General features: G+C 41.8%; 1 protein-coding gene across 5 annotated transcripts; it reads left to right on the forward strand.

Moving 5' to 3' along the window:
- Positions 1–34,234: 34,234 nt before the first annotated feature.
- Positions 34,235–113,680, forward strand: plppr2a (phospholipid phosphatase related 2a). Of its 5 annotated transcripts, none has more exons than XM_086185166.1 (8): positions 34,235–34,624; positions 47,995–48,113; positions 83,176–83,364; positions 106,381–106,501; positions 107,018–107,268; positions 108,601–108,777; positions 109,383–109,526; positions 110,520–113,680. In XM_086185166.1, the coding sequence occupies exons 2-8, from the start codon at positions 48,045–48,047 to the stop codon at positions 110,574–110,576; spliced, it is 1,008 nt and encodes a 335-aa protein (XP_086041292.1). In that variant the 5' UTR covers positions 34,235–34,624; positions 47,995–48,044; the 3' UTR covers positions 110,577–113,680. The 5 variants fall into 5 exon arrangements, with proteins under 5 accessions (XP_086041292.1, XP_086041295.1, XP_086041293.1 ...); XM_086185169.1 differs by having other exon boundaries at positions 110,812–113,680; XM_086185167.1 differs by having other exon boundaries at positions 109,383–109,510.
- The last annotated feature ends 2,809 nt before the right edge of the window (positions 113,681–116,489 follow it).

Raw genomic sequence — 116,489 nt, forward strand, 5'->3', positions numbered from 1 at the left:
GACAAATATGGAGCAGGAAGATTCTTTTTGACATGAGGTGAAAGTTGGAATTGGTTTAGGGCACTCTGAGTGGAATGTAAGAGTACTAAAATAAGGAAAGACAAAAGGACATTCTCACTGCTATGGCTTGTAGCCACTGTTGATACTTCTTTGCTTCGCCTGTGCTTCACTGCATTAAGTGATTACATAAGTATGTAATCCATTATTCTGTTTAAAAAAAAATTTGAGAAAATATAGGGAAACTATACAAAAGCACACAACAAAACCAATGAAATGAGGACCCTATCTTATTTCACATTCTTTCCTGCTGACACCTGCCATTTTGACTGCATATGTCCACTTACACTGACAATAATGTCAACATGAAGTCACTATGAACACCCAGATGGTGTACTCATCAGGGTCAAAAAGTTAAGTGTGAAACACCTGATACTTGTCACTCAGCTACATAGTGGAAGAGGGGCCACTATTCTATTTTTGCTATGTTGTACACTGGAAACTGTCCTTGCAATGGTTGTTACAGTGAATGCCACATATTGAATGGTATGCACGTCTAGTTTTGGACCTAAATAAAGAGTTTATTTTTCTCTAAGGAGCGTCAATAGTGAGTTAGTCTGCAGTGATGTGGAAGCATGAATGATAACCTGCATGCTTAATCAGGCATTTGTGTATTAGCAATCTAACATCCCAAACTAATTTGGTTATCATGGTAAACACTACATGTTTCTGTGAGCATGTAAGTATGTTGACATTGATGTTTGGCTAATAGCACCACTTCACCTCAGTGTAGGGCCAGCTACATGGACTAAGCAAAAATGCATGAAAACAACACTGACCAACTCACCTCTCACAAGCAGAGAGGAAAAAGCAGTTACTATTTCAATGCCAACATGTCAAAAAGACATGACAGATAAATTTGCTGTTTTTTTTTCATAATGAAGGAAGAGTTGCATGACACGAGTCAGAAAAGCCTCCACAAGAGGCGACGAGGGCAGCTGCAGCAGTCATGTTGACAATTAAACTCGGCTGCAGCAGGAGGCTTGCGCGCTACAGCAAGCCAGGTTCACCTACAGCTAGCAGAGCCGGGGCAGGAGGCTGGCACCGTGGCAGCAGCTGGCCAGGTTCACCTACGTGACTCCATCTGCAGGGGGAGATCACGGGACAGAAGCCAGACCTTCTGTCCAATCTGGTGTTCAGGCGCTGGGGAGCAGTGCATGTCAGCCAACCACTTAGCTTCTGCAGAGCGGGTGAAGGCTGCCTTGACTGCCAGTACTCCACTGCAGGAACTGCTACCTCCACCTCCTGATCAGGGAACAAGGGGGGCTGAAAGCCATCACACACCATGAAGGGGGACATACCTGTGGTTGAACAGGTGAGGACATTATGAGTGTACTCCACCCAGGGAAGGAATGAGCTCCAGGAGACACAATGGTGATCAGCAACACAGCATAGGGCAGCCTCCAGATCCTGATTGGCCTGCTCTGTCTGGCCATTGGTCTGGGGATGATAGCCTGAGAACAGACTGACTGCTGTGCCCACGCCTTGCAGAATTCCTTCTACACTTGAGACAAGAACTGAGGACCATGATCTGACACAATGTCTACAGAGATTTCATGAAGCTTAAACACACAATTAGTGAGGAGGTTGACAGTTTCAAGGGCAGACCATAAACTAGAGAGAGGTACATAGTGAACTGACTTGGAGAAATGGTCAATGACGGTAAGAATAACAGTGTTACCTACAGAGGGGGCTAAACCAGTGATGAAATCTGAAATCTGAAGCAATGCAAGACCAGGGACAGATGGGAATGGGAAGGGGGCACAGCAGACCAGCAGGGGGCTGATGGGAGGCCTTTCCTCAGGCAGAGAGAACAGGGCGCTGTGAACTCCCTGGTATCCTTGGAGATGCTTGGCCGCTAGAAATGCTGTTGGAGGAAATGGTGGGTTCTGTGGACTCTGGGGTGGCATGTGGGCTTGGATGATTGTCCCCAATGGAAGACTTGAGAACGGGCAGCGGGGGACACAGACAGCCGGTAAAGACCATTGCCCAGATCCGGAACATCTTTCTGTGCCTCTCTAACAACAGACGAAATTTCCCAAGTGGCAGCACTCACCACACAGGCAGGGAGAAGAATGGGCTCTGGGTCCTCCTGACTCGAAGGGGAAGAGTGGATTCTGGAGAGGGAGTCGGGCTTGATGTTCCGGGTCCCAGGGTGATATGACAGGGAGAAGTTGAATTGACTGAGGAATAATGACCAGTAGGCTTGGCATGGGTTGAGGCGGTGAGCGGATTGAAGATAGGTGAGGTTCTTATGATCAGTCCAGATGAGAAAGGGTAACTTGGAACCCTCCAGCCAGTGCCTCCACTCCCAAAGTGCCAGTACGACTGCCAGCAGCTTGCAATTTCTGACATTGTATTTCTTCTCTGCAGGGCTGAGTTGACGGGAGAAGAAAGTACAGGGATGTAATTTTTGGGTATCAAGGTGCATACCATCTCCTTGCTGAACACTCTGGAGAGGTCATGATATTTAGAGGGTGCTCGGGAGGAGTGGGTGGTGAAGTAGGGCGGGAAGCTTCAGGGGTGGCAGACTGAAGACAAAGGGTGTGGCAAGAGGCACTCGAACTGGAAATGGAGATAGTCTTCCAATCCAACTGAGGATTATGGAGCTTTGACCAGGGGATACCCACGGCAACCGGAGATAAGGGAGAAGGGATGAAAAACAGTTGTATCCGTTCATGAAGGTTACCGAATATGGTAAGGGAGAGGGGAGAGGGGAGAGGTGCTGGATATTAATATATAATATATATTAATATATATATATATATATATATATAATATTAATAATATTAATCTGCCATCTATGGCGTTAACTGTCTTGGGGACCTCTAGTGACTCGAGGGGAATATTGGCTTGAGTAGCAAATTCTTGGTCTATGATTGGCATCAGCTCCTGAGTCAAAAAGAACTTATAGGGGCAGCATCAGGGCATTACAGGAAATACTGGCAAGAAGGGAGAAGCGAGAGGGAAAGCGAGAGGAAAAGCGAGGGGAAAACAGGGTTTGTATCACCAGGATACTCTCCGTTACCAGTGATTCCAGTCTTTTTGTTTGCGCTGGACAGGTGGCAGTGAAATGGTCAGCTTGACAGCACTACAGACATAGCTTGAATTCCATCCATCTCTGGCATTCACTGGTGGTGGTGGTGGGGGGGGCACTCTCGGGGAGGAGTCTCTCTCTCTCTCTCTCTCTCTCTCTCTCTCCCTCTCAGGTGGTTATCTATTATCCAGATATCCAGAGAGGGGGACTCATGGCTTGCCAACTCGTCTTTTACTTCTTCCGACAGGTTACGCAAAAATAAGGCTATAAAAGCTGGCTCCTCCCACACACATTCCGCTGCCAAAATCCTAAACGCAATAGAAAAGTTTGCCACAGACAGACAACCCTGCTTTAAAGGTGATTTAACACTTCCTGTCCCCTAACAGGATGATTACAAACTTTGCGGAGCCCACTGACCTGCTTTACTCCATAACAAATTATACAGAAAGCAATCTTGGCTCTGTCAGAGGGATAACTAATGGGTTGGAGATCAAAAACTAAATCACAGATTAGTAAAAAAAGGTTACAAGACCTAGCTCCCCAGCATACAGCTCAGGAGTGGGAACAAAAGGTTCCTGAAAACCTGGAGAATGAGCAGGGGAAACGGGGTTTACTCACGGTGGTAACTGTGCCAGTTCTGGGGGGTCTAGTTGAGAGAACTGGGAGTTTATGCTTTGCGAGAGTGTCGGTGGGGAGTCCATAATGCCGTGTAGAAGCTAGTCATGTTTCCTGATCATGATCCCTTGAGTGCTGAAGGGTTCCTCGAGGGTGTTGGGGGTTACTTGGTCCATGATAGCTACTGTAGATGATTTTGTGATGGCTTGAGTCAAATCTAGGGATGGACCCAAAAGGGATGAGGGGGCAAGAAGACAATGTACAAAAGGGAAATATTTTTTTGGGGGTGCGTGTGTGTGTGTGTGTGTGTGTGTGGGGGGGGGGGGGGGTGGTAACGGACACCAGGAAAGCAGGTGATAGTTTGTGGTTGGGGTCCCATGAGGCAGCAGGTGAGAGGCAGGCACTGGGAAGGAGAGACAAGGAGACCAGGTTAGTCGCGGGTAACAGTCCGTCTCTCAATAACCTGGCCTGGTGTAAGGCCCTAAACATCCACAGACAACACAAAATATCTATATTTTAAAATAAATGTCTCGTTGTCATTCATGTCCCTCAATCTGAATTAAATCAGAACAGAATGGTTGACTATGAGGGTTGTGAACAACAAACAAGTGTCACTGTCATCATGACAGCTGTAAACAGAGAGAGGGCAACCTGTGATCAGTGGGCTTAATCATTTACTTGGGGCAACATTTATTTTGATCAGTATCTGAAAACATCATACCACCACTTCATGACTGAATACTTTTTTTGGGATGTTTTCAATTACTTTGTGTATATAGGCAAGGTTTTTATTTCCTTTGCATTTTTATAATCAATTATATTCAGACTACTAGCCTCTATAATCTCACTTTGTTACTCACTGTTGCAAAGAGATCTAGAGAGTGATCTCTGGTTATGTTGTGTAACTCCAGGTATTATGGGTATGAGCATTTATGAGAGTGCAGACCTCTGGAACACCCATGACTCCCTCATCCTACTTTGAGTCTAAGTATGATGCTGTGTTGATCTCTGTTTAGTGAGCCAGTTTGTTAGAAGAGCTGGCTCATAGCAACCAACACGTCACTATTAGCCACATTATCTCATCCTAGTATGCAAGTAATAGAGCTGAACAGCCCCTAATATGAAGGAGGCAAACTGATGGAAGACTCAGTCACTGAAGCGGAGAAGGAGAGGTGACAGAACCTCTCCTGTACTACATAGATATTGATCAGCTCACATTCTGACTCACTGATCAAATACTGGCACCCTCGCAAGGCCAAGCTTGCACTGTCTCAGGCAGAGTGCGAGGGAGCGTGAAGCTGTAGAAATTCACAGACCACATTCCCTCCTCGCACATATAACTTGCACTCTGAACCTTTGTCATGCAGTCTAGGCAGTAAAATGTACGAGCTTCACCTGTTGGAACCATTCTCATATTTGTGGCCATTCAAAAGAAGTGCAAAGTCAAACTAATGCACAGTGTTCACTGTCTGCAAAAAAGTTTTGAGGTCAATTACAGTGTGACCATATATTTCATTGTATTTCGCTTGATTAACTACTTCAGTAAAAAATTCTCAAATGAGTTTATCTGTGATGAGACTTACATGTAGTTTTGCTGCTTAATCTTTACAAATGAACGCCACTTCAACTATTTTTGAAGTGTAAACACAACCCTTGAAGTAAAAAGTTTCAAAATTCTCAATGCCACTGCAGCTGAATGAATCAGTGGATTCACGAGTACTACTGTAGCACTTACTCAACCTTTCATCGTAACAATGACGGGTTTGTCACTTCATTAGCAGCCTTTTCAACATACTCAATAGGGTTTGTGCACTTCATAGTAAATGTCCTTAGTGTAAGAAAATCCATGTCAGTGTTCTTTCACCATGTTGTCAAGCACAAATGGTGTTCAAGTTAATGTGGTCAAACAACAGCATAACGCTACCACTGGACATGCACTGTGTCACAACAGTGACACACCGTTCAAAGCAAAAGGGTTGACTTTGTTGACTTGAAGAATTTTCCCTCAATTTTTTTTCCCTAGCCACACCTCTGCAACATACTTTTGGATCCCAAGAGTTGAGAACCACTTCATTAGACCATGCGCTTAAGATCACTTTAATAGGCAAAGGCCTCAAAACAGGAGTCAACTACCCACTCGGTGACATCACACTGGCTGTCTAGTTCTTTTACTTGTGTCTCATGTACATCCAGACTGTAGGGCATAAAAGAAAATGAAATTCACAGGAGCGATGAAAAAAGCATAGTAAAAGACATTTTCGCTTTGTAAGTCAGAGGGATGAGAGCTTTCAAGCATAGAGTTGATGGTCAAATTAAATGCTGATTATACTGTGAAGCAGAACAAACAAATGATTTAACAATGATGTAATCTAATCAATTTGAATTTCCACACAAAAATTAGGATTAGCTTCATATAAAGTAACACTCCTCGGTTTATAATCCTGTGACAGACTTCCCTGAGCACACTTTACATCAAAGCCTCTCACTGCAAAGGACCATCTCTTTGATGTCAGCAGGCTTAAAAATCCTTTGAGACGTTGAATCATTTGTTTGTTAGTTCAGCAGAGATAAGGGAATATCTGCTGTGGGCCCCCGAGTGCTGCCTGATGAGTGAATCAGCCACCCGTTTTAGAAAGCATTAACTCACATCTCCATTTCGTATCTGATCGTTTGGCGATGAATATAGTTGTGGGGGGGGGGGGCAGGATCAGGCAGGGTGCTTGAGGATTTGATGACATTTGCATGTTTAAACTCCCTGCATGCTCTTTCATTTCTACAAAATAATTTCAGGCATGAGGGAGGATTATGTGGATTAGATGTTGCAGCAGTACACATTATCAATGTTTAGAAGTACAGTAACACAAATGCTTCTTGACTGTTGAAATCTCTGTTGCAAAGACAAACGTACACCCAAAGTTTCTCTTTTTTGAAGGCATGTTTATAATATGTCTTTATCACTACCACACATGTGAAGCAAAGATGTGAAATGGTCTGTTTGCCGTATCCAGCCACCAGAGGAAATATTGACCACAAAGATCTTCAACTGGAAAGGATCACACAATTTTCCTTCATCAAGAGTATTGTCTCATGATATAGATATAAAAACTAGCAAAGATCTCCAAGGAGTAATAGAAGGAGAAATTTTAGAAGAAGCCAAAATTTGGAAACAATGTTAAATTTAAAGCAGAATACATCAAAAAAACTGTAACACTTAATAAAAAAGAGGGCAGAGGTCTTTGTGTCATTTGAGATCTGGTGTCCACGGCACTACTGAAGAACTCTGTCTTTTATGCAATCTTGGTGTTGCTGAAGATGAATTTCATTTTGTGTTGTGTATTACAAATAGTAGATCGAAGCGAAGTAAAATCTGGTCAACTGGACGTAAGTTTATCTTGAAGACGTTTCACCTCTCATCCGAGAGGCTTCTTCAGTTCTAGTGAAGAGTGTGGAAACTCCAGCTTATAAACCTATGTGGGAGTGGTCAGTGCTATTGTGGTGGAAACGACCCTCCCGAGACTCACCTGGCCTCTCCAAACGACAGTCGTTGTGCGGTGTCAGGGAGTTTCAGGGGTGGTCGTTAGGGAGTTTCACCGACCACTCAGATGCTAATGTGCTGTGCTGGCATCAGCCGTTCCACATGGGTCTTTCAGCTGAACTCTTTGGGGAAGCTTTGAAAGGACTTGGTTGTAAATAGGTGAAAGGAAATGTCGCAGTCCACCTCCTCTGTTCAAAGATGGTTTCTCTATCCTGACGTGGATGGCTTCTTTAACTCCTCTTTCAAACCATCTGTCCTCTCTGTCGAGAATTTGGACATGGTCGTCCTGGAAGGAGTGGCTTTCCTCCTTGAGGTGGAGGAAAACCGCTGAGTCCTGTCCTCCAGAGTGTGCAGTGAGGCCTGCACGGATCTCTACATAGGGGAAACTAAACAGCCCCTCAACAAGCGCATGGCCCAACATAGAAGAGCCAACTCTGGAGGACAGGACTCAGCGGTTTTCCTCCACCTCAAGGAGGAAAGCCACTCCTTCCAGGATGACCATGTCCAAATTCTCGACAGAGAGGACAGAGGAAAGAGGAGTTAAAGAAGCCATCCACGTCAGGATAGAGAAACCATCTTTGAACAGAGGAGGTGGACTGCGACATTTCCTTTCACCTATTTACAACCAAGTCCTTTCAAAGCTTCCCCAAAGAGTTCAGCTGAAAGACCCATGTGGAACTGCTGATGCCAGCACAGCCCATTAGCATCTGAGTGGTCGGTGAAACCCCCTAACGACCACCCCTGAAACTCCCTGACACCGCACAACGACTGTCGTTTGGAGAGGCCAGGTGAGTCTCGGGAGGGTCGTTTCCACCACAATAGCACTGACCACTCCCACATAGGTTTATAAGCTGGAGTTTCCACACTCTTCACTAGAACTGAAGAAGCCTCTCGGATGAGAGGTGAAACGTCTTCAAGATAAACTTACGTCCAGTTGACCAGATTTTACTTCGCTTCGATCTACGATGACCTGGATGAATGAGAACCTACACAGACATTACAAATAGTACTTTGAGGAATCATGGATATAAGAAAATGCAGTGTAAGAATCCTGATCTTATATTTTCCTTCTGTCCCAAAAGCCAGATTTTGCTCATGAATTTGTAGAAGTGTATATTGTGTTTAGTTAGCCGGTCATCCAAGCAAGGTATTATTATTTTCAAGTGTCTTTTTAATTCCTATAAAAGAATTCTGCATTAATATAGAATCTGTAGGCAAGGGAGAAAACGTCAAGACAGGGAAGCGTCTGGTTTATATTATACTTTTGAGCAGCTTTGACTTGTGTCCATGCAAACAGTCCATGTGGAGTCCAAAAGAGAGGTAATGTACAGGCTGCAAGAAAAGAAAAATCTGAAAAATGGCTGTGGTCTGATGATTTAACTTTTTACTAGCTTTTTAAAAATGTATCTGCATACAAAACTGAGTAAACTGTCCACTTTACAAACAATCCACTCTTACCTGTCAGTTTTCACCTCCATGCCAATGTCTTCAGTTTCTATATGGACTGTAAACAGTGAGTGGCAAACGGAAGAAGGAAGTATCTGCTGGCGAGGATGCGCCTCCAAAATTATTATGTGCCACAGGAACACAGGAGGAAAACATTCTATTCAATTGTTATCAGAATGTTGAAAAAAAATACTTCAACAGACAAAAACGTAATAGAAAGTTTAGTAACACAACTCCATCTTGGGGTTACTTACATCTCAGCAGATATGGCAGTGCGAAGTGAGGAGTAAAGAATTAGCTCTAAATTTGTTTTTTGACATTTGTGTGTCTGTATGCATGCAATCAGCCATCTCCAAACCACAAGACTTGATAAATCAGTTTACTTCTGGAATGTGTAACTGAGTAGATAGAGTGGGATGCTGTTTGGCCAGAGGTTGGAAATGCCAACTTGTGACGATTAAATTCAGTCTGGCAATGGAATTCAGCATTAGTATACAACAGGGTAGGATCCTCAAAAAAGGGCAGACTGAAAGCAACAACTCATAGGGTTAAACGCATATGGTTAATCAAGCAGCGGCATGGTGGTGCAGTGGTTAGCACTGTGTTCTCACAGCAAGAAGGTTCCAGGTTTGAGTCCCTGTGTGGAGTGTGCTTGCTCTCCCTGTGCCTGTGTGGTTTGGATGGATGGTTGGATGTTGAACTTGCTTCATAGTACACCCAGGGAACCAGGAGAGACACCGGGCATGGCAAACATACCAACTCCAAACAAAACATAAAAAAAACACCAAAATTTTGAATACAAAAATGAAAATCAACAGAAAAAGATTCTTAACATTTGCTCAACAGTACATTACAGGAAGAAACAGTAACTTCCTAATCACATCTAAAATCACACGGACGAAGAGGTATTCAAAACCAGTATGAAAATGTGTGAATGTGATAAACTTAGTACTAAAAGGTTGAAAAAAAAACTCCATCAAAATTTTTGGTGTCTATTTTTCTGTCAATTCAGTCAATTTTTTTTTTTCCAGACTTGGCCTGGGTAACAGCCTTACACTTGCCCTGAAGAAATGGAGGAATAGCTTTGTTTTCTGTGAAAGATGCCCCAAGGGCTTTGAAATACTGTGTCATCACTCACCTTTTCTTTTAACATAAAAATTATATACTTCACCTTTGCCATTACAAGAGCATGCAGATAATTAATGATGGCCATTATTTATTTTTGTTTTTCCTTTTTGGTTTTTATTCATCAGAAAAAGGATGTTTCATGATAAGAAATTACAAAAGGTGTGCAACTTCCCAGTTAATCTGTTTCTGGTTAAGATGTCCACAGTATCATCCCCTAGTAAAGGTTTGTTGGTCTGGAAGTTGGTAGTGGATATTTTGGAGTTGAAGTGTCCAGTCTGACTTCTCTGTAGTTGGGTATAAGAGGCTTTTTCTGGAAAAGCCTGCTCAAGCTCTTGTAGGAGGGACAACTCTTATCTTCTTCTGCCTTATCTTCTCCTAAGGGGTTAAGAATGGCCTTTCCCTGCTGTCACTTACTTTAACACGCAGCACACTGTTCAGGTCTTGCAAGAAGTGACAGGGTGATAATGCAACTGCTGATAGGGAGGGGGTGAGAACAGTTTGAGCATCAGTGTTAAACCAGAAATGAGGCTTCTGGTTGAAAAGAATGGTTAAAACTGAATGGAACCAAATGATGCAGCAGTTATGTTCATAAAAGTCTTGGTTAATCTTGAATCCTCTTATAAGAATGTTTACAATTACAGCTGGATGGTACAGCAACGAAGAACCAAAGGCAGGTTTGAGGTGGGCCACAGATGTGGTTCTTTTTTCATCCATCTTGGCAACAGCATAGGGTCATTAGAACATCAACACACAGGTTGTTATCCATCCATCCACCCATTGTCTTCCGCTTATTCCTACATTAAGGGTCACGGGGGGCTGGAGCCTATCCCAGCGTCAATGGGCGAGAGGCAGGGTTCACCCTGGGTTGCCAGTCCATTGCAGGGCCAACATACAGAGACAAACAACCATTCACACTCACATTCAAACCTACGGTCAATTTAGAGTATCTATCAGCCTCATCCCCAAATGCATGTCTTTGGATGGTGGGAAGAAGCCGGAGTACCAGACAGAACCCACGCAGGCACGGGGAGAACATGGAGACTCCACACAGAAAGATCCCGTGCCCGAGCCAGGACACGAACCCAGAACCTTCTTGCTGTGAGGTGACAGTGCTAACCACTGCACCACTGTGCAGCCCAGGTTGTTATAATGGCACCTATTTATAAAGTGACCCGGCTAATGACCCTGGGAGATTCCACCCACCGGGATCCAGCATTTATTTCCATATCTAGACAAACATGATCAGTATCCTTTATACACACCCATTTACCTCATCCATCAATAAAATAAACACACCTAAATCATCTTACGTTTACTATGGTACACTACCCACATGCCTATCACCCCACACCAATTTCGACTTGGTTGCCCCAGGAACTATAAAATCAGTGTCCGTTTCATGGGGAAACCTTTTGCCTGCATACCTTAAGAACACAGACTGGTGAATACACAATCCACTTCTTTACCTACCCCATGCACTCTTCTTGAGCAATGAAAAACACAAAATACCAACACCATGATTGTCTTAGTTTTGCTCATTGTTCAATCAATTAACACATTAAATTTGCACACATACACACACACAAATATATACACACACACACACAGTCCACCTTTTCCCCTGTCTTCCCTTCAGCAATCTTTAAATTAATGGTGGCTGTGGCTCTGTGGTCTGATTGCAGGCTCAATCCATCCATCCATTTTTTTACCGCTTATCCTGTAAGTGGTAGCAGGGGGGCTGGAGCCTATCCCAGCAGCCTGTCTTTGGGCTGTGGGAGGAAGCCAGAGTACCCAGAGAGAACCCACGCAGGCACAGGGAGAACATGCAAACTCCACACAGAAGGTTCCCGTGCCCAAGCCGGGGCTCCAACCTGGAACCTTCTTGCTGTGAGGCGACAGTGCTGACCACTGCACCACCGTGCAGCCTGTGATTGCAGGCTCCTCCAGAGAAGTCCTGAAATGTCCTTGAGCTAGACACTAAACCCCTAGATGCTCGTGGTGTCTTGCTGTTTGTGTAAGCAAGCTGGCACCTTGCAGCAGCCTCTGCTGGCAGTGTGTGAATATGTTGTAAAGCACTCAGTGATCCCTGGACAGCAGAAGTACAATATGAGCTGTATTCATAACACACATCTGGCACATTAGTGAAAAATAATAATTGCTTTGCAGACTTAAATCCATCCGTTCATTTTCTACCACTTATCTTGTTAAGGGTAGCGGGGGGGAGGGGGGGGGGGGCTGGAGCCTATCGCAGCAGCCTTAAGGCGAGAGGCAGGGTTCACACTAGATGGGTAACCAGTCCATCGCAGGGTCAACACATAGAGACAGACAACCATTCACACTCACATTCACACCTACAGACAATTTAGAGTATCAATCAGCCTCGTCCCCTCTTGATGTCTTTGGACTGTGGAGGAAGCCGGAGTACCAGAGAGAACCCACAGGGAGAACATGGAGACTCCACACAGAAAGATCCCGTACCTGAGCCAGGGCTCGACCTCGGAACATTCTTGCTGTGAGGCAACAGTGCTAACCACTGCACCACTGTGCCGCCCGTCAGACTTAAATCCACTTCATCCAATTTATTGTAAGCGTGCTTCCCATGTTCAACCATCAACTGTTACATCAACAAATAACATCAAACATCAGCTTTTGGTGTCTTTAAATTGATGATTGGGTACAGACACATCACAAAGAAAAAGACAAAGCAGATGCTGTACTACATCAGCTCTAAACATTTGAAAGATTAACTCAGATTTGGAGAGATTTGAAGGCAGTTGGGGCCTAAAGCTTAGAGTTGTGAGCTTGTGACCCGAGCATCACAAATTCAATCTCACGGGCACCGGGATAAATCTGGGTGAGGAAAGTAGAAAACATAGTGCATGCCCTTCCCTCATTACCATTACAAGTGCAAGGCACTAAACACCAACTGAACCAGCAGATCAGATTGTAGCTGGTCTGAGCTGCTCCTGAAAAGAGAATCACCCAAATAAATAGTCTACATAATTACTCTGCCACTCAGCTATAAACTTGTTACTCCAAAAAGAACCAGAATATGACTGAACATACTGTAACAAATGAATATGTGGATGCAGTAATGCATCAGGCAGATGACACTGAGGTTGCAAAGTTCTGAGAATATCTGTAAGACACAATTTCAAAATGACTTCTCTGAACTCATCTACTTGTGAGTAGAACGTTAAGGGATTCTTTCAGTGCATGAGGAGGGCATGGACATGAAATCCTTGCAATAGCATGCAAGAGGTGAATACATTTCTGCATATGATGGAGGAATGTACAGTGCATGGTTACACAGAGTTAGTTTAAATGAATCCAAAATATCCAGTTGGTTCCTGTTAATTCCCATCATTCATTTTCAAGGGAATTTTCCAAGCCTTGCAAAAATAACTCAGTCTTGGATAATGGATAATTTCCAAAAGATATCCATAAACTTATGGAAACTTTTCACCATAGTTGACAGTCCAATGCAACCCACCACATACACTTTCATTCATTCTTTAGGCCTAACTGCATTGTAGTAAGTACTTAAGGGCCCATTTTCTCTCCTACTCATCCTGGGGGTTTCATAAGTACTTCTCTACATGTGTTACATCCTGCACCTCCCCCGAGGCTATGTATGTATGTGTGTGTGTGTGTGTGTGTGTGTGTGTGTGTGTGTGTGTGTGTGTGTGTGTGTGTGTCCCCTTTCTCATTGCAGGTTGGCGTTCAGGTGCGCTGTGGGCCAGGCTGTCTCCAGTTACCTAATCATCTCTCTGCCATATCTTCCAGTCTTACCATCAATCTGCTGCCACTTTGTAATCTCTACACCATGAGCACAGACTAGCCTTTTTCCTCCCATCTGTTCTCACAAGGGAATTTTTGCCAATCTGCTATTTTGTGACTTTTGTTCTTACCTTGGTACCCTGCTGTTTGTGGTTTCTGTGTTCAGTTCTGCCTGACCCCAGCCTGTCCCTGGACCCCAACCTCAGCCCGTACCTCAGCCTCAGCCTGTACCTGCCCTGCTCCCTCTGGACCCAGTCCGTTCTGCTTGGCCTCGCCACCCTGTCCTCATGCCCGCTACTTCCACTGGATCTAATCTCTCCTTACAATAAACACACCCAACATTGGGTTTTTTCCTTCACCTTGCCTTCATCCGCTTCTGCATCTGAGTCTATAGTCTGCCGAACCACAACATGTGCAGATGTGTTTGCATTCATATTCTTCTACAGTCAGATGGGTTCTTTTCTGTGGCTCTTGGTGCACAAATTGTGATCTGTTGTTTGTCTGCCCCCTTTAAAAGCCTGTGTGCGTGCAGGCTTGTGTCAGTGTAACTTGCTTCGTCATTGACTCAAATCAGCATCAAAGCCCCAACAGACAAGGCTGCTGCAGATGTCTGTTGTGTGCTCCGCTGCCTTGTTAGTCTGTGCATCTCTGTCAAACACTTGTTAATTAGAAGTTATGCTGTGCTTCCCAGCAGGGTGAATGCTGCCTGCAGCTTACAGTATTTAACCCCTCCCATCTCCTCAAATAACAGATCAGTGAAACATGATGTTGTTCACACTTTGTGGTGAGTGCATTTCTCACAGTTCTGTTGCTTCCATGTGCACCTGCAAACCATCTCAAAGCATTCCTTAGTCAAATGCTCAGACGCTTTTTTGAGACAGAAAAATGATGTACTATCTCAGATGCATAGGGTTCAGTTCATCTTAAAAGCATTGAAAGGATTTTATGGAAAGAAAAACACAATCAGCCTCCATTTCCTATCCGTGGTCACAAATGCCTGTTACATGATCCTCAAATGAAAATTAAGAATTATCAATGAGTTTACACTCAATGTGAACACGTGCATGGATATTTTAATGTTGGTATTTTTTTTCTCCTTTGCATTCATTCAACTGTCATAGTTCATGACAAGCACTAAGCGTGTTACATTTGTGTGTCAAGAGTTCTGAGTTTCATTTCCCATCTGCAGTATCAGACAGATCCACAAATACATGGACAACTGGGACACCTGAACTTTCCATGAATTCTTTTGTGATTTCAGTGTGGAAAGGCCTAAAGAATTCCTGGTGAGTAGGAGAACTAACACACCAATAACAGACCATGTATATCTAATTACTTTACAATTAAGTCTCTGTTATTGTCATTGTTTTCATTCTGTTCAAAGCTGCCAATGGAGTGCCGCCGGGATGATGTCCTTTTTAGGCCAACCTCGAAGTTACAATCTATATAAAGAATAAAGTTAGCTTTAAAATGGATCCCCTTTGCCAAGAGCCTATGAATTTTTACCTTGTGTTTGAAAGTTTTGTGATACCAGAGCTCTGTAGCAAACCCAAGTGTTTGGGTTCGTGAGACTTGTTGAGAAGTTTTTTTTGTTCGATAGTCACAAATGAACACCATTTTTATCATTTTTAGAAGTACAAAGTTATCATTATGATATGAACAAACTACACCACAGACCCACGACTTCATGTCACAGCTGCCTTCATGCTTCTTCTGTTGTCTGTGTGATGAAGGTTAGTGACTGCAGCAGCCTCTTCAGTCTCATTTGGCACGAAAAGCTTCAAAATTCAGGTATGCTGTATTTACTTTTATGGAGTAGAACAAAAATATTTAGCTGTTAACCACATGCTTTACCGCAGGAATGTAATCAAAACCTATTCAAAATCCTGTTGATTTAGAGATGAAGGAATTGGATGCCATGCTGAATTATTTTCCGATTTAGGAATTATTCCTACACGTCTAATTTTGGTGATTCATCTTGAACTTGAAAATGAAAATGTATATAGTCCATCCATCCATCCATCCATTGTCGTCTTCCTCTTATTCCTTACTAGTAAGGGTCGCGGGGGGGGGGGGGGGGGCTGGAGCCTATCCCAGCATCTACAGGCGAGAGGCGGGGTTCACCCTGAACAGGTCGCCAGTCCATCGCAGGGCCAACATACAGAGACGAACAACCATTCACACTCACATTCACACCTACAGTCAATTTAGAGTATCAATCAGCCTCGTCCCCTCTTGATGTCTTTGGACTGTGGAGGAAGCTGGAGTACCAGAGAGAACCCAGCAGGAACAGGGAGAACATGGAGACTCACACAGAAAGATCCCGCACCCAAGGAGGGACTCGAACCCGGAACCTTCTTGGTGTGAGGCAACAGTGCTGACCACTGCACCACCATGCAGTTTGTCTCATCCCACTAATCTTAAATTAGAGCCCAACAGCAATGTTTTTAACAAAGGTCTGAAACAATGGCTAAAATCAAAACAGCAGTGCTCACAAGAATAGCTTTTTACTGGTTGACTGCTTGATCATGTTGCCTTTGTAGCTTGTGTGTGTATGTAATATGGATTGCATTCTGTTGGTTTTTCCTTTCTCTTTCTCAGTATTTTAACTGTTCCATATTTTCAAAAGCATCTGTGAACAAGTGTTGCGAATTAGCACTTGTCCTAACACACTCAAAAAATGCATCTGGTTTGTCAAATGTAATTGCTATGTCCAGAACAAATAAACATGAAATAAAAATAAAAATAATCCAACAACAGCGTTGAGGGAGGTTTGTATGGAGGCCAACAGTCCTTCACAGCTCTGTAATACACTGCCCTGTTGGTGTACATTTACAGTAAGGCACTACATGTGTAGCTGCCTAAAATCAGGATTACACAAGAAACTTGTCTTACTTAAACGCTGATGTCAGAGCACAATTTAAGAATATGCTTGTTCCATGTCTGTGTATTACCTGTATGTGTTCCTCTATGATCAATTTTTTTTTTCCGCAAACAAACATTAATAGATGCTTTACAACAGATTTGTTAGTGTGATTCATCTTGAACTCTTGATGTGTTATGGCAGCGTGTTAAAGCAGAGTCATAAGTGACACTGGAATCTTCGAGTTCACACTCTCACCCTCCATCACCTCAGGCCAGCCATATTTACATATTGCCAGAGATGCTTGTCAAGCCAGTGTTTGTAGTGTCCTCCTCAGCGAGGAGACGCCGACCTGACGACATTCTGTGGACCTTGGTCCAATAAAGGAAGTAATATGAAAACTAGAAAACACTAAGAGAGCGCATATCTCGAATTAAGTGAACTTCTGACCTCTGGCTCTTTGGTGCTCTGTCCCTGATTTAAGATGTACACATGATAAGTGGGGCCCTCATTGTAATGTATTGCAGTGCTGTTAAGAAGCGTGCAAGGGTGGTGAAACCTGATATTTATTTTGCACAAAGCAGCAGATGCTGCATGATGGTGCAAATATAACTCCAGATGTCCATGAGGTGGCATGAGAGAACACATAATTGCTATTTATGGCCATGGTAACACGGTGGTGGAGTGGTTAGCATTGTCTCCTCACAGCAAGAAGGTTCCGGGTTTGAGTCCCAGCTGGAGCATGGGGTCTTTCTGTATGTGCCTCCATGTTCTCCCTGTGCCTGTGTGGGTTCTCTCTGGTACTCCAGCTTCCTCCCACAGTCCAAAGACATCAAGAGGGGACGAGGCTGATTGATACTCTAAATTGTCTGTAGGTGTGGCTGGAAGTGTGAATGGTTGTCTGTCTCTATGTGTTGGCCCTGAGATCAACTGGTGACCCATCCAGGGTGAACCCTGCCTCTCGCCAGAATGCTGCTGGATGGATGGATGGATGGATGGCCATGGTAACAAAATGTGAAAAATACTCACAGTATTCACAGTAACCCATCGCTCGGTTCTCTGTGTTTTGGACAAAAGGAGGAGAATATCAAAGTGTAAACAAAGCAAATGTAATTTCCTGTTGCCACTGGGTGGCAGGATGACTGCTTGGCACCAAAGTGTAAGAGGCTCTTCCGTGGTTCATACCGCACCAAGTGTGGTGAAAATAGGAATAATAGTTCCTGCATAGTCTTGCTGAAAAACACACCATTTAAAACATAACGTCCGCGGCAGAGATTATAAAACCACATTGCCCTCCAATCAAGGTAGGATTATAAACCCAATCAATCACTTCTTTGACCAGTTTAGAGTAATCTCCATATGGTTGAAAACTTCAAAACTAGTCGTTCATTGCATAAGGAACATTTGTTTACCAGCACATTAAAAGGCCAGCATGTTTTGCCTGACTGTGTGTCAACTCACTTTTCTAGAACATCGTTGACCTTCCAGCCTCTCGCTTCAGGCCAGTCAAGTTAAAGGTTGCAAGCAAAGCTGATTGTTTGAGACACACTACGACATTAAAAGCTATTTTTGAATAATAATAATGGAATCTGACATTTGCCTCCTTGAGCTCACATTTGTCTTAATATTCACTGAACACCTGCATCTGACATACCGAACTATGACCTCTTTCTTTTAGAAATGTTGTATGTTAAGACACATAGAACACATTCAGGTTGTTTTTGTACAGTCCACAGCTTTATAGCATATGTCAATGTCTTTCCTTGCACAGTGTTCAAAGTCATTGCTGCTTAAGTGTAATCCATCTTGCACTGGCTTGCTATAGAACTAAGCTTATCTTGGTATTAAGAGGCTATAAGACTATGTCTCTGTGGGACATCTCCCTTATGTAGAGGAAAATCAAAGAGGCTCTTCAACCTACACATCATTGTCACACTTGGTGTCACACACATCCTCTGAAGGAAATATATTTTTTTGCCAAATGCACACACATGCATACTCAGATTGATCCTCCCACAGTGTAGCCAGAAGGACATGGAATGCTTAACCAGCTTAGAGCAAAACATACCGCATGCACTGAAGTTGACAGATGTGACACATGAGAAACCTTTATGCTGCATCGTCTTTCCATCCTCCCACTCTGAACTGCAGCGTTGTGTGGTGCCACTGTGCTGTGCTGCAGGGAACCTGTGTGGTAAACCCACATATGGCAGTGCTGCCCCAGGTGGAGAGAAAAAATCCTGGTCCCTGGTCATCAGTGTAGGTCCCTGACTCTACAGCGCTCCCTGCTTTCATTTAGTAGAAGCACGTATTCAAGGCTGACCTTCTTCACACCCTCTGCCCTTCACACAGTATCTTGCTTCTCCCTTGTGAATTCAAAGAGGAATGAATGACGCTCAGAGAGTCAGATATAATGCCTTCACTTTGCTTGATAAAGGTTTGCCATTTACTGAAGGTCAATACATGGTGCTAATTGAAGTTTAAGAGTCGAATTACCATACACATAAAACATGTATGCGTTAACACATCTGATCTGCTCAGTGTGAGTCTCGAGCAGATCAGAGACTCAAATGTAAAAGTCCAAAAAGCAAAGCATTTTCCAGTAAGCCAGGCAGTCACATTTTGTTTAAGTGCATTGTGTCAGAAACAAGAAAATATGCATTGGGTGTGATTCCATCAACTGTTTCAGAGCAAGCATAATATAGGCTTCTTATGATGTGTGATGGTATTCGCCATTGATGCTCAAACTTTTGACCAAGTACCACCTCAGAAAAAATGTCGCACTCCAGGTACCCCCATAATGAGAAAAGTTTAAAATACAGTAGGATACTGTTTTTATTCTGGTACAGCAGGGGTGAACATTTTTTCTCAGACAACACATGAAAAACACCTGCAAAAGTATGTCAGTGATTTTGAACTTTTCAACTGTGTGTGTCAATATGGTGAATTCTGAGGCTACAATGAAAAGATCCACTTTTCTGTCCGTTGCTGATATATTTAGCCATGCCCTGATCACTGATGAAACACCCTGAGTTATGATACAAACATATGAAAATGAGTAATTTGGAGAGGTCTTTGATATCAATGAATGAAATCAGTGGCCCAGCAGAAAGCTGAAACCACTGTTGGGATAAAATTTAATAGAATTACAGACTCAAAACACACCCCAAACAGGTTCCTACTCAAGATGCAGTGAGCTGCACTTGCCCCGGGTCGGGCTCTGGATGGATTGAGCTACTGGTGTAGCACATTTGAATCACTGGCCTTACAATTTATAGGCAAAGTTAAAGTAGAAGAACAGGGGCCCTCTATGAGCAAAGTCACATGAGTTTAAGGTCTAATACATCAGAGCATATTCGAAAAGGGGGTTCAATTTCCTGTTTTACTCTTACGGAAAAGGCAAAAACCACCTCAAGCAAGCTTAAAAATGTTTGCAAAACACAGGCTTTTTTTTTTTTTTTTTAAATGTCACCCTTATTTTCAATACTTCAAAATGTGTATCAGAACACATTGATGGAATCCTGAAAGCTCAAAGTTAATCAGTCCAATGAAGAAAACTAATCCAGGCAGGGAGTAAATGAAAATCCCCATATTGGAAAACCAAGAAAAGTCAAGGATCTTAGGAACTAACTGGATGACAAAATCCTTGAAAGCCATGAAATAAAATACAGACAGAAAGCAGAACAGCTGGGACACATTTTCTCAAATAGAAAACTACATTTGTCTTGATTTTCCTGCAGTGAGGCTTTCACATGCCCAACTGGACTGGAATCTAACTGATCTCCTGTTTGATACTTTAGACTTGAAATCCTGTTGTGTAAAATGTAACAGAGATGCCATATTGAGCAGGAATCTGCAATAACAAATGAGATCAAGGGAAAAAGAAAGTCTCTCCAACTGGATTTCATGCTCGCTCCAGTAGTAGCAAGCAATAACCCCATTTGAGAAGAAAAATAAAACTTTATTCCATCTCATCTCAAGCTCATGTTGCAAAGTATACAAGTATACAAGGAATGTCCATCCATCCATCCATCCATTTCCTATCCCATTTATCCATGAAGGGTCACAGGTAGGGATGCAAATTATCGAGTAATTCATTAATCGATAGTTGTTCAATTTTATAGATCGCTGATCGATTAATTGATAAGCGGCAATTTTTCTAAAAGCTTAATTTCCCCCTGAATCAATAGGTTCTATCTACTGTATACGTAACATAAAATGCTATCTTCCTTATGATATACAGAAAAAATGCAAATCACATTCCTTATTGAAAGATTTATTCAGGGCAGGGAACAACACATTCATTCACCAATAGAAGAATGTAATTATACATAGACTTTGACATGAAAATAAATTAGTGCACTGTCACTTGGCAGCAACACACAATTCTTAAGTAGTACATTCACGAATACAGGATATATATATTTTTTTTCTTTTTTGGTGTTAAAAGTGAGGAGCGGATTTTAGCCTTTCAACTGTGATACATGGAGAAACACTGTGATATATAGCATGCCTGTAGTAACTGGGTAATACCCTCTGCTTTCATGGAGTCACACACCCTTCTGCCAACGCTGTGGTGATAGTAGGCTTAGATCGGTGACCGTAACTGTTTGCATCCCTAGTCACAGGTATACAAATATAAGTCCACAAGCCAAGTCTTCTCAACCAGGGCTTTATCCATATTATTTTTTGCTTTAATATGCAAAATCAAAGCACAACCAGTTTACAATGACTGTTAACCTTCATGTTTGCTTTGTTCTGAAATAACACCAGCGTCTGTGAGATTCCCTGGATATATAATCTTTATATGAGAATTTCATTGCAGAGGCCTAAATCTTGTTGTACATGGACAGATCATCTCAGTAAATGTCGTCAGTTTATTCGATATCCAGTATCAAAGTCAGTTCCTCATCAAGTTGTACTGCAGTGGGGATTTCTTATCACTCTGTTAGGCACTCAGTTGCATCATATTCTTTCTTTCATCTGATATTGTTCCATATCTCTCGTGTTTGAATCTAACATTTAGCAGCCTGCCTTAGGAAAGCATGTATGGAGCAAATTCATGGGATGTTGCTGAAGTGAGCTCAGAATTACAGGAGTTGTGACACAATTCAATTCTGAATTACTAAAATAATTTCACATTGCGCTGATTTATTAAATAATGTATGATTTGTAACTGTCAAAAGGGAAAAAAAAATCTACAGCTTTAGAGACCATGCAAATGCTTATGTGGCAAAACAAGCAATTTAAGACCTTTAACATAAAATCTCAAATACATGATTTCAGTGCAGCACGGTGGTGCAGTGGTCAGCACTGTGGCCGCACCGCAAGAAGGTTCTGGTTTCGAGTCCTGCTTTGGGCACAGGATCTTTCTGTGTGGAGTCTCCATGTTCTCCCTGTGCCTGTGTGGGTTCTCTCTGGTACTCTGGCTTCTTCCCATCGTCCAAAGACATGCAACTGGGGACTAGGCTGACTGAATACTTTCCTCTGGCGACCTGTCCAGGGTGAACCGTAGCCGCTGGGATAGGCTCCAGCCACCCCGCCACTCTTAATACGAATAAGTGGAAGACAATGGATGGATGATTTCAGTGCCCTCACTGACACAATTTAAATCTTACTGTGAGCAGTTTGCTGTTCCTACAATGCTACCATCCATTTTCTACCATTTATCCAGACTCCACACAGACAGACCCTGTGCTCTAGGCAGGGCTCGAACCCAGAACCTTCTTGATGTGAGGTGACAGTGCTGACCACTGCACCACTGTGCCGCCCCCATAATGCTGACCTTGTAACCCAATTCACCATACCATAAAAATATGATCATCTTCGTCTCTGTGTAATTTCCTTCATCCCTTTCATTGTTAGAAATACTGACCCTTCATCTTTGTTACACAGCTGGCAAGAAAAGTTTGGAAACTGGTAGATAGAGAAAACTATTTTAGACCAAAGCAAAGATATTTCTGGCCCCTGCTAATGGGCTTTCTTTAAATAGCCGTCTGTGTCTCTCTTCCTTGCATACATTTTAGCACACCTACTTCATTTCTTCACTTCTTCATTTGTATTTCCACTGCCACTGCCTCAGCCTCATTACTGTTTTAGCCCATCAAGGAGCAGGAAGCACAGTCAAAACCTTCCTTCATGATGAATGATATTATATCCTGGACTGGGTTACACTATTCTTGTATACATAACCTCTTGGAACCCCCCCCCCCCCCCCCCATCAAACCTGGGTTTGAAAAAATGCAAAATGCCCAATCTTTTATGGCGACACTGCTTTGAGAGGGTTACTTTTTCCTGTGTGAAGGTTTTTTGGGGTGCATATCCATAAGGTTTATATTTGGGTGTATGAATGGGTGTGATATGTACAAATTTTGGTCCTCTCTTCAGGATTTTGGCAGCACACTTTTGAATGTCCTGCAGTTTCTGGAGGTTCTTTCTTGGGATCCCAAAGAGAAGTGTCTTGCAGTAGTCCTGCTCTGAGGAGACCTAGGAGTGGACAGTTTCAGCGTCTGATACAGAGAGTGTGGGACAGAGGTCTCGCACAGAAGGGCCTAAAATGACAAGTGAGGATCAATTTTTACATCTAAGTCCGTGATGATGAGAGGGGGATTTCCTAACTAGATAGCGTGACATTCGTTATGGTGCATTATTTGACCTGGTGTTGAGTGCCTACTAACAGAGCTTCAGCTCTGGAGTTGTTCAGTTGCAGGAAATTATTTATCCTCCAGGCAAGTGGTTTGTAATTATGAAGTTGAGGATGATGAATGGTTATGATGATGATGATGATGATGATGATGATGGTAGTGGAGTTTCTGCAGAAAGGATTATATCCATTTTTAGAGAAAGTTGTGCGTCATTGTAACAGTGGAATTATAATCTGGTTGACATAACTATGAAAATCTAAAAACTATTTAAAATCCTCAGAGTTTAAATACTGATAATGACATTCTGGCTATGTCCAAATATTGAGACTCCAAAAAGTATCAAGTACGGTAGTCCATTATTTATTCAAAAGGCTATCAGAATTAAATCAAAATTATATTCAATTCCTTACACTTAATTTGTGGTTTGAAAGCATAGCTTTTTTTCTTTTTATAATTTAAGATCAAACTGTGAATGTCAAGATTCAAATTTAATTTCTTTGCTTGTTTTTTCTTCTTTTTTCATTATGATCAAACATTTTGACTTCAATCAAAGAAGCTCTTCATTTCCTTTATTTTCAAATCTCACATTTTATTTGATTTGGTTTGCACTTTAAAAAAAATGTTCCTCTATTTTTGTTTTCCATGAACATGGAGGCATGGAGGAGGCTGCCACCAGGGGGCTTTGTTTCACTCTTGTGGAGCTTTCATGCCCTCCATTGCTATAAACATCCCATCATAACACACGCTCCTCCCGTCCTACGAATTAGGATGTCCTGTGATTTTTAGGAGCTTGTCTTTCGTTCCCAGAACCATGTCACTATTAAATTCATCTTATTTGATCTTCTCAGTAAAATAATGTCTTAAATATTTGCTTGGGCGTAAACAACCAAGGTAACATTTCATGTCACACTCTTGCGTTACATTCTGTTTTTAATATCTATGATATCTCATAATAACACAATAACATGGCAATACTCCAACTACTAGAACATCTTCATCACTGAATGAGAATGCAAATTCATCGTTGAAACTGAGTTGACAATTCCTCTATGAGTGTTGATTCAAGCCCCTCACTGACCTGATCTGCAGTGCTGGCTTCCCCCTCATTACCAGGTCACCTGATGAGAATAGTGGGTCAGTGGGTCAGAGAGCTTTATAAATTATGCAGAGAAAGAGATAGGAGAGAGACAAAGAAAGAGGTGGTTGGGAGGGAGGGAGAAAGGTCTTCATTGGTCTGTTATGACTCTAACAGGAATGGCTTTGTTAACTGCAAATAAACCAAACAGAATCAGGGCAGAGGCTCTCAGTTGTGCCTATCAATCATGTTGCAAAGTTGATTCATGACAGCTCAGTGTTTGCTGTAGGCCCCTGTAATGATGTTTGAATTTGCCAGTCTGCCTCTCCAGGAACCGCTTTAAGCTGTACAGAGGACTTTAACAGCTTGGGAGTTATTGCTGGGATGGAAGGTTCGTGCTCAATGTAAAACGGAAAGATCTCTCAGTGAGAATGTGGGAGAAACCATTACTCTTCCTCTCACCAGAACACAAGAAGAGAAACCATACCTCAGAGTTCAAACCAAATTCAACCTGAAAACTGGTTTCTGAAATGCATGTAAAAACATTAGTCTGGGTGAAATCTCTTTGGCATAGTGGCAAGTTGGCATAACACACCAAGATATTGGAGTTGGGAATCAAATTACTCTAAAAAGTCAAAAAACAAGTAATTCCTGGACAAAGGGACAAATTTTGTTCTGTCTTGGATTAAAAAGTGATCCATTTTTCCTCTGTGGGCTTTGACTTTAATGGTGCTGGCTAACTTGGGGTGGTATGTGATGAACTGTCTGACTACTGTTACATACCAGTCTGGATCCATACTCATGATTCAGAGAATGATTTGATTGTTTCTCGTTCTATGATAACGACAGTACTCCAATTGCACGGTACAAAGAAGCTACAACAGGAGCTTGACTGCTTTTATGAATGTAAAGCCACTTATTTGGAATTCACACATTTGAATCTCTGATGACCTGAACTATAACCTATACAGAAAACATTTCCTTAATGTATTAAACTCTATTTAGTGTTACATCTACATCAAATGTAACATCAGCAATATCCCATAACACAGTAAAAGAGAATCTGAGCACTCGAATAGCTTTCAAATCAGCCTTACAGCTGATCAGACATTACATATCAATAGCATATTCAAAACATTCGTCTATGGACAATAAAAATGACTAAGCTAGTGACTTTTGCAGCAATACGGGGACACCAAAGGCAAAAAGCAGGAAATAAATGAATAATGGAGGGGGATGCCATTCTTAATATCAGCTCTTTGATTAAAATTGTCAATATTTGGCACCAGGGTATATTGATACTGTACTGCAAGACAAGGTATCATGATATATTACAGAATTGAAATTTTGTTCCATTCTAAACCTATATTTTAGTAGGAGAGTGGGTTTGTTTTTTTGTTTTTTGTTTTTTGGACATCTACAATTCAAACCCAAATGTTCAAACAATTATTCTTAAAAACTGGACCAAAATCTGTCCATAAAATTAAAAGTCAAATCATGGATTTGGGCAACTATTACATCCTGACTACAAGCCCGCCAAAAGAGCCTCCTCACTGGGGTGTTAGTAGGTATTCTGTACTTTGGTGTTTGGCCAGCAATAACCGGTGGTCATCACACAGCAAATATCTGAGGACAGTTCAGGTCAGATTGTTCAGATCCTGATTATGTTCTGTAAGATAGCAGTTCAGAGGATTTCATGGTGACCTACAAACATCGACCCCTTCTCCATGTCACCAGCTCTTTTGACTGACGATGTCAAGTCTTGATATATCACAAGAGTGTGTTTTTTTTAAAGACTGTCCAGATGGAGCCTGAAGAATGATTCCCTTCATCTCCCTCTTCTTCCTCCTTCTCCCCCAACGCTGCACATCCTACCTAATGAGGCACTCCAATTCAGCATGTGGGTTACTTATCGTGAGTCTCAGAGGCCTTGGGCACTGAACTGGATGTGTGTAACACTGTCAGAGCTTCAGTGTGCTGCAGATTTAGCTCTGAGATGATTTTGTACAGCGCTAACATCCAGGAACATGCAAACACACATCAAATGCATCAACGATCAAACTTAGCCGATAGCTGTTCTAGATAAGACATTTTTGAATTAACCTTCGCATCACATTGGAGCACAGTCAATTACCCTTTATTTTTGATTAGTTTTGAGCCAGGACTAATTCAGTTCCTCTCTATGACAAAGGGACAATTTACTTGAAGACAAAAAGAAGGCAGCCAGATGATACAACTCAGAATTCTACCAAATATAAGCGTAAAAACAACAGCTTAATAGCTGAGCTTGCTGTAATCAATCAGAGGGAAACTAATAGCTTAGTTCTAATGGTGGGATGTAACTAGTTCATTTAATCAAGCTCTACACTGAAGTATAGCTCTTGCCCTTACTTCTACTTCACGATAGCCAAGTTCCAGTCTCAGCTGACTTTTCAAATCTTTAAAAAGCACAAAATGAGCAGAAAAAGCAGAAAACTTAACTAAATGTTACGGTAACAGGTCATTGCTATAGTAGCATTTGGGGCTGCAGTTTGCATGTTACTCAAATAAAAATGCTGTGGATTATATAGCTAGCATATAGCTAGATAAAGAAGATGAAGATTATATTAAATTATGCACCTGACAGTTTGAAAACAGACATTATTGACAGTTTTGCTGTTGATTTGTTGCTGTTGCAGTTGTTAGCCTCCAGTCAGAAAAAGATAGGAAGGAGAGGAGGCACTAAATGTTTTTGTGACACCAACTTCTGAGTACTTGAGATGTAGAAAAAATATTTTTGGGGAAGAATTGCTTTAACTCTCATAATCCATTTTCTAAAATGTTAAAGAACTCCAATAAAACTCAGATCATCTCTTAAACAGTTAGAGCTCTTTCTGCATATGATTGTCCTAAATTCCTACAGGCCTTGGTCCTGGAGGATATGAAAATGGTTTCATACCAAATGATGATACAATACTTGTAACTGGATATAAAAAGTCATGTATATACATAGAAGATGCAAACTAGAACAATTCATGTCATAAGCACAAATCTCTTTTCCTATCTTTGACGCAGGACCTGCCCAGGATAAATACAATCGGATGGTTTACTGCCAGAGATAATATGTGACAACAGCAGCGGGATTATCTGGAGACAGTCAGGCCCAAATTGGTGGGCAGTGATGCAGACGATGACAGGGATTCTGTGGTGGTGGTGGTGTGTTTGGCTGAAGCCACCATGTTTAATAAAAGCAACCAGAATAAATTGGCTTCTTGTGCCTCAGGTGATAGACAGTGAGTGTCCCACAGCAATCTGTTTGGTCATATTGACATTGTCTTCTGCCATTGGCTGGGCTCTTTGTCTGTCTGGTGTCCACTGGTGGGGATGCATTATTTAGTCACCCGTGAATGACTCATTGTTTACTGTGTGACCTGAATGACACAATTGGCTGCAACTATAACATTTCTATATGAATAGCACATTCAGTACTTTTCATGCTCCTTTAACTTTGAAATTATTGCTTCTTTCTCTTTAATTCGTATTTGAATACTCATCTATTTAAAACAGAAAAAAAATAATGTGTGGGTGAATGAAACAACTGACCCAGGTGATAGTATGTAGGTTCCCTTGCACATACAGAGAGTAACTTGATCCGTTGTTAATACAGAAATATTGATCATGTGAAGTTTTATTGTGGGTTGTAGTTTTAGAATAGTGCCAGCTGTCCACAGACTTCTTTGACTAATAGGAATTAGTTTCGTGCAGGTTTTCTACCTGTCACTTACATGACTTTACACTGACATTAAGTGAAATGTGCCTCCCTGTCACCATCCCACGCCTGGAGTTGCTGCTATTTACATCTCATTATGGAGAGGCTGCTGCTCTTGCTCCATGTTCTCTGCTTCAGGACCCCATCTGGTGTGTTCACAATGACATGCATCATTTGTCTCTGTGCCTGAGGGGTTTATAGCAGGCCCACATGAACAAGGGACCACTTCACTGCATCCTGAGTAAATGGGAGTGAGCGATATTGGCCAACTGCAGCTCAGGAAATCAAATCACATGAGATGGAATTTATTTTCCAATCACCAAGAAAGAAGGGAACACCTGCCATAGCCCCCCCCCCCCCCCGTGACATTTGCAGAACCTTGTCTATGGTTATGTGCTTGATCTGTAGTGGCATTTTTCAAGAAAGGAAGTATCTTCACACAGCGTACATATTTAAGATATTACGATACAATATTTATGAGTAGTGTGACATGGGCCTTCTTCATGATAAAGTCAGGAGACTGGATGATGAAATGAATCCCCAAATAGTTTGAAAGCAGACAAGATATTTTATATGTTGGGTCTAGAACTCCTGGAAATCCAATATCTTGTGCAAGAACAAAGTCCTGTACCCACCGTGCAGAGACATTTTTATTGCACCATAGAGAGGAAAAAAAAACAAGACCTGTCCAGGGTGAACCCCGCCTCTCGCCCGAAGGCTGATGGGATAGGCTCCGCCCCCCTGCGCCCCTTAACAGGATAAGTGGTAAAAAAAAAGAGCTTCATGTTGTCTGATTATTTCAATGTGTTCCTACAAAAAAAACCCAACCTTTGAGCTGCTTTTTCAATACATACCCAGCTTTTAGGGCTGCATCATTGATTAATCTGCCAGATTTTTTCAATTTAAATCGATTCACCAATTATGCACTTAAAAAAAAATCATCATGATAATTTCCCAGAGCCCAAAATAACAAAGGGCCTCTTTTGTCAATCCAACTGTCAAAAACCCAAAGGCAAATCTTTTTCTGTAATAATGACCAGCTAAAAACTGATTGTTTAAAATACCTATTAATACAAATACACATGTAATAGGGGTGATCTGGTGTGATAATAAGCAAAGACAGAGGAGCTTTATTCTGTGTTCTACAGCTCAGGATCAAGTGGGAGGAGCAGACACGAGGTTAGTGCAGGAATGTCGTTCTTTTTTGCGGAGCTTTTTAATGAATTGCCCCACAACTGGAGCCCTTGGCATAATGGTAATGGAACACTGTGTGTGTGTGTGTGTGTGTGTGTGTGTGTGTGTGTGTGTGTGTGTGTGTGTGTGTGTGTGTGTGTGTGCTGGGGGGTTGTGTATGAAGAATTGCACAGGAATAATGCATGTTTGTAGTCGGTACTATGTGCCTGTGAAGTGTGTTTAAATAATGGGATTGAAATTGCATATTGAGGGTGTATGTAAGGTTGCCTCCTGCAGAATTAAATGTTGCCACATGCAGAACGGTGTAGATTTCTAAAAAAAACCAAAACAAAACACTTTCAAGTAGAATTTTAGATCGGACCGTCGATACCAAAATTTCCAGCAACTAATATTTCCTAAAATGCTAAATGTCCCTTTAAAACATTTCATTCAGAGTAAATGTGTGTCTCAGCTGCTGTTTCAATTGCAAACTCATCACATCAACCAATCATCTTGCATGAATGCTCATCTGATTTTGACTGACATTGAATTGATCATCTGAATAATTTATATGTTGCATATAGAGTGCCGGCATGCAGTAAATGTAAATGCAGCCATCCATCTGTACATCCCAAGGTCTCTGTTGATGCTTGGATTCATGAATGTCTAGTACATACAGCATACAGTTACTGGACTTGTGGTTATTCACTGTGCATGAATGAGTAAGTGTGTTAATGCATACATTTAACTTTAACATCCCATTGACTTCATGTATTTTTTCTGTGCATGCTTCCATGTCCTATGACATTTCTGAAGTAACAACAACACAGCGAGCATGAATCTCTGTCAGATCTAAACCACCCTTCTTTTGCTTTCATATCTCTATCATCCTCCATCCTGTTATATCCATATATTGCTCATACTGCATCAGTCACGGATGGAGTTTGGGGGTTTCTATTGTAGGCTTCAAGATACTGCAAGGATCCAGTGAGGGGGATGGACAGCCTGGCCTAGAGGAGAGTAGACCCATGGGACCAGCATCCAATGTGCTGTAAACCATAACAGCCCCATAACTGGCAGATTTTTCATTTCCATGACGCTGGGGCCATACCTCATCGACCACCATGACAGTCCCACTGAGACCCATATGAGCCAGGCCAGCACCACCAACACTGCACACTCAGCATTGGAGGAGGGGATGTGGAGCCTTGTGGGATGGTGATTTGAATGGAATGACAGATAAGGGCAATAAATTCAATTGACAGATCATTTAGGACGTGTGCAAGAAGCGTGCTCTGAGATCTGATAAATTCCTATGAAGGTGGTCATGTTATTATTTTTTTTACATTCAACTCAATTTATTGCTAGAATTATTATAATCAACAATTCAATGATATGAAAAAGAGCTAGGAGTAGCCATGCATACTTGTTTGCATGGAGGCTGATCATAGATGAACCACATATCTTTACAATATTCTGACTTGATTAAAAGCTGGCTTAATCAAAAATGAGTTTAGCTTGTTCAGGAGCTTGTGCTAGCTAGTGAGAACACCATCTGGATTTGTTGTTGCTTTATCTCAATGCGTTACATTCACAAATGTAGGTGGAATGGTACCGCTGGCTATCACTCAATTCATCCATCCATCCATCTGATCCATCCATCTTCCTCCACTTATCCGTGGTTGGGTCATGGGGGCAGCAGCCTTAGCAGAGACACCCAGACTTCTATTTCCTTTGCTACTTTGTCCAGATCTTCATGGGGGATCCTGAGGCATTCTCAGTCCAGCTGAGAGACATAGTCTCTCCAACATGTCCTGGGTCTTCCCCGAGGCCTCCTACTGTTTTATCGTGCCCAGAACACCTCCCCGGGGAGGCGTATGGGAGGCATCCTGACCAGGTGCCTGAGCCACCTCACCTAACTCCTCTTGATGTGGAGGAGCAGTGGCTCTCCTCTGAGCTCCTCCCCGCCGCTATCACACACACACCACCCCCCCCCCCCCCCCCCCCCGTAATTTGAAGTGGCTTTCCTTTGTTCCAGGTATTGCAAGGCCAGCCAAATCCCTGCACATGTCCAGGTAAATGAAAATCATGACAGTTTTATATTGAATTTGTGAACAGCAAAGGTTTTTGGAATGGTGTGTATTTTACAATAAAACATCGCTTGAGTGACTCTATGACTTCATATTCCCTGATATCAGCGCTGATGATAAAGGCAGAATAAAAAATTCGGTTGGCAGATTGTGTAATTTCATAATCTAGAAGAAAGCACCTCAGCCGAATACCTGTTTGGAATTCTTCAATTATCTGAGCTCCTTCTGACTTCACGGTGCTTTTGCTTGGGTGATCATTTTACATGGGAATGCAGCCAAAAACACAGCACAGCCCTGTGTCTGGTGATTTTGTAAGGTGCCTTTGTGGAGATTAAATCAAGAGTTTCAGCAGCACAGAGTTGTGGCATAAACTAATGAATGCAAATTAACATGTAACGTCAGTGAATAGCTGAGGTGTATTCAGTCCTTATTTCATAACATGGCTCACTCCAATGTCTTACAGCACACATTGAAGTTCATTTACCTCAGAAAAACTTTATTCTGAATTTGGGTCAACACAGACAAAAAAGCATTACTTTGTTATTTTTTTTCTCCAGATTCCTAGATGAAATATGTCTTGTGTTATCTTGTTTTTTTTTTCTAGTAAACAAACATCATGGCTGGGCACAGCCAGCCCCTCCCTCTCTGGAAAACTCTAGTTTTCCTCAAGACAAGATACAAATTATTATCCATCCATTTTCTTCTGCTTATCCTGTTAAGGGTCGTGGGGGGGGGGGGGGGGGGGGGGGCTGGAGCCTATCCCAGCAGCGTTTGGGAGTGAGGCGGGGTTCACCCTGGACAGGTCACCAGTCCATCACAGGGCCAACACATAGAGACAAACAACCATTCACACTCACAGTCACACCTACGGTCAATTTAGAGTCTGGATTAACCTGGTCCCTCTTGATGTCTTTGGACTGTGGGAGGAAGCCGGAGTACCAGAGAGAACCCAGCAGGAACAGGGAGAACATGGAGACTCCCGTGCCCGAGCTGGGACTAGAACCCAGAACCTTCTTGTTGTGAGGCAACAGTGCTGACCACTGCACCACCGTGCCGCCTACAATTATCATAATTCTTAAATGTTCTAATATGATTCTAATATCAGTATCTAAAAATTATGACCTATTCCTGTAACTTCATCAATAACTATGATTCTGTACTTGCTGTGTTTGTTATAGATCATTCCACAAACATTCATTTTGGCTTGTGCCCTGATGTGGAACCAAATTAAACATGAATGGTCTCATTTTTTAACAAACACAGTACAGTTGATGTTTGATTTCTTCTATTGCTTTCTTAAACTTTCAAGCAACAAAAGTTACGCATGATAAAGATTAAAAAAAAAGTCAGGAAGATGTAGTCAGACGAGTGTCTGGGTGTGCTTCTACAGCCAGCAACTGGTTGGATTAGCTCAGCACAAAGACTGAAACTTTGCTCTGTCAAACGGCAAAAATTTATATCTGCACCTCTAAAACATACAAATGAACACATTTTAAGTGAAAAATGTATGTTGCATACTTTAACAATCCCTTTGAATACTAGTGAATAAAAACATTTACCAAAATGTAATATTGTTATTGTGTTTAAAGAGTTAGTCTTCATTTTTGCCATAGAAGGCAGGATTTAGGCAGAGCATCCATGAGACTGGGAGTCTGGGGAGTCATATCTATGAACCAGAATCTTTCTGTTCCACAGAACACTGGAGTTACGTTTCTACGTGAATTCACAGAGAGAGGAATTTATCTTCTTGTCTGGCTCCAGGGAGGACTTCAAATGAGTGTATTTCTAAAAGAAGTTGGCTCGTCCCTTTAAGGTCTGATTACTGTAGGTTACAAAACTTGGCCAAGGTTTGAAAACATTGTCAGCTAGCTAAAGGTTTTGAACAGCAACAGAATTCAAGCACCATTCTACCCCTTTTCTTGTGTTGTAATAACAATTACCACAGCCCACTGTATGATGTTGTTTAACCAGAGAATTGGAGAGTCCACAATGAAAGGATCCCAGTTTATATGCATTGGCATGCAATGCTGCCACAGTTTAAACACTTAACACTTAAACTGCCACCATCCCACGATGTGTTCAGAGGTCATGGTCACTTCAAGTATGTCCCATATTATTCTGGAAATTACAGTGGGGGCTGATTGTAATTAGCTGAATTTTGCCATCAGGGAACCATAAATGTCCATATAAAATATATAAGCTAGCGTTTTAGACTTGTCAGTCTTAACCTGAGATGTTGTGCAAGTCCACAGCCAGAATGACCTTGCAATCCCAGACTCATGCTACTTTATTCATCTTTTGTCATTACTGCCGCAAGCAGATTATCCTCTGCAAGTGGACCCTCGACTGAGAAATAATGTGTCTAAAATGGCTTTGATTTTACTGTATAGCAGGGTGTGTCCTCAACTGCCTATTCTGTCTTTTCTACACATCATCATAGCCAGCAGTGATTTTGCAGACTATCACCTCGTTGCTCCAATTCTTGTCTGTCTTTGCTCCTCCAAACTTTCATTCACCTTTCTCTCTCTCTCTCTCTCACACACACACACACACACACACACACATGTGCACACATTGCTACTACCCAGTCTTTCCTCAGCTGTGACCTGTGATGGTACGTGTACTTCAGGACAGCTAGATCAATAGCCATGTATGGTTAACCCACATCCAGAGCATGCAGAGCTGGAGGCAGCAGCCGAGCAGCCTTACTCACACACATCTCCTTAGTCTGCATCCCTCCTTTCCACTAAGCTTTGGGTCAGGTTCATGTCCTTTTTGTCTCTCACACCATTCACTAAGAGGCAAGAGAATGAAAAAGCGAATGGCTTGAAAGAGGAGGGAGGGAAGGATGCATGGATGGATGGATGGATGGATGGATGGATCGTGGGAGATAAGAGGAGAGATGGACAGTGAGAGAGAAGGGGAGGGATGAGGGAAAACAAGCTTTGAATACAAATGAGCTGACACACATAATGCATGCCCTCCCTTCCTCTCTCTCTCCCTCTCTCTCTCTCTCTCTTTCTCCTCTCTCGATCACTGTTCACACACACATGCGGATACCCTCTTATTCCCTTACACACATTTTTCTTGCAGCCATCTCTACATCCTCTGTAGCTGCATCAGACTGAATGCTGCACAGGAGGAAATTCAGCCACTTAATTTATTAGTCATAGTTGGAAACACCAAATGAAAAGGAAGGTGAGTGTGTAGTGTGGTCAGTCTGGAGATGGTGGTGGTGGTGGTGCTGCTGATATCTCTTCATCTGGCGGTCTGAGGAGCTGTGGACCAAGAGGGAGCAGAGTGTAGAGGAGGAAGCCTGGTGTCTGGGTTGAGGGAGATTTTTACACTACTTTGCCATCATCTGATCTGACATGGCCACCGCATAGGAATCTGGTACCACGGCAACCGTCAGCTCAGCGACGAGGTATCCAAGGTAAGTATTGAGAGAAGGAGGGGGATGATAAATGGATGGATGTGTGGCAGGTTTCCCCCTCTCCCCATGATTTTAACACCCTGAGGGACTTCAGCAGCACATGTGCTGTGGAAGTCACCATTAACATTTTCTGCACTCTTAATAGAAGACCTTTGAGTGTGCCTTTGGGTGTGTGTTTTGTGGTTGGCGGGGGGGGGGGGGGTGTTTTGTGGTGGTATTCCCCAAACAAAGGCTAACTAATTATCCAGCACTGCAAGCCCATTATAGCTCTACTCTCCATCTTCACTTTGTTCTATTAATAGTAGGAGGGGATTGCCGTATAATCAGAGGAGTGGGATGTTTACTGTGACTCAACTTAGGTGTATTGTTTCATGTTCATAACGTGTGAGTGTGTGATGGGGAGTGTGTTGACAGTATGATGATATGAGTGCAGGTAAAGAGGGGAAAGGGATCCTGAATAGGCATTTGATTTGAAAGAGATTTGGCGATAATGGCAGGGCACAAATGGACACAGTTTTAACACACACACACACACACTTGCACAAAAGACAACAACAAAATCCAAAAGAGACTCGGGATTGGATGTTTTGCTCGGTTGCTGTGGGTCTGCAGGTAAACGGTCAAGAAAGATGGTGGCTTCACTGCTCCATGCTGCTATGAAATTCCTGAATATTTAGGTTAGGGCAGAGTTTTCTCTCTCTATGAAGCACACTCACACAGATGAATGACTGAGTGACATTTGGCATTTCAATGATGCATTGCTGCACCCTCTCATATGTTCCTGCTGCACGACTGTGGATTTATGCACAAAAAAGAAGACATTTAATTTGTGTGGCAAGGCAGAAATAACTCTAAAATCAAGCATGGTCTGGATTGTTGAACCGAATTAGAGTATGTGTGAGTGTGTGCGTGTCTGTGTGCACGCTCCCATATACATGCGTATGTACTGTATGTCCTGGGGCAGGGTGATGGGCTGCAGAGCCAGAAGAGAGGACATATGGTTGTCCAGGTCTCTCCACTTTGACTGGAGTCATCAAAGCATCATGGGATTCAAAAGTCCTGCTCTCCACATTGTGTGTGTGTGTGTGTGTGTGTGTGTGTGTGTGTGTGTGTGTGTGTGTGTGTGTGTGTTTAAATCAACTTTACCCTGTATGGTTCACTTTGCTCCTCTAATTTCCCCCATTCTGATTTCAGTGCTTTCATGGTTTTATTCTGATTGAGCTGTTGTGTAATTGTGTTGCATTCTGTTATTCTTTCTGACCTCACACAACACACATGAACCATCTTTGGCTCTGTTGACAGGTTGATTTGATTTCCTCTGAGTGATAGTGCCTCTATCAGATTAAGGATTCCTTTTCACTTGTTCTGCTCCGATTAGATTAAAACCAGATGGACATTGTTTTCCTTCCACATAGTGACTCACACATGCACAGAAGACCAGCAGCCCATTTTAACTTGTCCCTTAAGTTAGAGTGTTAAATCCACACTTCATTGAAAGGAGTGTGTTTGATTCTAAATCTGTATCTATGTTGGTTTAAAACAGACAACTAACTACTCCAGTGTAAATTACCAAACTCACCAAATTATTATCACAAAAAAATGCCATTTTTAATTTAGGAAATTTATATGTAAACACAAACACAGGTGAGACAAAGATTCTTAACATTTTTTCAACAGTACATCACAGCGAGAAACAGTAACTTCCTAACGACAACTAAAATCATATATATATATATACACATATATATACATATATATACACATATATATACACATATATATACATATATATGTATATATATGTATATATTTACACACACACACACACACACACACATATATATATATATATATATATATATATATATATATATATATATGTGTGTGTGTGTGTGTGTGTGTGTGTGTGTGTGTGTGTGTGTGTGTGTGTGTGTGTGTGTGTGTGTGTGTGTGTGTGGACCACATTGACCTATTTCAGTCAGTGCACCCTTTAAAATATTATTACAGCATAACCTCAGTTCCAAAATGGAACTTCACATTCAAACTACATTCCACTTGACCATAGCTTGAGAAACTTTCTGTAGCACACTTTAAAGGAGCTATATACCAACTCATTTCCCCACTAGATGTTATAGCTGTGTACAACCATCCATTCATTTTCAACCGCTTATCCTACAAAGGGTCGCCGGGGGGCTGGAGCCTATCATAGCTGCCTTCGGGCAAGAGGCGGGGTTCACCCTGGACGGGGTGCCAGTCCAGCACAGGGCCAACACATCAGTGCTAACCACTGCACAACCGTGCTGCCCATTGTGTACAACATGCACACCAGAACAAACTGCCACATGAGCCACACCTTAGTTTTCACCCTACCCCTGCTCTCCACGTAACCATTCTCAGTTGCCCCTGGTGCAGGGAATTTGTCAACTTTCACACAGTAAATATGGATATAATCAGATGTTTTCTTCTGGACAATGTCATGTGCCAGAGTAAGTACACAATACTACAAACAAGAAAACTGCTCCCATTTGCCTCTCCTGGTGTTCATTTGTTGACACAGTGTTGTCACATGTCACGGATTTGTTATGTAGTGGTTGTAGTTAGTTTTCTACCAGCTTTCTTTTCAATGCTAGCTAACTGCTAGTAACGCTAAATTATCTTGGTGGAAATGTTAGTTGAAAACTACCTTGGATAATATTGGTGCTACATTTTGGATAAGCTGTAAATGGCAGTGGTATTTGTGTGTAAATAGAGTGAAAATGTGACCAGCCAGAGATTTAAATTTATATGATGGTAGCTAATGCTATTTGTTGTTACTAATAATTATCTATTGTAGAAAACACCTAGAACTGCTGCCGCTTGGATGAGGTAGATTTTGATTGTAAACCAACTTCTAAGGGGAGTGGCAGCAACTCATCTGCTGAGGATGGGTGCAGCAAGTGGCTGCTATTTTGGGAAAGAGGGAGAAGGGGAAGAAGTGGTTGTGGTTTACCTGCCAGGGGTCAAGGTGGACCCGCAGAGGTGCCAGGGACAGAAACGGGAAAGAATAGAGGCCCTGGGTAATGGTGGGAAAGGGCAATCATGTTTGTACCATCTGTACTTGTATTTATTGAAAATATTGAAGGAAATGTAAAAATAACAACCCCATGTGAAATGTTGATTTTGCCAGTGTGGTTAAATTTTGATTTACATTTTAGTGTGATTATTCATCTTTTACCCAGACTCCTTCAAAATTTGATTTTGGATAAGAAGAGCAAGCTTTTTGACTATCAGCCAAGGCTGTTTTTTGATGCATTGGGGCCATCAGTGTCCTCCGCCATCTGCAGTGGTTCAAGGACTGCCATGGTGTGTTAATAGGAACTGCAGGGAGATGCCCTCAGACATGGAGAGGAAGTGCTGTGGCCGATGAAATGAACATTTACAGGAACTACAGACAGTGAGCAACACTATGTTTAGCATAGCAAGGGAGCCTGGGAATGATATCCACGAATATAAATATTTTGCATATAAATCTTTTACCAACTGACAGCATGATGCAGTATGGCAGGGAAACCCGTTAGACTTTCCCTGCTGATGTGTGTAGCACATCAGGGTCAAGGGTCAAATTATTAACGTTCATAAGTTTTAATTTTTGATAAGTAAAATAGAAATAATATATTTCTTATAAAATTGATGTGTGGATCATTTTCATTCAGACACAATGTAATTGTGAAATACCATAACAGTCTACTGCTTGACTGTAGACAGTGTACCAACTCCAATTTCACTTGTGTATTGTCAGTGACTTACTGGCATAGACTATATGCCGTAGTACTAAACAAGTGCAGCCATAACTTATGCTTCATCTACAAGGATACAAAGCTTAATAATGCTAAAATGGATAAAGCATGAATATAAACCCAAGTCATTCAACTTTATTGCAAAGCACAAAGTTCATTTCAGGAACACAAGACATTCTAATCTGTCAAAGAGAAAACTTGCTGCTCTGGGCCACTTAAGTCTATGCATCGAGGCACACTTTGACCCAAGTATGCTGTGCATTATGATGTCTTTGCTTGCTTTTGGGAGCTGGAGTACTCATAGCCACAGAAGAGAGGTGATGACAACAGGAGGAAGGGTTGATATGTGGTAGTACTATGCACAAGCAAACCAAAGAGACTGTCATTGTAACTTATATGCCCTTTTACTCTATCAACAATATGTGGACATGCAACATCGTACCACGCAGTAACAGTCGAGAAATCCAATGAGCATTTCAGTTTGTTTGCTGCTATTTTACAATGCTAATTGCTAACATTTGCTATGTCAGCATGGCTTATTGAGGTGATGCTGCATTTGAGCATAATTATACCATAATCTTCAACTAACAATGGTTGGTAGGGTAAAATGGCATTCAAACACAATGTTAGACACACACTATGGCCATCACATACAGAACCAGACTAATGTGAACTCTGCCACTAATGTTAGAAATGCAACACCTCGAGCCCCAGTCATTAGCCAATGCTAGGATTGTAACATTAAATTAAACTGAATGCATGTAACATGTGCCAAACGTTACTCGGACACTTATTAAAACAGAAATGTGACATTATCTACATATCCTGTCCATGAGTAGAAGAGCTATTCTGTGTCAATTTGAAGTCTGCATGGTCATCTTCAACTGAACGTATTGGTCTGCTCTCTCCCACCTAGCTCTCAAATGACCCACCAGTGCTACTCACTTTCAGGAGCTTTTCATAGAGGAGGAGGGGCCAACTAATTTGACTGTGCGCCATCTCAGCATAAAAACAATGGTTGGAGAGCAACAGACAGAGAGGGCATGTGACTATATGCTCTACCCCACACATCCTTATGCCACTTGTTCTTTATGTAAGGCTGAATTGTGTATTTAGCTCCTTTAAAGGGACACTTAGTGAGTGACCCTTTAAGACGGAGGCAGAAGCAGCAAGTGCCCAGGTATCAAAATAGTACAGTACCAAACTTCTGCAATTTTCCTGATCCACCTATTCCAACCCAACCCATTTCATTGTCTCAGAGCCGCAGAAAGTAAATTGTTTTCACAGTCTAAAGTTCAACATTGGGTTAGGGTTCTGGAAATGAAAACCTCATTCACATTCTCTACAGAGGAAATGATAATCAGCCATAATACCATAAGCATCCGAGGTTGTGAAATGATGGTATCTGACCCAAAAGAAAGCCTTGAGTTTGTATCATATCAACCTTGCCTTATTAGTGATCCCATGGAGAATCTCTTCACGTCCTATAAAATTAAAGCTTGCTCTTACCAATTCTATAGAAATGTTTACTGAACAGGTTACTGTCAGCCATTTTGAATTTCACAAGAATCTGCAATCGTTTCAGAGGAACATGGTTATAGAAATATGATTTCTCTGACAGGAAAAGTGAAATATTTTGAAATTATTAGTGACAGTTAAGCTAGCAACAACAAAAACTTTTACCTTGTCATGAAATGCTGGGCTGGAAACATAAATTGCAATGCCTTATGGGCTGAGTAGTTTTCACTTGTAGCTGTTGCGATAATAATAGACACAGAATTGTGTCTTTGCCATTTTCTTCATTCTCCTGTTACCTTTTTTTGGCAAAATAAATAATTCATGGTCATGATTCATCTGCTTACTGGCTGGCTTGGTTCCTGGAGTAAAACTCTTTCCGTAAGGATTAACTGAACTGGAGCTGTTTTAAACATGATGGCATAGCTGTTGAGCTAGTAATCTATCCATTTTTCACCACTGTTAAGTGTCACGGGGGGGGGGGGGGGGCTATCCCAGCTGCCTTCGTGCGAGAGGCGGGGTTCACCCTGGACAGGTCACCAGCCCATTGCATATAGACAGACAGTCGTTCACACTCACAGTCACACCTACGGTCAATTTAGAGTATCAATCAGCCTCGTCCCCTCTTGATGTCTTTGGACTGTGGGAGGAAGCTGGAGTACCAGAGAGAAACCATGCAGGAACAGGGAGAACATGGAGACTCACACAGAAAGACCCCGTGCTCAAGCCAGGGCTCGAACTAAGAACCCTCTTGCAGTGGGGTCCCATATTTAACATCATTGATGTCAAGGAGTTTTGCTCATTTTCGGACTCCTGTATCCTAAATAGTGGACAGATCTTCTCATATTAATTAAGCAGCAAAGATATTTCCCAATGCAATACTGAGAACATTTCTGACAAAATGCATTTTATCAGACGTGCGAGGGACAAAGTACACCAGCGGGGTACATAATAAGCCTTATTATTCCTATTCTCTTGGTTAAATTATCCCTCTCGTGGTGTCCTACTTATCAGTTATAAATGATCAAAAGCCACTCTGCCTCATCTCTGACCACCTGAGAGGATTCTCCCAACTCACAGTTTCTGTTCAGGAGATCTGCCACCCCCAACTCACAAATCATGAGTCTCCCTTCTCAGCCATTGGGCCAAACTGTAGGAGGAATATTCTATGTGCTGCCTCCCACAGAGGAAGGGAGGCGGAAGAAACCCTCCAGCACATAACACAGAACTCACTGGAATGGAGGTCAACCTGACAAATTTTGGAAAAGAAATCCCCTCCTTTCCTCTACCCTCCTCCCCTGAGTGATAGTAACTTCCTATCCGCCTCTAGTGGACATGTAACAGAGTCAATTCCTCCATCTGTGTCTGTTGCTCATTCTCTCACTGTTTCCTTGACCTGCAGCTTCTTCTTCTCTGCATATCAGGCATGTGTGCAATCCTTTCTAAAAGCAGTTGTGGTTGGTTGGCACATTGCATTGTTCTGAGGACTGCGATGAGCTTGGCTTCATGCCTTATTCATCCCTCAGGCCGATTCTTTCCACCAGCATTGGGATTAGGAGGAGGAACGTGCTCCAGAGCACATCACACCACACACCAGCACAATGGAGGTCTGCCTGACAAAAAAACATCCTCCTGTCCTCTCTCAGGTTTAGGTTGAACTGTATGACAAGTGATTCAAAATCATGTCAGGATGAAGCACTCAAACTCTCAATTAGAAATGGGCAAGAGTAATGTTGTCCCCCTTGACTAACCACAGAAATAAGGGGCGGGGGGGATTCCTCAGAGTGAAATCTATTCTTAGAACTTTTAAAGCACATGGCAGCCACCAAAAGCAATATAACAAAAGCAGAGTGTCCAAGCAATCAAAGGTACCTTTTTATTTGAGGAATTTATGGAACTAAAAACGCATAATGAAAAAATGATATAAAGAAAGCCTATACATCATCAGCTGTTGAAAGTAGCAAGGTTATAATCCCCTCTTCAACCTTTGATGGAATGATACATTTACAGACGGGCCAGTCATTTTAAGAAAGAAGCCTGTATGTGTTATAGTTTTTCCCAATTTGCTAAAATACAATTCTTGAAATCTCCACCATTTTCTCAAAACCTTAATCACAAATCCAAAAATGCAAACTACATTCACAAAACCTCAGACTTTTCTATCAAATTCATACAGTTACCTCAAAACCAGTTATGCTGTGATCAAAACCAACCAATGTATTCAGTTCCTACACATAGCAATTATATATATATATATATATATATATATATATATATATATATATATATATATATATATATATATACACTGCTCAAAAAAATAAAAGGAACACTTAAACAGCACATTGTAACTCACTCACACTTCTGTGAAATCAAACTGTCCACTTAGGAAGCAACACTGATTGACAATCAATTTCACATGCTGTTGTGCAAATGGAGTAGACAACAGGTGGAAATTCTAGGCAATTAGCAAGACACCCCCAATAAAGGAATGGTTCTGCAAGTGGTGACCACAGACCACTTTTCAGTCCCTATGCTTTCTGGCTGATGTTTTGGTAACTTTTGAATGCAGGTGGTGCCACACAAGTGGCTCGGGTAGTGCAGCTCATCCAAGATGGCACATCAATGCGAGCTGTGGCAAGAAGGTTTGCTGTGTCTTTCAGCATAGTGTCCAGAGCATGGAGGCACTACCAGGAGACAGGCAAGAACATCAGGAGATGTGGAGGGAGCCCGTAGGAGGGCAAAAACCCAGGAGCAGGACCGCTATTTACGCCTTTGTGCAAGGAGCAACAGGAGGAGCACTGCCAGAGCCCTGCAAAATGACCTCCAGCAGGCCACAAATGTGCATGTGTCTGCTCAGACAGTGAGAAACAGACTCCATGAGGGTGGTATGAGGGCCCGACGTCCACAGGTGGGGGTTGTGCTTACAGCCCAACACCATGCAAGACGTTTGGCATTTGCCAGAGAACACCAAGATTGGCAAATTCGCCTGGCACCCTGTGCTCTTCACAGATGAAAGCAGGTTCACACTGAGCCCGTGATAGACATGACAGAGTCTGGAGACACCATAGAGAATGTTCTGCTGCCTGCAACATCCTCAAGCATGACCAGTTTGGCAGTGGGTCAGTAATGGTGTGGAGTGGCATTTCTTCGGGGGGCTGCACAGCCATCCATGTACTCGCCAGAGGTAGCCTGACTGCCATTAAGTACCGAGATGAGATCCTCAGACCCATTGAGACCATATGCTGGTGCGGTTGGCCCTGGGTTCCTCCTGATGCAAGACAATGCTAGACCTCATGTGGCTGGAGTGTGTCAGCAGTTCCTGCAAGACGAAGGCATTGATGCTATGGACTGGCCCGCCAGCTCCCCAGACCTGAATCCAATTGAGCACATCTGGGACATCATGTCTCGCTCCATCCACCAACGCCATGTTGCACCACAGACTGTCCAGGAATTGGCGGATGCTTTACTTCAGGTCTGGGAGGAGATCCCTCAGGAGACCATCCGCCACCTCATCAGGAGCACGCCCAGGTGTTGTAGGGAGGTCATACAGGCACGTGGAGGCCACACACACTACTGAGTCTCATTTTGACTTGTTTTGAGGACATTACATCAAAGCTGGATCAGCCTATAGTGTGTTTTTCCACTTTAATTTTGAGTGTGACTCCAAATCCAGACCTCCATGGGTTAATAAATTTGATTTCCATTGATATTTTGTCAGCACATTCAACTATGTAAAGAACAAAGTACTTAATATGAATATTTCATTCAGATCTAGTCTAGTGTTCACTTTTTTTTTTTGAGCAGTGTGTGTGTGTGTGTGAGTGTATATATATACACATCATACAGACACCACAGAGCAATCGTTACACACTCCATGGAATAATTTAGGCCACAGCATCATGTAGTTAACACAAAATGTTAATTCATTTACAAAAAGTTATGTGTAAAGTGATCTGTCTTAACAAACTAAATGAAAAACATTACTGCACAATCAAAGTCACTGAGATTCATTCTCCAACATGTCTTTGTGGAGGGTCTGGCCAGAGGACCTCATCCATGTCACAGGCAATAATTTCCCTTGCTAGGCAACAAAGAAAGACCCCTGGTGTGCCAAACCCAGCCTTTACAAGACTCCAGTTATATCATCACAGGCCTGTTATACTGCCTCCAATGAAGTTTCCCCTCTTCTGTTGGATTCAGGAAGGGGCTATAAGGTGGAAGGAAAACCTTTATGAAGCACTGGTTGTTGGTGACTCTCATGTATCAGGACAGCATGGTGAAAATTCACATTGTCCCAAACTATGCCTCCTTACCGCCAGATTAAACCTTGCTTCATCCATGGAAATGTATTCATGGGGCCTTTCCATGAAATAAAGTTCAAACACTCTATAAGAGTAGATGAAAGTAATTTACAACAGTAAGTGATACAGACTTCTTCAGAGTATTTTTCAGCAAACACACTCCAGATTGATGTACATTACAAAATAGTTTACAGTACTATAAACGCAGGAACCACAATCACTAACCTTAGTTTGTCACAACAAGCTAGCAATTGCTAATTTTGAAAAAAAAAAATCAGATCAGTGAATAGCATTGCTGCTTTTATTTAAACAGAAGAATCCCTAAACTGAAAGGGATTTTTCAAGGTAACTGATTCAGTAGCATACCTGATAATCCCTGAAAGACCGAGTGCCTGTGGGAGGTATTTGTCATGATGGAACTGATAGACCACACTAGTTTGGGAGGGAATTTGCTGTATTGGACCAAATTCAGCTGGAAATGTGTCTGTGTGTTACAATGGCGAATAGGGATATTCTTTCCACATTATTTGATTTTCCTGCATTTGAGCATCCTTCCAGCACACTAAACTTTTGATATTTGGCAACATCTGTGTAATTGGACTATCACTAAATCTAATTAAATCATTGATTTGATCATCTCAACTGTATTGCTTTTCAGGTTGAAAATAAATGAAATGTTAGTTTCATCTGCTCCAGGATACACTTTCTGGGATTGCTCAGATCTTCCATTATGTACCAGGGAGTGCATCTTGTGTTCAATCATGCAGGAGACACATCTATGAATGATGTACAGATGTGTACGAAAAGCCATGAAATTAAAAAGATCCTTTCAACATCCTGCTTCTCTGTACTGTATGTGCTATTGTTCCGATGGAGACTGGCAACATGGGTAAATAGGCCTATGCAGTACTTGCTATGTTTTTTTTCTGTAGAAAAAGAATATTTCCCACTGCGACAATAATGTCTCCCCAATCTTATTACAAGACCTTCTAGCTAAATCTTGCCAGTCAGTGGCCACTTTGGCAGCACTTCAAAGCAGTTATTTCAAGCTAACAAGACTGGTTTATGAACTCAACATCAAGGAAATCAAGGATTGTCAACCAATTTTATCCCAGAGGCCACCATTCTGACAACAGGCATTCAGTCAGACCAAGGTTTATGACTTAGTTACGGTCTATGCATATAAAATTAGTTTTGGTTTCAATTTAAGATTTTGTAAGCATTGAACAAAATCTTATGAACATTATCTACGAGTAGTTAGTGGAAGGATGCACCTCTAACGCCAGGACGTGGTCAACTTGGTGGATCCTTTGTATTTGAATGAACAAGGAACAAACAGTTTTTTCAGCTAAAAAAAAAAAAAGGCTTTGTTGATCTACCCTGTCTAACTTCTCCACGTCACAGACAGTTTTGCCCTGTTTGTCTACATGAGTGACATGTAGTAAACATGTAATTTAGTAGCACAGTTTGCAATGTGATTTGTTGGTACTGGACAAAAAACTAATTTAAATTTTAGTTCTAAAGATTAAAAAATGAGTCACAAAAAACCATCAGGCTTTGGTTCCTGTTTTGGAAAGACTAAATTGAGGGCTAAAGTTCTCCTATAGTCTTCATGGGATATTGTACAAAAAGGGACAAATGTTATATTTAAGCAAATAAATTGTGCTGCATTTTGTTTCCAGATGTGTGATTCATGTGTTGTGGGCCTGGATTTGGAGCATATTTAACTTAATGTTTGTACGTGTTTCATTCTGCAGAAATTGATTGAATCTGTGAATTTAGGATGCATATTTTCCACGTCATAATAGGTTATGATCAAATGACTGAACTTGCTACATTTCATTCCATTAGCTCACACAGTTATCATGCCATTATCTTGTGTTTTGTTTTAATGTATTTTTTGTGAAATTCTGCTGGAAGTGACTTGACTAAAAATTGCCTGGTTTTCAGTAGATAAATGCTTCCTTTCCACCTCGCTCTGTGTTCTACAGCAGCTTACTTTGACTTCTCTTCAGGTTGATTTTCTTGTATTGTTTAATGGGTGACTATAGCCTCCTTCAAGTTCCACACCTCACTTAAAGATTACTCACACTGCAAAATAACTGCACAGAAATTCAGTTTTGATCCTTTGATTGAAGTCTGAAGTCACATTAAATATTTGTCTCTATGTTTTGGACCAAACAGAAGAATCTGAAAGTTTAGGATCAAAAAAAGTAGGTGGAAAACACCTGAGGACCATACTGATTTCACCATAGGCAGACACGGAGTACCAAAGATGGACCATAAGGCCCCACTCTCATCTGTCCCTGACTCTCAGGGTTATAGCTCTTGAATACCATATTTTCAGGTATATGATTACCGGTAATCACAAGCAGCCACTAAAATAGAAATCTGAAACTAGACTAATAGGGATCCCCCACATATAAACGACATTGTTGAAAATCCGTGGGTAAATTGCTGCAGTTTAAACGGAGATTTGACCCTCTGGCTGTGATCGCTTTCACCAGGTTTCATCCTCATGCAGGATTCATGACACCAGATTCTTTTAAGGCTCAGTCCATCTGGTGTCACATGATCCACAAATCTCACCAGTAGTGGTTCAGCTGTTGATAGCTACTGCTAGCTGTCACAGATTGTAAGAGGCTGAAAGCAGGACGCAAATGCAGACTGTGTGGTGTTCAACTAAAAGGTATTTAATAATCAAAAGACAAAGTAACAACACAGGAACCGTAAAGTACCAACAGAAGGGAAAAACCAAAGTAGCAAATCAAGGGGGTCAACGGGCCTATGTCCTGGACAGGTAAAAAGTACAAACAAAACCAAGATCATGTCAGACTAAATTAAAAACTTACATGGGAACATGGAGGAGCTGGGAACACAAGGGAGGAACCATGGAGCATGAAGCAAAGACATCAACAGACACTAACAATAATCCAACAAGAGACAAAGGGAAACACAGAGGTTAAATATGCTGGGGGAAACGGGACACGGGTGGTGCAATGAATACAGGTGAGACACATGAGGTAATCGCGTAGGGAGCACAGGAAGACAGGACAGTAACTACAAAATAAAACAGGAACAAGAGACATGGATCATGACACTAGCATGTGTTGTGTAATCTTCATTCACCTAACATATCAGCTGCTAGCTTTGCTATGTTACCTTTGTTGGCTTGACAATTAGCTTTGCAAATTGTCTTCCTGGGTTTCCCAAATAACATGTTTTGTGAGAAACGATGAAAGCTATGCTTTAAGGTATAATAATGCACCATTTATTCATGTAAAAGCTGAACTATAATATGACTGACTCACACCAAATTACACAATGCTTCAGTATGTGCTTTTATTTTGTCTTTGTTGTCGGAAAAGCAAATTGAAACCTTACTATATTTAGCTTGTAAATATAATACTGAGTGGTGGGTTTATATGCAGTACTTTGTAGAATGAATGTAATTGTTTTTGTCAACTCTTGGTGACACCTTAGGCATCAAAATCCAAAAAAGACAAAGCTATTTCATTGACTGCAAAGTGTGGAATGCACATAGCCTGCAGCACAAAGTAATGAGTTCATTTTTAGAAGTCAAATGAAATATGAATGTAGCATATAAATAAACAATAAAAGCTATCACAGAAACAATGTGCTGCGTAAAATAGAACAGCGGTGTGATCATGCAGAAAGAAAGAAAGAAAAGTCTAACAAAGCTCATTTTTAATCCAATTCTCTGGACTTGACCTCAGTAGAGCTAGTGGACTAACCCTGATGCTCTTTTCTTCAGGATCAGGAGGCTGAGAGCTGGACAAAGGGACGGCCAGAACAGAGAGGAGGATGGCAGTGGAGGAGAAGCCAGGTGTGAAGAGCAGCAGCTCCATTGTCCCTTGCTTCCTGTTTGTGGAGGTAAGACTCTGAGCTAAGCCAATGCAATAACACCTGACCAGGTAAAATAAGACCTGTAGAACAATAGTGAATTGAAATTAATCACATCTGACCACGGCCATTTTTCAGACCTTGCATTTTGCCCAATGCATTCCATCTCTTTTGCACTCCACACAGACTTTTTACCTGGTTGCATCCAAGGCTTGCTCAAATTTGATTGGTTAAATTTACTCTCAGGGAAACCAGAAACTGCCATGCTCAGACATTGTCTCCCTTGCCTACAGATTCTGTATTGTATTTATTATGCAGAATCGTTATGAAGAGATTCGCAGTTCCCTGTCCTGTCAGTGGTTGGAAACCATTCTAGGTCCCAGATTTTCCTCCATCCAGCCACCAAACTTTCCCCTACGTTCTTTACAATCTCAGCTTCTGTAATAAATGTTTCAGGCTGAGCTGGGACAGCACACATGCTCTCTGCCTCTGACATTCCCACTCGGTGTCACACATGCTGCCTTGTTCTCGCACCAGTACCAGCTGAGACGTTGTAAAGTGGCTACAGTGTTTTCAGTGTATTTGTGAACTGCATGATTCATGGAGGTGGTTGTGGATGTCACAGCGCAGACGGAGTGGATTTTAAGTAGCTGCACTGTTGGGCTTTGGACTTGCATTGTACAAATCATGCCAAAGGTCACATTTTGGGGCAGACATACACATGCAGCTTCATCCCTTGTGTAAAATGTTCTCTAACAGATGACTCAGACTAGGCAACGTTAGTCCTGCTGCCTTCACCAAATTGCAACTGAGGTGGAGAAATGCATGTGCTGGTGAGGCAACTGGAGTGTCTGTTATCCTGTTAGACAAATCAAGGAGTTCTGAAGCTCAGTGGCTATGAAGAGACCACCCATCAACAATTGGCTGGAATATATAGAGAGAAGCAGCCAAATAACTGTTGCATCATTGTTTTGCACTGTAGATGCATCTGGTCAAAGCTCACTGCATTTTTCACTTTAATAATTACAATCACTTGCGGTAATTCAGGATTGTAGTATGAATTTTCACGTTATTGCCAAACCAGAAAGGTCAGGTTTTTTGGTGGTGTTTGTGTGTCAGTGGGATTAGGATAAACTATGGGGCCAATTTTCAACCAAGCACAGTCGAGGGGTGCTTTATGGGCCAAGGAAGCCATTACATTTTTAAATAAATAAGAAATGTAAATGAATAAATAAATGTAAGTAAATGAATCATAGCACCACATAGAGGCAACAGGAAGTGATATGTGGGGGTTTTTTTGTTTTGTTTTTTTACATTATGATCTCCGTCTTCTTGTGGGTTGATTAGATCCATCTCAAATTTGGTCAGACACATCTTATAAACTTGGTAATGGACTGTGCTGATGTCTGAGGTTTCCTTTAAAAAAACAACACAAATAAAAAAAAAACAGAAAGAGGATAGGAGAAAGGAGACTGGACTCCACAAGGTCAGATCTTTTCCAAACTTCACATTTTTGATGAGAGTCCCAGCCTGAAGACATCTGCAAGCTGAAGTTAAGTCAAAGCACCATCTAGTGGTTAGAAGAACTAACCCTGATGCAATGAACATCATGTGATTTCACCTACATCAAACTTACACTTTGTTCTTTTTTACGTTATGTACAGCAACATCACAGAAAGAGTGTGTTTTATTGCTCCAACTCTGCAGGAAGGGATATTATAGACATGAAAAATCCAAAATATCAGGATTAACACTATCTCGCTGTATGGAACACTCACTCTGCGGCAACGCAGGGGTGTGAAGCCTCAGCCTGCACAAACATTTTATGGCTGTGGCCATAAAATGCATTATGACCATTGTGGGTGGTTAAAGCTGCTCTTTAGTCTTTACTGTTCACCTCCTATACTGTATCTGTGTGTCCACTCAGCCCCAACGGAGGGACCAGCATACAATAGCTTCAGTGATCTGCCCCACCCATGAGAAGCTGTGTGGTAAACACTGGTCCCCTTGGTTATAATACACTGTGAAAGCTCTCCATTAGGCCTCTCTGCCATATGCCTCCCACACATCAGCTCTCAGCCCTCAGGTCTTAGTCAATTCCCTCTCTAACTCTACATGGGATTGTGTGTGTGTGTGTGTGTGTGTGTGTGTGTGTGTGTGTGTGTGTGTGTGTGTGTGTGTGTGTGTGTGTGTGTGTGTGTGTGGCTGAGAGAGAGAGAGCATTAGGGAGTATTTCTGTCTATTTGTACTTGGATGGAGAAGTCTTGCAAGAAATCAGGATAGAGAAAAGAGGCCAGCAGCTGTTACCTGTGATGGAGGGCAGGGAACAGGGTTTTCTTCTGCCTGTGCAAGGATGTTATGTAGATACAGCTGTAGAAAAAGAAAGTTCAGGTTAATTTCGTCAATGCAATTGTTTTACCAATCTTTCAATCTATTGATAGTCTTGTGAGGCTTTCTTTTATCTATGGTTTCAAAGCCTTAAAGTAAGAGCCAGTCAGAAGCCTGAACAGTATTGATTACCAGACATCTCAGATTACCAAATTGGAAGTGACCTGAACTATTTTTGTAACCGACAAATTCTGCAGAAAGCTTGTATTTTTGCCTGTAACAGTCAGGTTCTTGCTGGTGTTCTTGTTGTCATCAGAACTGGTAATCCTTTAAGATGGGCATGCATTGTGCATTTGGAGGAAAGTTTTTACTTAATTACTCGTCATATTATTAATGTAGTTTGCAATGTAATACTTAAGCTCACAATTTGTCCCCTTGGACCCGGTACATTGCACAGCAAGTGGTGACCAGTGACGTCCAAATTTGGTCTGACTTCATGTCAGAAACAGGAGCAATATTATGTGAAATCAGTGCAATATTATAATATATTGTGAATTTTTCCACCTGCCATCGAAATGCAATGCAATATGATTTGACCTGATTACAGACACAGAAGAGACAGGTACCCTTTGTGTCCATGTCAATATTTGAGATGTCATGGTTAAACTTTGGTTTTGAAGTTGTAAAGTTCTGTGAGCAGTCATCATACAAGGAACTACCTGGTGTTACTGTACTCATGGTCCCAAGTTGTCCACACTAACATAGTCTTGGTCATGGAACCTGGGCTCCCTATTTGAAGGTGAGGTGAATGGTGCAGTGTAAAGCAATTTGCTGGCAGTGTAATCAAATTTGCTATAAACAGATGAGGTGCAGTTTGATGTGACTCCTGAGACCTTGTTCTTTACTTAGATATAACTAGACTCCTGCTGGAAATCAGAGCACTGAGTCACCGAATAAACATGGCTCTGATCTCATTACTGATGATGCAGCAGACAGCAGCATCAGATTTTTCCCTCTCCAATGTTGTTTTGTAAGAGTCTAATTACCGTTCAGGCATCCAAAGATTTTTTTCCGCAACAATTGTTTTCCAGTGATTTTGTATAATATGATATTAGTCAGATGCCTTCATGTTACTTTTCTAGTTCACGGTTCCAGTTCCAGTTCCAGTAATTGTAATCCTGCACGTCGAGACCTGAACTTTCTTTTGCTCATTCAAGCTGAACTTATGAGATGGAATCATGTAGTCCTTCAGAGAATCACTGGATAAGTTAAGATAAGGTAATCCTTTATTAGGCCCATAATGAGGCGATGCCTAGTGTTACAGCAGCAAAGGGACCGCTTAAAAGAAATATTAGAACAAAGATAATATATAAAAAAGCATGGAATATAAAGGTAATGAAATGTCCAAAAAGTGGGTACAATTTTGTCGTGAGGAAATATGAAAATTGAAACAGTATAGACACAAGCAATAAGAATAATAAAATAGTAAACTGCTTTCAATCAAAATTTGTAATGTTTCACAATGCAAAAAGCAACTCAGCAACTGAGTCCATCTTTTTACTCGTTGTAAGAGCACAATTATGACATTGTGTTCATACTCAAGTTTCATGCACTGACTAACTTAGTTTTGGAAGAAACAAATTGCTCACTAAACCTGAGAAGTATAGTGAGGATTTGTTCATTCTAAACTGGTCTTATCTTATTATAGATGTTTAGTTAGAATGCACTCTGTTCCCCATTAGAACAACCCAGACAGGTCACTGTTATGACAGGTTCTACACACACAAACCCTGACTGGTGCATGTTTTTGAGCCAGTGCTGCAGAAAGATTTTCTGGACATTGGTTCTGTCTACCGGGCTGCACGGTGGTGCAGTGGTCAGCACTGTGGCCTCACAGCAAGAGTCCCGGCTCGGGCGCGGGAACAGGATCTTTCTGTGTGGAGTCTCTGTGTTCTCCCCATGCCTGTGTGGGTTCTCTCTGGTACTCCAGCTTCCTCCCACAGTCCAAAGACATGCATTTGGGGACGAGGCTGATTGATACCCTAAATTGACCGTAGGTGTGAATGTGAGAGCCAATGGTTCGTCTCTCTGTGTTGGCCCTGTGATGGACTGGTGACCTGTCCAGGGTGAACCCCGCCTCTCGCCCGTAGACGCTGGGATAGGCTCCAGCCCTACCGCGACCCTTAACAGGAATAAGCGGAAGACGACGATGGATGGATGGTTCTGTCTACCAAACTGACCCACTGAACCACTGCATCATCAATGGAAGGCATTGCACTCTATCCCTGCCTTCATCTTAATCAGGGTTGTGTGTGGCAATAAATAGTTGAATAAACAATATATATTAATCATGATAAACATAATATATGAGGTAGGATCAACTGAAACCCAATCAAAATCAAGGTTCATTCATCTATTTGGGTCACATGCCAGTGATGGAATAATAGTGGGCAGGTCTGGACTGATAGAGTCACGTGGTCACATGTGTTCCTTGCTCATGTGCATCACCATGCTGTAAGGTGGTGAGGAGGGAGAGAGGGGAGGCTGGGTGGGTGAGGTCTCATGATGATTGGCAAGGAAAAAGAACAACAAGTAATTTCAAACCTTATTTAGGGGTTGGAACAAATTAACTGTTAATGAGGAGAGGAGAGGATTCAGGTTTAATATCTTGGACTTTCTCCATATAAATAAACACGGATTCATAATTGAGTCAGCATTGAAACATCCACACCATAGTTTAGAGCAAACATCAAATCACCTTTATTCACAAGAAAACACACCCACACAACCACCCACCCACCCACCCACACACACACACAAACACACACACACACATACACACATTCACAGGCAGCAGAATTTATATTGATGGCAGGTTCTACGATAGTCGCCATAAACATCCAAAAATTTAAAAAAGTGTAACAGGACCCAAATTGTTATTAACTGTCATTTAAATGTTCCAGTTTGTTTTACCAAAATAGTCCGGGATTAGGAAAATGGAAGTGGATGACATCTCACATTTAATTCCAGGGTCCATGTGACCCATTGACTTTTATTTGAACCCAGTCTCTATGGCAACATCAACCCATTGTTATTCCAGTGTTGATATTGGCTGCACACAGTGTCTTCAATGTCTCTGTGACAATCCTCTTTACTTCTTAAGGGTTGTAGCAACATGGGCGATCCAGAGAATGTTAATTTATTGTTATGAGTTGGGTGTTTGTTAGCTATGCTTGTGTTTATGTGTCATGTTTTTTGTTGTTTTCCTCCTGTTTCCTCCTAGGTGTGGCCTAGCGGTGCAGCAGGCCCACTGCGCACCTGAGGCTCATCTCCCTCATTATTCTCCCTGCTCCTAAGCAGCGTGGCAGCGTTAGTTGTTTCCTTGTGTTTGTTTCATTGTATTTATCTAGTTTCTGAGTTTGTAGCGTTGTTTTGGTTCTTGCATCGTTCCCATAGTGGTTCGGTCTTTAGTTTTTCCATAGAGTTAGTGTGTTTTTCCTACCTGCTCGCCACGGCGTAGTTGATTGTTTAGTTTAGGGATGATTTTGTGTTTGTTTAGTACTAGGAATTGTTTGTTTATTATTGTAGTTTGTTTTTGGTTGTTTGTTGTTTGTCTTTTGTCTGTTCCCGGCTCCTTTTCTCTGTGCCTTGTGTTCACCTTATTGGGTCCAACTAAAACCCTCGGACTAGTTGTCCTGACATTTATGTTGCTGTCAACTTTACATTGGTACACCAATCTTCTTCTTTCTGCTAGCAACATCTCTCGTGTTTACGTGAGCGCCTTCCAGGTGTTTTCAGTTGACTTTCTTCAAGTTGCTTGTGCCATTTTTCTATATTCCCTTAGCTTCACACATAATTATACAGGACTATTTAGTTACTGTCCTTTTCTGTTTTGAACTGAAGGTCCAACTTTACTGTGGTGCTGCCATCAGTGCAGCAACAGCAAATACCCAGGATACTTTTCTCAGATGACAGAGAGGTTCATGTGACATGACGTAGTTTTGATTGGTAAATTACTAACTGACTGTACAATCCATCCATCCATCCATTTTCTACTGCTAATCCTGTTAAGGGTCGTGGGGGGACTGGATCCTAACCCAGCTGCCTTCAGGGAAGAAGCAGGGTACACCGTGGATGGGTTGCAAGTCCATGGCAGGGCCAACACATATAGACAGACAACCATTCACTCTTACAGTCACGCCTACGGTCAGTTTAGAGTCTGGATTAACCTCGTCCCCTCCTTTCATGTCTTTGGACTGTGGAGGAAGCTGGAGTACCAGAGAGAACCCTCTTAAGAATAGGGAGAACATGCAAACTTCACGCAGAAGGCCTCAAACCCAGAACCTTCTTGCTGTGAGGTGACAGTGGTATCCACTGCAGGACCGTGCAGCCCAACAGACTGTACAATGTTACTGAAATTCTTTGACTTATGTGTTTCATTACCACGTTAATGTAATACAGTGACGGCCAAATTTATAATGTGGTTCTCCCAACACTGAATACCACTTGTCCAGTGTAGTCTTGTAATTTACACCTCAGTTACACCTGAATCTGATTGTGAAAACCTATCTAAGGATATAACTATTGTTCTGTTATTCTGTAGGAAACATGGACATTTATGACATTTATTAGAGTTTTTCTGGAGTAAAAACACACATACACAGAGGATATATTCAGATAAATGAGATAAACTGATTTACATTCAGACTGCAATGAAAAAAAGGTATGGTAGTGCATAGGGCATGTCTGTGTGTGTGTGTGTGTGTGTGTGTGTGTGTGTGTGTGTGCACGCGCATGAGTAAAGAGTCATGACAGCGATCTATACCAAACCAGAGACCTGCTCTTTTATGTAGCCCCACACCTCATCAGTAGTTACCATGGAAACCAATCAGCCAGACTCATTCTCCATCGCTGCTCTCTTTCTTCTGACTCGTTTCATCCTCTCTGCCCTAATCACAAGTCACAACCTTTTCTATCAGCGCTACCCACTCAGCCATCTTGTTCTGCTTGTCTCCTCCATTTTACTTTTGTCATTTTCCATTCTAACCCCGCCAATGCTCATCTTTCATTGGATCCTTGAAGATTTGGGTTGAATAGGAAGATCTCTCAGCTGCAAAAATATCCACATTGCCTTTACTTAATTCTGAGTAATGATTTTTTCCTGTCTGCAGATCTTTGTCATCATCTCCCCTTCTAATCTAATCCAGTTCTGTGAATGTTGTTTATTGAACCAGTTCACTGGAAACAAATATGCATGAGTAAGATTTGCTCGACCCCACTCTGTATGTAGACTTAGGATTTTTTTTCTTTCTTTACCCACCATCTGAGTAGGTGCAGGACAATCCAGACTTACTAAAAAAAAGTAATTTCTATTTAAAGCTCCCCTGTGTGCTTTAGTAGAAAATGCAGCTTATAATTGTAAAAAGCCTGCAGTTAGGTTTCCATCCAAAAGTATCAGTTACACTGTTACACAAATATCATTGGGCACCTCACCCCTCCCTCTCTGCTCATGTAAAGCAGCAAATACACAGGACAGTTTTTCAGACAAGATTTTAAAGAGAATTTATTCACGTGAGTTTGTACCACTCTACATCGGCTTGGGCCAGTCAGTGGGTCAAGTTCAAAAATCCATCAGGAAGTGTATACTCATGACCGTATCAGCTGGGAATGCATACAATCAATCGCCATTGAAAACGATGGAGGTGTTTCTGGCTATCCAACCCTTCTCAAAAATACTTCTTCCATTCCTCCCTCTCCTCTGATTATTGAAACTGTAACATATATAGTTTCAACAGGATGATTTCACATCATGTTTTTGTCTTTTAAACTTATGTATTTTTATATATTATTAATCTTATATTGTTTATATCTTCTGATCCATTGTATTGAACTTTGATGAAATAGAAGTGACAAAAAAAAAGGAAGCAGAGGAAGATTATATGCCATTAGCCTGGGTTGTTATAATTATTACTGCCGTCTTGCACCGAGCATGACCCTACATACCTAGCCTTGGCTCTAGAATGTGACGTGACTACAAAACAATTGATCAAGACAGAGTCCATGGAATCCATTCACCCTTCATCTCTCCCTCCAATACTTTGCTCAATTGTTTTTTTTCTCTATTTCTTAATTTTTTATGTAGTTGGTGGAGCATATAAAAATAGCTGCTAGCTCTCTGGCCTCTGTGTTTGTTCACTCTGCAAACCTATATAATAATAAGTACATGATCTATGAAATAATCCAGAACACAGCTAGGAAATGTAACTAAGTAACCTGTCATTATCACCCAAGTATCAACACTTTTGCTAGCTGCTGTATGCAGCTAATTTTTGAACTGCGCTTGCCCTCAGCTGCATTTCTTGAACACATACTTGTTGTTTATCTAAACACACAGCTGACTACATCACTTCAACCTGCAGCTGATATCAAATACTGAAGTTAGCAAACAAATCACTAAAATTGGGATGGTCTGAATTAAAATTTTGGGTTAGTTTACCGTTTCCCAGCACTAACAGCACATTCTCTGTACCAAGCGGTTTATAGACATACCAGCAAGTGAGGTGTAGTGAAGCATTTAGCAGCTTAAGGCCAATATATGTCCCCCTGGAGATGGTAAGGACCAAAATAGAGCAAAAACAAAAAATGGAATATTGGACTTGTGTCCATCAAGCAAACAGAAACTCAAGTCAAAATGAATGCTAATAAATGCAAGTGTTTGCTGGCAGTGACTATGTTGACATACATGGCCCAATCAAGACAACTTTGCAGAAGACACTACCATGTGAACTGTATTATGAAATGAGCTTAACCTGAAAAAGGTCAAAAAGGGATTAAGCAATCAACAATTAAGATGTGGAGTTTTCAGATCTTAGTCATATTATTGAAGTGCATTGTGGATGTGTATGAACTGCAATATAACTAAGTCTTACTATATTTTTCACAAGGATTTGAGTCACATACACCAAATCTCTTCATGGCACCTACTCCAGCTTTCAGTACAACGTTTTGCAAAATGAGCAAGCAAACACTCCAAATAATCCACAGAAGAGACATGAAAGAAACATTTTCAGGTCACATTCCACAGGGAACCTCCAGGAGAGGATGCAGTATTGTCAAGAATAAGGTCAATACTTGGATAATTGCAGTTCTTTAAACATAGTCAATGATGTGTAAGGTTTGCTCCCACTTCCCCTACAAGATGAAAAGATGTGTAAATACAGTGATAAGTTCATTGCCTATATAACAGTCCTTGCTGATCCTTCAAAGTCTTCGAAGATTCACCCCACACATGCAATAAGGCATAAACAAATACAGTATGTCTAACATTGTTTTTCATTCCTTCATTCCAAATCCATCCATCTTTCCATTTACAAAAGGGGGGCTGGAGCCTATCCCAGCTGCCTTAAGGCGAGATGCGGGGTTCACAACACACTGAGAATGGACAAACATTGGCTCTCCCAGCCACGCCTAGAGTAAACTTAGAGTCTGGATTAACCTCGTCCCCTCTTGATGTCTTTGGACTGTGGGAGGAAGCCAGAGTACCCAGAGAGAACCTGTGCAGGCACAGGAAGAACGTGCAGGCTCCACACAGAAGGATCCTGTGCCCGAGCTGGGACAAATCGCCTTCATTACAAATGTACATTATTAATAAGTTGACTGGTTGGCAGAGGATGTTTCCTATTTCTCTATGAAGTTCATTCTCACTTTTTTATTGTACTTATTATCTTTGTTAATAGATTCTATGATTATTAGTCATATTTCTATTATTATAGCAGCAATTACTGTTATTGTTTGTTTTTAAGTTTATCCCAGTCTCTTTTGTCGTCTCTCTTTGTCTCTCTCTTTTTCTTTCTCACTTTCTTTCAACATGACAAGAGTCAACTGACTCAACTTGACTTGTTTGTGCACTGGAGGCTTGAAATGTCCACTCTGTGGACCTACAAGCATGAACTGTGATGTCACAAATAATGCTTGTATAAGCCCGCCTCTTTGCATATGTATCATTCCACACAGTGAATCCCAAATATTCAACAGAGAGAATAAAATAATTTAGGGATTTATTTGATTCTTGCAACCAAAGGGTCGCTGGTTCGATCCCTGACCCCAGTGACCATGTGGAAGTGTCCTTGAGCAAGATACTGGACCCATAATTGCTCCTGATGAGTAGGTTGGCGCCTTGCATGGCAGCCTTCACCATCAGTGTGTGAATGGGTGAATGAGATGACACTGTAAAGCACTTTGAGTACCGCTAAGGCAGAAAAGCGCTCTATAAAATTGAGTCCATTTACCAAGGAAAGTTGCCAACAAGAAAATTAGGGTTTGAAAAAAAAAGTAAATGAATGAAATCCATCACTCTCCTCCCCCAATAAATTAATTTCAATAAAAAAATATCTATCCGAATAGTATTCCAACAGTTTTATTTAAATTTCATTCAGCATTTCACCACAGTTTGTCATTGAGTTCTGCTGTCTCCCTTGTTAGTTACCATGTAAAGTGTGGGTGTGATCATTTCTGATTTGTTGATGTCTAAATTAAGTCCTATCTCAGAGATATCCTGATCATTTATCATATTCCCTGAGGTATTTATCTTTATATTGATACATTTATCTTTGTAAGTATTGTTTGTGACTTTTAGAGTCTTCATGGCAGCAGACTGTGGAAAAATAAAGGTCTGGAGTTGCTTTTGCGCCCTTGCTCCAGTTGAGCCTGGACTTACACAGGGTTAAGGCTCTGAGTACAATTTCCCCTGAGTGTTTTCAGCCATCAGACATTATTCAGGAGAGAACAGCCCTGACATGGGGAAACCACTAGAGGGCACTGCTGTCACATAACAGAGGGTCTTAAAAGATTCAATGTACAATAAGTTCTGTTTGGATCCTTTGAATGTTTCTGAACCGGATCTATAAAGAGGAGGTTTGATCATTACATTTGCTTATTTTTTTCCACTTCATTTAATTTGGCTCAAAAATCTCTCTCTCTTTCTCTCTCTCTCTCTCGCTCACAAACACGCGTACACACACACACACACACACACACACACACACACACACACACACAGACACACACACACACACACAGTGTCAGTCTCACTGGACTCATTAATACCTGAACAACATGCAGAGATAGACAGGGAACACATGCACATGTTTGTGACTGCCTTGTTCATCTCTATAAATAGGCCTCTGTGTGTAATGGTGGGTGGCGCTCTGGCAGCTTCACACCTGTCAAAGGAAATCTTCGAAATCAAGACAACAAAGACCCCTCCCCTTATATTCAAAAACTTACACAGGCCATTTCCACAACAAGAACATAAACAGATGGGATAGGGGCACACTAGTCACTGTGCTGCTGTGGAAAATAGTTCCATACAGGTGTTATGGTAAATGTCAGCTGACTGTTGAGAATTGCAGCACCTCAGGAATTGACAGCTTCGTTGTAGTGATTTGAAGGCAGCTAACAGCCAATACAATCTCCTTAGGTTCATCTGTGATTGCACAAGTGTCAGCCACTGCATGAAAAGTGGGCTTTTCGTGCCCATAAACACCTGTGGATCCCACAAATTTCCGGCAGTTTACAGCAATTTGCAGCCTGCAAATGTTGCGTTCAGCTGTGCCACAAATTGTCCGAAACTAACCACGGGGGGTTTGATTACCATATGAATAGTGCTGAAACTGTGGCTGGCCAAAGAATGACGTCAAGACTGGCTTGAAAATCCTCACTCACTATCGGATGAAACCATTCATTTTAAACAAGCACACTGATTGGTTGAGAGATCTGTCCCTATTGGCGAACCTGGGGTCATTACAAATGTAAACCCCTCCCTTGCAATAATAAAATACTAATAATATATTCATAATAATATATATGTATTCATTCATATTCTTGTGATTATGCTATTATGTTGTATGTGTATAGAATTGTTATCCTGAGGACTGCACTATTATTACTTCGAAGGAATTTATTGAGGAAAGGCACAATGAACAAGAACATGTTTATGCAAAGAAAGAGGTTTACTGGCACCAACACACACAACTATAGGTCAATAAACACACAACTATGTACAACTATTTACAAACACACAACTATGTACACAGAGAGACCCACACAACCTCCTGCATGAGAAGCCTACAATTCTACAGCACCGTAAATTGTTTGCTTGCAGCCTTGAATGTGTCCGCTGTGTCTGCATTCAGTCGTCTGCGGTGCGTTGCTTTGTATTTTGGGTTCGCTTCCAACCTGGATTTCAGTTTAGAACAGAGGTAGGATAGCTCCTTGCTCCGAGAGGATTGAGGTCACACAATCCATCCAGGCAAACCGCCAACAATGCCGTCTTCCTCATCCGACTTTAAGTCAACGGTCACGCACTTCCAAAGCTCCACCTCATCGTCTGCTAGCACACATCACTTCGTTTCCAGCAGCTGGAAAATAAATCAGTGAAGATAATCAGTATTTCACAATGCACTGCGTATAGACACAACACATATTAATGCATCTGAATGATAGTCACATTGACCAACAGCAAACCGAATCTAATAAGTCTTACCCTCTTTCTTCTCAAACAACTCTAAACTGAATTCCTCAAAGCTCCCACAGGTCAGTCTGTGAAAATAAAATGTGCAGTTAAGATTGGCATCTATTACCCTTTTCATTGCACAGCAGACTGAAGGCATAAATCTTACCCTCCAGTTCGTAGCACCTACAATTTGTCTCCGAGTTGTGTAGGAGGCATACTACTTCTTGTAAATTACAAGATCAAGAAAAAAAAAAAACAATTTAGTAAAGTACCTTACACTGGTTCTGCTCACTTTTTCTTTTAGAAGGCCACTAGGCTAACTTTAGCTTACTAAAAGTGTATGTGATGACTACTTCAGCTGAACTAGCCACTGAACATTTCTTAGTTTAGCTAGTCACCAAACGTATTCTTACCACAATTTTGGGATTGTGCACCCGTCTTCTCTTGGGAGAGAGAACTTCTCCAACACAGACTTTTGACTCCAAAGCAGCCAACGAATGCTCCATAGATTGTAACCTGGAGTTTAACACAGCGAGCTGGTCATTCACAGTGGTAACAAACAGAGTAAACTCTCTGATAAGCTGACAAGAAAGCTCACTGATAGCATACTGCAGTTTTGTTCCGTCAGCCTGTGGAGGTTGATGGCATCCATGCAGAGGCGCTGAACGTGAGTCGCCGTCCAGCCCTTGTGAAACATAAAACAAAGCAGCAAAACCACGAAAAAATGCAGAGATAAAAACACTTCTATGTGTTCATCTTTTGAGTACTTCTGTATGAGTTGCGCCAATGACCTCGCACGTGTTTGGATGAAGGCTAGGAGGCTCATTGGCCTCCTCCAATCATGAGCTTGTATAGCGAGATTAGCATTTTAATATATTTCTATATCAAAATGGTGTTTATTTCACCAGTTGAACAATAGACGTCACGAGACCAAAGAAAAGACTTCGGCGCTTCTGTGTCCATTAAGACAGTGAACAGAAAGCTTTATTTTACAAATGGCGTTTGGGAGAAAAAATAATTTGACTTACTTTCATTAAATACATCACTTCAAGCTAACATTTAAGACTCTATAATTGGACTATCCTGAGCCTGATTGATCTATACCAGAGATTACCTTTAAAAAAAAAAGTCACCTCTTTCAATTTGCTGTTGTTTCATTCACAAAGTCCTATAAAAAGTCCTGTCACTGACTGTAATGGTTTTCACACATCTAATTAGCTATTCCCTAAACAGAGGTGAGAATCCTCAGGACTCTGATGAATAGCATAATACCATACATGACTACTGTACTGTACTGTAAATAAGTGAGGTAGTGCAAGAAAGTCAGGAGACCAGCATTAAATAAGGACAATATAACATTCAAAAATATAACACATATATAACAAAAAAAAACATATATAACAAGAAGTATTAAAAAAAAAAAAGTCACCTCTGGTCAGTGGGGAGTAAAACTCCCCCTGCTACTCTGATTTGCATTTGTGTTGCTCACAGCATTTTCATTTCCATGCCTCCTCCAGAATTAGGGGTAGGGGAGTCATGGGCCATGCAAGGCCCACGTCAATTTCCGACAATTCCCGGCAGTCTTCTGTGTTACCCACAAATGGCAAAACCTGAACTTCCACCACAATTCACAGTGCCACATACTGACAAAAATCCCACTTTTCATGCAGAGTACTTAAAGAGTACTCTTTAAAGAATCAAAGAGTTTGGGACCAACAATGTAAATTTCACCTGTGTTTGTATGCTCAAGACACCAAATAGTGAGTTATTTAAAGGAAGAAATGCATATTTTTAATGAATCATTACTTTAAACACCCACCTGTTTGAAATGTTTGTGACAAGAAGTGGCGCAAAACAGAAAAGTTGGATCCATGACATCACCTTTGACTTTCTGAGGGCAGGTGTGTAATTATTAATGCTGCAAGCTTAGTTTTATTTTTATTCACTTCCATGAGTCCATATGAAAAAACAATAATGACAACATGTTTTCAATTATATTGTTAACAGAGAAACTGAAGCTTGTTTGGTTTTTTTTTTCTTACCCTGGATGGACATGCTGATGTTTAATTGAGAAGTACAGGAACTGCTGTAAGCTCGGCATGGACAGTGTATTTCTAGAAAGGAATTTGGAGGATTACTAAAAAGTCTTAGATAGAATGTCCTGTTATAACTTTGAGTAGGATTCTTATTTTCTATCTGTTAATAAGGTTTCCAGCTTTAACATGAGACAGGGCAGCACGGTGGTGCAGTGATTCGCACTGTCGCCTTACAGCAAGAAGGTTCTGGGTTTGAGCCCCAGCTTGATCATGGGGTCTTTTTGTGTGAGTCTCCATGTTCTCCCTGTTCCTGCTGGGTTCTCTCCAGCTACTTTGGCTTCCTCCCACAGTCCAAAGACATCAAGAGGGGACGAGGCTGATTGATACTCTAAATTGACCGTAGGTGTGGCTGTGAGAGCCAGTGGTCATCTGTCTATATGTGTTGGCCCTGCGATGGACCGACCATGCAGGATGAACCTCGCCTCTTGCCCAGAGGTAGCTGGGATAGGCTCCAGCCCCCCCACAACCCTCAACAGGATAAGTGGTACAAAATGGATGGATGGATTACAAGCTCAACAGCTATGCACCCATGTTTAAAACAGCTTCAGTTCAGTTAATCCATATCCAGGGTGCACCCACCCCCGTGTACCCTGCCTCTTGCCTGATGGTAGCTAGAATAGGCTCCAGCCACCCCCCCGCTCCCATAGAAAATGGATGGATAGATGGATGGAGAACATAAGACAGTATTTTACATGGAAAACATGTTAGCTTTGATGGTCAAATCTCGCCAGTTTTCTTGGTCTTAAGCTGTAATGCAGTTTAAGATGTCACATTATACCATCTAGATCAGAATGAAGTTGTCACTCCTATGGAAAGCATCTGCACTGAATATCAACGTTTTTTGGCCCATGGCGTTATCACTGTCTTGTGTCTTTTAATGAATCTTTGTCAGAGAGACGTTTTCATCTTTGTTTGTTCTTCATTATGTTCAATGGAAAATGAGAGACTGTGGAAGAATCTTCATACAGTGACTCTTACTGTGATCTCAGTGTGTCATCATATTTGTAGTCTGTCTGACATCATAAGTATATTTCAAGTATATCATCATGACTGCGATCGAACTGTCATGATGCCTAATCTCAGTAAGTAAAAATGATTGTTAACAAACTGTCTCTTGTCAAAAAGTCTCAGTATGACCATAATGACTTTAATACCAGTCTGTAATCATGACTGGCACAATGACATGCTGAGATTACATGGTGTTAATCACCATGACATACTGAAACTAAAGTTTGATTGATGTCATGATGACATACGAAGATTACAGTTAAACTACACCCAAAATAACATACTCAGATTATATTTTGATTGCGGTCGCAATGAAATACTCAGATTATAATTAGATTGTAGTTATGATGATGTATTGAATTTCAAATCATGATGACAGCTTTATTACAGTAATGTAGAAGGAATGAACAGGATACCTTAGAAGTGCTGTACTTGCTTTGTAGTACAGCCCCCTGGTGGACATTTTGGAACAAAAATGCAAAATTGTTTGTTTGAAAAGCCTAAAAACAACAGAGTTTATTCTGCATAGTGATCCTACAGGACACTTCACGTGTTACCATTGTTGACACAGAAAAAAAAAAGTTTAGATAATTTATTATAGATCAAACATGTAAAAGTACTGCCATTTTATGACCACACTGAAGGCAAGCAGACATCTAACCCTCCAGCTGATTTGTGCTTGTGTTATTGCACTGTACTATCTTTTAAGATACCTGACAGAATGAAAACAGAGCTGCATTAGGGGTGTAGAGTGGATTGGGGAATGCTTAAAGGGATGCTCCCTTCATCTTTTTTCCCATTGGACTCTCCCTCCCTTTTGGCCTTTTTCACATAAAAACAGAACAAAAGCTCCCACTCTGTTTCTCTGCTGCTCTCCACATGCCTTTGTTCTCCTTTACTCCTCATAAAAACACACTGCTGAAAAGATGCAGGTCAATACTCTCCAAGCAACCATTCTCCTTTCCTTTTTATTAACTTGCCCGATGTCACCATGTTGCTCCCACCCTCTCCCGCTCCCTGAAGACCTCCTCTTCCTTTACTCTGCTGCTGCGACTCCATCTGCTCCCTGAATGCATCACTGCTTCAACAGATTTCTTATTTCAACATCCATTCCTCCAAATATTTTACTCTTAAGTACCCCATCTAAACTTTTGGTCTCTAAAATGCTTCTTACAAACTCTCTTACTTTTTTAAACAGCAGACAAACTTTTATGAGTCTTTTTTTCCTTCTACTTTCCAAAAGCTATTGTTCATGCTCCCCACTGTCAGACTAGTATAGGTGGCCAAGTCAAAGCTCCAGTCTATGTCACTGTGTGCGTCATCATTTGAAATGTTGAGAGGGCACATGAGAGAAAAAAGATTAATGTTGGCAGAGTGTATTTTTCAGATCTTGTATCTGTTGTAGAGAACATAAGGTGTAAATGTAATTCAAGATCAGATTCATATTTCACTATACACTGAAAAAATATGTATAATCTGCTGAGATTTATAATTGAAAAAGTGTCTTATAATACACATTCAGTTTGTACTCTTTGTACGCATTGACTACTGCAACTCTCTTCTGGCAGGCCTCCCTGCAGGCTCATTCAAGCCTCTGCAGATGATCCAGAATGCAGCAGCACGTCTGGTCTTCAACCAGCCCAAAAGGGCACATGTCACCCCGCTGCTGGTTTCTCTTCACTGGCTTCCAGTGGCAGCCAGGATCAAATTCAAGGCACTTCTCTTGGCTTACAAAACAATCACAAGAACGGCTCCAGCCTACCTGGAATCCCTGATCCAGGTCTACTCTCCTTCTCGCCCACTATGCTCTGCATGCCAAAGACGCCTGGTGCTTCCAGCCCAGCGCTGCTCCAAATCTCTAGCCAGACTCTTCTCTTCTGTTGTTCCCAAATGGTGGAATGAACTACCGAACTCTGTGCATTCTGCTGAGTCCCTCTCTACTTTTAAGAGACGATTGAAGACTCAATTGTTCAGAGAGCACCTAGGCACTTAACCTGACTCTTCTCCTCTTTGGGGTAGAATAAGTCAGAGGGTCCAAGACCCAGCACTTAGTGATTATGTAGCACCAACTGTGTTGTGTGATGTTGTATGTCTGTCAAAAATTTAAAAAAAAAGGGAGGGGGGGGTGACACTTCTTCTGCCACTAGATGGCAGTACCTGTGACCAAATCACAACTGAAGCACTTTTGCACTTCCTATGGACTTTTCCTTAATTAGGTCTAAATTCTTGCTTGTGTTGTACGTCGCTTTGGACAAAAGCGTCTGCTAAATGAAATTGTAGAATTGTAGAATTGTAGTACTCTGTCATAACTAGAAATGCAACAATTGCATTTTTCTTGGCTGATTCTGATTTCCAATGTTTTTGATTGTGTAACATGCCAAAACTAATTCTTGCAGATTCAGATTTTCTGTCTAAGGAAATTTTCTTCAACGAAAACTGGGCATACTCAACAGGCTGATTGAGTTTGAGGTTTCTTGTTCATTGTGGTTCCCCGTGGTTCATTTAAGCCTGGCATGTTATAAAAATTACAAGCTTTATGTCCTCATCACTCCCAGTAAAGAACTTCCATGCTGATCAAGAATTTCCCTCTCATGGCCATACTGCATCCTGGGTGCAACACTGATCACATCGGTCCTCCACACAGCTGCACTTCTCGCTGCCTGCCGACTTTGGTAACTTGCTCACATTCTTTATGTGTTTGTATTGTGGCCTTTTCAGGTCTGTTTTTGCAATCAGGAGCCTGCACATGGTGTTTTATTTTGAAAATTGACTGAATATACTATTCTACATTTAAGTGGGGCATAACTGTTGTTGATGTAAGTCTGTGGATGTATTGGTTTGATAGCAGAAAAGTGTCAAGAGCCAGGAGTCTTTTATGTCTCCTAAAATATATAGAAAACTCAAATACAGAGTCTAAGAGGGCCAAGCAAGCCCTCTGTTTTGGTGCTTTAATCCACCCAAGCCCAAAGGTGGAGACAGGTGTGAAGCATAGTTGCAGGGCCTCCGAGCACGCCTCACCCCTCTACGAATCCCACCATGCCTCCCCTGTTGTGTGTTTCTCCCTGTCGTAGTCATGTGTTTCAATACCCCATGGAGCCCCTCTTGGAGGTTGCCACATTGCTCTCTCACCTGTGTTTTGCCAAGTGTCCTGTCGCCACTGTGCTCAGCTCTTTCAGTGCTCTCCTCAGTCCCCTCTCTACACACTGTCCCCTTTTGTATTCAGTTACCCCATAGACCCACTCTCATCTGCACACGTGTACATACACACAGTCAAACTTACTATATGACATTATGGAGGGCCTTGAAGGTGAGGTGCAGGAGCTTGAAATCACGCTATGGACATGGACTTACTATTGTGAGTAACACTATTGGTGTATTCCTCGAAAAATAATGTGCTATTCAGGAAGACACTCCGACTCTTAACTTGAGGTTAAGAAGAAGAAAATTTGCAGGCATCAATGGTCATAGAAAAACTTTCAGACTTGGAATCTACAAGACAGATAGTTTTATTGCTATAAAGTTGAAGAAAATTTTGCGCAAAAAGGTTTAAACTTGGCAGTCAGGCAGATGAGTGGAAGTAGGTTTATTAGAAATATAGAGCTGGGTGTTATCAGCATACGAGCAGTGAAAATCGATGCCAAAATATGAGACGGTCCAAAACCTAGCTCTGGGGAACACTGTTGGAGAATTGGACAGACTGAGTGCAGAGACATCTGATCTAAACCCTGTCAGAGAGGTGCCAGTGATCACAATGGTCTGTAAAGCACTATATAACATGAGATTTTGTCAAAGGCCAAATCAGATCAAGAAGAACAAGTATGTTTAGAAGCCTAGAGTCAGCTAAATTGTTTTTTGCCAATTCAACAATGAGGAAGAATAGAACATTTTTACCCTTTCCTTTTTCACAATAAAACAACAATCTTTTAAAAAATGGCAAAAATAACCCATTGGCTGGAACCCAGACAAGCACTTGGGCAGCATTATAAACATTTTGATGTAAAACAAGGGTAATTCTTGCAGACAAAGACTGTAACTGGTATATCTACTTCAAGAATTGGGCTTTGTGAATGCTTTTTGTCCGCATTCCTAGTTTGCTTAGTCCCAGTGTCAGCAGGGAGCCACTCTTCCATTTAAAATGACAGATTAGAGATCAGTGCAGGCCTCCCAGCTATTCCAATTCCTGCTGGGAAGCTGTAATTAGCACTGACCGCCTGTCAGTTTCTAGTTCACACAAAACAACCTACATTAAGGCGATAGAAATCTTACTAAGGCTTTCCCTCCAGTCTAAATTCTTGCTTGTGTTATACATTGCTTTAGACAAAAGTTTCTGCTAAATAAAACTGTAGAATTGTTGAATCTTCCTGTTTGAAGAAATGTGTTATGGCATATCTTTTTTCAATGAAAGGTAAGAAGTGTTCGGGAGCACAGAGGTAGTGATACGTTGTTTGGGAGGGGTTGGTGACAACCAACAAGGTTGGTTGGTGGGAGGTTTCTGGGTTAGTGAAAGCAAAATATACCAATTTGAGGTTGCAGTCTTCAAAGATCACCCTTGTTTCTGGAATATATAACAGCGAAAAGCAGAGACAGCATGCCAACACTGTTTGCAGTTGTTCAATAATGTATCATGTTTTTGTGCTCTGCACTTTGTCCTGGCATGTTGTGTCTCTCAGCATTAACACCAAGGAACTGCATTGTTGATCTTCATTGTACTATTGTTGGGTTTAGTCATGGTCACTGCAGAGTAAAACAGAGCACAAGAGGAAGGGCAAGTGGATTTCCACAAATACATTTAGACCCTTGACGATCCTCGCCAAGAATACCGTTTCACTTTTGTCTGTTACCTTATTGGCAGGTCCATTTTTTCCACAGGATATGAAAATGGAACCACGCCAAATTTAACGAAACCTGGAGGAGGTATGGACCATGGAATAGTAAACCCATTAAAAAGCACCAGTGCCCACATCCCCATTGTAGCTGCAGTGTTGCCATTGTGTTTAACCTGGCAGGGGCAAATTTGCTGAAAATGCTCAGAAAATCATAAAAGAGGGAAACCATAAAGTTGTTCTTGTACCATTAGGAGAAAATGTAAAATTCTGGTCTTGCTGGAAACAACAGTTGGGATAAGTGTCAGTGCTTCTGGCATTGAGTGGTAGAGGTTGAAGGGTTTTTCTTTTCTTAGATGTGTCACATTTGACGTCACAAACACAGTCACTGCACTGAAAGATGTTAAAAAAAGAGCCGTAGTGTAATATCTTGGGGCTTGTGTACAATCTTAGGAAATAATAATAAAAATACCTTCTGGACACTTTACAGAGAACAGTAAAAATAGTAAACATGGTTGTAAAAGCAATAATATAATAGAATCATATATTAAAAACTGTTTTAAAGATGAGTTTTGATGAGGAATTTGAATATTATAAGATCTATTATAAGATCAGTACCATCTCTGATGTGTTGGGTGACAGAGTTTCAGAGGGAGGGGGCAGCTAAGGAGAAGGCTATGTCCCCTCAGCCCATTGCTTGGTCCTGTGTGGAAGTGAGAGGAGGTTTGCCTCAGATGTGCCAAGGTGACGGGAGGGCATGTGCTGGTGGAGAAGCCAGAGAGGTAGAAGGGAGCCTGGTTGTGGAAGGCTTTACAGGTGAGGTAAACATTGAACTGAACTGTTCTGGGACAGGGAACCCATGGAGGATCTGGAGGACACGGGTGATGTGGTCACATGAGCAGGCTGTGGGTGAGCAGATCGAAAGCAGAGTTCTGGATATACTGGAGTTTATTGAGGACTTTGGATTACGAGCCATGGAGGATGGTATTGCAGTAGTCACTTCTGGATGTGGGCAGCACGGTGGTGCAGTGGTTAGCACTGTCGCCTCACAGCAAGAAGGCTTGGCTCAAGCATGGGGTCTCTCTGTGTGGAGTTTGCACGTTCTCCCTGTGCCTGGGTGGGTTCTCTCCAGGTACTCCAGCTTCTTCCAACAGTCCGAAGAAATGCAAATGGAGACGAGGCTAATTGGATGCTCTAAATTGACCGAAGGTGTGGCTGTGAGTGTGAATGGTTGTCTGTCTCTATGTGTTGGTCCTGCGTTGGACTGGCGACCCGTCCAAGGTGCACCCCGCCTCTCGCCTGAAGGCTGCTGGGATAGGCTCCAACCCCCCCATGACCCTTAACAGGATAAGTGGTAGAAAATGGATGGATGGATGGATGGAATTCTGGATGTGATAAAGATGTGAATCATGGTTTCAGCAGCTGTGAAGAGGAGTGATGGCTGTTTGTGTACGTTATGCAATAACTACACAAAGAAGCCGGATGCTCAGTTTGTGAACTGTATTGAAGCTTCCAAACCCAGAACACACACCGCATGATGTCAGCATCTCTTAAAGCTATACAGTGCCCAATATCTCCCCTTTTGTAGATAAAAATGAACTTATAATTAAGTGTACCTAACAATGTCATTTTAAATTCCCATTTAGAACAATCATGTAAAAGGATAACCTAGGTGATTATTTCTTACTGAATTAACTCCCCTGAGTGCAACAGTGTAACAGTATTTAAGTGCAACAATGTGAAGCCACAACATAAAACAACAGTGTCTCACTGAATAGGGGAACAATGTAACAACATTACATAACACTGTCCCCATGCCACTGAACGTTAAGAAGCTCCTTGCGTATGGTATACTGCATTAATTAAGGCACTCACTTGCTGAACCTGACAGTAGTGGCCTCTGGTTGCCCCTCCTATCTCAAAGTCTGGTGTGTACCTCTCCCCCCTCACTACACACTCTGTTCTGAATATCCCTACAGAACACCCTGTCTCATCTGAGTACAGCACTAGCTTGGTTTGACTTGGCCGTAACTTCACTTCTGGCGCTAGCCTCCTCTTATCTTTTATGCTCATGACATTACAGGTAGTGTCTGAGTGTAGCTGACATCTCTGAGACCTACCATTCATGACTGGATTGGCAAACCATTTCTTTCCCTGCCCTTGAACTGCACCTATGCACTCATTTGGGTATAGGAATTCAAGAGTGTCCTTGTTTGTGTCCTCTTGGTTGATCACATCTGTTTCATTCAGCTGTCTGTGGCTTGGCTTCTCTTCATGCACATTTTTGCAAAATGATTTGCAGTCCCACAGTTACGACAGTTCTTTCCATATACTGGGCACAGGTCGCCCACACCTGTACATGTTGCCGCAGTATTTACATGTAGTATTGTCCCTTGCCTGAGTCTATGGCCTATCCTGGCACACCTGTCTACCTGGTGTAGCTCTCTGTCAATGTCCATCTGTTGCATTCACACTCTCACACACCACTAGCCTGTCTTGCTGTGTCATCGCTTTTAATCTGATGTCGGTCATCTCCACCGCCCGACACAGGTTTATGGCTGATGTCAGTGTGAGTGTCTTCTCTCGGAGCAAGCGGTGTTTCATGCTGTTGTCACAAACTCCAAGCACCAATCTGTCTCTTATTCGCTCTTCTTTGAGCCCTCCATACTCGCAGGACGCAGCCTTTTCCCTCAGCCTGGTTACAAATGAATCAGTGGGCTGACCCTAATCTTGCTTGCATTTACTGAACACATACTGCTAAAAGACAACGTTCTTTGTTGGCTTGAAATATTTCTCAAGTTTATCAGCAAGCTTGTGCTTCAGTTATGCCCAGGTTGTGCTTGTATATGTGCCGACACTCACTGCCCATCAAATTCCGTAAGGTCGCTGCTTGCCCTTCTTTTTCTTTCGTGCCCAGTCCTGATGCTAGTGAGTAGTCTTCATATTCCGCTCTTAAGTTCTCCCAGTTGAATGCGAGATCGCCTGTCATTATCATCTTTTTGGCAGTGTAATGTTGGATGCCATGGTGATTGCTGCGCTCACCATTAGCCTAGCTAGCTAGCTAACTGACTTATCTATCTTATTCACTATTCCAACACTCATTTTCGTATGTCTCGGTGGTATTTATACCTTCTATGCACTTTTGTTCGGGTTCTAGTACTTATGACACCATGTTTGTGTACGTTATGCAATAACTGCTCACAGAAGCCAGTTGGTATACTGTATTAAAGCTTCCGAACCCAGAACACAAACCGTATGGCGTCAGTGTCCCTTCCCTTAAAGCTATACAGTCCTCAACAATGGCTAGATTTTGGCAATAGTTTTTGAATTGATTGACATGATTTTCCAAGGTTCGGTGGCTGTCGAACATAGCACCAAGGTTGTGGACGTGTGAGAAGGGAGACAGAGTGGAGTTGTCATTTTCGGGTTGTGGTTGTGGATGGTTCGGTGCTGGATTTGGGACCGATGATGTTCATTTTGTCATACTCCAGATGGAGGTAGTTTGCTTGCATCCATTATTATATAACAGACAGCTGGTGAGAGTGGAGTGAGTTTCGGTTTTGATGGTTTCAGGTGAAATGTAAAGCTGGACGTAGTCAGTGTAACAGTGAAAGTGGCGGCTGTGGCAATACATGATGTTGCCAAGTGGGAGCATGTAGAGAATGAAGCAAAGGGGCCAAGCACCCATTGAGCAGTACCAGTAGTGTTGAGGAGGGATTCCAGGCAGAAGATGTGTGGCTGGTGGTATCAAAAGCTGCTGAGTTGTTAAAAAGAATCAGTATGCTGAGGTTGCCAGACTTTGAGGAGAGGAGGAAGATCATTCGTGACTTTGAGGAGGGCTGTTCAATGCTGTGTTTTGGGCTTAACAGGGATTGAAAATTTTCATACAGGTTATGAGAGGTGAGGTGGTTTATGAGTTAAGAGGTGATAACGTGCAGGTTCTTTTGACAGGATGCTAGTAGCTGTACTAAAAGCAGCATTTGAATGGTGTTTTTTTTGGGGGGGGGTCTTTTGCTTCAGGCTTTTTTTTCTGACTAAATATTATAAAAACTATGTTAGAGGGTGTCACTGCTGGAATGCAAATGGACAAATAGCGTGAATTGGTTTTGTTTTTGTGTTCCCATCAGTGCAGATTGCAGCAAGCTTCAGCAGTACCATTTGAGTTGTGAGTGAATGCCGATTAAAGCTGTTCCCTTGCAGAAAAACGAGCCAGGTGTTGTGGGTTTTCTGCCCAATGAAAAAGGAGCTAAAAGTTCAAGTGTCTACTACAAGCAAACATTTATCAAAGCAATGGCTCAATCTCTACTTTTTGGCATACCCTATATACCTCTACACAAGAGCTCAGACAACAGTCCTCACTGGAGGAAGCAGCCAGCTAGAGGAGTGTGGTGGCTGAATAAGGGAGAGAGAATTGAGATATATAGAGTGTTGGGAGCATTTTTTGAGTTTGCATCTGTTGTATCACAGTGCTGAATATGTTAATCATCCCTGCTGAGGTGAATGGCACTTTGTTTGGTCTAAGGTCATCGTTTGTGTTTTTGCAGGTTAGACTTTTGTGTTGAGTTTTTTTTTATTCCCAGTAGACTGGACATGAGAACATTAGTATTAGTATGCTTACATATGTAAGGTTTAAGGATGAAGACTTGGTTTGGAGTGGGGGTTCGAATTAGGTCCTGGTTCGTTTTAGGTTTTGGACGTAAGATATGATGGATAAGGCAAGGGGCTAGGGACAGATATATATGATATAACGGGCAAAATCAGAAATGTGGAGTCAAAATTGCGTCATTTTTTTTACTATTTCTACAAGGTACAGCGCTGTGTTTGTGTTGCTGACAACCCAGTGGAAGTAGAGCTATGTGAACCTCTGTGGAAGAAACAAGTCAAAACAAAAGGAGGAAGACATTTTGTTTTGTTTTGTTTTTTTGCCAGCCAGTCTTATCTTCACACCTGTTTCAGACATGTGTTCTCTCTTCCTTACTTCAATTCTTTCCCAATCCACTTCTGCCTCCTTCCTTCCTCTTAGCTTCTTTCTCCTTCAGGACTGCTGTCATGCTGACCGGGTGCAATGTAGCGTGTTGTCGACAGACCTCTTAATGGACGGTGTGTGTCTGACGGTGGACCCCTGTGCCTCATCGTCCTTCTGCTCGAAATCCTCTGTCCGTAAAACACAAAACAGCTCTTTCAGGCAACACAGCTTTAACAGTATCCAGGGAGATGACTGAACCTCCAGAGGAAGCGTTGGAGAAAGAAAACAAGACTGAGGGACACAGTAACCCTTGTTAGGGCTCTAAGGCTGCTAAAATATTCTGTGGAGGTCTAAGTTGCAATGGTGTGAACATAAGTATTTATATGATCACATCTACTGGAACTTCAGATAATTTTGATTGAAGGAGACTATTGTTGAGGAGGCTGGCAGCCACAGCATTGCATTTTGGGTCATTTGCTTAGACAATATGGTAAATCTGGTTGATTTTCTTCACTAAACAGGAAGAGGGCAGTGTACCTTCAGCAAACTAGTAGAGAACATGGTGAGAGTGGTAGTAGCTGCTGGGGGAAAAAAAACTCTCCCTCCACAATGTTTATCCTCTTCAGAAAAACTAACACACAGAATACTTTCTGCTTTGTGTCTTTCTAGGTAGTGAAGTCTTCACTTTTAAATATCACTGGTGTATGGAGCCCAGGAATGACATTCGAGAGGTTTTCTTTCTTCTCTATTTTTGTAGGCATAGAGAAAAAAATGAAAAATACCTTATTTAATAATGTACTGTTACTAAAAAATAAAAAAAAGACAAAAAAATCAAGTAATAAGTTATATCTCTTAAAAACTAAAAGTAATAGTATGAGATATGGAACCAAAGTGTCTGAAATGTGCTAGACATATTTTTCCAGAGTTGACCTGGATGAAAGGGGTTGGCGGATGTGTGTATTCATGAGTATCCTCATGTATGTTTGTAGCTCAGCACTTCTGTTTGGGGATCTCATAGCTCATATTGACAATGAAGGAGAAACCTGGAGGGCAGTGAAGGGAGGCTGGCCTCCTTGATCTGAACTTAAAGGTTGTTTAATTATGAGACTCCTTTTCTAAGCATGGATTGACCATAAGAAACACAATGTTGAAGCATGGCCACCTTTGGCCACAGATCAGAGATCGACTGCGTGGTGCTAGTATGTGCCTGCTGAGGCTGCAGTTTGAGAACCTGATGTCCACCAAAAGGTCAGATGGATGGATGGTCGATGCACAGCTCTATAAATCAGTATAAGGATTCTTAATAATAAAGTATTAATGGATTTCCATTAGGAATGGCTAGCCTTGTAAAGCTGTCTATCCTTGTTTGTCAAAAAAAAAAAAAGGTTAGAATCTGGACTTGTGCAAGCATGGCGTGTTTTTATCCAGGTTAAGAGAGGGAGGGAGAGTGATCGTATTTTAAGAGCTGCAGTGAACTCATTGCAGTAGGTCTTCCACATGCCATCGGCTATTGCTGTACCCTGGACTTGTTCCCATAGTGTACCCAAAATTCTCTGTCTTTTTTTTTTCAGTCATCTTGATGCCTCTGCTCTTTTAAACATCTTGGCATTATACACCATATGTGCTTAGTGACTGCACTATGACACCACAGAGGTGTGAATGCTAGAAAACACAGACAGGAGTAAATGAAGAGTTTAGGGATTTTTGAGAAATTCAGAAACACAACAGAGTCAAATGTAAGAACTGGATTAAATTGAGGGAAGCAGAAGAGGTTCGACCTTTGATCAGCATTTTAAAGTCAAAGGGGAGAATGGGTAACTTGAAAGAGAACCACAGCGACAGTTCTCATGTCATAAACTTAAATATCAGGTAAAACATAGGAGTCATCTGAGAAAGGGTACCCCCCCATCCTCAATAGTGCCTTTGGGAATGTGTCACTCTGCCCTTTCAGTGACAGCTACTACGCAACTTGAGATAAAGGATGCTGACTTTGTCTGTTGTGAGGTCTGCTGTATACCATGGATCATGCTTTGGCTTCCTCCCATGTATTCCATGTATTCATTCGATAATTCCATCGTCATCTTCCGCTTATTCCTTACTAGTAAGGGTCGCGGGGGGGGGGCTGGAGCCTATCCCAGTATCCCAGCATCTACGGGCGAGAGGCGGGGTTCACCCTGGACAGGTCACCAGTCCATCACAGGGCCAACATACACAGACGAACAACCATTCACACTCACATTCACACCTACAGTCAATTTAGAGTATTCAATCAGCCTCGTCCCCAGTTGACGGAAAGATCCCGCGCCCGAGCCGGGACTCGAACCCGGAACCTTCCTGCTGTGAGGCCACAGTGCTGACCACTGCACCACTGTGCAGCCCCATTCAAGAATTCATCCAGTTAATTTCAATATTTGAAAACACGTATCCTTTATTTCTAGCAGTGTGCAATAAAATCAATACACCAATAAATCATGATACTTTTTCACACCACAGTATGATGTTCCAGTTTTGTTATGTTATGTTGTTTTGTTATGGCAGCTATAATTTCGATCGTGTCTGGTCAGTGAGTGGCATTTCACTTTTTATTATGTTATAGGAGCTACATTTAGTGGAGTGGAGTGTAGAGTTATCCTGTAGTGTACAGTTTTAGAACTTTACAAATGTCATTCTTACAAATTGGAAAGGAAATTTTGAATTTAATTGTTTTGTCTCACTTTGTCCATTGTAAGGTGATGTATTTATTGGACTACCCAGATGGTAACTAGGTTGTCATTTCAGCTGTATTTTGAAATTTTCAGTAATTTATTACCTCCTGCATTTATTACCTGTCCTGCAATGCCACTCATTTCAAATAGAGATCGTAAACAGAACATGAAGCCATTGTTACAGGAACAAGATTTATTTCTAAGACTGTAGAACACCTTCTGCGTGCTGTGTATATCCACAGAACCACAGTACTTCATATTGATTTTGACACACGATTTTGGATTTTGACACACATGTCTACACATGTCGTGTTTTGAATAATGCACTGAGCCATGTTGTGAATCTGATGAAGCCAGTTGTTACCATTTTGACTGAAATTCAGTCTTAGATGGTTAGAAAACTCCAACCTTGTCTGTTAGTCTGTAGAAACTTACTTCCATTGATTTTCTTCTTGCAAGCACCTTCAGACAAAACACATCAATAAAAGTAAGGACAATTTAAACTATATATGAACAAAACATGTGAAAACAATACTACGCATTCATCACCCTAACCCTTTGTGCTGAGTACATCTGAGTTCACTTACCAGATAATACAGCCAAATTAGATACAAACACAGGTTTATGTACAGGTATGACAGTTCCTCACACAGTCTGTGCATCAAAGAAATATTCACTTGACTGTGTTCTTGGCTGGTTTTACATTTGGCCTTATGTTTTGGGTCATTTTCCAGAGGTCCCAGCAGAAACAGCTCAATTCCTCCACCGATACCATAAGAAGATAACCAGTTCGATATCATGGCTCCTTTACCTCCTAACTTAGCATATTCATATGCATAACCATTTCTCCTCTGAAAATAATGTGTATTATTGTTGAAGTTTCATTTTTGTCACTCATACCAACATCTGTCTCCAGGTAATCTACAGGCTTCTTAATCCTATTTTCCAAACATGTGACCCTGCAGAAGTTTATGAGATAAACAGAACTGTAGCCATCTCATCTTCAAATAAAAAAGTAAAGTGTTGAATACTGAAGTGCTCCTCTGATTCAAAATGTAAGCACTTAATGACTGTCCTTGTCTTTTCATTCATCTGATCTGTTGTGATGACCCAATAAGCCCTCTTCTCATCAGCAGGAGCACTTTTCATACCCCCTCACAGAAATGAATGAAAACCTAATTTGTTTCTTATCAACACCCTGCCGATGGAATTGAACACATCAGAAATATGAGTTTACATCGGCAAATATCTTAGAGTGGCGCTGACTCGGAAATCTGACACTAGTCTTTTTACAGGTAAAGTATATTTCATTTAATTTCATTCCATTTTCTTATTGTGAACTGGATGGGGGGGTCTGCTGGTTGATGCACATGAGTCTCATGAAATCAGAATTTTCTTGTATCGAATTAGTCATTCATTCAATAAATTATGTTGTCACTTCTATAAGATATTTCATATATTTTAAAACAACAACAACAAACTGATTGGGGGGCCCCCTGGTGGTTATGGGGCCCCAAGCAGCCACTTATTTCGCTTATGCCTCGGGCCGGCCCTGAATCCACTCCAATATTTACCCTCTTCTTGCTTCCTTCTTGGCAGCAGACCTTCATTTCTTGAGGGAGTTTAGGGCCACTCTGAGGAAAAAAAAAAATTGTTTCTAGACTTCAAGGATAAAGTCCTAATTCTACACAAAAAATCCTAATACTATGAGAATACAAACATCATTTTGTTTAGAAACATCACAAGAAACAGGCTCAGTCTATTGTGATCTCTCTTCTCCTTTTAATCGCTAGCTGAAAAACCTAAGGCAAGTATCACCGGCTGAGCCGCTCATTTCTTAATTAATAGCTAATGTGTCTCGATGGTCAGCTGATATCTCTTTACCCCCCCCCCCCCCTTAAACATCCAAAACAAGAAATCATTGCTGTAGTATTAAAAACGTGAGTGACTGAGTGTATGTTTTATCGTCATGATTTACAGCAACAAATAAACATGTTTCATGTCTGTGTGCTAAGAGCAACATACTTCCCACTTGCAATAGCTATGAATTTCAGGTCGGTCGCGTAAATTTACTGATTAAAAAGTTGCAAACGGAAATACTGAATGTGTTTGCAGTGAGAGGTGAGATCTGATCACCAGAGACAAATGTGGAGATGCAGTTTAAAGCCAAGTGGGAACACACGAAGCAGAGCTGACCCCTTATGATTGGATCACATTAGAATAATTTCAGACTTCAGAATGAGAAAAGAATCAGCTACACAACAACAAAGCAACTGCAGCAAAACTGCCCAAAATTGTCAGTTTCCAAACTCTCAAGTGTATCGTCAGGTATCATCCATATCTTCATCCAACCGCGTGCTCAGCAGTCCACAAACACTTTGATTTGACCTAAAAACAAACAAACTAAAACACTTAGGGCGCAATGCTATCCAGCTTAAAGCTTAATATACCTACCTGACTCTTTAAATTCACAAAGAAGTAAAATCATATTCCGGGGCTTAAGGCACCGATATCTGAGAGGCAAAAAAAAACAACTTTCTGGGTGAAGAATTGCTTTAATGCTGCTGATTTTAAGAAGGTGTTGTGAATTAAGTGGCGCTCCTGCTATGAGTCACAGACAGCCACAATATGCTGTGTAAATGCAAGGGAGAGGCTCTACACTATGAAAGAGGAAAAGAAGGGAATGCTTCATGAGTCACTCATCTCAGACACCTCCCCTCCTCTTAAGAATTGCTATCAAGTGGGCATGCAGCCCCTGACCTACAATACCCAACAAACACAGTTATGGTAATAGCTAGCATGATACCTTTTTTAGCTTCTGTCAGAGCGCAATGTATTACCTGTTAGCATTCCAAAAGACTGATTTTTATATGGGGTGGAGGTGCTAAAAATACTGAAAACAAGAAACCTGATTCCTCAGCTATTTTTTTCACCATGACAACAGCAGCAGAGCAAAACGAGGTTCCTCAAGGGAGGAACAGAAATGAGTTGGTACAAATAAGGAAGCAGAGCAATGGATTAAATCCAGGCCTCCAACTATTAATCAGTGGTACGGGGAAATTTTTAAAGTTTTGCCTATAGAACGCTGAAGTTCCGTTTTGAAGGGGAATGAGGGGGCTTTTGACAAGATGTGGGCACCCTTTTTAGATTATTTACCTGGCTGCACAACGGACTTTGTACGTAGAGGGCGCTGCAGCATTGACTGGCGCCCCTCTGGCACCACTGTGAATACTAAAATGCCCTCCCCTGGGTACTGATTAATGCTGTTGAATTGTTTCCGCTATGTTTTCCCAGATCCAAGAGAAATAAGAAATGTCCATGTATGACCCCATACAGTAGCAATTTAATGTGTATGACTTATGTATGTATGCATGTATGTATATATTTGTACATGTATATGCGTGTATATTTGCTGTCATGTGTGTTTTATTTTTGGTTTGTCTTAAAAACTTAATAAAATACTGTTAAAAAAAGGAAGCAGAGCAAATAAAAACAAAATCAGTGTTTGTAAATATGATTTTTCATGTGTGTGAAAATGTTAAATGTGTTCCTTCCTGTATGTCTTTGTGCATCTTTGCTCATTCTTATATTTAGGTATGCATGCATGCCCAGTGTGAATGTTAATATAGATATGGGCGGAGCCATGTCTTGGATCAGAGGGATTTGAATTAGATCTAGATCCTAGAGGCCTTCAAACTGCTTTATGGAGTCTCTCCTCTATATCCTTACATTATTCTGTTTGATTTTGCGTGATTACAATTGTGCATTTGTCATCTCAGCATGGGTGATTAGAGGAGGAAATGATTACTGACTTCATCATTACAGCTCAAGTGTTCTTTTTTAATTTCAACAAATATACGCCATATGTAATGTGTAATATTTCGTTATACCATTGACTCTGAGCACAGACAAAGACAGATAATGGAGAAAGACATACAGAAGGAAAAAAATCTAACCCTATAGCAGCATATCTAAGGGCCAGCCTAGGCCAGCCTGAACTACTGTATAAGCTCTATCAACAAGGAAGGTCTGAAGTCTGCTCTTAAACTTAGAGAGAGTGTCTGCATCCCTGACTGAAATGAGACGGTTCCACAGGAGGGGAGCCTGATAGCTGAAGGCTCTGGCTCCCATTCTACTTTTAGAGACTCTAGGAACCACCAGTAACCCTGCATCTTGGGAAAAAAAGGGTTCCAGCTGGATAATAGGGGACTATGAGCTCTGTCAAATATGAAGGTCCCTGATTGTTTAGGGCTTTGTACATTCGCAATTTTTTAAAATTCTTTTCTGAATTTAACAGGGAGCCAATGCAGAGAAGCCAGTACAGGAGAGATATGGTCTCTTCTGCCTGTTCTTGTCAGTACACGGACAGCAGCGTTTTGGACCAGCTGGAAATTGAGTCTTTCAGGACCTACTGGTGCAGCCTGATGAGAGGGAATTGCAGTAATCCAGCCTGGAAGTGACAACAGCACAGACACGTTTTCCTGCATCTTTTTGAGACAGGATGTGTCTGATCTTAATAATGTTACATAGAAGAAAGAAATCAGTCCTGGAGATTTGTTTAATGTGGGAGTTAAAGGACAGATCCTGATCAAAGTTAACTCCTTTAGTTCCTTACGATGGTGCTGGGGGTCAGGTTGATGCCATCCAGGTTACCTTTCTCATTAAATAGGGTGTTTCTACGGTGTTTAGGGCCCAGCACAATAACTTCACTTTTGTCAGAGTTTACTAAAAGAAAATTGCAGGTCATCCATGTTTTTATTTTCTTCTGACAGCGCTCAAGCTTTGTCAGCTGATTTGTTTCATGTGGAAGTACAGCTGTGTGTCATCTGCATAACAATGAAAATTAATCAAGTGTTTCCTTATGTGACCTAGTGGAGGCAGATAGAGTATAAAGTAATATAGTAGTAGTATATAGAGTGAAGAGTAGTGGTCCAAGCATGGACTCTTGCGGAACACCATAGCTGATTGTAGTGTTCTACAAGGAATAATCATTAGTAAGTACAAACTGAGTTTGACTATTATATGACCTAAACCAGTTTAGTGCGGTTCTTTTCGTGCTAATGACATGTTCCATTCTCTGTAAAAGGATGTGATGGTTGATGGTCTGAAAACTGCCCTAAGATCTAACAAGACCAGCACAGAGACCAGTCCCTCATCTGATGCTAGTAGCAGGTCATTGGTAACGTTGACCAGTGCTGTCTCTGTGCTATGATGAACCCTGACACCTGACTGGAAATCCTCTAATAAGCTGTTGCTGAGAAGGAAGTCACAAAGCTGTTTAATAAGTGCTTTCTCCAGAATTTTGGAGAGAAAACAAAGATTTGATATTGGTCGGTTAACCATTTTCTATTCAGGAAATGCAAAATATTTATATTTTTTATATCTTTACAACTATTCACTGGAATAGCGCAACAGACCTGCCTTATTTCATGGCACTTGCCATTTTTGAATGTAGGCTGCTACCAGTTTGCTCACTGCTCTTATTTAATGTAGCAAAGGGAAACTGCAAAAAAACAGAACAGATAGAGAATAACATCTGAAGCCAAATATCAAGTCCATACCCACAATTTTCTTCCCCAACTCAGACTGTTCTGAGTCTCGTCATCAGTGCCCCTTCTGTCCCCCTTCAGTTGGATCCATACATGCAGTGGGTCAAGCCCAATATAATCAAATGAGGTGGAGACACAAAGAGTGGTGTTAAAATGCAAATTACTTGAGTAAAGGCCCATAGAAGAAAAAAGGTCAGGTAGAAAAGTAAAAATCAATGCTAATGCTGCAAAATATCTAAAAGGAAATTGTCAGGGATGTTTGTGGATCATCAGTTCTTATTTATGCTGTCAGGGGAAGTTAGGGAAAGGAATTTTGAAATGTAACTTCAGCAGAGAAGGTGTTAGGGACTGTGTCCGTCCATCCATCCATTTTCTATACCGCTTAACTGTTAAGGGTCATGGGGGGGCTGGAGCCTATCCCAGCTGACATTGGGCGAGGGGCAGGGTTCACCCTGACAGGTTGCCAGTCTGTTGCAGGGCCACCAGGAGCAATTAGGGTGCAGTATCTTGCTCAAGGATTCTTCAGCATGGTCACAGAGGAAGATGACGATTGAACCAGGGACTGGGGACCATGTGTTTACAAAAATACTCTTCACTCTGATGCACGTGCTCCTAACTCACACATTCATGCGTTTTACAGCCACACGCACACTGTATCCAAAAATACACCCACAACTCAACTGGAGTACCTTCATGAGTGCCAGCAGCATAAAGACTGCCCCCCCCCCCACCTCGTTCTATCTTGCACTCTTTTGCTCTCTCTCTTGCTCACTCCCTGTGCAATTCTTTGTTTTTGCTGCTTGTGGTGCTGTGGAAGCCTCCTCCACTCTGTGTTCCCATTTTCATTTTTTACCAAGAGAAACCTTTTCTCCTTCTCTACCTGTCTCTCTCTTTCTCTCTCTCACCCTCTATCTTAGATCCAAACCCTGAACCTCTCATTCTGCCTCTCCTGCTTTCCTATGCATCTCCCCGTGGCTGAGGGGAATGGGGACTTGACTCTTCCCATCCCTCTCATCCGCCCCCTCTTCCACCTCTGCCTCCCTCTCCTCTTCTTCACCTCTCGCCTTCTCTCCTCCTAACAGAGAGATAATGTTCTATTTCCAGTTGGTGATCATGGCTGGGACGGTTCTGCTGGCTTACTACTTCGAGTACACGGACACCTTCCCTGTGCACATCCAGGGCTTCTTCTGCTATGACAAGACCTTCTCTAAGCCGTACCCAGGTCCAGATGACGCCAGCAAGATCCCCCCTGTGCTCATCTACTCGCTTGTCACAGCCATTCCCACTATCACGGTAAGAGTCAGTTGTGTTTATGAGTGAGGAAGTGCAGTAAAGGTAGAGACATAGATGGAGGGATGTTTTGAGGTGCATGGGAACAGTGGGTGGGGATAAAACGGAGGATTTGGGAAAGAGAGAGCTCTGCAATAGAAAGTAAGAGATTGTCAAAGTGGCGAGTAGATTCTGAACAGATGTGTTTTAAATGTTCATTTATGCATAGTGGGAGTCATTCTGTTTTGATTTTTGAGGTTTTGTAAAATGAATCATCTCTGGTGCGTCCGCTGCACCACTTTAGTGAGCAGATTGTCAAGCTGCATGGAAGTAACCCCCTCGATCCCTGACAAGCAGGTGTGTGTATGGGTGCGTGTGTTTGTGTTTGTGCGTGTGTGTGTGCACGTTTGTGTGTGTGTGTGTGTGTGTGTATGAGAGAGAGAGAGAGAGAGAGAGAGAGAGAGAGAGAGAGAGAGAGAGAGCAGAATCAACTTGGACCAAAGAGAGATGTAATGTGAATGAGCATGGGGTCATTAGAGACAGCAAAAAGAGGACGAGTCATAGAGCAACAATGGAGAAGAAAACAGTACAAAAGTCACTGCATAATTATCATGACAGGCAGCAGATGCTGTCTGCTAGAAGAACTCCAGATGATAGGTGAGGAAAACAGAAAATAAGAACAAAGGAGTGCAATTTTTGGAAGGGAGGTTGTATGTGCCGTCTCCTTGTGTGCATGTATATGTGTGTGTGTGCGTGTGTGTGTGTGTTAGAGGGTAACTTTTGAGCCCCAGGAGAGACGGAAGGCACTGAGCCTGAAATGCGTTAACACCTGGCGCAGACTGAGCACAGGCACAAATCTGAACATCTTCCTGCTAAAGACAGAGCCAGACGAAATAGAAATACAAAGCAAATATATGGTCTGCACAGGTTACATCCACAATCCATGTTAGAGCACTATTATGTAATAGAGTTCACTATTTTTACACTCAAAAAAGGCCAGACCAATGTGAATTTTAACTACTTTGTAAAGCGTGTAAATGTGGCATTGGTTGGGATTTTTTGGATGCCACAGTGGTACTGACAGCTTTTATGTCCCATTTTCCATCTATGTATACACAGCCACAACACTAAAATTTAAGTGAATAAAATTGCTACAAGGCATCTGTTCATGGGGAGGGGGTGGGGGTTATAGGAGGCAGCAAGTGAACAAGAGGTTCTTGAAGTTGATGATTTGGAGAAATGAGCAAACCTCAGGTTGTTTGTTGGAGGGCTTGATAAGCGGTTCAGAGCCAAAACAACAAGTCTCGCGGTGTCTTCCTGGTGTGGAGTGGATAGCTTGTCTGTTCCAATCCCACAGAAGAGCTCCTTCCCCCAATTTCTGAAAAAAGTATCAAATGCAACCTTTAGAGGTCTTATGGAGTTCATGCACATTGTGTCGTGAGGGGGCCCTACATGATATTAGGCAGGTGGTTTTAAGATCTTGGCTGACAGGTGTTTGTGAAATCATAGCAATGTCTTGTGGGAACCTTTTCCAAATTTGTCACAAACACAGGAGTGGAAGTCATTTACTCTTGGACATCAAGCAGGCCATTGAAGCTGCCCTCACTGAGATAAGTAGAACTAGGTCAGAGAACATTACTTACACCCACTAATCTTTCCCAACTTTAAGCAACAGAGGGCTCGGTATTGTTACAAGCAGCAAGGTAAATCTCAGCAGTAAATATCTGTGATTGTTCCCCTTTGGTACAAATGCAATTTGGTGCTGATTCCAGAGCAGAAAATGAGTGCCTATAGTGTTTGATAATAAAATGTCTGCCCTCACTGCACAAAAGTCAAGAAACCTTTATCAGAAAATAAAATACCACTATCCATATTATTGATAGCTTACTGCCTTTGGCCACAGGTAACAATTTGATCTTGATTTGTGGCACTGACAATTGGTGAAATCTGCAAGGCTTAGTCATTGAAGGTTTTCAGCTACTAGTGCATTTGGGTTGCAGCCAATGTCCTCCAAGTCCAACAGAGGGCACTCCCAACAACTAATTAAAACCATCAATCACAGCAAAGAATCCACTGCTCGTATCTGCAACGGAAGAGACAGGGCTTATCATCTTCCCACCCTGGTCTCTTTGTCACATGCATGCATTCATTGAGGCTATTAAAGTCCACTGTGTTATTTTAGCAGAGATTAAATGTACTATGGGATTGATATGTAGGTTTTGATATTTTGATAGTCTAAAAAAAATTTGTGTTTTCATGTCAAGAAAAGAGACAATGGGCTTGCAGCTATAATTGGAAATATCAACTTTTTAGGAAGTACTCTTATAGTCCTTCCTCTTCAGACAAGATAGTTCTCTTTATCTCATCTGTGTGTGTTAGGGAGTCGAAACCCAAAGAGAGCTGCCACTAGTTAGCTTAGAACAATGACTGGCAGCAGATGGTAGCATACCTCTGTCTTACAAAGTCATTAACTATTAGCTGTGAGGGCTGACGTTGTGTCTGTAATACACACCCTCAGAGTTGTTTTTATTTCCATCCCACTCGGTAAAATATGTACTCATCATGATCTCCAGTATCTCAATGTAAGCATATGAGGGGGGGTGAAAAGGTTGGAGTCTAGACGTCCGCTCCAATGAACTCTGCTGCTGTGATACCTATTTTAAACATGAGTTACTGAAATGCCAGTAATGTTGGTCTGCCCCCAGAAGGGCACAAAAAGAAAACCAGATGATGCAGCAGATAGAACAATGTCACAAAAAGGCCTCAACATTAAATACAAACCCAGAAGCAGGAAGCCAACATTAGCGTCATTCCCATCAGTTAGAAGCCTATTGGGGTAGAAGCAGCTAAAATGCATGCAATTACAACAATAATGTTGGAAGACCATTTAACTTAGCTAATTTAAATGTGTCAATTGTTTTCAAGACCCAAAATACTTTTTTGGGTCACCATTCACTTTGGCCACACCATAAGGCTCCTATGTAAGGCAGTATTCACTGTCAGCTTGTAAGAAGTGCTGGCAATCATTAAAAAAAACAATGTAGACCAAAGACTAAAAAAGGTTAAAGTGCCAATATTACATACTGGGGAGTACCCACTTCTGACTGTCTCAGCACAGCTGTTATCTGGCAATGTGTCTCAGATTGTCTGCCTCTTTTCATTTTTCACTATCAAATGAGTGCAACTGTATTCACAGTATGTTCAAATGTAAAGCAGTCAAATCACCTGCATCAAAAACTAGTCAACTAAGTCTTGTACAATTCAAATAAATGAAATAATTATTCTTGTCTCAAACCTGATGTAGTTTGCATAGTTTTTTCTTCTTTTTTTAAATCGAATTGCCAGCTAAGTACAATTTTCCACATACTTACCTCCTCCTTGCACTCTCGTGTTTCTAGGATTTTCCCTGGTCTCATCAACACCTCTCTACTTTTTGCTTCGCCTGTCTGACCTCTGTTCACACTTTTGTTGGTTTCACCTTCCAATAACTCCTCCGGATCATGTGTGAGTCTTGTTTCGTCTCCCCTATAGAATCTGTTTCGATTCATCCGTCTTACTTCTTTTGAATCAGATATATAATGGGCTTTAATGCGACCCAAGTCACTTAGATAAAAAGTATTCATGCAGAGCTCACAGTGTCACTTTATTTATTCATTCTTCATGAGTCTCAATCATGGGTTTGATTTCTCTGGAGTAAAATGCTGTCCATCAACACATGCTTAGATTACATGCGTGCTTGGAATATGCTTTTGTGATCATGACTTTATAGTCCAACCCGAACATTGTTTCATTGCACTTTAGAGCACAGGTATATAAGTACAGTATATAAGAATAAGTATATACAGTAAGTATGAGAGTATAAGCACCCTGGAGGCATGTACAATCCATTCATATCAGCTAATTCATTAATATGCCGTGTGATGGGTATAGGCGTTATTATTAGTCTCTCTCTCTACAGTAAATGCAACCAATCAGTGTCTCTTCTCACTCCCCATGACTCTTTCCCCACCACTGATGATCTTTTTTGTCATTTGCTAGGCAACAATTGAGCTGTAGACAGGTTTCTGGCAATCGGTATTGTCACTATCATGCAGTAGAGGGCGCTAATGTTCACCTTGGCAAACCTTGGCATAATTCTTAATGTCCAGGTTAAAATAAACAGCAAAAAAACAACATGCAAACAAGAAACTGGGAGATGCTGCAGATAGATGGATACTGTTGTTCACGAGGGGCCCTTTACCGCTGAAACCAGGCCAACTTAGGAGCATTTGAGTTGGGACGAGAAGGTGGTTGGATGATCTGGCTGTCCAGTGGAGGCTTGCAGCCCCATGGGCTTATTCTATTGTTTCTTTGGAGTGAAAGTGTGAAATCAAAGTAGCATAATAAATGCAAACAGCAAATCCATTTGATGCTTGAAAAGCACTTCTTTTAGGAAAAAAAAAAGTGGTCTGAAAATAACTGAAAACTGAACTATTAGCTACATGCAAGGATGTTACTACTCATATGAAAGGGTCTGAAAAAGTATCAACAACCCAATAATGATAAGACTTGGAAAGTTCTCAACAAGTCAGAGATTTCAATTATCATTGAAGTTATGCTGTTGTGTTCCAGTCTGTTTGTTGTGGAGCATTTGTTTTTGAAACCACCACAAAAAACCTGACTGACCACACCTCTTCTTGAGAATCAGTGATTTGCTGGTAAAACGTCTGTCATATTGTGAACATGAGCTGACAGAAGGCAAATTTTGTCACATTTATCTATGTTATTGGTTATGGAAAGACAACTGTGGGGCTGAGAGGAAGTTGTGAGGGATTTATTTTTTGTTTAAATTGTCAGGACTATCTTCCAGAGAGTCCAAAGGCATCAAGAGGGGACGAGGTTAATTTGATACTCTAAATTGACTGAAGGTAGGCTGTGAGAGCAAATGGTTGTCTGTCTATATGTGTTGGCCCTGTGATAGAATGGTGACCGTCCAGGGTGAACCCGCCTCTCACCTGAAGGCTGATGTCTTGGATTGTGGAAGGAAGCCAGAGGACCCAGAGAGAACCCACGCAGGCACAGCGAGAACATGGAGACTCCACAAAGAAAGATCCCGTGCCCGAGCCGGGACTCGAACCCGGAACATTCTTACTGTAAGCGGCAGTGCTAACCACTGCACCACCATGCCATTGATGCTTTAACTTAAGTAAAGAATATGTTTTTTTTTTTCCATAACCACAGGTCAGTGGTCAGTGTTTCAGTGACTCTCTGTGGCTTAGTTAATAGTGTTTTATTTATGGCGGCCTGCCACATTAAAACACCGGCAACATGACATGATTTTCTATTTTTAGAGATGCACACCTTCCTCCGTCTGTCTGGAAGGTAACTCTTTATTTGCATTAGTCTCATAACTAAAATGATCAAACTTACAGATCGTTCGCGGGTCTAGGATTCCCTTCTAGACACGACCCTCTCTGTCTTTCTGTCTGTCTGTCAAACTAATAAACGCCATGATGTTACACTCTGCAGCGTTTCACACACAGATTTTATTTCAGGTTTTCAGGTCTCAGGTTTAGGCATTTATATTCTTTAATCTGGGCTACACAGTGGTGCAGTGGTCAGCATTGTCTCCTCACAGCAAGAAGGTTTCTGGTTTCAATCCCAGCTCGGGCACGGGATCTTTCTGTGTGGAGTCTCCATGTTCTCCCTGTGTCTGTGTGGGTTCTCTCTGGTACTCCGGCTTCTTCCCACAGTCCAAAGACATGCAATTTGAGGACGAGGCTGATTGATACTCTAAATTGTCTGTAGGTATGAATGTGAGTGTGAATGGTTGTCTGTCTCTCTATGTTGGCCCTGCGATGGACTGGTGACCTGTCCAGGGTGAACCCTGCCTCTCGCCCATTGACGCTGGGATAGGCTCCAGCCCCCCACGACCCTTAACAGAAATAAGTGGAAGAAAATGGATGGATGGATGGATTCTTTAATCAGTCCAAGAGGACGAGGGCATCCGCAATTAATTAGTGATTAGTCTACACTCCTCTCCTCCCACACCTGTTCGCTCTGCTTTGAGAAGGTCTGACAGTTTCTGACAGAGAGACACAGACTCTCCTGTTTAATGGAAAGGGCTCTGTATATAGTTGTTTAATATTATAAGTACACATGGTTGGTGTCAATATCATTCACATCACATTAGTCTTCGTCTTTGTTGTCCTCCGCTTCTCCGAGTCTGGGTTGCAGGGCAGCAGCTTCAGCAAGGAAGCCCAGAATGCCCTCTTCCTAGTCACTTCCACCATCTCTTCCGAAGGAATCCCTAGGTGTTCCCAGGCCAGTCGAGAGATATAATCCCTCCAGTATGTCCTGGGTCGGCCCCAGGCCTCCTCCCAGTTAGACATGCTTGGATACCTCCCTAGGGAGGCGTTCAGGTGGCATCCTCACCAGATGCCTGAACCACCTCCACTGACTCCTCCACATGGAGGAGCAGCAGCTCTACTCTGAGTCCCTCCTGAATGACTGAGCTTCTCACCCTGTCTCTAAGGGAGAGCCCAGCCACCCTGTGGAGGAAACTCATTTCAGCCGTTTGTATTCGTGATCTCATTCTTTCGGTCATTATCCAGAACTCATGACTGCAGGTGAGGGTTGGAACGTAGATTGACCCGCCAACTCCCTCTTCACCCCAATAGACTGGTTTAGCGCCGGCATCACTGCAGAGCACCAGGGTTGGGTCTAACGCGTTACTGCGTTATTAGTTACTGCCAAAAAGGGTAACTTTTTGGCAAAAGGGTAACTTTGGCAGTAACTAATAATCAATAATCGCATTATTTTTAAAATTCAATAACTCAGTTATAGTTACTAAATGATCCGTTCATTAGTTTAATTTACGTTATTTTACTATGGGCCACTGTGTTTACTTCCTGTGTCGGGGGGGCTTGGGGGAAGTGCAAGAGACAGGAGGAGAGTGAGCTGCGCTGTGGGGGCGTGTTTGTTTATAACAGCAAGAACGTGCAAGACATCATGGTGGAACCTGGGGCAAGTTTCTTCACGTGCAAGTACGCTCACTACTTCTCCTTCGTTGAGCAGAAGGAGAAAAATGTTTAAGTTAAACGCAACTTGTGTCTTGGAAGTAAGAGCCTCTCTTAGGCCGCAAACGGCAGCTCTAATCTATTAAAGCAACCAGGCACGCAGCATGCGGCGGCGACGAAACTTGTTGCTAAAGCTAGCGGGTCAGGGACCGGCACGGATACCGACACAGATGTCACCTCACCCCGTGCACCTGAGCAACAGCGCCTGAGTTGTTCTTTTCAACGAGGGAGTGCTACTGCTAGCCAGGCTAAAGTTAGTCAATCAATCAATCAATCACTTTGAAACATCTTCGTGTTTGTATAAATATAGAGCATATTGCTTAGCAGAGTTCAGTTCAGTGATGAAAATGCGTGTCAAGTAGTACAGAGCTTACAATGTTGACAGTTCTGAACTTGTTCTGTAACTAAATAGACTTTTCATTTTATACTATTATATATTATTACTTTTCATAGTAATGCTTTACTTTTTGGTTTTAATAACTGAGTTAGTAACTGAGTTGCTTTTGAACTGCAGTAACTAGTAACTATAACTAATTACTGTTTTTCAGTAACTAGCACAACACTGCAGAGCACTGCCCCAATCCGCCTGTCAATCTCTCACTCCACCCTACCCTCACTCATGAACAAGATCCTGAGATAAACTCCTCCACTTGAGCCAGGACCACCCCCCCCCCCCCCGACCTGGAGTGAGCAGGCCACCTTTTTTTTTTCGGCTGAGGACCATGGCCTCAGACTAGGAGGTGCTGATTCTCATCCCAGCCGCTTCACATTCTGCTGCGAACAGCCCCAGCAAGAGCTGGAGGTCATGGCTTGATGGAGCTAAGAGGATCACATCATCCACAAAAAGCAGAGACAACATCCTCCCACCACCAAACTCAACATCCTCCACCACCTAGCTGCACCTAGAAATTCTGTTGTTGTTTCACTGCCTCAGTGACTTCTGCCCGAAAGATTGGATGACCCCCCCCCCCCCCCCCCCGTGTTCCCCCAACTCTGTTCTTCTACCTGTTGGTGGGGTTGAGGAGTTCTTCAGTTTTCCCTCCTCTGTACAATTATCCCCTCAGTTGCTGTCAGCAGCCTCCTGTCCACACTGTAAACGGTGTGGGCAAGTTGCCACCTCCCTCCCCCGAACCAGAACCATTTCAGAGCCGATCAATAGTTATCCTCCATGGCCTCATCAAACTCCTCCCATGCATGCCTAAGTTTTTGCCTCGGCAACCGCCATGGCTATATATGTACAGTATATATCTATGTGTGTAAGTGAAATGTATATATATTTATGTCCTGACATATCTGAACAGTTCGATTTTTGATTTGAATGATCGTAGCTGAGTAAAGTATGAAGGTGTTAAGATACGCATTCACATCATAAGATTAATGTCATCTGAGCAACAAAATATTACAATTATAATGTTATGGTTAATTTGCTTTTTGAAAATATATATCTTTCTACAGAGCTCAGCCAATGGGGAATTTTTCAACAATTCCAATGTTGGCTACTCTTTAGTAGTTTAGTGATTAATTCTTTTATTTATCATGCAATATAGCTAAATTTAGAGTGTTATAGTTATCATTTATAATGTCTCTGTACATATAAGAAGCATTTTAATACCGACATTGGAGCTTATTTCTGTGACGTGCAGAGGAGAGGCCCAGGAGCGGAAACAGTCGGGGTAACAAAGGTTTCTTTACAAAGTGAGACGTGTATTCGAAAAGGGGTTCCAACGAAAAAAGGAGGATGAGGACGTGCAGGGCGGTGAGGGCTCGGGGAGGCACTGGAAAACAAGAGCGGAGAGACAAGGGTTACACAAAAGCCACTGAAGTTAATTCGGAGATCTTTGAATATTAGCGGAACACGACGTGGGCGCCAAGTAGGTTCCCGCGTGGGTAAAACGTATGGCGTCGAGGAGTGTCACCGCAGGGCTTAAGAGGCTAGCAGTGACGAGGGACGCAGGTGAAGCCAATAACTCCTCAACGCCGTCGGGGGAAAGGAGTGAACAGAAGGCAAGAGAGAAGGTAGCACACAAAGAACAAAACAGGAAACTAGGCAGACAAAATAAAAGCACCGGAAATGGAACCATGACAATTTCAACACAATATTCTTGAATAGCCACGTGAAGGCTGATCATATTTCATACCACTCATAGTCCTTCTTTTATTTATCAAAAATTACTTTTATCCCAAGTACAGAGAAGTTTTTCCCTTCTCCATCTTCTCTGGGGCTCCAGAATGCAGACAGAGCCAGCCACATAAATGTAGCTTCAAGTGAAACAGCCCTGAGGTTGTTTGTTTGTGGATTACTGAGCATGCAGCTTTATAAGAGAGATATGGATTCTACCTGACAATGGGTTTTAACTGATGTTCTTGAATAATTTTGCTGCTTTTTGGTTCTATAAATGACAGTAAAGTGTTTGACATGGAATTAACTGAGTTATAAAAGAAAAATACACATTCTATATAACATTTGGGTTTCCTTGTGCGTGGGGTTGTTCAATCCCTACATATCGTGTATATTCTACTTTACCGTGTCTGTTTCAGTTGTCCAATGTTAAACTTAAAATCATCTATTTTTTTTTCTGTACTTTACATGTAAAATCTTTCTCTTTGAATTGACCACTGAATGATGGGTTTGGATAATTGGAGTGGAGTAAAAGTATAATAATTTCTTTCTAAGTAGTCCCCATGATAAATACTCAAGTAAAGTTCAAATACCTCAACAGTGTACTTGAGGAGAATATTTTCCATTACTGCTCTATTCATGAAGTATCAATTAAAACACAGAGCCATGCACAGACTCATAGTCAAGGCCTGTACACTGCTAACCAAGGTTAATGAGACAGATGGCAGGGTGGGCTCCATGGTGGGCGAGGGCAGCATGTTTTTTTTGTGAAACTGGCAACCATGGAAGCATATGTGTCTGGGTGACATTATCTCATGTTTTCCCCATGAGGTCTGTGCTTCAGTCTGCACTGGCAAAGGCAGAGAAATGAGGAAAGTATGATAAGAGTGGGGTGATGCAGAGTTAGTGGAAGAGCTAGGAGAAGAAAGAATGTACAAAATTGGCAAAAAAGAAAAAAAAAGATGAAATCAGTGCTGAGAAAGAAACCCCACGAGGAACTGCAAGGAGTCTATTCATGGAAAGGAAGAAGTATGTGTTGTTTTGAACACTGCGAGTGGCTTCGCTGATGCACTATCTGCTCTGTTTATCTTCGCCGCTGATATCCACAGAGGCGAATAATTTACCAAGGACAGAGAAATGAGGAAACCTTCTTCACAGCTTCCATTCTGCTGGAATGCAATCGCAGCACTGATCTAACTGCTCATGACGATAATCACTTTTCCCAAACCAGCACTGCATTGCGTAACTGTAGCATTTGGATATTTGCATCATCAAAGAACCTCATTCCTACATCTGCCACTTTTCTTTTCCCTATCACTTTAACCCATTCCCCTGTACATACTAACTAAAGTTGGGTTTGCAGTTGAGCTATCAAAGTACGCTTCATGTAGCACTTCCCTGGTGGGCCTGAGGCGGTCATCGCATCAGCTTGATAGGTTACACTGAGAACAGGGTGAGAGAGAGAGAGCATGCGGATGACTTCCTGCTGCCTAGCTTCTGGTTCTGGCTTAAGTCAACCATTCCTGTTGAATAAGATTAACTGGTTGTAACACTGGTTGTCATTTTTGCTTCCTAAGTTTGATCCTTTTTTCTATCATACAGAAAAGGCACCTCATGGGTCCAGCTCAACTAATAGAATGCCATGCTTCACACAGCACCTAAGTGATGTCTGACAAATAGCACTCCCCAAATGACATTCACAACAAGGGTTCACCCATTGCCAAGCTCTCTTATAGCTATACTGCTGGGGCAAATCCATGCACTTCATTCTTGTCTGACCCTGCAAGATTAAATTAGTGCCTGTCAAGGCTTTGGTCAGTTCTAATAAAGCTGGTGTGAAACCTCATGCATTCCCAGTAGATTCTGGTCCGCCTGAAAATGTTGGTGTGGGATTATTGGCAAGTCATCCCAGGTACAGTTCAGTTGAGGTGGGAAAGGATATAGACCAAATATAGAAGGTAAACCGTAAAACATTAATTTCACTGGGAAATGTTAGGTTGCGTGATTTAATAGTATCATATTACCACATTGACAAGGATGAGAGGTTTTTTTCAATCTGTAATCTGTAAAAAGTGCATATATGGACCTAAAAATCTTAGTACCGTAAATGCTATGTTTTAATTAAGCAGTTTTATATGACATCACAGATTTGGAATATTTTGAGCTGTGATCGTGAAAAAGTGAACGAATAACGACAAAGAACAAAGCCTTCGTTTTGAAAAAGAAATGATTTTCAATCATAAAATTGATTTGATATTTGTATTTATTCATTTTTTCTCCACTCCCATCACAGTTATACTTCACTTCTATAGTATCTAAAAAAAAAACACACGCACAATAGTAACTGGCACCTGATGCCCCCCCTTCAGTACATCTATCTGCCTTGGACGTGGCTTTGTTCCATCTGCTGCATCATCTGGTTTCCAAAGCTTCTGATTTTCTTGTTTTTGGACCTGGAAGTGCAGTACTCTTTCACAAGATGTGCTGTAGTGCCCTTTATCATATGACAGTGAAAAAAACAGATTGCAGGGAAATCTCTGCAATGTCTGGGACAGTGAAGAAGTGGGAAGGCATATGTGTTGATACAGAAAGCTCAGAGTGAAATACCCCTCAATGTGGTCTGAGTTGTGTACATATGGCTACAACTTCATTTAAGCCCAAACATTTGGAGAGATTTTTTTGACATGACAGTTAAATGCACATTTTTCTTTTATTTTAAATTTTAGGCAGATAGCCTAAAAATCTAGAAAGAAATGTTTGGCCTTTGGGGAATGACCCTGAGTACCCTACATATTTTTTATATCCAAACTGTAACCTATAGTAAGTAAATAATGAGGACAAGTCATTTTCACTGTAGCCACCAATAATAGATAAATGATGAAATGGAGGTAAACATTTATTTACATCCATCCATCCATCTTCTTCCGCTTATCCAGGGTTGGGTAGCAGGGGCAGCAGCCTAAGCAGAGAAACCCAGACTTCCCTCTCCCTGGTACTTCGTCCAGCTCCTCACGGGGAATCCCGAGGTGTTCCCAGGCCAATTGAGAGACATAGTCTCTCTTACGTGTCCTGGGTCTTCCTCGAGGCCTGCTGCTGTTCAGACATGCCCTGAACACCTCCCCAGGGAGGCATCTGGAAGGCATTCTGACCAAATGCCCAAACCACCTCATCTGACTCCTCTCAAAGTGGAGGAGCAGCGGATCTACGCTGAGATCCTTCCAGACGGCCGAGCTTCTCACTCTGTCTCTAAGGGAGTACCAAGCCATCCTCCAGAGGAAACTCATTTTAGCCGCTTGTACCTGCGATCGTGTCCTTCCGGTCATTACACAAAATTCATGATGAATTATATTATAGGTGAGGGTAGGAACTAAGATCGACTGGTAAATTCAGAGCTTTGCCTTTTGGCTCAGCTCCCTCTTCACCACAACAGACCGATGCAGAGGAAGCATCACTGTAGAATCCCCCTGTGTATCTCACGATCCATCTTTCCCTCACTTGAGGACAAGACCCCAGGGTACTTAAACTTCTTCACTTGGGGTAGGATCTCATCCCCGATGCAAAGATGGCATTCCACCCTTTTCTGGGTGGGAACCATAGACTCGGACTTGGAGGTGCCGATTTTGGTAGATGAGTAGTTTTCTTTCCAGGTTGTAAATTTCAAGATTTTTTTGGATTTGGACAGAAATGTTTGTACCATTAAGACCTGAAGTGGCTGTTTCACAGGGCTGTGCCTATATGTATAGGACCAGGAGTTTCTGTATGGACTGTAACTATGTCTCTCTGGAGACCCCCACCTGTGATACTGAGACAGTTTTAGGGAGCAGTGGTTCAGGTCACCTGGTTAAGGGTCCTGTCCCACTTGTATCAACAATCTCATTCCTTCATCACTAATGCTGATGAAATGAGTGTCCCAACACATGTGTAACTTAAGTTTCATGTGTAGACACTGGAAAGACAATTTTGAATGATTTTTAAATGTTACTTTGCTGTACAAAGTGGCAATGAACTCACACAGTATTTGTACTGTCAAAGATAGGAAGCAGAGCTCTATCCTAACTACAGACTACAGACTCAAAAAGGACTCAAAATGATGGCAACTGACAAAAAACAGAATATGCATTAATTGTCTAACATTTTTCTAACTGCACAAGTATTGTCCCCCCAACAGCAGGATATACGTAGTAGGAGTTTGCTAACTTACTGAGGTGTTGGAAGTGTATCTCCTATTGTCTGCAACTCTTAAACCAACAGCTCACTGGGGAAGCTCCTCTACTTTCCATTATTTACTGCATCTAAAAAGCTAACCATGTGGACAATTGCTCCATCTGTATCTGAACACAGTGTAGATAATGATTATATATTAATCTACCCAGACACATTCTATTTTTTATTGTTAATATTACAAATTGAACTACGCTACATGTACATATGCTCAGAATTCTTTATTTTTAGGGCATAGTAAGTAAGCTTATTAATGTTGAAAAAGTTGTTCTCAGCAGTTTAGTTTAACTTGGGCGGAATCATGGGATATAATCAAATGTTTTGTGAATACAGAGTATCCATCCACTCTTGCTGTGAGGCAACAGTGCTAAACGCTGCACCACCGCGCCACCCTGAATACAGAGCAGTGACGGTATTATCAATGATGTTAAACTGCAGACAGCAATGCTTATTTTATAGTCTCTAGATTTCAATGAATGTTTCATTTCTATGAAAGTATATCATATAATTGTAGAGAGGTACTGACAGAATGACTTTACATAGTTTCAAACAGTGAGTACATTAAGTGTTTTTAAGTCCTGGGACGAACAGCATGATCCTCCCACACTATGTCCTCCCATGACCAGGATGGCTTGGTAGGATGAATTGGCACATGTACAACTGTTAAGAAAAAAACAAGAAGGAAAAGACGAACACACAAAAAAATGTAAGCAAAATATGAATGAAAAAAGAGGAAGGAAGAGAGAGATCATTCACAGACAGCTTGTGGCCCATCACTGAAGGAATTTGACAGATTTAGAAAAGAGGGGCAGGAATCTGAACTGGATAAAAAATGGAAAGAGAAATACAAAGAATGTATAACCTACTTTCCCTGCCAGTGGGAACAAAAACAATGAAAGGTAAAGGAGAAAAGGAGAGCTTAGAGAGTGAGGGGGATAGAATAACACAATGATGACGAGGTTTTTCCTTTTTGAAAAAGGAATGAGTCTATCCTCTGTAGATTATAACAGAATACCACCACAAACAAGTATTTTGGCCAACAAATTCTCCCAAGGCTGTCAGCTGTTCCAATGCACAGTCATAATTTCCTCAATGAAAGAAGGGTGTGTGTTTATATTTGTAATCTGTGCTATTGTGTATGCACGAGTGCTTTTAGGTCCAATTTTGTAGTTTGTGTGCCCTATGCCTTTGTGAATGCATTGGTGTTTGCATGTATTTGTTGTGTGCCCATCCATCTGTGAATCAATGATCGTGTTCTTTTCTCGGTCGTCATTTTTCATCATGACAGTGGATCATTGTTGTTGTTAGACTGCTGTGTCCATGCATTGCTTTAGAAGCCATTTTGCACAGCCACAATCCTGGTGGGAATGACGTGAGGTGGTGATGATCTAGATGTATCGCACAGGTGGGGTGGAGGATTATATGGTATCCTCCATTAGACCAAATCTCACATATATACTACACTGCTGGGATTGAGGTCGCTGTAAATGATGACAGGTAATGGATTGCAAGTGACAGCGAGGCATCTCTTTGTACTTTACACATGAATAACCTTCCCAATCTTGTCAGAAGCATTCGGTCTTATGGGTGCTGAGCCTCGCTTCACAAAAATGATTTTGCATTTGTCAGTACAAGAGCTTCTAATAGACTAGACGCCAATGAAAGACTGAATATTCCACAATGCAATTTCTATGAGGGAACACACCAACATGTTGGGAAAAAAACCCCACATTTGCCAACTTCCCTTATGCCAGACAAGAAGAAAAATTCTCTTCTCTCCTCTGTGTGTGCATTAAGAAGTCGAACCAGCTGACTGCTAATTATCTTAGCACAATGAATGGAAGTGGTTTGGTAGGTTAACGTAACTTTGTCCTGCTCATTCAGCTTGTACACCTGTAGTCCCTCCTCTGTGTATTTTGATGCAAATAGAAAAGTTCAGGGTTGGTTCCTCCAGATGTAATCCTCCTAGAGGATGCTCTTGCAAATTCATCCAACAAAGGTTTGGATAGGTTGAGACTGTGATACCGTACGGTATTTCTGACAATTTTGGTTTCTTTCAGAGCAGTGACTGACAGGCTGTGTGTCTACTTAATCTTCTGCAGAGTAATACATCAAACCCACTAAAACAAAAAAATACACATTGTCCACTAAAAAAGCCGATTGAGATCCTAAAATCTGATAAGTCGACGTCTGAAGGAAAATAATTACATCTAAATCTAAAATGTATTTATCGAAAATCTATTCTTTCCTCTTTGCCTCCACTCATCTGCAGTTATTCACTTCTAATACACATTCAAAAAGAGAGCAAGTCTTAAGGCACACTCATGTCTGACTAATAGCCACTGACAGGAATCCAGATCTGATTACTACTGAGAGAGAGAAAGAGAGAGAGAGAGAGAGAATCTTCCTGCCTCATTGTGGGGACAATAGCAAGCACACTTAATCATGTCTGTATTAATGATTAATGTTTCATTCCTTCACTGCTCTCTCTTGTTCTGCATCTAAATCTTGCATGTGAGTATACTTGTAATACATGTCCCAGTTCACCATTATTTTTTAATTCTGCTACAGCATTACAGCCAATCTCACAAATCATCGCACATCCTGGATGCATCACACTTCTAATTTTAAAGAATTCAAATCACATCATCCACAACATCAGTGGAAGTGTCATTTTTTAAGTGTGAGTCCTTGAAATTGGGAGAGAAGAGGAGGAGGGAGGGAGGGATAGTAGAACAATAAAGAGCACATTTGGAAATGGTGGTTGAAATAAAGCAGTCATGATCCAACAAGGATGTTGTCCACATATTAATAATTCATCTCTGCAGAATCAATCTTAACCCCATCACTTTTGCAGCTGCCCAGCAGGTTCTCCTCTGGTTCACTTTATCACACACTTAATCCCACATGGTGCAGCAACATGCTATTGTTTGACAAGAAAAGAATTTCTGTAAAAAATATCAGTAAACAGATAGCGGTATAGACATTTTATTATAATTTTACAGCATTCATACTGTAATGATTCTGCAGTGTCCATCCATCCATCCATTTTCTACCGCTTTTTGAGTTCAGAGTCACTGGAGCCTATACCAGCAGCCTTCAGGCTAGAGGAGGGGTTCACCCCGGATGGGTCACCAGTCCATGGCAGGGCCAACATATAGACAGACACCCACTCACAGCCACACCCATGGTCAAGTTAAAGTATCCAATTGGCCTCTTGATGTCTTTGGACTGTGGACGAAGCCGAAGTACCTGGAGAGAACCCAGCAGGAACAGGGAGAACATGGAGACTCACACAGAAAGGTCCTGTGCTTGAACCCGGAACCTTCTTGGTGTGAGGTGACAGTGCAAACCACTACACCACCGTGCTGCCCAATTCTGCAGTGTATTCCTGAAAACTTGTATATTTACTTGGAATGCACAGATTGTAATTATTTGGGAGAATTCCGATTTGTAGTTTTTCATGTAGTTTGTCCTACCTATATGGATTTCATTTTTTTAAACCACTTTACAGCACACAGAGAAATTTATTTTTTCTTTTCTTTAATATAAAATTCCCAAAAATACAATTACCTTTTCAGTTATGTAGCATCTGCTAATTGAAATGGAGCAGGTGAACAGACAAGTTCTTCAATTCTAATTTAAGGGGCAATAATCTGCGAGGTGTACTCTACTACATGTCTGCAGGGTTGCCAACACGCTAGAAGTCGCTACGTGACATCATCGCCCAATTTGCATAAATGGCCATCTGATGGAGCGGCTTTGCTCATGCGCAATTCATTTGCAACCTGGATGTGCAGCTGTGAGTGTCTCTGACTGCAGCAGGGGCTACCCTGTGACACTTATGTCAGTGAGACTGACCACCTGTGAATCTGACTGGCGTTAAATCGGCATATCTCTGTCTGATGGCCGGTCGCTGGAATTGGCCGATCACTTGAAAATCGGCCATTTTCAGTCACCAGCCAATCAATCGTTGCATCCCTAATATTTACAATTAACAGTAAATTATGGCAGCAGGGATGCCATTTACATGCCATAATTGTACTGTATTCCTATAGTAAACTTTACAGCTTCACAGCCTACCACTGTAAATTGTAAAGAGGAATGATTTTGAATACGAGTAACTCAATTTAGCTCTATAGATTGAAAAAGAATAGAATTTTACTGCACAAATTTTTGCTTAAGATAAGCACTATAAAAAAAATGCTAAGTAATATATGAATAATTCTTCTGTGGTACTGTATTAGATAATGTAGCAATTATTTCAGGAATTAAACCCATGCTTGTCTCCTGGCCTGTGCTCCGCAATGCTCCTCTCTTAAACCTGCTGATTGTGTTTACCAATCCATTCTTTCTTTCCCCTTCTTTTTTTACCCTCATCTCTCTGGTCCTTTCAATGTTACAAGAATGGAGCAGACAAGGTATAAAATTCCCAATGGTGAATTTAAAGTTCCTGCTAGAGGATTTTGTTAATTTGCCCCACAGCAGGAAGGTTCCGGCTTCGAGCCCCCCTCAAGCAAGTGTGGCTGTGAGTGTGAATGCTTGTCTGTCTATATGTGTTGGCAAGGGTTGGGTATCGTTTGGATTTGACCAATTCTGAGTCCGATTCCGATTCTCAATATCGATTCCTGTTCTTAACAATTCTCGATTCCAATTCTTTGAGATGGAAGTCAACAGGTCACAGCCTATTCATCAGGAGAATTTTTTGTTTGTTTGAAAAAGCCTTGGTGGCAAGGTGGTGCAGTGGTGAACACTGTCACCTCACAGCAAGAAGTTTTTCAGTTTCGGGTCCTGGCTCGGGGTCTTTCTGTGTGGAGTTGCAATGTTCTCCCTGTGCGTCTACTCACTGTGTGTGTGAGTCTGTGCCACAGTCCAAAGGCATCAAGAGGGGACTAGGCTAACTGGATAGTCCAAACTGACTATAGGTATGAATGTGGGTGTGAATGGTTGTCTGTCTATATGTGTTGGCCCTGCGATGAACTGGCGACCTGTCCAGGGTGAACCCCGCCTCTCGCTGAAAGCCGCTGGGATAGGCTCCACCCCCCACGACCCTTAACAGGATAAGCAGTAGAAGATGGACGGATGTTTACATTTCTGTGCAACAATTAGAGGAAGAGAGTGCAAGAGAGATGATCAGACCCTGACTCCCTCTTTCCACTAAGCGAGCTCACACATTTCCAGATTAAGCATTCACTGCGAATGAGAGTAATGGCATAATAGCCTAAAAAGGCTTGTTGGATATTAGTACTACTATATGCTTCCAAAAAGGCTTACCTCCCACTGCTTTATAGCTTTGCCTGAGGCAAAGTGTTCAAGAGCACTTGTCCACTAGTAACAGCACACTAGCTCACTTTCACACATTTTCTGGTGTACATCAGCATTTGTCCCAGTGGATACTATGATTTCTTTTAATTGACCCTTAAATGGATGGCCAGAGTAGCGATACACCTGGATCCAAACATCAAAATGAATCATTTTACTATATGGATATACACATAACTTTTTGGATAATAAAATAACTGCAAGTGTCCATCAGATGTGTCACATTGCCGTACGGTGGCGAATACAACCTGAACAAGCACAACCCACACATGCAGTATGTTGGTTCTACACTACACATTTACCAAATTCATGGTTGCACACTGCAAGTTCAAGTCCATTTCTGGACTACAAACACACATCTATCTTCCACAGTTATTGAAACCTAAACAAAACCAAATGAAAACAAATTCAACACCACAAACTGAAAAACATACTGATACTGATGACACAATGATATTCCCATGGTTTTTTGCGTGTAACATAATCTAAGCCCAGCACACTGCACACATGAGGACATTGTGAAACACAATCTACTTATAATACAAAGCTTGTAACCATTAAAACTGGTCTTTTTAATAATTAGCCTTAACCTTAAGGAAGTTTGAGGATTCAACAATTGTGTTTTCTATTTTATATCATTATGAAAGAACAATAATCTTTCAGAGTATTTCCTCTTCTTCATTTATCAGAAACTCTGAAGTCTGAAAGAACAGAGAAAATATAATAGATAAAAACAAAAATAAATAAAGGAAATGAGTGCATATGGGTAAATATTATTTAAGCTTGTGGTTAATTCTCCTAGAATTAAATTTGGGTATAGATGGGGTCTAAAAAGTTCATTGCCACGTTCATCATATGTCATATATCATTTGGTTGTCTCATCCAGCTAGCATCTTGGACTCTAAGCTGCTAATTAGCACACTTACCCCCACCCCCATCACCCACCCCTCACCCAAGCTTCAATTTTGTGTTTTTACTAGTGTTTAGAGGGTTGCCAAGGAACACCTAGTAGTACTTGTACAAAGTACTTGTCATGGCACACACTGACTGGGCCTTTGCACACTACAAGCTAATTTCACTTGGCTGGATAAGCGGTAGCCTAATGCACAAACTTTCCTCTGACATGACCTTTTTCATCCCTCTTTGTCTCTTATCTTCATTCACTCTGCAACTATACGTCCTCCCACTTTTTCTCTTTAGACATAGCACTTCTGACAATGTCACTGTGGGGGATAAATTGGAGATTATGGTAAATACGTAAAAAGAAGGAAGAGGCTGATGGGTTTGTGGATCGCAGTCAGTGAGAATGTGAGTCCCACTTCTAAGAATCAAGTATAGAAACTGTCAAGTTGATTTATATCAAGTGTGTCTGTGTCATAGATTTACTGAGGGAGTTTTAAATCAGGCCAGTAAGTGCTGTGAACCATACAGCTGCCGTCCACTAAGGATGTTCACATTCGCAGGGAGTGAAATAAGGACGCGAACTGAGCACATAACATTTGTCTCAAAAGCCTGATGCTCCTCACAAAGAGAACAGTATGTCTGCAAGAACACAGCAACAATACCTTCAATTATGGAGCTTTCTGACCCCTGTGGCACAGATGATGATTGAGGCGTCTAATTTGATCCATTGGCACTGTGAGCTGCTGAGTCAATAGCACGTAGCTCAGGGTTAGTGCTCAATGACTGCTATCAAGCTTTGATTCCGATTACTCAAGATGACATTTGACAAAGTCATTGCAGAAGCTTACAGCATTGAGTGGCCAAGATCTTTAGGAGATACACAAATACAAATGTCATTTGTCAGACATCACAAGTACCTGTTGCATTTACAGGAGGTTGTGTACTTTAATTGGCTAGAGGGAGTCCGATTATTGTGTCTGACAAAAACTTGGACTTGGGGCGGCACAATGGTGCAGTGGTCAGCACTGTCAACTCACAGGAAGAACTTTCTGGGTTCGAGCCCCAGCTCGGCCACGGCTTTCTGTGTGGAGTCTCCATGTTCTCCCTGTGCCTGTGTGGAATCTCTCCAGGTACCCGGCTTCCTCCCACAGTCCAAAGACATCAAGAGGGGACCAGGCTAATTAAATACTCTAAATTGACTGTACGTGTGGCTGTGAGTGTGAATGGTTGTCTGTCTATATGGGTTGACCTTGCGATGAACCTCTCCCCTCGCCTGAAGGCAGCTGGGATAGACTCAAGCCCTCCACGACCCTTAACAGGATGAGCAGTAGGAAAGGGATGGATGGAAAAACTGGACTTTTAATTAATATGTTATTATGTATTGAGAAAACTAAACTTGTATTTTTTAATAGTTAAGTTGTAAAATACACCAATAATGTGGAAGGGATTCACTTAACAGGCGGCACGGTGGTGCAGTGGTTAGCGCTGTTGCCTCACAGCAAGAAGGTTCCGCGTTCGAGTCCCAGCTCGGGCACAGGATCTTTCTGTGTGGAGTCTCCATGTTCTCCCCGTGCCTGCGTGGGTTCTCTCCAGGTACCCGGCTTCCTCCCACAGTCCAAAGACATCAAGAGGGGACGAGGCTAATTAAATACTCTAAATTGACCGTACGTGTGGCTGTGAGTGTGAATGGTTATCTATCTATATATGTGTTGGCCTTGCGATGAACCTCTCCCCTCGCCTGAAGGCAGCTGGGATAGACTCAAGCCCTCCACGACCCTTAACAGGATTAGCAGTAGGAAAGGGATGGATGGAAAAACTGGACTTTTAATTAATATGTTGGGTTCTCTCTGGTACTCTGGCTTCCTCCCACAGTCCAAAGACATGCAATTTGAGGACTAGGCTGATTGATTCTCTAAATTGACTGTAGGTATGAATGTGAGTGTGAATGGTTGTTCGTCTCTGTGTGTTGGCCCTGTGATGGACTGGCGACCTGTCCAGGGTGAACCCTGCCTCTCACCTGTAGATGCTGGGATAGGCTCCAGCCCCCCCCCCCCCGCGACCCTTAATAGGAACAAGCAGAAGACAATGGATGGAACGGATGGATGGATGGACTTAACACTAGTATGTATACACTTCAATCGGCCCCAAAGACATTCTTCCAATTATGTAGAATCTGCAATGATATTTAACCCAGTATTCAGGAGTAGAAAGCATACAGTCAAGGGAGGTATCATCATGGTAGGAAAAACTACAGCAACTACCTTTATGCTGTCTCATTTTAAGAAGTTGGCCGTGTCATCTTAAATAGTCCACTGTTCGACAGGTACACTGCACGCTGGCCTGTCTATGTGATGCAAAAGTCAAAAGTGTGATTGCAACCAGCTGTAAAGGGGCATAACACCAACAGTTGCTGATGTGGACATTGTTTCTTTCCCAGTTCATATGAAGTGAAAGTAGTCCAACTAAGACTTAATCAAGCTGTAACTATTTCTCAACTGTGTATATAAACCCACTGCTTGGGCCAGTATGCAGCTTTCCTTTGAGATTACAACTGCTTTTCTCTGAATATCTGCAAAGTAATGTGGATAAACTGAGGGATTGCTTGATTTCATGTTTCTTGGGTTGTTCGATTTTGTTTTGACTGTTACTGTTGTGCTGCCCCATGTCAAGATACTTGTTCCTAAGCTAGTTAGTAAAATGATATGACCAATAGGAATAAATGCAGAAATACAAAAACGAGACCTTGATCAGAAAAATAAGTTAGTTACTTGTGTTAGAAGTAGCCAAAATGAAAAGGGTTTCATCAAAATTCAACCCTGGGTAAAATGACTTTGCAGTCGACATGCATATTCATTAGCCCCAGCTACAGTTATGTGAAATCTGCCATTTGCAGCAGCAAGAAGCAGCTCATTCAAGTGCCTCTGATCTCAGATCCACATACAAGAAGTGATTGGAGTTCTGCTGTCAGCAATATATGGAGGTAGTAAAAGCAACTTCTGCAACGACTTCATTCAGTCAAACAAACAGATTGGAACAAGAAATAAAATAGTAACCACGGAAATACTGTCACTCTGGCTTCCTCCCACTGTCCAAAGACATGCAAATGGGTAAACTAGGCTAATTGGATACTCTAAATTGACCGTAGGCATGGCTGTGAGTGTGAATGGTTGTCTGTCTCTATGTGTTGGCCCTGCGATGGCCTGGCGACCCGTCCAGGGTGAACCCTGCCTCTCGCCCAAAAGCTGCTGGGAGAGGCTCCAGCCCCCCGTGACCCTTGACAGGATAAGCAGAAGAAAGTGGATGGATGAATGGAAACACTGTCACTGTCCTGTTCGCTTCTTTCTCTACTCCACTGTTTATCCTCTTCCCTGGACGTGAACGACCAGAAAACAATGACTTGTTTCTTTGTGGGCACAGATTCTTGTGGGAGAGTTGTGTGCCTTCTTCACCAAGGCAGAAGGAACCCAGGAGAGGACCATTGTCACTGCAGACTGCTGCTACTTCAACCCCCTACTGAGACGCATCATTCGCTTCCTAGGTAAGTGCACCGTTTTGCATCACACAGTACTCTTTACTCGCTTATTTCTGTGATTGTGTTAGTGTGTCTTTATAGTCTGGAAGAGTGTGAGAAAGATCAAAACCATGAAAGAAAAAGTTGAATCGTAGGAAAATTATCTGCTACGCTTCAAAGTTTGTCAGTGGGGCTTGTACATGTAGCTGTTAATTGGATAATAAAGTGCATCTGCAAATTTGCATATCGGGCTGAATCAGCTGGGGGAAAGCTTCCTTTGCAATTTTCACACCTTAGTTGATAATAATGTGTTGAGGCTATTTTCAGGAGCAAAAACCTATTATCACCCATTTTATCTTGGTGCTGTTATGTGTTTTGACTTTGCTCTCTCTCCCTCTCTGAAGCATTCAATGTGCTTTCTGTCTCATTTCCCTATCCTTCACTATCTGAACTTGTTTCTGTCTTTTTATATCTCCTTTTTTACTTCTCTATCATATTTTTCCATGCTTTGTCTGTCCTCCCTACCCATGAATATCAACCCAGGTGTCTACGCCTTCGGCCTGTTCACTACCACCATCTTCGCCAATGCTGGCCAGGTGGTTACAGGAAACCAGACACCTCACTTCCTTTCGGCCTGCCGACCAAACTACACAGCATTAGGGTGCCAGTCCACCATGCAGTACATCACAGAGCGCCGCGCCTGCACTGGCAACCCACTGATTGTCATGTCTGCACGTAAATCCTTTCCATCCAAGGACGCAGCCCTCAGCGTTTACTCAGCAGTGTACACAGTGGTAGGTTGAGGTACACTGGAATTGATGCTTTGTCTAGTAAATCTCCTTTTCTCAATAATACCATTAAAATCTTGGAGATCGTGGAGTGACTTATTCTTATCGGTACTGCTATGTTAATCAATGGCCTAATTCTCAATGTAGTATTCATGCAATTTCCAACAAAAAAAACAATGTTTTTTTAATTATTATTTTGCCTATCAAGAGAAATAAAGGCCCTTACTGTACCAAATATAGGTTACGGGTGAGTTCTGCAATTGAAGCAAATAAATGCCGGCGCTAATAACCCCTAAATTGTAAAAGTTTACAGTCTATGTGACACTAAAAGAAGAGCACACTTTTGCAAAAAAAAAAAAAAAAATGACCAGCTGGATTGTGTTTTGCAGTCTGTGTTTTCTCCAAAACTAAATTTAACTCAATTTAAAGTCAGGAACAGCCAGTTAGCAAATATGCAACAACTGTAATCCTACTTGTTTTTACATGACAAAAATAACTAGTCAGGTTTTTGTTTTTGGTTTTCTGTCACCAGCTGAATTAATATGAATTGTAAAGCCTTTGAAAAAGTACTTTTTCAGTTAAGTGATGTTGAGGCATTTTCACATGTTTTTACACTTCAGTTTTTGATCATCCATCCATTCTCTACCACTTATTCAGTTAAGTGTTGCAGGGGGGCTGGAGCCTATCCCAGTGTCTTCAGGTGAGAGGCAGGGTTCACCCTGGACAGGTCACCAGTCCATGGCAGGGCCAACTCATATAGACAGACAACCATTCACACTCACATTCATACCTACGGTCAATTTAGAGTATCAACCAGCCTAGTCCCCTCTTGATGTCTTTGGATGGTAAGAAGCTGGAGTACCAGAGAGAACCCACACAGGCACAGGGAGAACATGGAGACTCCTCACAGAAAGACCCCGTCCTCGAGCCCAGAGCCTTCTTGCTGTGGGGCCACAGTGCTAACCACTGCACCACCGTGCAGCCCCAGTTTGTGACCGCCTTATTAAACAAAAATTCTTGTTCTGTTTCCATTCTCCTGCAGTTTCATTAACTTTATATACATTTACATGTCTCTGTATTTCAAATAATGACCAATTCAAACATGTAAAGACAGACATTCCCCCTTTCTTCTTAGTTTCATTGCAGGAGGCTGAACTCCAAAGACATTGTTATCACAAATTATAAGAAAACAACGCAACCCTCTTTTAGACCTGATTGCCTTTAAAAAAAAAAAAAAAAGCCCATCAAGATGTAATGATGCCTGCTGTGTGTCTCGTGTGTCTTCCTGTCTTTGTTGTCCCCTATTGTGTGTTGGCTCTCCCGTATGGTTTTCTGCAGATGTATGTGACACTGGTGTTCAAGACCAAAGGCACACGACTGACCAAGCCCACTATTAGTCTCACCCTTCTATGTCTGGCCATGATAGTGGGTGTGGTTAGGGTGGCAGAATACCGTAACCATTGGGCCGATGTCCTGGCAGGATTCTTCACTGGGGGATCCATCGCTGTATTTTTGGTGAGAAGGGCATGATTTTGGAACATGTGCAGGATTAGACATAGGGAATTTCAAGAAAACAGAAATGCACCTAAACCACACGTGAAGACTGTTTTTTTTTTTTTTCTCAAAAGGACCACCATTCAAAGTGTACACTCCTGATGTTGTTGGCTGTGAGAATAGTAGGCTGTAGACTGGTTAGCGAGACATGCTAAAGCTTGTAGCTCATCATATGTTATATTCATGCATAAGAGTATTAAATTGGGTGCCATCCCTGATACCTCATTTCCACCGACTGTTTCAAACAGTTCAGAGCATTTCAAAATTACATCAATTGGTTTTGAAACTGATTTGTTGATTCGATGATGGAACCTTTAGACGCGATGCAAACTGTGCAAATGTGGCATGCCATTCTGCTCTAAACTGGTGGAGACACAGGAGGTCTAGGTAGATGACTACCAAAGTCCAAAGTCTCATCAATGGAGCTGGTTCAAGAAACCATTTCCTGTTAACAAGAGCAGTGTGAGAAAGTTCTTTAAACATTCTGCTGTTCTGGAGCCACATCTTGAAATGATCTTCTTATCTTGGAGTTCTGTCTAACTGTCAATCATGGTCCCTATCACTAGGTGACTTGTGTGATTAACAACTTCCAGCAAATGCAGCCCCGACCTCCTGCACCTCGACCCCAGCGCCCTGAGTCTGTGCTGGGAATGCCCATGGTGACACTGCCCTGTGTGGAGAGTCCACTAGAAAAGTTAAGTGGCCCTCAGGTAAGGGGCGGGGTGGGAGTGGGTCAGGGCTGCACTCACGAAATAAACACCCTTTGTCACTTACCTAAATCTGTTGTGCTCCTTTTTCCTCCAAAACAATAAACTCCCAAACATGCATGCTGCAAGCCCCGCCTGTACCCCTGGTCCCAACAAAAACACCCAAGTGAGTCCATAAATCTCAGTGTTGTCAGCTGATAAGAACACAGCTGAGATGGTTCCAGAGGTGTGAAATGAGCTGTGGCTATATTTCAGCAACAGGATTGAATCAATTATGTTTGCTTGTGAAAGTGGTGAATACTTGCTCCTAAATTCAACAGTGTTAACAGTTCCCAGTTATAAGGGATTTAGAGAGTCTCTTAACTCTTGCGGTGAGTCAGCCCATCACTTGTGGTGTAATTTACTGTTCTGATTTAAACCAGCTCAGTTGGTTGGAGGAAGGCATGAACACATTGATGCTGAAACAAAACCAGTAAAAAGTTGTAGGGATTGAAGGAATCTCTTCTATATGGAGCCCTGGAGTGCTGGTATATTTTGTGAGCCTTGATAGAAAAAAAAAAATATATATAAATGTTGACACCCTGAGATATTCATCGTTTGCTCAATTTAGTTATTTAGCTCACAAGGTATAAATTGTTCCCACAATGTAGTTATTTTGAGTCAGTGACAGAAACCTTACTCCCTCATTTAAATTAATCAGTGGCCTCAAGTTCTAATCATTACAGCAAGTCAGGAACAAGTGAAATCTTGTCATCTTAAAATAGCGTTTTGTACGCCCGGTGCTAACAATTTTTTTTTTCCGTACTACAGCCACTCCAGCGCTCCATTCTTGTAGCTTGTCTTCCACAGTTTGCAAGTGCCCCCACATGTATACTGGAAAATGTCTTACATCCCCTGTGGTCTGTCAGTAACCCTCACCTGACTGCCTCTTTTCCTCTGTCTCCCACCTTGCCTCTCCCTTCTCAATCTGCTCCCTTGTCCCTCACTTTCCTCCAGAATCCAGCACTTTCCTCCTCCTCCACACTTTACAACACCTACGTTCAACCATTCTAACCAACTTTAAATCTTTTTGGGCTGCCATTGTCACCCCTCACTACCTCCAACCTCTGTTCCCTTATTTCTGTTTTATACATCTGTTCCCTCCTCTCTCTCTCTCTCTCTCTCTCTCTGTCTCTTTCACACTCATCCCGTACATTGCTCTTGATTATTCTTTTCTTCACTTTGCTCTCTCCTTCGCCTTCTCTTTTCCCCGTCCTCTCTCTTTCTCACTCCTCTCTTTCCCCTGCAGACTCCAAGGGGATCTCCGTTCACCGAGATCACATGACCATCAGCCCTATCGGTTCCCCGCCACCCCCGATGTCCTCATACCGTCTCGCTCCATTTCCAGCGAAGTCTAGACCAGCCCGAGCAGCATTCGCCACACTGCGCCGCCCACCCAGCTGGGCGGTATGCGACGCTGCATCGCTCCTATTCTACGCAGGTCTAGACCACCTCGAGTGCACAAAAGGAAGCACGCACACACCATCCTGTTGCCCTCTCATCTCCCAGGGAACCGATAGGCAAACTTTTTCAAGACTTTCTCTTTACTGAACACCCAGTAAAGTAAAAGAACAAAACAAAACTGAACAGTCAGTACAGTGTCAGGTACATTTCTTTTTTAATGATCGATTGAACGACTTTTTGTTGTATTTCTACCTTTTTCTTGTATCAACCCAATCATGTGAAGCTCACTGATAAGTTTTAGTGGTGTGCGTGATGCCCAGAATGTTCACTTTCTTTTCTTGTTTGGATGAGTTGTCACCTATTGGAAGGAGGCACACGCTGAAAGCTAAACGCGACACTGAACTCCCAGGACACAGTTTTGATGTTGCCTGTCAGGAGGACCAAAGAAACCTGCTGAAGGATATGAGCGCTGCTGGTTTATTCATAAAAGCATCCTTTAAGCAAGCCATACACATAAATTCACACATCTACTTTTTCTACACCTCTCCTTACACTCTTTCTCTCACAGTCTCTTTATCTCATTCCATCCACAAACACACACACACACACACACACACACACACACACTCGCACACTGGCAGACACGTGCTGTAGTTTGAGTAGCAGCTCTGCTTGAGGTTTACCCAGATCAAAGGATCCGTTTTATATCTCTCAGCAGACGCACCAGACAAAAGCAAACAGGATCAAAGTAGAGACATCTTCACTTGGCTATTTTTCTCAGATGGTTGCAGCTTCGCTAAACCTGACAGGAAATACAAACATCTACAAGACAAAGCCGGGCTCAAGCTGCAGTCGGCACAACAACCAGCCAAATAAAGTGCATCACATTCAGGAGCAAATGTTAGCGTGTCAATTGAAAGCTGTGAACCCTCTTAATATCATTTTGTCACTTCTGTGATTTTTTTTTAACATCCCCATTCTTTTTCACAAATTCTTTAAAATATTTGTTGACTGAGTCCTGTCAGTTTTCATTTCTAAGGATATTTTATCAATAGATGTATTTATTGACTTGTATATATGGTGTGATTGAAATAAGCACTTCATGTGTGCGCGCAACAGTTTTGCTGAATTTGATTTGCACTCTCTCTTCCATCCATGTTTTTACACGCCCTCCCCCTTTCTTTCCAAACACGTTTTTTTACTGTTCGGGTCCCCTCTCTGTGACGTTGGTATCTTGACTAATACTATGATTGTGTTATGAAATGTTTCCCTCTGCTGGACAACACACACACATGCAGAATACACACACACACACGCACACACGCACGCACACACACACACACACACACACACACACACACACACACACACAAGAACAAAGACCTGTTTTACAGAGCACAGATGAAGTTGCAAGTACACACATGCACAATCACACATACCTAGGTGTTACTGTACATCCCCCTCCCCTTAAACCCCTTTGTATGATATTGTATATAGGTCTTTTTTGTATTGAGCGTAGAATTTTTACATCAGCAACATCCTTGATTGAACAAATGATGTATTTATTGGAATGACAGAGAACAGTGTGGATGAATGTGCTGAACTGCTCTGAATCAACACTGTTTGGTAAATCACTCCTTCCGTATCAGACTGCTTGCTCAAAAGTGAGATTGGGTCAGTATGTTTTTGTGAAATTCTGGCATTGTTAATCCCAAATGGGGTGGGCCAAACATTTGCTATGGCAGATTTAAAAACTAATCAGACATTTCACAAAATGTTGTGTTCATAAAGATTCAAAGCCCCTTTGCCTGAAAGGATTTAATGTAAAACATCCAAAAAGGGTTTTTACTTCTTTGTGACTACAGAATGCATAAAGAGCCAGCCATGTATATTTAGTTTTGAAGCTCATGGTGACTGATGGCTGATCCACCCATTCTCCATGGTTCTTAAACACTTTGATTTGAGCTAAAAACCAACTGTAGCAACTCCGGCACAACAGTATCATGAATTTGTGTGCAGTGTAACCAGCAAACAGTTCATGTGTGGTAGCGAGTTTTGATAGAGTTTGTAGAACTGTCTGTCTCCACAAACAATCATCTGCTGTGGCTGGAGACAAGGTCAGTGGCAGTGTTAGCACAACAGTAAAGCTGTTAAAAAAACAACAACTGTCATTTGAAAGACATTCTTTCTCATTAGCCATGGAAGAGTTCATCACTGTTTGCATCAACTACCACATGACGCTCCTTGTGGAAATTTAATCCAGTCCTGTGAAAGTCTGCACCACCTTCACAGATCTTTAACCAGTTTGATGATTCACTGAAGACTTTTTTCAATCATGTGTACACAAGTTTGAAGTCTCCTCCAGTCAGAACTTTGTCTTTTTTTTTCATTTTCGTTTCCTAAAGTGGAATGTAAATTTAAAATTACAAGGTCGTTTTCATGCCCATTGATACATTTCTCTGTAATCTGATTTTAAGAGGTGGACCTAAGAGCATGATTTGTGACATCACAAATATTTCAGAAGCCAATTTTCATTTTATACAACTGTGTAATTTGAAGCCTCCAGAGAATGTTCTTACAGACATATTTATACACACTCAGTACGGTGTTTATTCAAGTATTCATGAATACCCTGAAACATATTGTATGAGGAGGGAACTTTTAAAAATCTCAAAAGACCCTAGAGGTTTTTGGTTTGTTTGGTCATATATATATATATATATATATATATATATATATATATATATATATATATATATACACACACACATATATATACACACATATATATACATATACATATACATATATATATATATATATATATATATATATATATATATATATATATATATATATATATATATATATGCAGTATGGAGCCCTGGAATGACCATACAGAGAGAAAAAATGTGGGGGAAAAAATACATAATTCAATTTTAAAATATGAAGTTGCCTTGTTGCAAAAAAAATGAATCAACATAGGGAACAAGTTATTTCTTTTTGCCTCAAATTAACTAAACTAGGGGAACACATTTTGTCTCATGGCCTCAAAATATCTGAACTGATGTTAAAACTTATGATTCGTGGCCCCAAAGTAATGTTTTTTCTTCGCTCTTTCTTTCTCCCTCTCTTATGTCCACAATAAATGTTCTCCAACGCCACTCCAGGGCTCCACAATCCAGGGACTATGCTTCATTAACTCTACCTATTATCCAGCAGTGGTTTTTCTCTGGGGTGAGAATGTTCAAGAGGACATAAACATGCTTTACTGAAACAGTTAATTTCACCCTCAGAGAAGGGGAAACAGATTACGACTGTGACATTCTGCTCCCTCGCAGAGCCGAGACACGTAAACACATACCTGTAAAGTTGGGAATTTGACTCAGACTCAGAGTAGACATATGCTGCAAGACAGATCTTTGTTCCAAATTTTTCCTCCCTATCAATGAAGCAGAAATGCATCCAGAGAATGTTAAAAGAGAACCACTCCACATAAATAAGATTAAGAATTTTATAATGGTGTGTGTAAACGAGCAAGCAGGTCACATCTGAAACAGTGTTCACTGTGTGAACACTACCTAAAATACATGAGTGAGGCATAAACAGGCAAATGCCAAAAGACAAAGCAGCCTCCAGAAAGAACCAAATCATCTTCAGGTCAGTGAATGTTCCTTTCAGGTTCCATCATCAGCAGCGCCACAGCTTTAGTCTCCTGTAGAGTCTTAAGTAATTCATGTTTGAAATCAAAGTACAAACACACTGCAGTTGACTAACAAGTGAATAAAAAGCACCAGTCCCCTTCAGATCTGCATCTCCGAGGGAGAAACATGGTTCCTTTGATCCTGTATCAACAAAGCCTCTGTTTTGTAAAGATTTGTGTGATGAGAACAATAAATGGTTATTGCAATAAAAAAAGTGTGGTGTTTGTTTTTTTGAGGCTTTTTCTGTTTGTGGCAGGAAGTGTAGGCATTTGTTAAGCCATTAGTTTACCACACTGAACTCCAACATCTGATGCCTAGTTTCAACATACAGATGTTTGAAGTCCGGAAAACTAATGATTCGCTTGAAAGTCCTTTTATTTCCAGAGGAAACGTCTAGATTTGCTTGTGAGCTCCTCCTTCTGTTTAGTTTTCATCGAGTATTTGCCACAACTAAGCCATGGATACTGTGCTAACTATCTCTGAATGTTTCCAGAGAGATATTCTATGCCTAGCTGTTGAAAAACAGACCAAATTAGCCCCTACCTGGGTAATCAACTCTCACATCTCAATAAAACATCTACTGGATGTCTGGAGGTTTAGTGAATAGGCTATGCTATGAGGAATTATGCGCAAAATTCACCTCTTACAAATGATCCACCCCCCATTTCTTCTTGTAGGCTTCAAGAGAGCCTGATCGAAGCAGTTTCATTTCCTATTTCCTTGTGAATAACAAAGATCTGTGTAGTTCTGCTTCTTTCCATAAATCTTGAACTAATTCCACATTATGTTAACCCAGTGGCGGCCCTAAGCAATTTGGTGCCCCAGGCAAGATTTTTCCTGGAGCCCCCTGGCCTTGGTCGTGGTGTGCGACGCATTCGCCACGTGGGGGGCTTGACTATATGGCTTAATGTCTCGCACACATTTTCACAAACATTCGATTCAAATAAATATGTATTGGTTCAACCAATACAAATGTTTGGTGGTCGCTCGCCACCCCCCTATGTCGCCCCAGGTGCCTGGTCTGTCTATTTAAGGGGCCGCCTCTGTGTTTACCCCAAAACACTTTCCTTAATTTAAGGGGCTTTAAGGGATCCCATACAGGTACCACTGAATCAACCACGGCAATGACCTTCTTATGCTGGGTTGTCACTGACCCTTTGATTTTAGTGAATAAGAGTGTGAACACCAACACAGTTTCATGAATACTCCTTAAAGGCTCCACAAAAATAAAATCAATGGCCATCATCTCCGGAAAAGAAGGCCGCAACCACCTGTGGAAGTGTGGCCTTGACCAGAACAGTACTCAAACTGTCGGCAATAGCCCTTATTCTCTGAATGCATCCCTGGCCAGTTGCAGTTCACTTGCACCAGATGACAGGTACTCCTTACACCCTGATGACCTTGACTGTCATGCATGCACCACGGGACTTGCGTATGCAAACAGTGGAGTGTCTCTGACTTGAGTCTGTGCACCCCTGTTCCAAAATCAGGGATGTTCATCCACTGTCATAGTTCTGTAGTTCCACCATTTGTTTTCCTCCTGTGCATGTTGTGCTCGAGTGGGTTTATGACCTCTCCCCCAGCACTTGATGCATGCCCTGAAAACAGCATCAGTTTATTGGTGCAAGAACTGGAGGTCCCTGGAACAAATAAGAAGGCTTGATGAAACATGAATGTTGCATGTGGATGCTCCCCCACTCAAGCCGAGAGCATAGTCTTTACTACTTTTCAAGTTAACCCAACACAAAGAATGGAATTGGATGGGCAAAGTAGTATACCTCTGTCTTGCCTGCTCAGTGTCCAACACCTGTAGGCATTA

Source organism: Aulostomus chinensis, chromosome 18, assembly GCF_037954235.1.
Source record: "Aulostomus chinensis isolate RoL2024-O1b breed Wild chromosome 18, RoL_Achi_v1.0, whole genome shotgun sequence".
In the NCBI taxonomy this organism is placed as follows: domain Eukaryota; kingdom Metazoa; phylum Chordata; class Actinopteri; order Syngnathiformes; family Aulostomidae; genus Aulostomus; species Aulostomus chinensis.

Excerpts from the sequence above, each read along its gene's own strand:
- plppr2a (XM_086185165.1), top strand. The coding sequence starts at position 48,045 with ATGGCAGTGGAGGAGAAGCCAGGTGTGAAGAGCAGCAGCTCCATTGTC. Across the intron at positions 106,502-107,017 it reads ACGCATCATTCGCTTCCTAG|GTGTCTACGCCTTCGGCCTG; the intron begins GTAAGTGCACCG and ends ATATCAACCCAG. Across the intron at positions 107,269-108,600 it reads ACTCAGCAGTGTACACAGTG|ATGTATGTGACACTGGTGTT; the intron begins GTAGGTTGAGGT and ends GGTTTTCTGCAG.